Here is a 144179-nt window from a genome sequence, read left to right as displayed (position 1 = left end):
CATGACTCGAACAGTCGATACTAATGTTGCTGTCATTGCTGTTTCTTTATTCTGTACCGTAGGGGCAGACGATGTTTGGCTTGCATTTGTAAGTGAGAAAAGTTTTAGATATGGATTTGATAATGTCATTGATAAAACGATACGTGGTTTTGTAGTAAGATCGAACAAACTTATCAGATGGGGTTTACGAAGCAAGAAAACATGTTTTTGGAAGAGGAAAGACTGACGTATTAATACTATTTGAACGACTCTGTCTAGTGTTTTTTCTGCATGTAAAACGTGCAATACACCATGGCGAGTGTGGATGAGTAACAAGCTTTGATTTTTTCCTCTGATAACTATTCCAGACGCTTATGAGGCTATATGAACGACTCGGTCTAGTTTTTTGGAATTGGTTCATATGTTTACTTTTCCAGACGCTTATGAATGGCGAAGGGAACAATATGATCCATTGTAATCCTTTTGAACAACTCTTTGTGAGGCCTCTTCTCCTTAACAAGATGTAAGAAACAAAACAACGTCTTTGTAAAGGAGGAAAATCAGCTCTCCGATTGTGAATAATCATGTATTTGCTACCATAAATCGGTAATTTTAAAGATGTTTTATTACTTAAGTGACTTTAATTAATCTATCTTAAACTGTACATCGAAGATATGTACTAAGGGTTTTGAAATTTACGTCTTATTGGTGTTTTTTTCCGGAAGTCTTAAATTTGCATTTAAACATTTAACTACAGAATAGAATAAGAGGTTTAGAGGATAACTTAAAGCCAAAAGTTGAATGACCAGCACAAAAAAACTTTTCTTTACATTTAAAAAAAAGTTGAATATCAAAATAAAATGATTGCATTTCTATGTCAGCTATTTTGAAAATAACCGGAAGTAAGGGGTTTAAAGACATATGTCGTTTAAATTGTTTTCATTAGCAGCATCATAGAAAGGTTCCTGCACAATTTTAATGATAGTAGCAATACGTGAAAACACATTTCAATCACCCTACCTAAAAATAGGCTTATTTTAGTACGCCATAGTTGTTTTTTTCGGAAGTAGGGTTTTTAAAGACATCTAATCTGTATATCATATCCAAAAGTAGTACATAAAAAAGGTTTGTACAAAATAGTATCATAGCAGCATGATAAAAACACCTTTTTCACACATTAGTCTCTGATATTGGCCTGATTAAAGTAAGGCGTCCGCCATTTTGGATTTTACCGGAAGTGAGACTTTTTTTCAAATGCCTCCCTATCTGAACTAAAAGAGTAATGGTTGAGAAAAGTCTATACCAAATTTCATGCTTGTAGCAGGATGTGCACAACTTTTCACAAAGCTGCCGTACTATGTGTACTTTTGTATGATGATATGTTTGTAATAATGATGAACACCTATGCTTAAGCTAACAGAAGATGAAGATAACACGAATAAGTAAACAACTTTATAAGTTTAACGTGCCAAAGCACGAATTGATTGTCAGTTACGATGTACTTGTGTCTGAACCAGAAAGCCAAGCATTTTATTGATACAGGTTGTTTTATTCTTTGTGGTTTTTTTTAATTTTTGAAATTTCATTCGATTTTTAAAACATTAAGTTTAGCGTTAGGTTTATCTACACGCATAATTACATTAGCATAGGTTTAAATGATGAAAAAAGAAGACAAAACTTATTTTACCTCTTTGTCCTTCTCGTTCGGATTACAATAACCGTCTAGTAAAATGCGAATGATACTTGGTTTCACCTCTATTAATGAAGCTGCTACATGTAATGGAGTTCTCCCCTATAGAAAAAATACAATGTTTGGATTCAACATTACTTATTATTCCAAATGCATTTGTGCAAATTTAAAAATCGGTTCTTTAGAATTCTTACACAATTAAGTTTGTTCTGCAATGACCAACACATTGAACATCATTACATATGAGTTATCATTTATGTGGAAGGTTTGAGCTCATTATGGAAACCGATATATCATTAGATATAGCAAGATGTGGTATAAGTGCTAAGGACACAACTTTTCATCCAAGTCATAATTTAAAAATAAACCATTATATATAGATTACTTCAGCCCAATTTGGGACAACTGTTTTAAATTTTGGGTCCTCAATGTTCCTCAACTTAGAACTTGTTTGGCTTAATTACTATTTTGATGTGAGCGTCACTCATGGGTCGTATGTAGACAAAACGCGCGTCTGGCGAATACATAATAATCCTTGTACCTTTGCTAACTATTTTTACACTGGGGTATTAACACTGCTGGTGGACGTTTCGTTTCCGAAGGTATCACTAATATCAATTATATGGTCTTCATTGTTTCGTTTTCGGTGTTGTTTTCTTTTCTTCTTATTTTGGTGTATCTGTTTTAGTTATCTGTATTGGGATATTTGAACTGCAATAGCACGTGCTATTTATTTATACAAACACAGGCTGATATAAGGGTCTCGGATGATACCCAGGCCGATATGAAAAAGGCCATATATCAATCTCTATGTATCCACCTACATGTAATCAGTCTATGATTCTATAATATTACGCTTATCAAAGATAAAAAGGAAAATAGGGTAAGATAACCAATTAGACAACTCTTCACATAAAACAAAATAACAAATAACTAAATACTCTGATGATGATGGTGGCCAAGTTTGTTAAATTAGGCCCAGTTGCTTCAGAGGAGAACACTTTTGTAAAAGTTAACGACTGACAACGGACGACGACGGACGTTAAGCCAAGTGAACTTAAAATGACCATCACATAATGGTTGATTCATACGATGGACCTGTGTTCAAAATAACTTAGGACTTGTTACCACGTCTTGAATAGTGATATACCATTTACGTTGTCTGGTCTTTTAAGTACCGAAAATAACCTATTCCCGAATAGGACTGTTTAGTTGAGTGTGAATTCACATTTCTATAAGACGCGTCATGGTTTTTGTTTATTCAACAATTATGTATTTATTTATGATGTTTTTGTAATTCTGATCAAATATTGTTGGATGTCATCTCGTTTGTCGTTGTAGTTATAAATCGATTTTGTTTTTCTAAATGTATGTTGAGATAGAGATTATTAATCACGAAGTTCATTTGTTGGATTCTTGAAGCGACTAAAGGGGAACGATTTTTTAGTTTACAGCTTGATTTGTTAGAAATACCGGCATGGCTAAATAATACAATTAATGATGTAATTACGAAAGCAACCTTCCCACTAGACCACACGATTGCACCACGCTGACCGCGTTCTTAAATTTATTCAGATCGTGATACGGTCGCGGTATGAGCGGCATAAACAAGTTAATTGTCAGTTGTTTACATGATGATACTAAGTCCTCATTACGCTTCTACGTTCACGCTACGATTATACAACGTTCTCACCACGCTCTTTTTACGAATATCATGATCCTACTACGCTCATTACATTTTCATTACGACCATACCACGAGTTATCCGGTGGCAACATGATGACACCACGCTTCTACTGATATTATAGCATATTCTTACCATGATTATACTAAGTTCATACCGCGATCTCACTACGTTCTTAGCAATAATGTAAACATCGTGTACCGTATCAATACTGTTCCATTGATTCTTTTTCTGATTTCTCGGACATAACACAATGATGCCACCAAAATCAATCAGAACACTAGGGCGTGATGGTAGGGGTAGATATTGAGGCTGAATAAGCTCTGATAGTAACGAATTCTGATCCAGCAGAGATGTCGGACCGACCAATCAAATCTGAATCACAACCTATTGCTGGTCCATCAAGCTCAAATGACAATGTTAAGTGAACGATAACAGGGATAACACAGATGTGTCAACCATTGTTGTAACGACGTTAGAGAAAAGGGACAAGAGATCCAAAATAGCAACAAAGAAACTAAAACTTGAGAGCTTTTATAAATATTTTGAGCATGATGGTCGTAGTATGAACGTAGACAGGTATTAAGAAGAGAGTGATGAGGACTACATGACCGTGCTAGAGTCGTACTATGGTCTTGAACAGCGTGTTTTAAACGCGGCATGTATCGTCGTAGTGAAAGCGTAATTGGGTCGCGGTGATCGTAGTTGGGTCGTAATAACGTCGCTATGAGATCAAAGCGCAGTCTCTCCGAATATAATCATTTTGTTGCTACGCTCTCGTTATGATGGTATTGCGTTCTTTGCGATCTTACCACGAATTTACTGCGCTCCAAATACGATTTGGCTCCGACCTAATTACGCTAAACGCTGATTGTTTTGAACATGTTCAAAGTTGGGCACGCTCATCACGATCTTTAAAACCTCAGCGTGACCGTGATACGATCTTACTGCGATCTACACAATCGAACAACGATCGTCAAAATTTTCCTTTTTTTCACAGATCGTTGTGCGATCTTTAGCCTAGTTGTGACTGCGGTATAACACCATTCTATATAAATAGTCTTGTGGTTGTTATATAAATTTCAGACCTTGTCTTGAGCTATATCAAGTTTGTAGAGGTTTACATGTGTCGTAATTTCGAAGCGTCGATCCAATCGTGTAACAAGCAGCGCGTGAATCTGTTGTGTTGAACTGGGTTGTTCTGAGTGTGCGATTATGTTCTGTGTTTAGTCAACACTTCGATGTTCGATGTTTAGTCAGCATTTCGATGTGTCAAATATAGGATCGTGTTTTGGCTTTGATATTTGCAAAAAAAAATAATAATTCTAATTACTACGATTTTTTTTTTATCCTAGGCATAAATAACATTTACGCAACTTTTGGGGATTCGGCTCTATTCATGTTTGTATTTTACGATCTTTTGATCTAAGCGGCATAAATGGGTTTAATGTAGAGAAAGAGACGCGCGTCTGGTGTAATTGATTCTAACCAAGATAACTATGTGCATGTCAAAATGTACTATTGTATTGTTTATTTGTGTATTTCTCTATCCTGAAAGTCCTTGCATTTGTTTATACTGTAGTCCTGTCATGTTAATTTGTCATTTTAGTGTTATATATTTTATATTGCAAAAAAAAAACCAGGTTCAACCCATCATTTTTTCTTAAAATGCCCTGTACCAAGTTATGAAAATGGCAGTTGTTTTCTTATTGTTTGTTTCTGTATGTGTTGCATTGTCCTTTGTGTTTTGTTTTACTTGAGTATTTTTGTTGTTTTGTTATTTTTCTCTTGTAATTGATCATGATGTGTTTCCCTCTGTTCTAGTTTGTAACAAGGACTTGTTTTCACTCAATCGAAGTATGACTTTGGAAAAGCGGTTTACTACTGTTTGTTTTATTTAATAGAAGTATTTAAGCTGAATGAACTATCCATAAACAAGTTTACTGACCTTAAGGATGTATAATAAAGAACAATTACGTTTAATTTAAATTCACGGCGCGTTCATGAAAGGGATGCACATATCTTCCCTTTTGATTTATCATTTGTTGTCACTGCTTCAAAAATAATGTCATTAACGTATACAGTTATATGATATATAACCTCCTGAGTATCGCTTGCTATGTTTACTAACATTAGTGGATGAGTCCTATTTCAAGGCAATTGTCTCATTAGATGTATTTTTGGGACTCAATTCACGCAGAATATTTCTTAATATTTTTGTAATGTTTCGCTAAAAAAGAACGGAATTTTAAACAATAAAGTTCTAACAAGGTCAAAGGTGCATGACCAGTTTTCTATATTATATTTTTTACCAATATCTTTTCCCCCTATAAGCATGATTATTCTTTTTAAAGGTGCACCTTTCATACAAAAGTGCAGAATTTATATATAACTATCTTCGTTTCAAATAAAGAAATACTTTGTATCAGTCTATGGAAGAAACGAATCGATATAAACGTTTCGTCTATCAAATTGCGATAGTGTCTTATATCAACGAATTGCATTGTGGGAAATTTTAGACGAATGTTAGCATTTGTATGAAAAAAGGCAAATTCTCGAGATAAAGCAACGATTTTTTTTCTTAAAACAGGGTGGCATTCAACATGAAATATCAAATGTGAGAACAAGCAAGGTGTATTTATACGAGAAAATTGAATTGTTAAATAAATGAAACATAAATGCACGATTTATCATTTGTGGATGTACATATTCAATAAATATCATGTACCAAATCTAATGGAATGCAATTGAGATGAATTCAATTGTTTGCTAAGCCAAAATTACCTATAAGTCATAGATACTGCTATATTTCATTATATCAATGCAATGTTTGTCTTATATATAATAGCGATGTGTTTTTAATATAAAAAATTGCGAATGCGATACTTTTCTAATATAACTGCTATTGTTTTCTAATATAAAACGAATACGATAACACATTTCGAAAATGTTGCTTGCATTGACCCTATTGAAAATTAACAACCTGCTTAGTCCATTGTTTTCAATCATATAGTTTTACCGACAAATACTTTTTGAAGCGATGATGCAATGGCGGAAATTAAATATGGCTGTGAATAGTCTGCCGACCTTTTATATTATAATATAGGCCACACTACACAGGCACTTGTATAAATTAAGGTATATTGGATTTATTTTTCCTGGAACAAGTGCATGTGTTACACTGATATAACCTATTCACATTGGTAATATCGAAATAGACAAAAAGTATCATCAATATATAATTCAAAGGGAAAAAAACTCATTCAAACAATCCAATGAAATACAGTTCCCAATTGAACTAGACAATGAATATTCAAACGGTAAAATAAATATTCAAAATAAATAAAAATGTATATGCTGATATCACGAACTTTGAATTGAGTAGCCTCAGACTATTAATTGAACAACTTCAGACTTTTCCCGTTAGTAATTCGATATCTATGTATATATCTATATATATAACCAGAGTATACTGATTTGTATCGCTACAATGTAATAGTTATAACGGTGAGGTTGAAATGCCTGTCATTTATTCACAAGTTTTGCTCTAACTTGTCTTAGAAAGCATATGTCTCGGTACATTAACCTTACTTTCAAATAATACATGTTTATTTTCTAAGACAGGTGCTTGTGGCCATCCACACGAACATACGGACATCCGGTGTTCAGTACTCTAGTAGTATTTTTCCATTCTCAGTTTGTTCAAGAGGCCTTGCAATTAAACTTCTCCAGACAGCTTCAGACGTAATAAAATTTGACCTTTTGACTGGAATAAATTTCTTTAAAACATAAAAATTCAGCACCCAAATGACGGTTTTGGATGACTGGAAAGCAGTTATTTATATGGGGAAATTTTTAAAATTTATAGATATAAGAAGATGATGTATGAGTTCGAATGAGACAAGTTTCCATCAAAGAAATATATTTTTTTAAAAGTAAAGCTATATAGCTCAAAGTACGGTCTTAAACACGGAGCCTTTGCTCACAGCGAACACTACACTATATAGGACCCAAACGATTACTAGCATTAAACCATTCAAACAGGAAAATCACCGGTCTTATTTGTATAAAAATCGAGATTCAAAAGTACCAGTTGGTTTTGTCAAATCATTTGAACGAGGACAGTATGAATCATCTTTGTCACAAGTTAGTTTCTTTGTTACCAATACAGGAAGTCTTCAGGCGCAAACATGGGGCGGGTTTAAACAGGTTTTTGAGATCTCAACCCTCCCCCTATACCTCTAGCCAATGTAGAAAAGTAAACGCATAACAATACGTACATTTAAAAATCAATTCAAGAGAAGTCCGAGTCTGATGTCAGAAGGTTGAACCAAAGAAAATCAACAAAATGACAATTATACATAAATAACAACAGACTACTAGCAGTTAACTGACATTCCAGCTCCAGACTTAAATTAAACTGATTGAAAGATTATGATTTCATCATATAAATATAAAGCACAATCCTTCTCGTTAGCGGTATAGTATCATACCATCATAACATATATGAGAAGAACATAACTCGTGTCATGCCAACAACTGTTTTTTGAATAAATGTGTTTATTTCCGATGCGACCCTATTAGTGAATCAATATTAACGCCAAAATGTGCAATCTTTAATGACCTGACAACAGTATTGTAACTATATCCCTTCTTAATAAGTCTATTTAAAGGTTTCGTTAGGTTCTGCGGTGAATACGGACATTTTTGTGCTTTATAAAGAATATTTCCATAAAAAATTGGAAGTGAAATACCTAAACGTATAAGAAGTCTGCATGTTGAGCTATATCAACGAATGATGTCCTTATACCGATGATAAAATTTAGTAAATGTTTTGACTAGTTTGTGATATCGAAAACCCTGGTGTAATAATTTTTCAGTAATACATAAATTTCTCTTGTTAAAATCTAAAACATTGTTACATACTCGAGCGAAACGTACAAGTTGAGATATATAAACACCGTAAGATGGTGACAAGGGAACGTCACCATCTAAAAATGGATAATTAGAATGTATAGCATGTGTTTATTTATGTATATAAGAAAAACACAGCACCTCAAAGTATATTTAGACTTAATTGTTGTTTATATTTGAACAATAAGTTTTTAAGTGTTTTTTTATTTTTCGTTGCCGAAAACGACATTTTGCGCATGGAATGTCTGCATATTTACAATTGATATTTGACAATGCGACATAAGACACGTTTTTATCGATTATTGATTCGCTTCTTCCATAGACTGTGTATTAGTAAAGTCTTATTCTCTGCTGTACAATTTATAATAAATTTCACATAACATTGCATGGCACAGAAAAAAGAAACATCACTGCAAATTAACAAATCACATTTTCAACTTTGAAAACTTATGTACAAGCTTTAGTAACCATGTAAATTGTTACCTCGAGTTTTCAAAATATTCTGAATTAAACAAAATGGTGCCTTGCAACACCCAAGATATATGTTTATAACCCCGATTTTTTTTTACTGCAGTGACATGAAAGATTAGTTTCCTAAAATTGTCAAAATCAAGAAAAATACTTTTCCAACCGGATGCCACGCTCTATAATTTGGTGGTATTAAACCTAACGTTGCTAGTTGCGTAAAATTGTTAGTCAGGTCAATATTTATCTGTCCTGAAATTTTCAGACAAATCGGACAAACTGTTTTTAAGTTGCTGCCCCTGAGTTGGTTATATTCAGGAAATTTTGCAGTTATTGATTATATTCTTGAATATTATTATGAATACTATTATAGACAGAGATAAACTGTAAACATCAAAAATGTTCAACAAAGTTAAACCTACAAATAAGTCAAATGACTAAAGTGGTCAATTCAACCCTTTTTGAGTAGTAATCATCCTTTATAATATTTTTTTTTACAAATTGTTGTAATTTTTCAAAAATCTTCTTATCTTAAACTACTGGGTTGTATTGAATCAAAGTTAACAACTTTAACCATAAGGGTACATTGTTTTAAAAATGTGTCTGATGACCCCGCCTGAAAACCAAGATGGCCGACATAGCTTAAAATAGAACATTGGGGCAAAATGTAGATGCCGGCTTTTTATCTCTGAAACCAAAGCATTTAGAGCAAATCTGAAATAAGTAAACATAATTATCAGGCCAAATCATTCTGCACTGAAATTTTCAGACAAATCGGACAACCCATTGTTTGGATGCTGCCCCTAAATAGGTTATTTTAGGGAATTTTAGAAGTTTTGGTTATAAAAGGTATGACAAAAATGGTCAATTGACCCCATTAGAAGTTATTGCCCTTTAATATCAAATTTATTGTTTTTCTGTTTGTCTTTTTCATTTTTAGCCATGGCGTTGTCAGTTTGTTTTAGATTTACGAGTTTGACTGTCCCTTTGGTGTCTTTCGTCCCTCTTTTAACAATTTCTTGTTATCTTTTACAATAGTCTCCTCTTGGGTCAAATTTACCCAAACATCAGCTTTATGGTATCTTCCTTACAAAACGTGTCTGATTGCCCTGTCTGCAAACCAACATGGCCGACATGGCTAAAACCAGATCATTGGGGAAATACGCAGATTTTTACTTTTATATTTCTGAAACTAAAGCAAACGTATAAAAGTTGCATTATATCATACAGCAATTGTGAATTATTATAGCAGGTGAGCGACACAGGCTCATTAGAGCCTCCAGTTAAGTTTTTTTCTCCTCATAACTGTGTTAGAGCAGTTTCTGCGTATGTAGATAACTCCTGTATATGGCGTCTATATACTTTTTCATTGATAAAATGGAGATAATTTAAAACTTCCCGTGTATAGAAGGCGACTTTCCGTGTCATTAAAAGATAGGTATATGCTGCTGCAAAAAATGTATAGTTTCAAATTTTGTTTTTGTTCGATATGCGACAAACAAAATAAGAGATGTAATAAGCTGCATCGGATTACATTTAAGAATATCTGACTTCTTTGTACTTTTTGCTTGAAAAAGTGCAAACATAGCTATCTGAAATTTGCACAAGGTCACCTGAGATCTTTATTTTCATGATCATAAATAGGAGATGCACACACTATCAAAGGGCAAATGTTAGAAACGTACCTTGACATTTGACCTTCCGAGGTTAAAATGCTCGGATATCCAATTAAAACATTTTAGGTCTTTACGGTATACTGTTGATGAGGTAAATGACTCTGGATCGTTTTACATGTTGACCAAAGCTTAATGAGAATATAACCAACTACTTAGAAAAAAACAAATTGACCATATCTAATTTGGTTAGGGAGCAGATGCAAACAGAAGGTGTGTATGGGAAATAACCCTCATTCCACAATTCTTTGCTTAAACATTGTTAAACATTAAAATTAATTGAAAAGTGCAAAACCTTAAAAAAAAATATATCTGAGCGACATATGACGAAAATAATATTTCACTGAAAATATAACTTTGGCTTAGGAAACAAAAATTAGAAAAATATTAAGCTAAATGTGAATTGTTAAGAGAAAAATTGAAGGCCTTCCCTCACTAAATATTTGAAGAGTTGATACGATGACAACTTTGAAGAAGGTAGATGTTCAGTAACTTCCGATTTATGGAAGGTCATACATGGTGCCTTAAGATATCTTACTTTACATTGATTCAGAAAAAAGTTTCTCTATGTATATATATTTAAACAAAATAAGTAGCTTACAAAAGGCGATTTTGTATGTCATTAAGGGTTAGTGAATACCGATTGTAAAATTATGTACAGATGTAGTTCGTATGTAGTAAATATGTATTTTTTCCCTTATAAACGTGCTAAACTAACAACAACTGGCTTGAACAAGGTAATTTCAGGATGATAGTTTCTAAGTTCATGTGTCACCCATTTTTGCCCCAAAAAAATGTTGATTTACCGTTATCATGTACATGTATCGCAATAACAAAATATCCGATAAACATTTGTTTTAACGTTTAAGTTGCATAAAAGCATGAGAAGATATCATTAGATCGATTCAGAACGTATTGCCATTTATTCGTCTCATCAACCAAAATATTTAGCATCAGTTCTTTAATGATTATCTTTTATAGTATGAGATAGAATGCACACAAACAAAGGAAAATATGTAAAACATGACATTGACACCATGTCTTCATGGTGATCAAAGGACCTCAACGTAAGGTACTCTAGGTCTGTTACGATTTACGACTTATATTTACGTATCACCTATTTCAAATGCAAAATAGAAAATAACTGGAGTTAAATTGAAGATCACATGGGATTTAACAAGCCATTTGGAAAAAATGAGGTGTTGTTTTCTTTGACGATTGCGAGTGAAATATTCACATAAGACAAAAAGTATTTAAAGACAGTTATATATCAAAAATTTTGATTACTTTAGCAAGGTCAAAACGAAAAGAGCATTCCCTGTACAACAACATTTAATAAACAATAAAGCGACATTTTTAAAAACAAAAATTACAAGCAAGAACAAAACCTGTCAAAAGGAAAAAAACAAGAATGTGTCGAAGGTACACGGATGCCCCACTCGCACTATCATTTACCATGTTCAATGGACTGTGAAATTGGGAAAATAATCTTTTGGCATTAAAGTTAGAAAGATCATATCATAAGCAACATGTGTACTAAGTTTCGAGTTGATTGAACTTCAGCTTCATCAAAAACTACCTTGACCAAAAGTTTTAACCTGAAACTTGCACTTTCATGTTCTGTGTTCAGTGGACCTTGCAATTGGGGTCAACATTCTAATTTGGTCTTAAAATTAGAAAGATCATATCATAAGCAACAAGTGTACTAAGTTTCAAGTTGATTGTGGACTTTAGCTTCATCAAAACCTACCTTGACCAAAAACTGAGGCGGGACAGACGGACGAACGAACGAACGAACGAACAAACGGACGAACGAACGGCACGACAGACGAACGAACGCACAAACCAGAAAACATAATGCCCCTCTAATATCATAGGTGGGGCATAAAAACAGAACAAATACAAAAGATATTTCCACAAAAAGGTGGAAAGACCTAATGATAATCCAAACAAACTCAAAAGATATTTCCATATATATTAAAGACCTAATTATTACAACTCTGTTTTATAAACATACAACCCTAACATTGATTTTTATTTGCAACCATTTCATATATCATTATAGTCACTGAAAAATAAATAATAAATAGATATATAAAGATTCTAGACATAAGTTAAATTCTTGGCACCTTTTAGTTTGTAAAAAAAATCCTTTTTTTTTTTATTAATCACAAATAAATTGATTCTAAAATAATTAGTTAAATAAAGACATACATCGATTGAGAGAAAACAAGTCCGGGCTACAAACTAAAACCTAGGGAAACAGATCATTCTTTTAGAGGAAAACAAAGAAACAACGGAAACATTAAAGTGCAACAAAAACAAACAAACGACAGTGCAACACACACATATACGAGCTATACAATAGCAACTGCTATATAAGGAACAAGAGGAACACTGAAGTGCAGCAAAATCCAACAACATCATATTAAATAACAAACTATTTGATAACACCTGCCATATTACTGACTTGTATACGAAACATATATTGGTTGAACCTTGAATAATGACTATCAAAACCTCCGCTTTAGGAAAATGAAAAAAAAATATATCGCTTTAATGACAACACTACGTGACAGAAATACAACATAAACACCCGCAAGAAAATTCCGCACAGAGATACTCGGAAACAAATAATATAATAGTCGTCAGCATGCAAACAGCGGAACAACTACGAACAGGATATACTAGATTTTGACGTACTAACATAACTGACATGCAATTCCGGACAATTATTTTCGAAATACTCATCCAAACAATTTTCATGACAATGATGTATTGGAAAGGCATTTTTTCATTCTTTACTATTAAACAACGATAAGGCATCACACGTCTTTCAATATTAACCTTAACAAGAACATCAAAAAATGGATACACGAATAGTGCATGTAAAAAATACCGAGCGACGTCGTATAGCAACACAAACCTACTGACTACTAGGCTTTTAATTCTTTTTCGGAATAAAACAACTATCAGCAGTGATTTAGTAGGGAAGAAGTGCGTTTCGTTTAAAATAGACTAATCAGTTGCGTTCGAATCAAAATAGCGAAATTTCTTAAAATATTAAGCTAAGGCAATTTATGCATAAAGAATAATAAAACTTAAGTTCAATATTTAACTCATAAAATTAGAACAAATAAGTGTTTGATTACAGCACTTATATTACCATGTTATCCTTCGTATCAGGTCTACAGTCATACGAAAGAAGTTCTTTAAGGACATCTGGGTGACCATAGTCTGCAGCAATATGCAATGCTGTGTTCCCCTGAAATACAAATGTGGTCTGAAGTTTCATGGTATTTGAATATTGATAACGAGAAAGCAAGATATGGTGTTTCCAAATCGAAACAAAATAAAATAAAAATAAACAATAGTTCAGAGAATTGTCCGTTTATAAATTTTGAGAAAAGAAAGAAACTATGGTTTTAACTCTATCGTGCAAAGATGGCCTTAGACGCATTTGACTTTTTTAAGTATCATATATCTATCAACTTTTTCGGTAATTTTACATCCTTGGCTTTCAAATATTTGGCTTTGAGCGTTCCTAATGAAGGTAAATCAAGAAAAAGCGCTTCAGAGGCATGGAATTATTAAACGTGTTTTTGCAATGTTTTGAAAGTCTTCTCAACTCAAAGGCACATATTTTAATATGAAAATATTAAAATCTGGTTCAAAATGTCACATATGATGGCAGGCGATAGCTTAATACAATTTAAAAAAGGTATACTGTTTATCAATATACTGGGAAGTAAGGGCGATCACTTGCTCTCTCCGATTTAAAAAAAATTCATTTCCGGTATTATATGATAGATTATTTGACACTGAAAAATATATGATTCTAGATAATTTACTTTAAAATGATGCAAAGAATTGCTACTACCGATTCACTAAAGTACACTTCCGGTTGACTTTTCATAGTCATGTGTATTTCCTCAAAATACAAAATCGGTTTGTCATTATCATATTTCAAATTGGATCTCGAAGAAAGATCGAAATATAGAACGTCAAATTAATCTTTGACGCTGATGTTATTTCAAAGGTTATAAAGGACAGATATTTTTTTTTTCTGTTTTAATGACACCAATTTGAGAAAAAAAACATTTCCTGCTTTGACATCTTGCAAATTACAATTAAGTAAAAAAAATGTGGATATATTAAACAGTTCAAAACCTGAAACAGATCAGGCTCACAAAACAAAACAGAGGTACACTTATCAACAATGAGGGGAAACAAAACGAAACAATAGAAACACCAAACTGCAAAAAAAAGCCAAAACAAACGGCAACTTCCGCAGAAGCGGACTATGTTATAACAACTGCAATACAGAAACGGACTATGTTATAACAACTGCAATACAGAAACGGACTATGTTATAACAACTGCAATACAGAAACGGACTATGTTATAACAACTGCAATACAGAAACAGACTATGTTATAACAACTGCAATACAGAAACGGACTATGTTATAACAACTGCAATACAGAAACAGACTATGTTATAACAACTGCAATACAGAAACGGACTATGTTATAACAACTGCAATACAGAAACGGACTATGTTATAACAACTGCAATACAGAAACAGACTATGTTATAACAACTGCAATACAGAAACGGACTATGTTATAACAACTGCAATACAGAAACGGACTATGTTATAACAACTGCAATACAGAAACAGACTATGTTATAACAACTGCAATACAGAAACGGACTATGTTATAACAACTGCAATACAGAAACGGACTATGTTATAACAACTGCAATACAGAAACGGACTATGTTATAACAACTGCAATACAGAAACGGACTATGTTATAACAACTACAATACAGAAACGGACTATGTTATAACAACTGCAATACAGAAACAGACTATGTTATAACAACTGCAATACAGAAACGGACTATGTTATAACAACTGCAATATTCCTGATTCAGCACTGGTCTTTTTAAGAAATAAACGTAAGGTGCACATTGCTAGACAAACCTATTGCTGATATGGCTATGTAAAAATGATTGCTAGACGACCATCAAAAAATGAAATACGACAGAATAGAAATACAGAAGAATAATGAACTTTGCATCGTACGAATGAATCAACGCCACAACAAAGTATCACAGGTAAATGGGGGAAAAAATAGGATTAAAGTATTAAATGGTTTTACTTGATATATTTTCTAACCATTACAATAAATAAATATAGAATTGTGTAAGAAATGTTTTATATCATAGCATAAATTTCATGTTTTAAAGCTATGAATCGATACTACTGTTGATAAACAATCAGGTACCTAGTGTATCAGATGTATCATCAGATCAGTAGTAATTTTGTCGGTATTTGGCATCATGTATTTCAAAGGAGTAGGTCCAGTAAGACTCCTTTTTGGCCCCAAAAAATAGCAGTTTTACAAAATTGTTTAAATGTAAACTTTTGGTTATTCATTGGACAGAAGAATGCTTCTGTTACATAAATATGGGCTATTTTTGACAATACAATGCACATATATCGGGTACTAGCACCATTAAGTCACGGGTGTGTTCGATATGTTCTAGTAACATATATAAAGGTTGAGGATGAACACGGATGCGGCAACTTTCGTTTTTGACAAAAACCATCTGAAAAGTGACATTTTTCAGCATAATCGGTCGATATTTCATATTTCAGCTTGAATCGGTGCGTTATTTATGACAAAATCAGCTAAAATCTTTCACATAAACTATTTGATCCAAAAAAGATAGTCACTTAAGTATTTAAAAAGTAGTCAAAATCTTTCGTTAGATGAACCTGAAATTTAAGGCCAAAGTTGGCCCTTACTGGACCTACTCCTTTACCGTTTATAGATTACTAGGTTAATAATGGTTTTTGATTAGTTTGTCTGTTTCGTTTAAATCCAAAAATCCCATAAAATTCGGTCGAATATGCCTAAGATAGACCTCTGTTTGAGGTAGAAAAAAAAACCTTGGGTTAAGACAAACTCCATCTTTTATAAAAAGTATATTTGAAGTGAATAAATATGCATTTTAAAACATTGATTTTCTTTATTTCTCTTCTTCAGGTAAATTTGAGAATCGCCAAATTCAATCAATGCACAATGTTTTGGAAAAGACTCAACGCGAAATAAAGTATTCGCGAAAAAAATTTGATTTAAAGTAATTCCTCCTTTCCCTTTAAAGTAAATGAGCACAACAATTTTATTACCATATTATCTTGCTGGTAGGGTAGACATCCATATTGAAGTAGTAGATTTATGGTGTCAATGTTATTAAAAGCCGCTGCGTTATGCAATGCTGTTTTCCCCTGAAATACAATACATACAAAGTCATTGTTCATTGATTATGGCAACAGTATACCGCTGTTCAAAATTCACAAATCGATAGAGAAAGAAAACTTATCCGGGTTACAAACTAAAACCAAGGGAAACGTATGAAATATAAAAGAACTACGACAAAACAGAGACACAACACCGAACCGTAACACACACAACAACGAACTTTAATGTACCAATGGCAATTTTCCTGACTTGGTACAGTGCATTTTATGAAAAAAATGGTGGGTTGAACCTTGTTTTGTGGCATGCCAAACATCCCGCTTTATAGGCAGTGTTAATTATTACATTAAAATGACAACATTACACGACAGGGATACAATAAATAAACAGATAAATGGGAGAAAATATAGGACAGAGAAACAAACGAATAATAGCCATCCAAAGGTAACAGGTTAAAAAATATTTTTACACACTAGACGCGCGCTACGTCCACACAAAACTATACTCAGATGTAAAAAGTTTGAAAGCCATAATAACTACCAAGTTGAGGATCGCCGAGGACCAACAGTTCCAAAAAGTTGTGAGGCCTGGGTTATCCGCCTGGGACAAAAACATCATTATTATCAAGAATAATACATGGTTTTTGCAAACAGTTAATTTAATAAAATGACTATATAATAGATATACATGATTAAACTTAAGTGGTGACTAGCTATAGAATAAATAACGAATACATTACACAATCAAAGCCCTGTTAGCCATAGTCAATGCAACACCCAAAGTGACTTCACATATAAATTTCTAAAACGTGTTCCGAAAATTAAGAGAATTTGGATGAAATTCAAGATTAGATTTGTATGAACAGGACGAGTAGTTATCCTTCATTAAAACACAATAATACAACAGAAAAAAATACGATTTACAACTTCAAACGTTAAAACATTTGAAAAAAATCCGATGAAAACAACAAACACAACATAAAAAACCAACAAATAAATTTGGAATTGATAAGTGCCGTGCCACGTCTTAAAGCAATACAAATTCACACTCAGAAAAATAGTCACATATGGGAATAAGTCACGTTCATTTATAAAAAGATCAGACGACGTAATGACAAACCACAATCGAACACGTGGTAAAAAATGTCCATAGTTAGTTTGGACAAAGATACATCGTATGGATCAACTAATTCTTGATGATGTCCGTAAAATTTACGTAGTATCATTTTTAATCTGTCCTCCTCATAACTTTGTTGGAGCAGTTTCTGCGTGAGGAGCACACTCCTGTATATAAAGTCCGTATAGGGGGCTGATGGTATGTTACTTCTGAGAAATGGGAAATTGATAATTGGGAAGTTGAAATCGTCCCGTTTATCATACATTTTCGTATGAAGTCGTCCATCTGTCATGAACGAGAAAGGAGTAGGTCCGATAAGACCCATGTTTGGCCCCAAAATATGGCAGTTTTACAAAATTGTTAAAATGTATACTTTTAGTTATTTATTGGACAGTAAAATGCTTCTGCTACATAAACATGGGCTGTTTTTGACAATAAGAGGTACATATATCGAACACTAGCACCATTAAGTCATGCTAAATTACTGAAATCTTCATAATTCTAGCATTTTGGTTAAATTTTGGACGGTTTCCGTGTAAAACGAAAGTGGCCGCTTTCGTGTTCATCCAAAATATTTAAATTCTAGTTGTATTTGATGATAATACATAACATATATAAAGGTTGAGGATGAACACGGATGCGGCCACTTTCATTTTTGACAAAATCCATCTTGAAAGTGACATTTTTTAGCATATTTGGTAGATTTTTCATATTTGAGCTTGAATCGGAGCGTTTTTAAAGACTAAATTAGTTAAAATCTTTCACATGTATTAATTGAATCAAGTAAAATAGACATTTAAGTGTTTAAAAAGTGGTCAACATCTTTAATCAGATGAACCTGAAATTTGAGGCCAAAATCGGTCCTTACCGGACCTACTCCTTTCTTTTTAATAATAAGAACAAAAAATTATCTTTCCAAATCCTCATTCAAAATTAACTTTAGATCGATTCAGCATTTATTTAGTTTATTTGTGATCATAGAACTTGCACAACCTATGCTTTCATATACTTGGCCTTGCTCGTTCATGATACACGCATTTTTAAAAGATCTTTTTGCTCAAATGGGCAAAAGGGCCACGTAGATTGTTCTCAGAACTTGAGATCCATCGGCCGTCATCGTCCGGCGTCCGGCGTTCATCGTCCGTCATCCTTTATTTTAAACTTAAACAAAAATCTTTTCCACGAAAAATACAATACCAAATTTAAACTAACTTATACACAATGTGCTTAGGGGATAGTAGATTAAAAAGCATATCCAAGGTCAGGAGCCTCTGGTCTTTGTTAGTCTTGTATTTTTTCAATTTTAGATTCTTGTGTACAATTTGGAAATTAGTATTGCGTTCATTATCACTGGACTAGTATATGTTTGTTAAGGGGCCAGCTGAAGGACGCCTCCGGGTACGGAAATTTCTCGCTACATTGAAGACCTGTTGGTGACCTTCTGCTGTTGTTTTTTATATGGTCGGGTTGTTGTCTCTTTGACACATTCCCCATTTTCATTCTCAATTTTATCCAAGATTGTTACCATAACTTAAAATAGAACATAGGAGAAAAATATTATTTTGACTTATATCTCTGAAACCAAAGCATTTAGAGCAAATCCATGGGGTAATATTGTTTTTAAGTCAAAATCTACCCACCCTGAAATTTTCAGTTGTAGAGATAAACTGTTAACAACAAAAATTACCAGCAAAATCAGATTTCCGATAAGTCATCATGACCAAACGTTTTCACTTATTTTCCTGTAGTATTTTTTTGTAATCTTAAAAACAAATTGTCCTCTGAAACTACTGAGACAACTTTAACCAAACTTGGTCACAATCATTATTAAAGTATCTAATTAAATAAATTTTCAGATGACCACCGCCGGTCAACCATCAGTGTCACCACTGCTAAAAAAAAGAAAAAGTGTTCAACGGGATAGGATGTATCTGTCCTGAAGCCTTTGTTAAATTGATGCCCCTGAATTAGTAATTCCAAGGAAGTTTTGCAGTTTTTGATTAATATCTTGAATTTTATTATAGAAAAAAATAAACTGTAAACAGCATAAATGTTCAGCTTAGTAAGACCTATAAATAATTCAACATGATCATAATGGTCAATTGACCGATAAGGAGTTTGTGCCCTTCAAGTTTATATTTTCGTTTATTTTTTTTATCTTTTTAAAAGTCTTCTGAGACAACTGAGACAAATTAAACCAAACTTGGCCACATCAGCATTAGCTTATTCAGTTTAAAAATGTGTCCTATTACCTTGCCTACCAACCAATATTGTAGACATGGCTAAAAGTAGAACATATTGGAAAAATGATCGGAAAATAAAGTTTAAGTATAACGGTTGCGTTTAGTTATTTAATGCATAAAGTGTGAATAAAACTAGCAGGTGAGTGACACCGGCTCATTTGAGCCGCTAGTTTTAGTTTCGAGTTTTGATACTCTTACCTTACCTTAATTCTCTCCGCGCCAGAAGTCGCATAAGGCCTCCACGCTGCTTTTCCACCCTTTTCTATCTTTTGCCGCTGTTCTGGCTACGTTCCAACTTGTCCATCCTTGTTGGTTTCTTTCTCTCTCTGTTGTTCTTCTCCATGTAGTTTTTGGCCTTCCTCTAGTTCTTTTCCCTTCAGGTGCCCATTGTAGAGCTACATAGCTGTTGTTGTCTCTTTCACGTCTTAATGTATGTCCTATCCATGTCCACCGTCTCCTTCTGATTTCACAACTGATGTTTCTGGTGTTAGCTATTTCGTTTACTGTTTTGTTTGATGTTTTACTCTACCATCTTATTTTTAGGATCTTTCTTAGGCATTGGTGTTCTACAGTATTAAGTTTCTTTTCTTCAATGTTCCTTAATTTCCATGTTTCGCATCCATACAATAATACAGGTCTTACTAATGATTTATAACGGTGATTTTTTGTTTTTTCGGCCAATTCCTCTTGCATACCATATATTTCTTAGGCGATGCAATGTCCCTCTTGCTTTCTGTATTCTGTTCTTGATGTCACAACTGCCTCCTCCCAATTGTCCATGATTGCTCCAAGGTATGTAAACTTATCTACATCTTCTATTTTCTGGTCGTATAACGTTATCAACTCTTTATTCTTTGTTTGCTTGGATCTCAGAGTTTTACACTTTTTGGGGTTTAGTTTCATTCCAACTCTTTCAGCTTCAGTCGTTAATTTCTGTGCTTTTTCATCAAGGTCGCTAAATTTTGAGGAAAGGAGTGCGATGTCGTCCGCAAAGTCAAGATCTTCTAGAACAGTATTAAAGTTCCATCGTATCCCTCTTGCTTTGTCTGCAGTTGTTTTCCGCATGATCCAGTCTATGACTAGAAGGAAAAGAAAACCTGACATTACGCATCCCTGTTTCACTCCTGATTTTATCTCAAACCATTCTGATGTTTCTCCCTGATCGATGACATAACACTTAAATCCTTTATATATCTCCTTTATGGTTCTTATGATCTTGTCTGGTATTCCATAGCTCTTCATGATATACCATAGACTCTCTCGGTGGACTGAGTCAAATGCTTTTTCGAAGTCTATAAAAAGTATTATTAAAGCTGCCCTCCATTCATTTGTTTGCTTAAGTATGTTTCGAAGGATAACAATCTGTTCAGTTGTTCCTCGTTTTGGTCTAAATCCTGCCTGCTCATTCCTCAATCTCTTGTCTATTCCTTCTTTTATTCTTTCTATTAGCATTCTGCAGAAAACTTTACTGAAAACAGGTAAAAGAGTCACTCCCCGCAAGTTGTTACAATCTGTCATATCGCCCTTCTTAAAGATCTTACAAATCAATCCCTTTCTCCTGCAGTCTGATGGCCAAATTTCTTCTTCCCATAGGCTGTTAAATAATTCTGCCATTTTCTCTGCTGTAAGGTCGATGTCTGCCTTTATAAGCTCTGGTGTTACACTATCTATTCCTGCTGACTTCCCATTTTGTGTCTTCTTCAGTGCTCTTTTAACTTCAGCTACTGTCCATTCTCCTACATCGATCTCCTCCATTATAATTGCGGCCATATCTACATCTTCCTCTGAAATTGGACGAAGAGGATCTTGCCTATTTAAAACTTCACTACAATGTTCTACCCATCTATTCAATATATCGTTTCTTTCACTTTTCAGTTCTCCTTCTTTACTTTTTACTCCTGTGTGTTGCCTCTTTCTTTCACCTGTTAGTATTTTAGTGATGTTATAAAGCTCTTTGCTTCTGCCATTTTCTGCTGCTTTTGCTGCATCTTCAGCTATCATATTGTACCACTTCCTTTTATCCTCTCTGGCACTTTTCTTAACCCCTTTATTTTTTCTGCTTGTATTCTTAATTGAGTCTCACTTTTAATCTTTCAGATCTGGTTCCTTCTAATTCATTTTTAATTTCTTTTCTTTCATCAACCATTTTCCATGTAGTGTTGGTTATCCATGGTTTACTGATCTTTTTACTGCTCCCCAATACCTGTTTAGCTGCCTCAGTGTATATCTCTACTGCACCTTCATATTTCAACACTGGATCTTCTATGTTACCTTCTTCTAGGACTTGGAATCTGTTTCTCACTTCAATATTGTACTTTTTCCTTACATCCATACTTTGTAGCTTGTTTAGGTCATATCTCTCTCTTTTGCATTTGTTCTTGTCACCTTTATTTCTTGCCAGTTTGAGTCTGATCTTAGACCTTACTAAGTAGTGGTCAGTATACACATCTGCTCCTCTCATTACTCTTGTATCTAATATTGATGTCCTCATGTCCCCTCGTACCATTATATGATCTATCTGGTTTGTTGTTTTTCCGTCAGGGGATTTCCATGTTACTTTATGTATTTCCTTATGTGGGAAAATGGAGCCTGTTATGATGAGGCCGTTGATTTGGCAGAAATTACATAATAATTCCCCATTTTCATTTATTGTCCCACATCCATGTTTTCCTAACACCTCTTGCAAATGGCTATTGTCTTTGCCTACTTTTGCGTTCAGGTCACCCATAATTATAAGCATATCATTCTTATTGCAGGATGAAACATTGTCTTGTAGTTGTTGGTAAAATTCTTGTTGATTGGTGTCCATTCCATCAATGATTTCTTAGCTCTTTCATTCATCATTATGGCTACTCCCTTGACTTGATGTTCATCATCGCCGACATAGATCACTGTGTCTCCACTTTGAAGCTTGGTTTCACCTGATCCTTTCCATCTACTTTCACTGATACCTAGTATGTCCATACCATAATTTTTCATTTCCTTTGCTACTTGTGCTGCTTTTGATATGTCTGCCATTGTTCTAACATTCCAACATCCTATATACATATTCTGTTTTGGCGCTACTATGGAACCGCTCGGCTTTTGGGCTTCCTTTCGGCTTTCCCCCAAATGTGTCATGTTTGGTTCCTCAGCAGTACACCAATCTTGGGTTTCTTCAGCGTTTCTGGTTTCTGTAACAAGTTCTTTTTTACAGAGTTGGGTAGTTAGCCCAACGTCCAACCTCCACTCTGGTGGGCCGGGTTTTCTCTCTGGGTAGTCCTTCCCGTAGATGATTGCATTACCATGCTAACGGATTGCATCTGTCCGGATTTCTTTCTGGGTTGTCTCCCATAGCCTTTGACTTTCCACAGTCACCCACAAGGCAGTGAGGCTATTTTCCCATAGCTGGGGGTTTGGTTTGCAGGCACCAGGGCGTATCCACTCACCAGTGGGCCTAGCATGCCGTGCATCTAGGGGCCAAACCTCCTCCGAGACCTTGTGGTTTTGCCTGGGGCCGTGAGGTGCCCAGTTTCCATCTATCACCTCGTGGAGGATCCCATATCTGGGCCACATAGGTCTTACTGCATGAGAGGCTGTAACTGGCAGGAAAGACTTAAGCACTCGGCTCTCCTTTTCACAGCAAGCTGCTAGCCAGTGATGAATGCTGAAAGCGAAAGCGACAAGCACAGACACAACAACACACATACAGGTGCGCATCACACAGTCATTTGACAGACGTTTTGATACTCTACTGAATATTAAATTTAGAAACCCTGTAAACAATAACTGTCAGCTCGTTTAAAGGGGTAATAATAATAATCACCAATATGCTGATCCTTAATTTGTTAATAGAACTAAATTGTACACGACTTTGAAATAACCAGATCACATAGAATTAGCACTATATTACAATCGTTCATTTGAGTAACTGTAATGTCCATTATGACTTCATTAACATGACATTGTTGAACTATTTTACAAACTAAAAATTAGGAGATGTTGTTTGAATGCATAGGTACCAACTTTCCACCAAAGTTTAAATTAAGATAATGTTAGCAATTGTAGTAAATATAAATATTTTACGGTGTTCAGCAATGATGTACCGTGTATTTAAGATAAGAGGCTCCGACATTGAAAATATGAAATAATTGAATTAAGATCACTAACGGCCTACTTTGTGAAAAAAGATTATGTGAAACAACCGATGAAACCCATAATCTTTGTTTGGGAAAGGCACATACATAATATAATTGGGTCGAACATGTTTGATAATGCTTAATTCTTTCCTTAAATGGATCTTAATGAATAACATACGACAAAAACCGGTAAATTCGTTTGAAAAGAGCTCAACTCATCAGATGGATACATTTTTACAGAGCAGTAATACATCTAACAAAAACACAAACAGGTCGTGGTAGTGTATTAAGACATCCCACAACACAAATTAAACGACATGCAATACAGTTGTGAGAGTCCTCAAAGTCACTGACAGATATTCCAAAGTCATTCACAACTGTTATGAAAATTATGTAGCTATGTACTAAAATGGCAAAAAAAGAACCACAGTCATTAAATAGACTTAGTGAAAAGATGTAATTAACATTCAAAGATATCTTGGTATAAATGCAACATATAGGCATTTAGTTAATGTTACTACCACGAGTGAACATATATGTTAAAAAGAAAATACAATCTATTATGGTCCCAATTAACTGATAACAAAACACTCCGTTTCATAATAGGTAAGAGAAAGACTAATAAACTAAACATATTTCACGCGCAGAAAGGTCTGTTCGTAAAACTCGACTACATTTGTAATGGTTCAACACATGTTACTGTATCCAGTTGTAAGATCACAAAGTTACAAGAAAACATTTCAAAATGCGCCGTTGTACATCTGCATTACGGGAACGTGCAATTGACATGACTCAATCACGGCTATGTATAACATATGTATCTGTCGTGTCAAGAGCATATTTGACATTATATCGGGATAAAAAGAAATTCCACTTGACTGGTTCTACTTTCTGTGCAGCTACGTGTACGAGTAGTAATGGCTGATGACAGATTCATATACTTATACAACATGGATTCACTCTCCATCATTCAGAGGATCGAGCAAGAGTTTATAAACTATCCAACTAATGGTTTACAGATTGATGTGTCAAACAGTATGACAGATTTTGAGGTGTATATCTTAGCGCAACCTTTATAATCTGGTGATACTCAACGAAACACTTAATGCTCTACGCTATATAAATGAAGATGTAAAAGAAGTGTTTAATTTAATTAACAGATACATATAGAGACCCGAAATTAATTTTCAGCAATACAATCTCTATACTGCCTTGTTTCAAATGCCTATAGCTAATTGCAGCCAAAAAACATTGATGTTTTTCGAAGGTCATCGAAATCTCCTGACCAGATTTCCATTGATCACATATTGGATTAACTTAACAGCAACGTTCGATATAGGCAACGCCAAAACCTGTTACACAGCAAAAACCTCCAAACCATTACTTCAAGGGTGGAACAATATGCCTCAGGATACAATTTCCAAATCTATCTTGTCTATGAATCATAGTGCAAGTGAGTATTTCGACCTCACAAAATTCGTATCTTTGTGGACTTCAATTTAACCCCTTAGCTAGAGATGTATACCGCATGCATTGTGTGTGTTAGATTATTCAAAGGAGAAGAATGTTAAAGGTTAAACCATTTAATTGACCGATTCAATCCACAAAAAAAAAACATTTTTACACAGGTAAAAGCGGTTGTGTGTTTGTCGTTATTTATTGAAAACGAAAATAAATAGTACGTTCTGCAGGAATGTTTTTTTATGATATTTTTACTACTAATTCAGACGTAAGTTGGATATATCGTAAAATGTTTTGACCGTTAAACTTACACATTTGTGCTAATTTAAAAGCACAAATTCAAAATACACATTTCCAGGGAAGTTTTTATCAAATAACAGACATTTTTACACTTAATCATTAGGAAGTCGTATGTACTGATTGATATTTAAGTCATATATATGCAGGATAGTTTTTAATAGTTGTTATTTTCTTTGCTCTATCTGTAAGTAACTGCGAGTACTCTCAGATCTGTAATCTTTTAGTTGGAATATACATCTGTGCGTTTCTGTTAGATATGTTTTCTATTGTTTCATCTGAGTTGAATTTTGTTTCAACTGATTTGCTTAATCACTCTCCAAGATCAGGGGAGTGATTTCGGCTTCAAACGTGTTTACCCCGCTACTTGCCTATTATTCAGTGACTGTCGTTTATTGCTAAGTAACATATTCAGTTTTCGTTCATTATTTGTACATAAACAAAGACTTAGTTTTTGGGGACTGTTATATCTGACTTCAAGTTTGTAAAATTGGCCTTGATCACTATAATCAGCCGTACGGTGCGTTAAGTAGTTGACTTTTGTGTCATTTGATCTCTTGTGCCGACTTGTCTTGTTGTAGCTGCGGAACTGTAGCGCATTGGTCCTTAGGGTATATTTTACTATTTATTTGCGGATGGGCAACGGATTTGCAGCTAGTCTTATTGATAATCATGTCACGTTTTTTTTTATATATTGTCACCTTGTATTATAGGCTCGTAGATAACAGTATTATCACCAATATCACGTACATTTTTGTATTCAGTATATGACTTGTGTAAGTAATGATATCGTCAATGTTACCGAAAACAATTTTGTAGAACACATAACAAAACCTTCTTTGTTTATGCGATACATGTTTGCTAAAAACATCGTACCGATTGTACTTCTTACCTTTCTGTTTTGAATATTTGGATTACATCCCCTGTTAAGTAAACGATGAACAATGACCAGGTTGCTACGACAGGCTATGTGTAACGCTGTGTCACCCTACAATATATTGTTTTTGTTGAAAAGGAGGGTGACATGTCAAATGTGCAATTAACTATAAAAATATACAAACTACTGATTTTTAAAATCGAAAAACCAATCCAGGTATAATAATTCAGTTAAATCCATGTTCCTACAGTGTTGTGTATTTCAGCTTAAACTCAATCTCCTCTCGTTGCCTTTTTATAACATTCAATTATCATTTGTTTTATCGAGATTGAGAACTTGAACTTACCGTCAATATTTTGTATGCAGAGTTTTTAACAAGTTTAAAGACATTAAAGACATTATTTTGTATTCTTTCTCAAGTATATATCTAGTTTGTTTCTTTTTTAAGATTATTTTTTTGTTTTAATATGTGTGTCCGCATTCACCCATATGAGGATAGATATTTTTGATGTATTTTGATTATTTATTTTTAATAGTGTGTGCATTTGAAACATTGTATATAGATATAAGAAGATGTGATATGAATGCCAATGAGACAACTCTCCATCCAAGTTACAATTTATCATATAAACCATTAAAGGTCAAGGTACGGTCTTCAACACGGAGCATTGACTCACAATATCAGCCAGATGTAAAGGGCTCCAAAAAAACAATGCTAGTGTAAAACCATTCCAACGGTAAAACCAACGGTCTAATCTTGATAATATTTGGTGTTTTTTTTTTTAAATTTGTTTAAGTCACAATGCAGGGTGAACGGTTTCTTAGATAATTTTAATTTTCTATATAGTGCGCTTAATACGTTTTTATTTCATATTTTCATTAACAACACTGTACAATAACGAATGTTACATTTATGAAAAAAGAAGAGCAAAACTAATGATAAACTGATGTGTAAGTTTCATGTCACGTTGATAATTTGCTTTTACAAAATTTCCATTTTGTATTTTCGCTGTTTTGTAAATAAGGTATGTTTTTTTAAATTTTCAATATATCCTATACATAATAATGACATTTAACGAGTGTTTAAGCGAGACATGACTCCTATTACATATCTTTAAATTTTGTTTTTGAAGAAGGTATGGTCTGAAAATAAGTTTCATGTGTATTTATTTTCTTTTAAACCTTGGTTGCTGTGGTAACCATCCTTACAAAATTTTACCAAAATACATACAACAGTAGCCTTATGGTTGTTGTCGTTTTGACACATTCCCCATTGCCTTTCTCAATTTTATTTGAAAATTGAAATATATTGGATTTTAAAGAACCATTGAAATGCAGTTAATCAATACAAACAATAGATATATTTCAAATATTGACAAAACCCCAAACCATACAAAAACGTAAAAATTTAGAATTTATTATTTTTTTTTCCATAGCAACCATTAAAAAATGTGTTAAAATTCGATAATGAAAAATTTCAGAAACCCCTAAATTTCAAATAAAGTAAATTCAAAATTTTAATGCTTTTGAATAGTTTGGGGTTTTGTTTATTAACAATGAAAAAACGCTAATTGTTTGTATTGATTAACTTGATTGCCATGGGAATTTAAATTTCCTTATTTTAAAAAAGTTCTTTTCCACATATTTAGGCAAAATGATGTTTTGATGGTTACCATGGCAACGGGCATCATATAGGGAAAACAAAGACAAAATTTTACTTTTCTAGCAAAGTTCTTATGATATAGCCTAGTACATAAAGAATTACTTCCATGACATGTGATGAATCATCCTGTGCACAATTTTTACAAAGACAGGTATTTAATACACTGCAAATGTTTTACAAAAAAAGCCTCTTTTTTTTTTTTTAAACATTATCAATACCATGTGTTTAGACGATGACCCATTATTCGTATTGACTTTAGGTCCGTATAAAGGAAAATATAAACTGAATATAAGCGTAAACTTTCAATCATCATCAACATATTAATGATAGAGGATTTCATAATTAATATGGTTCAATTTGGATTATCGATCGTATTGATAAATACATCTACACATGTATATCAAAATTAACATAGAGGCGAAAGATACTAAAGGGCATACATTATTACAATTCAAGATTCGTCAAACAGTTAAGAGAAAAAAGTAAAATCACAAAAAAACTTGACTCCGAGTAAAATTCCAAACGGAATGTCGCTAATCAAATGGAAAAATCAAAAACTCAAACACATCAAACAAATGGATAATAACTGTCATATATTGCCTTGGTACAGGAATTTTTTTATGAAGAAAATGGTTGATTGAACCTGGTTTTATAGGTAGCCTGACCTCTTTCCAACTGGAGGGTATTCGTATTTTGATTTTTCTTTATTATCCTGTTTTTAATAACCACTAAGATTTTGACTGTTCATACATTACACGTAACGACATGACGTTAACGGAAGTACTTATATATTTTTTTACTGATAATCTAAAAGTGGGTTTAATGCAATCAAATTTGGAGAGTTTTAGCAACCACTCAGCTGATCTTCGCTGTTGGTGGCGGATGTATCTTTCCATATAGGTAATTTAGCTGAGTATATTAGAAGGCATTCATGTCTTTGCATGACAAGTATTGAAATGTGACTAAAATGTAGATTGCTTGCTCATTAAATTTTGAAATCATTCAGAAATTGCTTTATGTAGGTATACACCAATTATACCTAGACATATCTTACAAAACCGAATCTAAAAAAAAGTGTTCTTCTGTACGGTACATATGACAAACACATATACGCAAATAATAGGCACTGATTGAAAAACAAAAATATCTGTACAGAATTTACATTATAAATATGTTTTTGTTACCAATTAAATGTCTTTTACCTGAAGAAATCTTTATGAAAAACTTAAAGAATCACAGAGGGCCAATGATGTTTGATGGACGGGCAAACGATACATTTAAACTGATGTGACAATTTCTTTCATAAGTTTTCATCCTTACTACATTGTATATGAGATTTTATCTGGTAGTAATTTATCCAATTGTTCGTATTTTCGAGAATTTGAATGCTAATAACTTGTAATAACGATTAGATTGCAATTCACATATATGATGTACAATTAGTAAAAGCATCCAAATCTCCGTCCATTAAGCCTCGGTCACACCTTACCGGATTGCGCGAACGGACGCCTAACTTTTTTTCAATCCGTTCATGTCCGTTCTCATCCGTTGGACGTCCGTCCATATCCGTTGCATTTTCGTGAAGCGTACGTTTTATCCGTCGGCGTCCGTTCTGTCCGGTGAAACATTTTCAGCATGTTCAAAACTTTGAACGGACGTCCAACGGATAAAATGTCCATTGAACGTCCGTTCGGCGTCCGTTTTATATGGTACTCGTCCGTTTCGTTTCCGTTTTGTATGCGTTACGTGTCTGTTATACATCCGTTGGAGGTCTGGAAAAATAAATTCACCAACGGACTTCTACCGGACGTTTAACATATAAAACGGATGTTGAACGAATAAGAAACGGACTTCTACCGGACGTATAACGGATAAAACGGATGATGATCGGATCTAAAACGGATAAATACCATTTGAAAATTTCGCGTCAGAAAGTCCAATTATTTGTTTGTCTGATTTCTTAAGGTTCTTATGTGTCCGTTTTATGCGTTACTCGTCCGTTGGATGTACGTTCGACATCTGTTCTGAAGAAACAACAAAATAATTGAACAGAAGCTGTATTACCAACACTGGCATAATCTCACCAAATATAAAGTTGTTTCTTGGGTGCGCATATACTTTTTCGATCTAAAATATACTTAAAATTTGATGAAAAACAAGGAAAATCACGAAATTTAACAAAATATGCAAATTAAGTCATGATTTGTTGGCATGGTAACTTGTTCGATGTCAAATTTGTTTTGATTTTCTCCGTACCTTATACCTTAGTCAAGCTTTCAGTAATTTAAGAATATGTCTGATAACTTTTAAATTTGAAGTAATTTTTGGGCCAAATAAGGGCCTTATTGCCCCTACAAACATCTAAGTGAATGTATCATTAATGTTGAATATAATTTTTCACTAAGCTAAGTTGCTATTTCGACATCGTATTCACATGAAGATGATATCATTAACAATCTTTTCAAATATGAATATACAAAGTACCATATAATGTTCTTTAATATGAGTTTCATGTGTATAAGCAATGTTTAAATACAAATTCATCAACATTGGTCTTCCTCTACAGTTGACAACGATAACAACACATCAAAGAGCGTCATATGCAAGGAACTATAGATAGCATAGTCAACCTATTATGACATTAACCCAAAACACAGCTTCACTGTCTTTCACCATATTCCTTTTTAATTTAAAATTTAGATTAATATGCCAGCTATGCTGGCACTTATGGTAGAAGCATCGTTTTGGGAAAAAGAACGATAACTCTTGCTAGACGACCCATCTGAAAAGTTTCGTCACTCTCGTTAAATCTCGTACGATTATTTTTTTTTAATGGCTGCCAAAATTCTCGTTTCAACGCGATCTTGAAAAAACGGGACAGATCGGAATAATTTCGATGTTAATTACGTCATGAATTTTTATTTGTTTGCAAAAACAAGAATTCAGAAATTTTGGTAACTTTTGTAGTTTATTTAAATTTTATCGTACCACGGAAATTACCGAAGTTAGGACAACAACATCTGACGCCATGTTTCGTCTGCTACAACATTTCATTATCAGTGAGGTCAAAACAAATCACCTAAATAATAACAGGTACTGCATTTAAAAGTCACAAAATCATAGTAAACGATAACATATTTAGTGTAAAAGTTCCGTCCAGTCATAGGAACACAGTAAAAAACTCTGCAAGTAATACATTTCGGATTTTTTTTTTATAATGGCCATGCGGCATGCGGTGTAGACTCCAGTGCACCGGTTGTGGTTGACCATGACTACTAAGTCTTATGTTCACCTGCCACATAATTCCCCATACCAAAGAACAGTGATAATGACGTTGGTTATACTGTTGATCACGGTAAGTCATGAAACCCACAGACTAATTCAAAACTAATGATTACCCCCCACCCACCCCCACCCCCCCACCCCCCCCCCCCCCATCTGTCTGGGTTTTTTTTTTAATTTGGTTAAAAAACTAACAATAAATGTGCAATTTGGGTACTCTCATGTAAGCAACTTCACAGCTACAAATTTATTTTCATAACTTCCTTTAATTTGGCAAACTCTCAACAAATCTTTTCACTGATTATGTCACATAGATCCCTTAAATAGATACAGTCCCAGGAGATGGAAACTGTTTTGTTTTCTCTTACTAAGTTCAATCATAAAAGGAGACTTGGAGACTTGAGTCTGATTAGTACATTTAAGTACAAACTATATATTGTATGCTCTCATATTGTCCAAAATTGGATTTATGGGAAGATGGGAGTTAATTTCATAATATAACCCATGATAATACCATGACTTTGATAGGTATATACATGTACAGGGCATACATTACTTTGGAGATTATCATATTTGTGGGCTACATCCTTAAACATTCAAGCTGCAACAGTCACCTGTATATTTTATGCATCAGTTTAAACCTGATCAAAAAACATTTTCACTCTACCAAGTACTTTATCACTATATCACTATCAGGTTCACATTTGAACCTATTTAGCAATACACACTTATGGTTATATAACATTACAGTACCAAAACTGTACTCTGTCTCAGTAACTAAAATTGCACCTATTCAACAAAAAAATCTGGAAATCTTACAAGTTTTCTTTCACCATGTGAAGTTATCTAATTATCATCTTCTTAAAATGAGTAAATTAAATTTGTTACCAGCATCCTTTTCTTCAAAACATAAAGTTTAAGCATGGTATAATGTCAAATTTATTGAAATATTTGAAGAAATAAATTAATAAAACAAAATATTTGTTTAATTCCAGTTTTAAGGATTTGAAATAAAATGTAATGATGTATGAAATTTGGGTACTGACCTCATTACAGAATCATGGAATGTTTGGAGGTCAGTTGAAACCCATTTTTCTATGACTCTGGATGAACTCAAAATTAAATTGGTGACTGTGTAACTATATTGTAAACAAGGATAGTCTAAAAAATAAGCACAGAATAAACTTTTGTCTGGTTTATAGAAAAAGTTGGTGAAAAAAACTCACAATATAGGTGCAATTTGTGTACTTTCATGTTAGCAACTTCACAACAGAACTGCAAATTTATTTTCATGACCAAAACAAACAAAAAAGTACAAACTTAAAGGCAATAAAATGCTTTGCCATGCACAGCCTGATACGACCGCAGATGTATATTGAGCATATAAGGAGTGGACACCAAAAGATCAATGAAGGATAAAAAAATGGAATTCAAATAGTTTGGGGGTGGGGGGTTAAACTTGCTGCAAGTTTTGTTTAACCTACATTGATTTTACATATATCCATATGGGTCAATCAATTTTTACCAAATTAAGTTAAGAGGGGGGATGGGGGGTCAGTAAATAAAACAGTTAAACTATCTGAATTAAGTTTTTTATCCTACATTAAACTTTTGATGTTGTCCCTAAATAACACATTTTTTTTTGTCAGTTGAAATCAAACATATTTTAATTTTGTATCCTTTAAACTTCAATATGGACTAATTTGAAAACAGGTAGCAGGTAGACCGAAATATTTCTATTCAGCAGAAGTCTCTAACTACATATCTCCTTAATTTCATATGATAATAAGTCCTACAAAAATATTGAAAATGTGTACATTTAATTTTTTTTGTAGCTTCTCTCATGTGAAAGCAGTACCTTTTTGGTCACTATTTATGTGTTGCGTCTAAATAAGAATTGTAACACTTCATAGTGACCGAACAGGTTAAACAAATACTTCTGAAGAAACCGAAAAAGAAGACAACTTGAAACAGCACCAGCCATGCCAGTATACATGTATGTATCAATAAAAACTCAGATCAGAATAGCATGGACAATACAGGGGCGGATCCAGCAATTTTTAAAAAGGGGGGTTCCCAACACAGGACAAAGGGGGAGGGGGGGGCCCATTCAAATGCATTGATTGGCCAAAAAAAGGGGGGTTCTGACCCCTGGAACCCCCCCTTCAATTTCAATACAATATGTTAGTTCTATGTCCTTGTGAATATATCTTAAGGAAAGTTATCAATAAATCTGCAGATAATGCAATTTTATCAAGAGTATTGTACATTTTCTGTTATAATTTTCATACAATCAGTGAAACATTTAAACAGCCTAAACTAAATTTTTATTGCTGAAAGTGTCAAACAATGACAAGTGTTTTATTTACCACTCATGTGTTTTTGTGAGAGAAAAAAATCTTGTGCAATATTTGGAATTAAAGGGAAAGAAGATCCTTTTTGCCTCGCACTGGCGCATGTCAATTGTGAATATATACTTACCAAATATATTTTCTTTATCTTGATACTCAGAGACATTATCAAGAAGTACATATCATAGGAAAAATACACAAATTACAGATAAAATATTAAAAACACCCTATTTTAAGTGCATCTCCTGCCAAATCAGTATTTGTTGTATCTATATATATACTAGATAAGTATAATCAATGTAAATAAGGTAATTTTTGGAAGAAAATCCCAAAATAAAAAAATAAAATACCCCCAATAATAATGTACCATAACCCCAAAATCAATTCTAATCTTCCTTTTGTGTATTGAACCTCCTAGTGAAATTTCATGGAGATCCATTATCTTATACTCAAGTTATTGTCTAAAACCAAATATGTCTTCTTGAAAACAACTATGACATGATTAAGCATTACTGGAAAGCAAATTTTTGACATGCTTGTATTTCCCATTTCCATTCTCTATTTTATTTTGCTGTCATATAAGAACTTGAAAAGTAAGCTACATCATGTACATTTATAAACAAAAAGAAATATATGCAAGAAAGGACATAAAACCATATTGGGCCGTAGTTTTTTTATTTTTAGTTTTACGAATCCTCCTACCCTAATTTTTGCCAAATAGGAAAAAAAATAAAATTAAAAATATTGATTTTTATTTTTTTTTCTCCTCCGACCCAGTGTTTTTCATGCAAAAAAAGTTCATAACTGCATGAAAGAATCTAAATTTATGCTCTTGGTGATTTAGTAAGCTGTTGCACATTGATTTTCAATTCAAACTTTGTCAAGAAAAGAAAAAATAGTTGTTACACTAGTAGAAAATCTCCTGGTGAAATAAAAAAAAAAAAATTTGATATTGACGGTTGATATTAAAAAAAAAATCAGCAGCAGCAGTTTTTTTTTCTTTTTTTTTCGTCCTCCTTCCCATTGGTTTTGTCAAAAATGTTCGTAAAACTAAAAATATAATAACTATGGCCTAAAACCGACTCAGATTTTAATAGTACATGATATTTATGTAGAACTCACAAACTTGAGATGATCAGAAATACAAATGGTTTTTATTCGAGTCAGATTTTTATTACCGAAACCCTTCAGCGATATCAATTAAAATTATTTAGTCAAAATTTAACACTAGTATTAAGGTTTATTATAACTGTCAAATTGGCAAATATGACCTTAATAATAATTATCACCTAAAAAATACTGTGTACAAACTGACATATGTGCGGTTTGGGAAGTTTTTATGTTTTTAGATATATAAAAGTTAAATTTATTTTGCATACCTGATAGATAAAATCTTTTTTGGTAAAGATCTGGATTCAAAATATTTTTTTTGTCCTATGCTTGAACAAATTTTTCATTCATCAATTTTGGAATCAGAATATTTTTTCAGGAAAAATAGCATAACCCCTCATGCCTTTTCAAGTTCTATGTTTGTTCCCTAAACATTTTCCATCTGAACTTTCTTTTAGACATAAACAATACCTTAATGTAGCCTTCAACATTCGTTCTGAACATGCATCAAATATTTGCCACTGGATGACAAACAACCATCAATACATATGACATTGTCTTAGTATAAAGCTGGCATTTAAGGTAGCGCCTTCCTCATATTACTTAATGTTTAAATTTCGAACGACGATTATTACCTTGTGTTAGCAATTATAAATAGAAATAATTGTCAATTAAAATAAAAAACAAAACAAAACAAAACAATAACATGCATTTTACTCTCAGGTATATTCATAGCAACGATTCATAAACAAGGTCAACTAATTATTTAAAGTTTGCCTTACCTCCTTGGCTTCTGTGCAATTCACATCAGCTCCCAAATCTAGAATATTTTGTATTTCGTCGACACTCTGATATTTAACAGCACGTAGAAACTTCTGTTAAGACAGAAAACCAAAATAAATGTTAGAGACATGATATATGTGTGTGTTAGATGCAATATATGTGTAGTAAGAACTTATAAGCGACATGATTTAATGGGCTTATTTCTTGAGATACAAGTTCAACTGTTTTATCTATAACTTTTCGATTGTGATTTTGACTATGTATGCGTTTGTATGCATGGTTGGTGATACATGTATTGGGGAGGATGCGTACCCATCATAAACAACCCTTATCGCTTCTTTACGAAATCTTTTTTTGTTTGCTTTTCCTGCTTCCATTATTTTTTAATATATTTTGAAGGCCTCCTTTTAACATATTTTTTAGTAAGAAATGAAAAAAAATATCTATAAAAAGATAAAAACGATGTCGAGCTTAAACAAATAGGTTCATCGTTAATGTATCAAGTCATGCAAAATCAGATGCATACAGGATATTTTTGTAGTTCGTTGTATACTTTGGTTAACCAAATTTTAATGTGATGCATACATCTTTATGGCGTTCAAACGCTTTCGATTGATTAACGAATTTTTTTTGAATTAGGGTCGTTAATATAATCCGTCTATTTTAAACATTTTTCCGCAACATAAAGGAAGACAAACTCTCTTCATCAATCTACCATGTGAAAAGTTGTTAACTAAAAATATAGTTCGTGCGAACGATTTATCACTTTGGTTTGTGTTCAGCTATTCTTAAGATTTAAAAAAATCGTACAGACAAATTATCAGGCTAAACAAATTGCCTACGTCAGTTTCAATCTTGTTTTTGTTTTAAATCAAACACGACTAATTTAAAGAGAGTTTCGGATATAGGTTGTTCATTGTTACTTCTTTGGTTGTTGAGGGTTCAACATATTTATTTATTCTTCGTCCTAGGTTTAGTCAAAACAATGTTACAACTGCAAATTTATGGTATGGTTTTCGAAATCCTGCTTCTGTTATGACATTATTTCTTACACTGTGTTAACCACTGAAGATCAAACGGCCAATAAGGCTATATTAGAATAGCTTTCGTTAGTGATATACTAGTAATATCTATCCTGTCCAGCTTTCGCGGGTTGTAACAAGTATATCTAGAAATATAGACAGTGCACATTGTAGATTAAGTTTCTTTGTCAATATTTGAAATGTAATATGTCTTATAATGAAATTGGTACGGTGTGTAAACAATCTTTTGAATATTTAAAACATCATCTATACTATGGAAAATGATTCTCCAATGTCTTTGTTTAGATGCTACATGTAAGTGTGGGACGCAATTCATCAATTGATTAATAAACAAAGAAAAGCAATTTTTAGACGAGTACAAAAAAATTATTTTTCGATCTATCATCGATAAAAGCTTTAACCTACGACAGTTACTAAATAGACAAGAATATATATTAAGACATTAAGTATCAGTTGTCAAAAGCTTAACTTATAAGATCAATACAAAACAGAACAACATTTAACGAAAACACAGACAGTATTCATGCATCCCCATTACCCCCTTCCCCCCCCCAAAAAAAAATTATCTGAGAATACTCGCAAATACTATTTCATAGAATTCTTTTTAATCCTTTTATACACAAAATTGTCTTGCATGAATAATATATGCAAATTTAACATTTATGTCACAATTAACGTGCTGATTAAATATGAGCACGGTGACCTTATATATATTTTTTGAAATATGCGAAATACAGAGTGATGCAGTCCTAACCTGTACAGCAATTCAACTTGATAACCAGTCACTTGGACCAGTAAAAGTTAACCTGTGACTGGATTTTGGACAATTCTGTTCAACGTATTGATACGTAACAAAATTCCAATAGTTTTGATACCGCAGGCTGACTTGTACATCAATATTATTTGACCGCAGCAACCTAAACTGACCAAATTTGCACTTATTTTGAAAATCTATGTAGCTGCATAGCAAATCAGTAATATTTTTATATCAGGAATAATGTATAATAAAAATGACAGCAATATTGGAACACAATTACAACAAACAAAACATAAATTTAAAGGGCCCGCATGTCCTCTTTTGATTCAACATATTGTCTTGCAACAAAGTTTCAGTAGTTTTGATACCTCAGACTGACACCTATAAAACAATTATTTTACAGCATCACCCAAATGAAAGCAATTATATTGGAAAAATATGAATGAGAAATTGTGTCCGCCTTTATTTAGAGTGTCAGCATTTCATCTCGGTATTCATAATATTGAACTGTCACTAACGTAGTAGTTCAAGATGTTGTGTATAACATACGTACATGTATTTGACCGCATCATGATATCCAAGTACCAATACTGACATGACTGAATTTTTTTATAATCAAAAGGATATGAGACTCTTTTGTGGAAATACTATACTGTTGATATATAATGTCGTTTGATTAACTTTGTTTGTAGCTAAACTTTAAGTGGCAACTATTTCATTCATGTGCACAACACTTATATTTTTCGGACTTTTTTATAATCGACAAATACAAATCTGACGAAGTTTACGAGATTGTTTATATTTATAAATCACCTCATGAATCCGGAGACTGTACCATTTTCGTTAGAATTTTTTTTTCTCGAAAACGGAATCGTAAATCCAATACAAACAAGGTGAATTACGAAGAAATACACATGTATTTCTGTCATAAATAATGATAATTGTACTTATCATGCAGTCACACAAATATGTTTCAATTATAATCGGGTCAATAGTTAAAATTATTACTACAAACATTGTCCATCGGACAACCTATGAATGTTTAAGGCTAACATCAAAATGTATTTATACCACAAATAATTCTTGAATCTTTGCGTTGGCAAATGTTTAGTCGTTCCTGACTTTGTGTATGGTTCAACTAGGTCAAAAAGGCTAAATATATAAATTTTGCTACTTGATAAATACTTTTCCTTGTCGGGTTGTAACACAGTGCATGAGTGTTGAGTACATTGGACATTGATTAACTATGTTTGTCATTTAGGATCATGAAGTCAATAGAAGATAATGTTAACAGTGTTTAATTGACGATGTTTTAACTTTTGGTTGACATTACCTTGTTTAAATCTTCCTTTTCCGTCATTGAATACCTGCAAAAAAGAGCTCATCAACAATAAAAGGCTTATAAATGTGTACGTCAAGCGCACTTTTCATTTTCAACAGATTAATCGGTGACGCCCGAATTTTACCAGTTGAAATGTCAAATATGGTATAAAAATAATGAGCAAGGAGAGTAAAAAAAAAAGTTCAAATGCAGCTTAATTTATTTACTGGTGGGGTTGGAAGTCGTACGTGTAAATAGAAAATTTCTAAATATTCATCAATCTGGGATAGTTTCTCATCTGACTGTGACTGTTCATTATTTTCAAAATTGAATATGGTGTTCTCTGTCAAATTTGAGAAAACTGACATCGCATATCTCGTGTCTGAAAACCCTTTTTCTTCCTCCATCAGCCATAGATTGTATTATGTATTGCCTAACAGCATTTTGTTCCATGAAGTGGTCTGTTATTTTATGAGATGCCCCTTTATAATCTACTCTGAGTCCAATTTTCAACGGCGATACTGTGTATCTATTCATTTTGACAGCAGACGATGAGTCATCAAACATATGCTTTTACATGGGAGGTTTGCTAAATGGACGGAACAGCCATAACAACGATACCGGTTGCAGCCATTTGCAGGCATTTTCATATTAAATAAGGTTTCAAAAACTACTAGAGGGCAGTTATATAATGGTTTATGTCAATAACTTATAGATTTTATGTAAGCAGATAAAATATATGAACTTTATAAAGACAAAAATGAAAACAACGAGAATGTAAATAGTCAGTTTATGCGCATGTGTCAAACATGTTTTTTGTGCTGATTAGTACACATCTTTGTTTACAAAGCGTAATAGGGACGTCATTTTAGAATAATTATTTCAATTAGTCTTTTAGTTTGGAAGGGGGAATACTTTTTGTACTTGTGAAAATTGTAGAAAAGTAAAATGATTAGACACTATTGCTAGATGAAAAAGTCTTAGATTGTATGCACTCTAACAGATCTTTGAATTTTTTAATATTTTTTATAAACTGACTAATGGTACTTTTCTCTATATAAATTGTATATGTATACAAATGTTAAGAAAAAATCAAAGGTGAACAAAAATTGCTATATCTGTAGGGATCCACATTAAGGTAAATGGGGTGTCTAAATTATAATCCATAGAATGTTTATTATTAAATTGTTTGCCAAAATGTAGTTTATATCATGCTTTTTAGAAAAAATAATAATAAAAAGAATGGGTCATTGGGCTTATTTTCATGCTACAGGTTGTTCAAAATTAACAGATTCTGTATAGATTATGCATGGAAAACCAATTTTTTGCCATAAAACTTAAACTGCATCATTGAATTTATAGATAAAATATGAGACGATAGCTTTAATAGTATTCTTTAAGATAAGAAAAAAAATATGAGGTCACCGGACCCGTTTTCTTGCTAAATAATAAAATAGATTAATTCCTAACAAGTCTATTGGAAAAGTACATTTATCTAAATTATCTGCCCTAACATTTTAGTTGCCTCCTCTTATGTGAAAAAATTTAATCAAACTAATGTATCTGTTCTTTTACAAAATACAACCATAAATATGATTAAACATTCCATTTTCTATATTGAAATACAAATTCTTATACATGAATTACCTACATCTATTAAAATGTGCACATTCTATCAAAGATCTAGACCGATTTTTCTGGTATTTCAAAATCCAAGATGGAGGAAGACACCTTATCGACTTTAAGTTACAAAATAGAGGAAATAGTGTTATGTCATATCAAGAGTTATTAAAAACTCTTACCATATTCTTGAACTAACTACACAATATACATGTGCAAATATTCAGCACGACATGCATATGATTTATAAAACAACAATAAACGTATGGCAAACCAAAATTAGGGTCAGCAATACTATAACAGTTCCCTTGCTTATGACACTCATAAAGAACATTATACTTGGTAAACACATTTGTAAATGATATACGGTCATGATAAAGAAATATAACAACAGAACAAAAGAATAAATAGAAACAAAAGAGGCAAAGAGTATATCAAGTAATACTCACAGTTAGTCCAAACTCATAGACATAAAATGGTAATCCACAATAGTTTCTGTTTCAACACATTCAATATATGTGGAAATCCACATAATTTTGTTCTAATTTTAGCCAATGTTCAGTTGTTGTCTTTCCTTGCTTATACGTTTGATCCTAGTGAAACTTATTTTGTAAGCTATTTACTACGATGACCTATTATATATTTTCTATCGTTTCCTCTGTATGTTATCATGAACATATGAGAGCAAGAACTTTCTACATGATTAATGCGAAACAAAAAGAAAAACTAAAAGTATTTCTTTTTCAATATAAATATAGCCCATAGTTTGTACTATTCAATAAATCATTTGTAAAAGATCGAATGACGATAGCAGGTATTCAAAATGTTCACAATATAATCTTATTGAACTATATGTATATGATTGACAATTGGTATTTCAACATGCAGATATGAAAGTATAGCTTACAATCAAGATATAAAGACATATCATTTCTATATGTAAACATGTATTGTTATTCTATCATCCATGATATCATGAGATAGTAGAATCATTCGGTACCGATTTATAGTATAAAACAAATATGTGTTGTTTTGTTAAGTCGCAATTTGAATTTTAAATGGCTGACCTTGAGATATTGGTACACGCAAACTAAAGTAAATATATATTAAACTGTAATCGATATTGGTGTATTTGATTTATATTAATCTAATAGTACAAATAAAACAATTAGAATGTCCTTGGAGATATCGTAAACGTTTTTGCTTGTTTTTTGACATTTATAGACAATATAAAAATAAATAATTAAATGATAAAGAACTTTAAAGATCGGTTTCACGCTGACAAACATTTCACATGAAAACAATAGAAAACAATTACCGATATAAGAGAACTAGTAGTTATAGATACCGAGTTCAAAGCCAATTACCATAATAAAAATAATCCTGTTTGATAATATATTAAGAAATTATAAATTGGGCACATAAAATAAACTAAGTACAGAAACATGATTTATTTGTTGGTTGAAATGTTTGCTTTTAATAATATATCACTTTAAGAAATGCGAGTATTACATCATTTAAATTAGTGTTCTATATAAAAAAAAATCACTTTAGTGTTTCTTATTTTGTGACACTATGCAGAGTTAAGTGCTCTCCAATAATTTGTTAGTTGTATCATTTTTGTATTAAAACATGAATATTTCATTTTAACGGAAAGATATCGGTCAATAACGAATCAGGTTTTTCTTTCGCTTTAAATATTTTTCATGTTTTGCCATTCAAATCATGTCATAGCTAACAACATACACCAAATTATATGAGTTTTGTAAATGTTTGAAAGCGGTTCGGCTAATGTACTTAAATTATTTGTGTGTTTGTTAATTGTGATATAAAAACACATAGACAAATCTATCAATTGTAATCTTGAGGACCTTGAGACTCATTTCTGTCCGATTAACTGACCTAGCAAGTATATAAATATGCCTTGGATTAAAATTTCAAACTGGCAAATTTTTACATATTTCATGCTGTCTTCTCTTGCACTATGATAGTTTCAAATGTGCAAACATGGGTAAACCCAGTCAATCCATGACATTAAAACTATAAAAAGGCGACTGATATCGGAAATTTGCTTGAATAGTTCATCTTGCAGATTGATTATTATTCTATCAAGGATAGAATATATACTAAATTGAAAAAAAATATGCTGAACTGGACGCAGCTTGATACGACAGTTATGGTCGCACCCTGTACAATCAGTAGATTGAGGACATGTATGAACACACTATTTAAGATTAAATCAGCTCTGAATTGGAATTGTGATTGCATATTTGACACAACAAAGGTTTGTAACTCAAACTGAATGTAGTCAAAGAGCTTAACTATTTTAAATTTGAACTTAACCTATCATAAAATTGAATAACATGGTAAAAATAAGCATAATGAACACTAAGAATTCATTTTGGTGATTAAATCAAACAAAAAGTCATTTTGCGACCCTTTGGACCAATTTGATAACGGAGCCAAAATTGCCAACATCTAAAACACACTTAAATTCCTCATTTCTTGGAACCCATTATAGGTTGCACTTTGTAATTACAGCTGTTTCTTTTGGGGAGATCTTGAATATTCATAGAGAATTAATTTTGTTTACATTTTGTTTTGGTTCCCGGTTATGCTCTCTGTGTTCCATCTCACAGAGACATAACTTGGGAATGTTACCAGGAAATCTACATGTTCATATTGTTTCCATTGAAAAATGTGGTAACCTTTCATTCGAGGTAGGGGTAGTTAAGAAAATTAGTGTTAGTTTAAACTCTGAGAAGTTCAGGGCATATAAACGTTAAAAATATGCCGCACAGCCCTATATTTTGACATTTGAAAAAAATTGTGGTGCATATGAACTTTCAATTCTAGAAAAAAGATTTTTTTACAAGCTTCGTAGTAAAAGTGGTACAGTTTTAGCCGTAAAAGGAGTTCCTATGGGAAATTATTTTGTCAATACTTACAGAAATCAAACCTATAGGCGAGTAACATTTTTTTCAAAAAGCCTCTTACCTCTTAGTTAAGGTCTTTAACGCACCCACATAACACATGGCTGTATCATATATCATATATCATTCAGGCTAAAATTCAACAATTAACATTCAAACTATTTGTGACATTTACACAAAAAAAGCAATTTTCTATGTCTTGTGCGATGATTTGTTTTCTAAAATTCATATGAACCATGTAACATGTATACAACAAAACAATACTTCCAATCAATAACTAAATTTAAAGTTTAGTTGCGCAATATTTCCCATCAATTGCAATTCTGAACAAATCCTACAAAAATGAGAGAAAATCTTTTGAAGCAAATTATATCCTGAGAAATCAATTTCTGAACGCTTTAAAATCAAATAAATGTTTTGTTTGATAGTCAAAGAATTTCATAATATTAAGATTCCATTGATATAGTTTGTTCATGGAAAATCCTTCTATTGAAGCGTTGCAACTGCCCGAACAACTGCCATCTGCGAAAAGCGATAAATTTGATAAAATGATATTAATAAGAGTGAAGACAATAATTTTCCATAATAAAAAAAGGTTACTGTATCTAAAGTTTAAAAAGAAATTAACGGCCTAGTTGAGGGCAAATTCTATGGTTTTGTTTCGAAGTCAAACTTATTTGCCTTTTGAATTCATGATGAAATGCGTACATGACTTTGCAACTAAATCGGTATCAACCTTGAAATAAGTAACCAGCGTTGCGTAACACCGAGTTGTAATTTGCTAGATATAAACGAACAAGATATAATGCTGCTGCTTTTTGTTTTGCTTAAAAAGTGTTATGAATTTAGTGTGATATCCATTTGCACTGAGCTGGTACACTTTTGTTAAAAGGTCAGGTGTAGCCCACATCCGGGTGCGCGATTTTATCGCTGTGTTGAAGACCCATTGGAGGCCTTTTTCTGTTTTGCTGTTTTCTGCATTTTGGTTTGGTTGTTGTCTCATTTCCATTATCAGTTTCAGACATATTAAATGGGTTAATAAGTTCAATCTTATTTTTATTCGAAAGAAAGCAACTTTAGTGTTTTTAATATACGCCTTTAAAACATAGATGAAGGTTATTATTTATGTCATGACATTATCAGAAGAAGATTATGAAATAAATGACATCATAAGATCTTTGATAGTTTTGAGTTGTGTTCGTTTTTATACTTGGTGCTGTTTTTGTGACTGTTGTTCTTAAATTAGACTATTATTTTATCTATGTTTCTCTGATTTATGGTTAGAGACTATTCCCTTGGTATCATTTTACTTTGATGATTCTCATTTGCAGGACAAAAAATCGGCAAAAAAAACCCCCAGCATTACAGTAAAGTAAAGCGGACAAACACAATAAGACAAATATTCTCGAAAACAAGTGAATTTATCACGTGGAAATATAGTCAATCTGTAGCTATGTCACATTCAACCACAATTGATTATAACTTGTATTATATAAAGAAAGACAAAATATGTCAAAGGAACATTAAACTCATAAGTTAAAAACAAACTGACAAAACCGGGGCAAAACACGAATTAACGACTATGAGACAAGCAACAGTAAACAAAACACATTAAAATATAAAACTAAATACTGAACAACACAGACCCAACTAAAGCTAAGGATAAAATCAAGGGGACTAGAATAGTATCAGGCACCCATAGTATGATTTGTGTTATGTCTAACCATGATACCAGTACAGTTCATATTCGATCAGAGAGGACAGGATTGTGGTAACGCCGATTTCAACATGGCTGTCGTGATCTGTGCATCAGATATCCAATAACGGTCATTCAACTTGTAATAGCGTCCTTAAAAATTGCAAAGGGATAATTTAAATATTCGTGAGCACCAACCCATTGTCAAGGAAAATATAACAGATTATTTATGCTCTGGAATATTGTATAAACTGGAAGATATATACAGTGTACTCGATATTTAGGTGCTTCTAGAAACTGCTTATAGAAATGAAAGGTTCACAATTGGGAAACTGAAATCATCTCTTTTGTCGTTAACTTATGTATCAACCGCCACACATGGTCAATTCAGATGTAAGTTAAAAAATATGGTAGACTTAACTGTTTCTGTTGTGTCTGTTTTCCAATTTTGAAACGTTACATGCGTTCAACATATTCAACACTTTAAATTATTCAGTGAGAGGACATCATGAACATAGCGGAAAGTGAAGATATTCTTCAAAAGTACCAGGATTATAATTTAGTACGTCAGACGCGCGTTTCAACAGTGACGCTCAGATAAAAATACATTTAGTTATAAAGCTAAACAAGTACAAAGTTGACGAGAATGACATCGTGTGAGTAAAAGAAAGGTGTAATAAGCTATTAATGATGGCTAGTCGTAAATGGAGTTACTACGAATTATGATTTTATTCAATAACATTATTCTTTTTCCATGAATTTATGCATTTAAGGTGGTATGGGTGTCTTTCGCAATCTTGGATAATAAAAAAAAAAAGAATCTAAGCTCAAGATTTACAATCTAGTTAGCAAAATTGAATGCAGGAATGCAGATAACCTTTATGTGAATTTGCATTTTAAAGAATAATTCATAAGATTAAAACTTATAAATCTTAATATTCTTACAAGATTATTCTTAGCTGTATTTTTTAATGTTTCTAAGTTTGTGTTTTAAGGGAAGGTAATTCTGAAATAAAGGAATTAACATGGAATTTTTGCTATTTTGTATTTTTGTCATAAAAAAACGCACGGTGACCCTCTGTTTTCTTTTGATATTCTTATCGCATTTTCTAAAAGCTATCTTATTGCATTTTCTTTTTCAATTCTATCATTTTGTTAAGCTTCTAATCACATTATAGTGTTTTACCTGTATAAACCATACAAAATGTGTCACTTTGGCACGATCTGTAGCTTGGGAAAATGCGCGATGACCTATCATTTTATTATATTTTGAAACATATATTTATATATACTACGTTTTGGTTAAGTATGAACATGTTCTATCATTTTTACGTTAGACTCCCATACCACCTTAAACAATGAATAATGTAATATTTTAAGCAAAGACAACAAGTTTTATAATTTGTATACTGGTAAATGAATTCTTACAGGTTTTAATTTTTCCTTAATTTATTTCGTATTTTCTCTGTCTATATAGTTTTGTTAATGGTTTACATTATTTAGATAAAACGGCTTTTCTATACTTTATTATTTATAATGAATAAATCAAACAGTAAGAAAAGTCGAATGTTGCTTATTTCAGTCTGGCAGTTACAATGCACAATAAAAGCCAACATTTCCACCAATAGGATGATGCTCACTGATTATTATTACTTTAAATGTTGTCACATCCTTGAATATTTAGTACTTTAAATGTTATATTGACCACATATAATATTTAAAATTAGAAAAGTGCTGAAAAGCTGTGTTTCTGCAGATAGCGGTATTTTGGGCAATTGTATGAGTTGTTATGATTTGCTGTTTGGTAGGAAATAAGCATTAGTAAAGGAAATTGATAATGTCAAAAAACTAAATTACCCCTTACTACAGGGTTTAATTCAGTTTTAAGTGATTAGTATTTGCATAAGAAACCAACTTTTATTAGACTTTCCGAAAACATGTGCTGTCTATAAAAAAAAAGTTTCAAATATTTAAAAGTGCGTTTGACAAGTGACTGTTAGTCTCTCTGCAAAAAGTTCAAATACTTTGCATACATGATTATATTACATAGAATTCAGAATATACAATTAAGATGACATCTTAAAAAATATGCACTTAATTATCCTTGATCCTTGATCTTGTTTTGACGGTCATTGCACCCAACACTGTTTTTACTACCGGGGACAACAAATAGTGTAGATGTTGATTTTTGGAATGATAAACAATTTAGCTGTGTGTTTCATTTTATTGTTAAAGTCACTCCACTTATATATTCAATTTTAGTTCAAGTCAAACAAAATTTAACTTTGCAGCGCATTTTCAACCATAACTGAAAATTATGCACAAAAAATAAATTCAATGTTAAGATTCAGCTTATCACAAAATCCCAATTTTGTGTGTTTGTTAAGATCAATGAAACTTAAATTTTGGAAACATTTGACCTTGATGTGGACTAGTTTGAAAACCCGATTAAATTCTCACAAAATCACTAAATTAAAACACACCAACAACGAAGGTCATCAATTAATTAAGTTTTGATGAAATCTAGTGATAAAATAAAAAAATCATACACTTATAATCAAGTGATTGTCCATGAACCAGATAAATGATTGTTTATCCGAATTTTTTTAATCCCCAACACCAAATCAGCTTTTATAATTGCCCTCTGCCTTGCCATTTTGTGGCGTTGGGTCTTGTGCTGAAATTAGAAACCCATACCTTAATACTAAAGCTAATAATTGTAACCTAGAAACAATATGTTTTCTGCCCGTTTCGACTAATAAGTAGTAAACAGTATAGGCAATGACCCTCCAACAACTCGAAAATTCCTTTCGAGGTATGGAACATTGTGGTAATATATCAGATAAATTTAAACTCTTATACACCTTTATTGATAAAAACTGGACGATAACCCTAAAATAAAACTCAACCTTCCTAATGTGGTATGGAATTTTGTGCTAAAGTTAATACCATTGAACCTTAACAAATGTTTTGTTAGGCTTATTGGGGCTTTTATTCCTCAATACCTATGACAATAACTTCCTAATTTAATCCCAAACTAATAATCCATCCAAACCCTCTTTTGTGGTATGAAACCTTGAGCTTAAACTATTATACATCCATACACTCATACTTAAGTTATTGACTGCGATCCAACTTATTTTCCATAATCTGTTAATCTAACATTTTTTTTTGGTCCATTAAAACCGCTGGAAAATAGCTCTTATATGTGAAATTACGAGCTACCGCTCACTGATGATATCCCCTGCTGCAAATCAAAAATTTCAATAAAGTAAAAATATGCACTAAATGTTCGGTAAACAGGAAGTGTTTGGGTGATGCAGCTGAAAACTCATCACACTGTATAGCTGACTAATATTAATCCTGAGAAAAAATGTCGGAAATACTTGTTATGTATTTCCTTAGAAAAATATGATAAAAACTTGAATGTCATGTGTAAAATTATGTAAGTGGTCGGTTAACATGAAGTTGTTTTTAAATGCACACGTTATAGCTGACTATCTAACTCATATAACCCTTGAAGTTTTTGAGAAAAATAGGACGAAAATTTTCAACCTGAATGTCATCTTTAAAAAAGTATGAAGTTATTGAGTGATGAATCTGTAAATACACTTATCATTGATACCAGGATTCAATTTTGTATTTAGGCCAGTCACGCGTTGCGTCTAGAAAAGACTCATCAGTGACGCTCTTACCCAAACAGTTAAAAAGGCCAAATAAATTACGAAGTTGGTGAGCTTTGAGGACCAAAATTCCTAAATGTTTTGCCAAATACAGTTAAGGCAGAAACGCAAGATATGGTATAACTGACTCATATAAACCCCGAAATGATATTTCAGACATTCTTGTAATGTAGTTCTTCAGAAAGATTTGATGAACGTTTTCAACTTGCATTGAATGTCAAATGTAAAACGATGTAAGATTTCGGTAGACAGGAAGTTGTTAAGTGATGAATCTGAAATCGCAACAAATGGTATATCGAAAACTCTTGATAATGAATCTAGTTCTTTAGAACAATTTGACGAAAATATCAACTAGCATTGGATGTCATATGTAAAATGATGTCGGCTAGCTTGCTGCTTGTATATTTTCTGAGCGACCGATTTCATCTGAGATAAATGCACGGGAAAATATTCATGGGACGGACGGACGGACTGACATATTGAGGGTTGGACGGACATACAGACAAATATAAGACAGTGGGGATATAAAAACCACCTTAACTACCAATTAATGGTATATAATATTGTTCTAAAATTTCATAGAGATTAATTTATTTACACTAAAATTAATATCTTAGAACTACCATGTCTTGAGACGCAGACAAAAACATAACATAATACAAACGCACTCAAATGTATGGTCGTATACAAAGAAATATGCTCTTTGATTTAAGTCTATCAAGTCGTTATTGGTAAATCTGTTATCAATAATATCCATAATATTTTACATTGGTTGTGTGACTCCTTTTGTTAACTTTTAAACACTAAATTATGACATGAGATAGTTTTAAATATAATAAAACAAAATCAATATGAAAACAAATTGACAGTTGTGGTAATGTTGAATAATTTGAAGATTTTATCCTGCTGACCAATTCTGCAGTTTGTAGTTTCTCTTTATTTGTTATTAGTTAAACTAATCAAAACCGGTACTACCAAACAATAAAATCTAATGTTGAAAAATCTAGATTAAAAACTTTTTTTTTCGGAAATTTATTGAACAATTTTATCCTGCAGATTTACTCAAAAGTCTTGGTTTGTTGAATTTCGATTCTTGTTAAAGGTTTTCTCGTCTTGGAATGTTTTATATGAGCATTACCAATGACGAACTAATTAGGGGAAAATCATATTACAAGTGCAATTATTATTCATCAGTCTTCTATATAAAATAAATACACCATATATTCGTAATCTTTTATATTGCAAGGGTTGAACTATTTGACTAGTCAATAGTTTTTAACTATTTGACCTCGATGAAAATATTGACCGCAAGCGTCATGGCATTGCAATGAATTTCAAATGCAGCTACCGGATTGATAATTTTGAGAACAACACGGGAGGTATGACGTCATGTGTTAACGATTATATCAAGGGTTGACGTCGGTGCGGGTGTAGTCTTAGCATTCAGAAAAACAAAAGTGGAACAGTGTGGTTGTGTTTCTGCTTTTCAAACAACGATAAACGATAAGTGAGTTTACCTCGGCTCTTTCAGTATAATAAATCACTAACTGACTGGAAATCCATGTAATAGTAAGTTTAATTACTTTACTCAACAAATTATTTTCATTTTCCTGTTTATTTGTTTTTCAAAGTTGATGCTTTTCTGAAATTTTTTAACATTTCATAGCTTTTGTATACTTTTACTTTAATTGGTCATCCCTAATTTTTTCAACTTTATATTTACATTGTATCATAGTTTCAATTTATTCCTTCATTGTGTGTTAATTTGTGTATTATTTTTGATGGTGTTAATCTATTTTAATTGATATGTGTATGTGTCTTTCTATTCTGTGATGTTACACTGTTTTTTCAGATATGGCCGAAGGTTTGGTTCCATTGAAACGTATAATTTTGCTGCAATTATCTGCACCTGTCCTTAGTCAGGAATGTGATGTTCAGCCGTTGTCGAATGTGTATGTGGTTTGTAAGTGTTTCTGGTTTCTCGTTTGTATATAGATTAAACCGTTGGTTTTCCCATTTGAATAGTTTTGCAGTAGTATTTTGTAGGGCCCTTTATAGACTGTTGTTCGGTGTGAGCCAAGGCTCCGCGTTGAAGACCGTACATTGACCTATAATGGTTTACTTTTTTAAATTGTGACTTGGATAGAGATTTGTCTCATTCGCACTCATACCATAGATACAGTTAAATCAGCCTCATATCTTGTTTTACATCTTTAAATTGAATTGAGATGGTCGGTTGAAAACAAAACATTACGAAAAAAGATATGATTTTAGATTCCTTATTGTGAACTTTGAATTACATGTAGAAACATTCCAGCAGCACATGCATACGGAGTATATATCTCCCAACTGTAACGATAATCCCGGGTTTGTATGTCCTATCATGATTTCTTAAATAGAGGGTTGCTGCTGACAAGGAAGCTATTAAACCAATAGTTCCAAATTTGGTTAGATTGTTCTTGAAAAAACACAGTTGTGTGTATAAAAAAATCTACGAGATAGATTAATGAAATAAATTGTGAGAAGATATGTTTTATTTCATGTTGTAAAAAAATGACCAAAAAAAATGGTGTCACCAACTTGTTTTCTTGCTACTAGTAAAAATTCAAAAAATCCCTATCAGTCCAGTATAATTTGTTTACTAAAAGAGTTATCTCCCCTTATATGGCTCATTTCAAAAATCATTCTAAAAGCAAAACGTCTTAATGTTGCACATCGTTAATGTTTTAATGTTGCATGTCGTTAACTTCCTCATGTTTCACGTTTTTAACATCTAAATGTTGCACGTCGTAAACGTCTTAAGTTAGATTATAAGTATAGACTTTTTGATACAAAATTTTCTTATAACTTGCCAAAATGAAAATTTAACTATTTTGTTTTCAAAAATATAATAAAAAGTATGGGTCACCGTGCTATTTTTAAGCTATGAGTGGTTGAAAATTACCTACATTTGTTATATAAATAAACAGTCTAACTATTAAATTGCAAATCTGTCTCCAAATTTGAATATTTGGATAAATAACTAGACCGATTTTGTACTGTATTATGTAAGATGGCGGTATACCATGAATCTACCTTAATGTCTCACGTCGTTACCGTCTTACTAATGCACGTCTTTAGATTAAAATAAATTAAAAAAAGACCAATACACGTCTTTAGAGTCATACGATAAAGTTACAGGGGGGTGTGATGACGTTGCTAACGTAAAGTGTTATTTTCACGCCGTCAAACAGTGACATATCGGGAAAAGATGCATTTTGTGACTGATTTTTATCATTTAAACTGATTTAACGTTTTAACGAGTTCATGGACCGCTCTTTTTTTTTAAATGACATTCGGTTTGATTTCGTACTTGTACCAGTTTTCATGAAAAAGTCATTTTTTACAGAAATTATACATACCTTTATTTGTTTTAAAAGATAAACACAAGCTGTTTTTTCAAACTATTTGTAAATTCTGTTTTATATAAATATCATTTAAATTTGTGTATTTTTTTTTTCATATACCTCATATCTATTAAATGTTAATGAATGAAAATACCCACATAAATGTTTTGCTTTATATTTATCAAATCTTAAAAAAAAATCCACTATTACCGTTTTGAAGAATACTGGCACACATAAACTTCTTCTGCAATCAAACAAAATAGCATTAAAAAAAGAGGGGTCCATGAACTCGTTTTCAAGTTCAATAGGTTTGAATGATAAAAATCAATCGAAAACAGAATCTTTTCCCGATAAACATAGTTTGACGTCGAGAAAAATAAAAATTAGAAACGTCATTACCTCCCCTGTAACTGTATCGTATGCCCTTAATGTTGCACGTCGTTATTGCCTTAATGTTGTAAGCCGCTAACGTCTTTTTGTTACACGTCGAAATGATGCCAGAAACTGCATGTGACCCCTATTTTCTGTATTTAGCCATGGCGGCAATAGTTGTTGATGGTTCAATTATTTAGACATAGTTCATAAACTAGATTCCTAAAGGAACATTCATTTGAAGTTAAGAAGTATTAGAGACAATGTTTCAGAAAAGATTTTTGAAACGAAGCAAACCTAATGATTTTTTTTGGTAAAATTTACAAATTTAAAAAAAAAGGCACTATATTAACGTTTCGATGAAAAATTGGCACACATAATCTTCTTACGTAAATACGAACCAAATGCATTTAAAAAAAAGAGGGGTTCATCAACTCTTTTTCCAAATTAATTACGTTTTATTGATAAAAATCAGTCAAAAAGGTATCTTTTTCCGATTTGTCACAGTTTGACGTCGCGAAAGTAAAATTTTACGTTTGCAACGTTATGACCTACCCCATAACTGTACCATATGCCCTGAAGGGTTCAATTGACATGTTTAGTAATATTACCTTTTATTGTAGATCTTAGCTGAACATTATTGCTGTTAACAGTTTATATCTAGCTATAGCAATATTCAAGATAATACCAAACAAACTGTAAAATGTCCTTAAAACTACAAATTTAGTGGCAGTAACCCAACAATGGGTAGTTCGATCCGTCTTAACATTTCAGGCCTGCTAGATTTACCTTTATTGAACAAATTTTCCCCATAGTCAGATTTGTTCTAAAAGCTTTAGTTTTTGAGATATAAGCAAAAAAAACAGCATTCTACCCCCTGTGTTCTATTTCTAGCCATGGTGGCCAAATATGTCGATGGATCAAAACTTCGGATAAATTTATAAACAAGATACACTTAGGAACATTAGTTGGCATTATTATTTAAGTTCACTTTTTGGAGTGATGAATTTTACAGACGACATTACGAGATTGCTGGCGATTATAGACTGTGATTGTTATCTTTTACTTAAGTTGACGTATATGTTGTAAAACCAACCCCATGAATTCTTTCCATAGAGAATCACCTACCGAGTGAAAATTATCATCGAGTATGTTCTAAAAAGAACGCAAACACCGTTGCCGTGTTTATAGCAGGATTTGGTTAATGTTTCCGGGCATCTGAGATCAGTATTTTTATCGTTTTTCCGTTTTATTACATTATATGTCAGTTGTCTATAAACCAACTCTTGAGACAATGTAATAAATGCCTTTATGTCATTCTAAATGCTGCTGGATAAAAGAAAACTATAAACTTTATCAATAACTAAATTCCTTAGCACAAAGTTAAAAATTTTTGTTTATTTAAAATAAAATAACAAATGTGAAGGCAATAAATAAATAAATTATACGACATGTAATTATGCATTTACATTTTTTGTATTACTTTTTTGTTTTCCATATTCCATTGGTTTATACTTTGGTACTAGAGAAGGTTCGTTGCAGTCTGTAGACGTTTTTCCAGAAATGCCATCAGATCTCTTGGCAACTCCAACAGTTTTTTCAAATGGCGGTCGTGGTTGAAATTTTCCTGATTTAGTGTCAAAATCTGTATCACCCTTTTGAGTCAAAGGTGAAGGTGATTTTTCAGCACCTTTGAATTTTGAGGCTTCTACTCCACTTCTTCCCGGAGGACGCAATGGCGTTTTATTAAATTTTGTATCCATTTTTGTATTCTCAGGTTGAGATTTTGTAAAATTTGTCTTTGGTTTTGCATTAGGTTTTGGTCGGTCGTTGTTTACATTGACCTTAGTTTTTGGAACGCTGTCGGCAGGTGACCTTGAACCTCCACTATTACCACTCAAAGCAGCAATTCTGTCTTTGATAGAAGTATCAGTCTTTAATTCAGTTTTGTCTATATTGCTCTGTTTATGTTTTGGAGACAGCAATAAACTATCCTCGGATAATGAACTTTTAGGTTTCTTCAGATTTTGATTCCTCTGTTGATTATTAACAGGGTTTCGATTATGTAAACACGATTGTTCTGAATCGTTTTTGCCACTTAATTTCGACGGCGGTCGAGGTTCCGAGGTTCTTATATGTCCATTCACAGTACGACTATCGCTTTTGTTGCTAGAAGCAGGCTTTTGAAGATTAGATTTTAAATTTACATTTGTATGGCTATTTAAAGTAGGAAGAGAAATGAGATGCTTCGAGGAATTACTATTTTGATCTCCGTTAGTAGTAATTGAAGATAAAGGCTTTCGAAGAGGAGGTTTAGATGGCCTTGAATGTATCTCCTGTAACAGAACAAATCGTTACATTATTTATAAGCAATTATGAAATCATTAACGATAAATATACACATTCAATTGTCATGCAAATACCAGAATATTACGAATTCAAAACATTTCACAGCCTTTTTTTAACGATTAAATTATGAAATATGTTCTATTACAAAATAAAAATTTCTCAAATATTTTAAAATTTCATATGCTTCAAAACGCATATATATAATGGATCGCAGACAAAAACATATTTCCATCAATTGGCTGAGAAATATTTTTCAAAACCCTTATTCTAAAGGCCAACTCGTCAGGATGAACCGAAACTGAACAATCGTATCACATCTCCATGTTGAGAGAATAACCAATATGCAACACATATAGTTTTGATAAATAACAGCATAATAAACATGTGTTCTGGCTTTACTAGTTTTAAAAATCTATAATTGTACACGAAACGTCATGCATACAAATTAAACGCATCATTTTTATCAAAATATATAGGTAAACAAATTAAGTGTAAAGTTATAACTTCTTCACTTATCATTTTTATATACAAAAGTTCAATTAAGAAATAAAATTCCAATACAAAACGTCTTCAATTTTCAAAAACCATTTAACATCACTTGGTTTATTGGCTTAATCCAATGTTTCAATGATATGTTATCAATAATCGTACACAAATGTTGGAAATTGATCATATAGGAACTTGAATATTGTTTGATTAAGATTATGTTTGTGATTCTTTATTATTTTTAATGTATTAAAAAGATGAAAAATTCTTTTAAATCGTTGAACATTTAACTAATAGAATGATTTTTAAAATGCATTCCTAGAGTAGGGAAATATAATAATAGTGAGAACATGAACATGATGAAGAAGGTGAAGTCTTTTCAGAAAAAATTAATTTAAATATACATTGACAGATTAGCATGCTGTTTCTTTCAATTAAAGGACACAAGCACTAAATAAGTTTTGAGTATTTCAGGTTTATGTGAACAATAAATTTAGCAGTTCGACTTTGACCTTTTATACATAGTTGATACATATAAAAGAGTGGGGACACGTATTTCAGAAGTATCAGTGCATTAATTAGTTTATAATCAGGATTATATAGATATAGGAAGATGTGGTGTGAGTGCCAATAGACTTTACAAAAAATGTTAAATAAGTTGAAGAACAAATTTTTTTTTCACATGAAAGTTATCTTCTCTGAGAAACATGCTACATTTGAGATTTTGAGGTTTTTTTAATATGTATTGTGAGATATCTTACAATATGAATAGTCCTAAAATTAATAATTGATAAACTATTTTTTAGTCATAAAGTATCACCGACCTACACATGTTAAGCGAAACAAAGGTCAAAAGTCAGCAAATATTGACCAGTTCTTCATTATGGTTATGTACAATGCATGTATTTCTTCCATAAAAGGATCTAGCAGTATACCTTCAATGTGGCAAAGTAAGCTATAGGTAGTATTGAATTTTATGTTTCTGGTAAACTGTAACATGCATGTCAATACAGTAAAATTTCTAAGAACTTCCTCCGTGTCAACCACACATGTTTAGTATATATAATCCAAATGTGTCTCTAATAGTCTACGAGAATCAGATATATACTGGTCTTTATGAAATAAATAAAGCTACATGTACCTTTCGATATAATTTTTCGAGTTTCCAATTAACATTGTCCTAAAGACTACAGGCGATGCCTGATTATAATAAAAGTTAAAATCAGATTCTTGTTTGAGCCATCTGTCTGGTTTTTTCTTATTCTCATAATTCAAATGAAATATAAAACTGACTGAATGATTTTTTGATTTGTTGGTTGAAGTTATGAGTCAGCAAGTTATTACTTTGTTTTAACATGTCGAGCAGGATCTGCTTACTATTCCGAAGCAACTGATACATGTATCACCCTTAGATGTTAGTGGGGTGCGTGTTGCTAAGTCTTTTTTTCAGTTTCTTTTTGATGTACGCGTTTGACTGTCCATCTGGTATCTTTCGCCCCTCTTGTATTACTGTGTCTATTCATTGACTATATGGACAATGGTCACTGATTATAGTCAGTACAGTGACTAAATGGACAATGGTCACCGACTAGTTCTTGGACTATTCTATTACCTGAATTGATCTTCCTTTTAATGGAATTTTATGTCTTCCGCCAGAGTTACCTCCCCTCCTATGTATATATATTCCACAAATAACAGCTATTATTACGATGGCAACTGATATTCCTATAAGTATCTCGGTAGTACCATCTACAAGGAAACAATAATAAAATAGATATTCTCTAGATATAAGAAGATGTGGTCTGAGTGTCAATGTGACAACTCTCCATCCAAGTCACAATTTATAAAAGCAAACCATTATAGGTCAAAATACATTCTCCAACACGGAGCCTTGACTCACACCAAACAGCAAGCTATAATGTGCCCCAAAAAATACTAAATTGTAAAATCATTCAAACGGGAAAATGGATGTTTCAAATCTACTTTCATTTTTTAATGTTTTCAATCTTATTTAGGCGGTAATATGTTCACTTCCAGTGTAAACATATTAGTAAAACTTTTCGCTGTATAATTTTCAAATGCACTGCAATAAAACTTAATAATACAAAAAGGTTTACGTGTAGGTAGAGAGTCTTTATGCATATCAAACATACCTGACTCCGTTGGAAGTCTATTTGGATCTGGAACACTAAAGTATGCAGAACATGTATTACAACAATGACTCAGCTCTTCTTTCTTGTAGTAAGGACAGGCAGTTTTATTACAAAGTGATGTAGGTATTCTGTCTCCGTATAAGCACCCTAAGTAAAAACAAAGATATATAATATGTTAGCCATATCAACTAAAATGTTACTAAAAGGTCTTACTTCGGCTATTCAAGTTGAAAACCCATTAAAGTAACCACAGTTATAATTTGGTCAGTGTAATTCAGACCAGAGTTTTAATTGTGCAAGTAAAATTTGGTAGGATTTTCTGCCTTGAAAGGCATTGTTTCTATCAGGACATCATGACAGTGAAAACAAATTGGCATAATACATGGTAGTCCTTCTGTTATTGATTATGTAATTACAAATGTGGTCTGAGGACTCGCCAACCAGTTTTTCTACTGATTCACGAATGCCAAATCAAGTAGGCCCTTAATCTTACAAGTAATGCTAACCTTGTTAATACCTATTTCTAACACTTACTTCTTATTTCTAATAATAAAATCAAATAAACACAATCATTATAGTAAACTGGGAAGTACATTCTAAATAAAGGCAACAGTAGTTTAACGTTTATCGAAAGTCATAAATGGATTGAGAAAAAACAAATTCGAGTTTAAAACTAAAACAGAGGGAAACACTTTAACTATGCGAGGAAAACAACAGAAACACTGAAGCGTTTTTATTCAACGCATTCAGTTCTTATAATGGTCTACAGAGCATAATTATTATTTAAGTATGTTGATGAAATTTGGTATGAAATCTTGGCATGTTAGATATCACCCTTAACATATGCTTTTTTCCCTGAAATAACAAAAATGAAGCATCTGTTTTGATATTCTTTTGAAACATTTGGTCATTGGATTGAAATGAATGTCTGACGGACATATTTACTTCTAGTTTTGAATAATGCACTTAACGAAATTATTTAAACAATCTATAGTATTGTGTTCAATGTACAACAATATTATTCAGTGCATTTAAATTTGTACTAATATTATCATTCAATACGATTGTTCATGATTGTCATAAACTATCATATTCATACACGCATTGTGCTAAACCGTAAAAGACAGTTGGCATATTTAAAAACAAATCTTTCATGATAAAAATTAAAGTTAAATATTGTTTTCTATATATTGATACTTGTTTTCTATATATTGATACACATTTAATCAAAATACAGCAACATTCTAGGAGGCAAGAATTTTTACTGCCATTGGTTATAAATTATAATCGTTGAAGCTTTTACAAACAAAAAGCATGACAACGTAGTATTTTGTTTTATGCAAAAAATACTGTAGCCCTTTTCACAAAAAATATTAAGTGTAAAATTAATCTTACGATAAAAAATATTAAATTGAATTGTGAACGAACATTTTAGACATACGATAAATTTTACACTTATGATTTTGTATGCAAAAAATACGGAAGTTTACGAAAACTTCAAAATTCGCAAGGTAAGTGAAGTAAGCATTGACAGGGAAAAACGATATATTAAAGACAAAATTACTAGAATCAAGAGGCTTTTGTATTTAAAACAAAATAACAACCCGAAAGTTATATACATGTCCCCGGTGGACAAGAAAGATATTCTAAAACGTCCATTGACATTCTCTTCTTTATTTACAAGCAAAAACAGATACGTTTTATGTTTTTTTCGTTTATTTAATGATGGTATGAAACTAAACCCCAAACGAGATGGATTGCGCTTGATTGTTACCTTTGATTATTTCTTTTGATACATATTTTGACTTTTGACTCGGGATTAGTTTTACTATGAGTATTGGTGTGTGTTTATATATTCTACATTGGCTAGATGTAGTGTTAAGGTTGAGATCTCACAAAACATGTTTAATCCTGCCCGCCTGTTCCAGTCGGCTTTTGTTACTCTTGTATGTTTTTTTTTAAATTTTTGTTCATCTATATGTTATAGAGTTTAGTATGACAATTTATTTAGTAACCAGCTCATGCCCAACTCCGGGTAATGATTTTCTCGCTGCATTGAAGGTCTATTGATTACCTTTGACCGTTATCTGCACTTTGGTGGGATTGTTTTCTCTTTGACAAATTCCCTATTTCAATTTTCCCTTTGAAATCTTTGAATTTGAAAAATGTTATTCTATGATGATATAATTAATTATCTGTCAGAGTGCCAAATTTTTCATCGTTTTATATTTCATTTGTTTGCATTAAATATGTTTAATGTCCGATTGTTAATTGTGTGAACAATGAAAACAAAAGTCACAAATACCAAAAGATGTATAGCAAGATTATAGTATTTTTCATGCATAGTAGAATATTAGACCACAGGATAATACACCTAATGAAACAAATGTCTACTTTATTCTGTCTTAAAGCTATCCTTTCCTCTATATCATGAATATCTTTTGCATAGAAATAAAACGGCCAATGCACATTCCAAAGCTTTTTAATTAACCGATTCAAGAATGATAAGAAATTTATACACTCGAGACGACAACGCTTCGATGAAACCCCCAAACCGGGACTTGAAGTTAATGTCCACATTTCCCTGCTTTGCAGAGATAGTAGACATGTTCTCCATCTTTTAAAAACACGTTGTATAAAACACGTTGTACATTTCAATTGACTCTTGCTTGTCATAAACAGGTTTTCATGAGCAGGGCTATAATTTGATACATCTGTAGCAAAAAGGATTGTGATGTATCATATGCAAAGCAAAGTAATAAATTTCAGTAAATGTTGTAAACCCTTGAAAGGTGTTGTTGTTGGCAAGTAATTAATAGTTTTATAACAGTGGTTCGTCGATACCTCGTGCGCCTTCCTGAAATGGTATCTGAAAAGTACATATTCATTTAAAATAGAAAAAAAATCTAAAAACAATTTGAAAGGTTCTTGTTATTTGTTTCCATTTTATCCCGTTGTCCGTCGAAAAAAACATAATGCAGGTCTATAGTTCCGCTGGTTAAAAATATGAAAATTGATAGCGCCTTTGGAAAGTTATGATATTGCAATCTTTTTAAAAGTTTACCTGTAACTCCGGATGACACTTTAGCACATGATGCACAGCATGATTGTCCAATTCTATCTTAGCAGTTTACCTGTAACTCCGGATGACACTTTAGCACATGATGCACAGCATGATTGTCCAATTCTATCTTAGCAGTTTACCTGTAACTCCGGATGACACTTTAGCACATGATCCACAGCATGATTGTCCAATTCTATCTTAGCAGTTTACCTGTAACTCCGGATGATACTTTAGCACATGATGAATAGCATGATTGTCTAATTATATCTTAGATAGTTTACCTGTAACTCCGGATGACACTTTAGCACATGATCCACAACATGATTGTCCAATTCTATCCCTGTAGCATTCCGTTTTGTCTTTTGTCACAATTTGTGTACATGTGTTACCACGATTATCCATAGAGCCAACATAATCACCGTGCGCACACTTGGCTGTAATTATACAAATATGTATTTTCAAATTCTGGAAATTTGATCAGATTTTAATGGACCGAAACATAAAAGTGCTGAACTTTCTCATATGTTATATACCACAAGGGACTAATTCATGAGTAGTTTTTCATAATATATCTATAATGTTTATATGATGACATAAAATAACCATTTGTACGTTTAGTTTTATGAATGTATATTTGATAGTAGCGCATGATATCTACCAAGGTACACATATATAGTTTATATTACGTTTAAAGCCCTCTTCCTGATTTCTTTCTATCAGGTTAATTAAACGAGTTTACGTTAATGACTCATGTTTAACTAATTGTGTAAGTATACATCCTTTTAATTATCATAGTGTCCGTCTTGATGAGATGTTGATATGAGTGAACTACTAGAATTAAAAAGCAATGATTTCAAAAATATTTATACATATATTGTTAATTGTTCTGTATCTGTTTTCTTTTTAAAATGTCCTGTACCAAGGCAGGAACATTACCAATGTTATATTATAGTCCGTTTCTGTGTGTGTTGTGTTTCTGTTGTTTAATAGTTATCTTACATTTGATGTGTTTTCCTCAGTTTAAGTTTGTAACCCAAATTTGTTTTTCTCCCAATCGATTTATGACTTTAAACAGCGGTAAACTTGTATTGCCTTCATTTGACATACTTTTGTGTAAGTATACATCCTGTTAATTATCATATTGTCCCTCTTGGTGAGAGGTTGATATGAGTGAACTACTAGAATTAAGGTGTTATGGGTGTCTTCCTCCATCTTGGATTGCAAAAAACAGAGGATCAAAGGTCCATATTTCCTACCAAGCTAGCAAAATTTGATGCAGGAATGCAGATATTTAATGTGAATTTTCATTTAAAAGAATCAATTTATAAGAATTTAACTTATAAATATAATATTTTTGCAAATGTTAATTATTTTTGGTTGTTTTTAATTGTTTTTTAAATTGGTATTTTAAAGGGGTAACTCTAATTCAGTGCATTTTCTGGAGGATTCTACATGAAATTTTCCTATTTTGTATTTTTGCCAGAAAAAACGTACGGTGACCATATCTTTTCTTTTGATATTCTCAAATCATTGTCTGAAAGCCATCTTTTCCTTAAGTATCTCACAATTCTATCATTTTGTTAAGTTTCTAATCACAAAAGGTGTTTTTTCCTGTATAATCCATACAAAATGTGTCATTTTGTCACGTCCTGTAGCTTGTAAAAATGCGCGGTGACCTATCATTTTTATTATATTTTTGAACATATATCAATAGATACTACATTTTGGCAAAGTATGAACAAATTCTATCATTTTTATTTTAGACTCCCATACCACCTTAAAAAGCAATGAGTTCAGTAATATTTTATACAGTTATTGTTACTTGTACTGTTACTTCTTTTTTAACTTCTTTTCTTAAAATGTCCTGTACCAAGGCAGGGAAATTGCCATTGTTATATTATTGGTCGTTTCTGTGTGTGTGTTACATATTAGTGTTGTGTTTCTGTTGTGTCGTAGTTCTCTTATATTTGACATGTTTGATGTGTTTCCCTCAGTTTTAGTTTCTAACCAGGATTTGTTTTATTCTCAATCGATTGATGAATTTGGAACAGCGATATACTACTGTTGCCTTTATTTATTTGTAAACGTACCAGGAGTGGAAGCTGCGCGGCTTGAGTACGTACATACACCATTTATACACCACTGTAAAGAATAACATCATACAGATATAACAATGTAAACAATGTGTCCATACTACACGGATGCCCCAATCGCACTATTATTTGCTATGTTCATTGGGTCGTGCAAAGTGGGGTCAAAACTCGAATTTGGCATTAAAGTTAGAAAGATCATGTCATTGGAAACATGTGTACCTCGATCAAAAACTTTAACCTGAAGCGGGACAAACGGACGAAATGACAAACGAACGGACACATAGACCAGAAAACATAATGCCCATAAACGGGCATACAAATCCCCCTAAAATGTGTGTACTTATATAAATTAGTAAAGATTATCCGGTTTTCTACACATTGATATCGTAAAACATCATCGGCGAGTCACATGCGAACCTTTTTTGCGAGTGAGCGGCTGATATTTACGTAATCTTTGCAAATAAAATCCGATTATCTGTTTATCGTTCATTTATATGTCTTTTCTTCCTTCCTAAGACAGTTTTACGCTTGACGATAGCAAGCTTTATAACGTCTCCCCACACATTGTGACGTCGCTGATAATGCCTGCTCTCGTCTCAAAAGCCGCGATACAAGAAATACGGAGCGCCTGAGCAGGGTGATAAAGGCGAAGGGAAGGATAATAAGGAATCTTAGCAAACATGTGCTAATGCCGTTTGAAGTAAAAAAAAAAAAGAATATAAGATACCGAAGGCATAATCAAATTCATACATCAAAATATAATTCACAGACGACAAACGAATCGTATCCGCAGCACAACATAATTTCAACTATTCCTCCGTGTTAACTAAGGTTTTAGGAAATTGTGTGCTGTCTCATACAAATGAGTTTTGCGGTTGGTCGCAAACACTATACGACCCTTTCAAATCTTCTTTTGTAATTTTATTTTCATAATATTTAGTGTCACTTAGTTCATTAAAACGAAATATTCATCAATTTTATAAGATTATGCTTAGTGTAATCATTATTCTTACATGTTTGCTGGCACAAAGTGTTCCATCAGCAGGCACCATACTTTTACAACCTTGAGTTGTTATGTCACGGCACCACATTAACCCACACATCTGTCTATAATCACCCTGGTATTGTTCCTACAAATACATAAACACATTAACCCACACATCTGTCTATAATCACCCTGGTATTGTTCCTACAAATACATAAACACATTAACCCACACATCTGTCTATAATCACCCTGGTATTGTTCCTACAAATACATAAACACATTAACCCACACATCTGTCTATAATCACCCTGGTATTGTTCCTACAAATACATAAACACATTAACCCACACATCTGTCTATAATCACCCTGGTATTATTCCTACAAATACATAAACACATTAACCCACACATCTGTCTATAATCACCCTGGTATTATTCCTACAAATACATAAACACATTAACCCACACATCTGTCTATAATCACCCTGGTATTGTTCCTACAAATACATAAACACATTAACCCACACATCTGTCTATAATCACCCTGGTATTGTTCCTACAAATACATAAACACATTAACCCACACATCTGTCTATAATCACCCTGGTATTGTTCCTACAAATACATAAACACATTAACCAACACATCTGTCTATAATCACCCTGGTATTGTTCCTACAAATACATAAACACATTAACCAACACATCTGTCTATAATCACCCTGGTATTATTCCTACAAATACATAAACACATTAACCCACACATCTGTCTATAATCACCCTGGTATTATTCCTACAAATACATAAACACATTAACCCACACATCTGTCTATAATCACCCTGGTATTATTCCTACAAATACATAAACACATTAACCCACACATCTGTCTATAATCACCCTGGTATTGTTCCTACAAATACATAAACACATTAACCAACACATCTGTCTATAATCACCCTGGTATTATTCCTACAAATACATAAACACATTAACCCACACATCTGTCTATAATCACCCTGGTATTATTCCTACAAATACATAAACACATTAACCCACACATCTGTCTATAATCACCCTGGTATTATTCCTACAAATACATAAACACATTAACCCACACATCTGTCTATAATCACCCTGGTATTATTCCTACAAATACATAAACACATTAACCCACACATCTGTCTATAATCACCCTGGTATTATTCCTACAAATACATAAAGTTGTCCCATCACTATACAAAATTGAAAGGTATTTAATCCAAAACTGTGTTTTATAGAAATGAAATTATCAAAACTCCTTATACAAAATATTTCAATAACTCGAATATAAAAATGACCATAAAAAAACTTCGGGATAGTTTATTCGAAAATTGTTAACCTTCTCATTTCTTGTAAAACGTATATGAAATGCTAAACCATTCTATCATGGCACATGTTAAAAATATTGGCTCCTTTATGAACAGCCAATAGATCTGAGGGCAGAAGACTTATAAGTTTTGTCGGTGTATTCATTTAATTTAAAATAATTATGTCTTTACTAAATTATATTTGTTCTTGTTTTTGATTTTGCAAAAAAATAAATATTTGTATATGACAAAAAAGATTATTCTTATAATAACATTCTTGTTGATACAATTATGAAGAGTAGTCCTAGATAATTCATCAATAAAAAGATTTTCTATAAATCATTGCAGATGAACTGTCGTTTCTTACCCGACAAAGCGATGACTTGTCTCCATGTCTACTCTGGCATTGCTCGTCCGCTGTGTATAGCTGTCCTGGTAACTTCGACAAATATGGCCTTATTTCATTTGGGTTGTAACTGGGTCCAAATGACGTTAAACAGTTTTTTCTATTCCTGTAATTTTAGAAGCTCAAAGGATTATATCTATGTAGAAAGTTCTTTGACATTATACATGATTCTGTGAGTTATCCACCTGAGATCACCCCAAGTTTTTGGTGGGGTTCGTGTTGTTTATTCTGTAGTTTTCTATGTTGTGTCATTTGTACTATTGTTTGTCTGTTTGTCTTTTTGTCTTTTTCATTTCTGCCATGACATTGTCAGTTTATTTTCGATTTATGAGTTTGATTGTCCCTCTGGTATCTATCTTCCCTCTTTTCTCCAATTATACATGTAAGATATATAACGAATGGAAGTATTTATAGGAAGTCCACAAAACATTGTTCAACAGAAGTATAAATTGATAACTAGTACTTCAGGGTTTATTCTATATTTCTTGTGATATTCTTTTTCATTTTTGAGGATTTCCTCGGAAGAACAGATATATACAGTATACTGTAAATGAAACACAATTGTATTAAGGCTCTTATTTTTGTTCTTCTCATCGCTAGATGCTAGTTTTGTATATCTTTGTCATAAACTTGCAAAAATTCACAAAATGAAACTTACGAATCAAGTCGACGAATAGTTTGATGAAAGTAATTCACAGAGCAAGATGAAAATCTCCAGGGGTTAGAATTACCCATACTTGGCATATTTGTGGCAGCCATTATAAAAAAATCATCCTTTTTACAGGAATTCCCCTGTCCGTCATGATTAGCACCAAGGCTACAATTATACAAATACATATCTTTTGAATCATTACTATTGATGCGATAATAGAAATTATATATTAAAAAATATTGCAGTGTTGAATGCTTTGAATCATCTTAAAAATGATTCTTTATTCTATTTAAATATAACATACGCAAAAAGTACAAGACCTCACATAATAGATTAATCTTTACTTGTTCATCATATATATGTTCTCCTCAAACAAGTAGAATCACAATAAAACCAAACTTCGAGAAAACATCAAAACGAATAATCAGTAATCATATGTCAAAATCTAACGCTAAAATACATGAAATCAATGGATAACAACTGTCATGACTTGCTTCAAGCATTTTCTTCAGAAGATAAATAGTATTGTGTTAAACCTGGCTTTAAAACTAGCTAAACCTCTCATTTTGTGTGACAGTCGCATAAAATCCATTATATTGACAACGATGTGTGAACAAACAAAACAGATATGAATGGTAAAAAAAGAAAGCATACGTTCCTGTTTTTACAGATTATACCTGTAACATAAACCTCCCAACATCATGTTTACATGTGTCCAAGTTCATGAGCAGCGACTCTTATACTAAAGATAGCATATATCCTAGATTTACATATCATACCTACATCCAAAACCTCCCTAACATATATTTACCTATGTCCAAGTTCATGAGCCGCCACTGTTATCATACTATAGTCTTCACTCTCCTCCATGATAGACTGACTAGAAGGTGAACATATTGCTCCGACATATGCATAACCTTAAATATGGACCAAAACAAAGATTCATGTATTATCATCATTATAAAAATAGTGTAAATCCTATAACAGTGAAAAGGATCAAGTAAGAAATACCCAAGAATGTCTATAGTACAAGGATGCCTCTTTCTACTATTATTTTCTCTGTTCAGTGGACCGTGATATTGGGGGTCAAAACTCTGATTTGGCACTAAAATTAAAAGATAATATCATAGGGAAAATATGTACTAAGTTTTAAGTTGATTAGACTTTAACTTCGTTAAAAATTAACTTGACCAAAACTTTAACCTGAAGTTGGACACACGGACGAACGGAGGGAAGAACGAACGAACGAACAAGCAGAACGAAAAACTTAATGCTCATAGGCAGGGATGGAGTAATTGAAAATAAAATGGTAATTAAGTGTAATGCATTACAATTTTCCATGTAATTGAATGTAATGTGTAATTGAGCATTTTTTTAATTACATGTAATGGCAATTTAATAAATTACATTTAAAAAGCATGTAATGCTCAATTACTTTTGAATAACATTTCAATTACATGCACTTTTATGGTGTTAAAGATAAGGGTTTGTTTTTAATAATATAATTTGTAAACTTATATTCATTTTTCAAATATTGATATCACATACTGTTTTAATATATGTTCATTTAGAATTTAAAATCACTACACAATCATTTGTCAAATGAGTATACACAAAAGGATAATAGAAATAAAAATTAACAACTGTAAAAACAAACAGCAATTAATCAGATTTAAATGTCCACAGGCAATGCCACTATTATATGTATTTTATCTAATTAGCAAACTATTGATACTATTTAGACATTATATACATTGCTTGTACTAAAAATGTTATCAATATTGTGACAAGCACACTTTTTAATATTTTTAAAGTAAAAACACTTTTTTAAATTTATTTAAAATTTCTTTATTTAATTATGTTTAATTCAAATGACGTCATTTCTGAGATGTCAAAATACCCCTTGATGTATTGACAAGTCAATAGGAACAAATTCCCTCTCCTATCAATATGATGATGTTCTGATCAAGCAATATCATCCACATTTGCTCCTGTCGAAAGAATATTTAGAATTGATGTCAAAGTGTTCAGGCCAGAGAGATGCAGACTAAATGACAAAACATTAAAAAAACTAATGATTATCAAATGCAACGCTTAAACCATGCTTACATGAATATTTTACACATGCATTATATATACATTTATAATACTGTTGAATATGAGGAAATGTAATGTGTAATTTAATTAAGTACTTTAATTACTTTAGTAAAGTAATTGTAATTTAATTAATTACATTTCAAAAACTGTGTAATGTGTAATTAGTGTAATTGATCATTTTTGCAATGTAATGTGTAATTCAATTAATTACATTCCAATGTAATTGACCCCAAGTCTGCTCCTAGGTGGGTCATAATACAACAAATAACATTGATAATGATATATATTGTAGACATGGCAAACAAAATCTTAAGTATTAAACACACAATGCAGCAGCACAACCGATATTGAATAAATCTAGAGAAAAGGGCATTTTCTTATTTAAAAAAAGGTTGTTATTTGATCATGATAATAACGTGCAAATATTATATAATACAGAAGATGTGGTATGATTGCCAATGAGACAACTATCCACAAAAGACCAAAATGACACAGACATTAACAACTATAGGTCACCGATAAGCAAAGCCCATACCGCATGGCCAGCTATTAAAGACCCCGATAAGACAATGTCAAACAATTCAAACGAGAAAACTGACGGCCTCATTTAAGTAAAAAAATCAACGAAAAATATAAATATGTAACACATAAACAAACGACAACCACTGAATTACAGCTGAAAAATATGTCTATCAATGCGTAAATTTGAACTTTAAGAATTATCTGTTTCATTGAAAATAAAAGCATGAATATTGAACCTCACGTACATGTATATGTAAAGCACTAAAAAGTATAAAAGAAATAAAAAATAATTCACGATTTATGCCCCCATTTATGGGCATTATGTTTTTGTTCTGTGCGTCTGTTCCTTCGTTCGTCAATCCGCTCGTTTTCCGTCAGTCCCGCTTCAGGTTAAAGTTTTTGGTAAAGATAGTTTTTGATGAAGTTGAAGTCCAATCAAATTGAAACTTAGAACACATGTTCTCAGGGATATGCTTTTTTTTTTTAAATTTTAATGCCAAATTAGAGTTTGTACCCCATTTACACGGTTCACTGAACATAGAAAATGATAGCGCAGATTTTGCGTCCGTGTACTATGGACACATTCTTGTTAATAACATGAATTTTAACTCATATTGGTCATCAAATATATAGTCAGACATTATATGAATGTGTATTTGAGAAAGGAAATGGTGAATATGTCAAAGCGACAACCACCCGACCATAGAGCAAACAACAGCCGAAGGCAACCAATGGGTCTTCAATGTAGCGAGAATTCCCGTAGGTGTCCTTCAGCTGGCCCCTAAAATATGCATAATAGTACAGTGATAATGGACGTCATACTAAACTCCGAATTATACACAAGAAACTAAAATTTAAAATCATACAAGACTAACAAAGGCCAACTAACGTATGTGTATTTTTCTTAAACTTACATTACTAATTAAAATATTAAAACATGTCTTACCTTCCAGAGATGAAGACTGACCACTAGACAGGCTATATCTGTTAAAAAAAAAAGAGAAAAAAAGTTGTCATTTACATGTCATACTCAAAAGAACTTGTCCATCATTACGACATGTACATTGTACATGATAGTGATGCCTATATCAAGCAAACCATTTGTTAAGATAGTTCAAACGCATAAGAACTTCAATATGTGTTACATAAAGCAATCCAAACCAATACAAGATTGAACACATATTTTCCAGAGATGAGTGATTTGCAAATTTGAATTCGAATTGTACGTACAAATTGTGAGTAAGCAACACAGTTAATACCCCAATATCCTCTAAAAATGTGTTCCATCATAATAAGTCCTGACCCAAACATTTACAATTTTTAGTTTGTATTTTTTCATTTACTATTCACCGACAAATCAATACTCAAGTTTGATCCAGTTGACTATTTGATGAGTTGCATTACTCGATTTATATTACTTGACTGGGCGGAGTTTAACCGGTTCGCTCATACTAAACCAGTCCATCTATAGATAGCTAAGTGTTTTATATGATAAACTCATGAATGAAGTGTCCAATCATTGTTTTGTAAATTCCTTTGATGACATTGATAGTTGATTAGAAATCAGTAAAAATTATAACGGCAATCATGCTTATCACACACATCTTCAAATAGACTGGCCTTATGCAAATTAAAACGTAAGCTCCGCCCGATCAGTTGAAATAACATTGGTAATATATACCTGGTTAATAACATGGCATGATCATTTGATGGTAGATCAGTTTGTTTCTGTACCCAATCTTTGAATTTTTCTAATGCCTGGTGTGCATCCACTAGATTAGGGGTCTCGTGTGTCTGTCTTAATGATTCGGTCCATTCTGATTCTGATGGCGTCTGGAATGTAAATAAAACAATATAATAATTTTATCTTTAGTTACCTCCTATAAATTTCGAGGAATATGATTGGTCAAAAACGTCCATGTGGAGACCGTGTATATTCAATATTAGGTTAGTAGGGAGGCGGGGCTTAATTCAATACACGGTTAGTAGTGGATTTACGCCTTTGCCAATGTTTGATTTTCTAAAAGTATTGAAAGTTCTGTTCAATATTGTTAAATCAAGGTTGTTGATAATGAATAGTTATTGTTTGCATTCATTTTTTGGTGAAGACCAATCGATGAAGGTTTAAATTGAACACTTGAACACTTTAATATAGAAATAAGAAGATCTGTTATGATAGCAAATGAGACAACTCTGGTATAAATTCAACATATAAAGATAGTCGGTAAGATAAATTCGATACATAGTGTGCTAGTGACCTAACATGATATATACGGGGTCAGTAAATTGACCCCGTATATATCATATTAGGTCACTAACACACTATGTAACTAATAGTATTTGTTGATGTGGTTGAGTAAATCAATAAAGACAAAGGTTTCATTGGAAAATGTTGTCTTCAAAAGACATAATTTACACAAAAAGGTGCACATGTATAACTACAGTGTTATACGTCTCTCATAGTTATATCTCTACACCTCACGTTTATTGTATTTTTTGTTTTTCATTTACGGAATTGAGACACACATTTTAATGTTAGTTTAGATCAGATGTTTTGATAAATCAAATGAATGAATACTCTTTTCAGAGGATAATAAAACAAGTGAAACTGCGAGCTACTGCTCACTGATGATACCCCCGACGCAAGTGGATAATATTAATAGTGTAAAAATATGCAAGTGTTCGGTAAACAGGAAGTTGTCTAGTGATGAATCTGAAAACGCATCACACGGTATAGCTGATTTATATAAATCCTGAAACCAAATTTCAGAAATCCTTGTATTGTAGTTCCTGAGAAAAATGTGACGAAAATTTCAACTTGGCTTTCATGTGTAAAATCATACAAGTGTTCGGTAAACAGGAAGTTGTAAAGTGATCAATCTGAAAACGCATCACATGGTATAGCTGACTTAGATAAACCCTGAAACCAAATTTCAGAAATCCTTGTATTGTAGTCCTGAGAAAAATGCGACGAAAAATATTCATGGGACGGACGAACTGACGGACTGACGGACTGACGGAAGGACAGACAGAGGTAAAACAGTATACCCCCCTTTTTTTAAAGCGGGGGTATAATAACTTTAAGGAATGACTTGTACCACTTTGTCAGGTTAAACGATGGTATGTTGTAAGTTATGTTTTTTCGAAAGCTGTCGTTTCCAATTCGATTCCACAAATAATGTCGGACAGTTCAAATATGTATAATATAATATAAAGATAGGTTCGACTGGAGGCAAAATGACCAAACATGAAAGCAACGAAAGGCAAATAGTAATTCTAAAGATAACATGCAGGGGGAGGGGCGGGGAATTGAAACCTTGGTGACTTCATATTTGTTTTTTTAATTTATCAATGGAGAATTTAAAAGCATCTCAATTATCAATCATGTAATTACCGAAGCGCTGACTTAGTTGACTGCAGTACCCCTATTTTTGATATTTTAAGCCATTATGTCTGTTTGTTTAATCCACCATTTTCTACATAAGAAAATGTCTGTACCAAGTCAGGAATATAACAGTTGTTATCCACTCGTTTGATGTGTTTGGGCTTTTGAGTCTGCCATTTGATTAAGTACTTTCCGTTTTGAATTTCCTCGGATTACAGAATTTTGTAATTTTACTTTTTAGTACTGTGCTTCACAAATGATGTGTTTTGTCATTTGATTTTGCCATTTGATTAGGAACTTTACGATTGAATTTTCCTCGGAGTTCAGTATTTTTGTGATTTCACTTTTCACACCAACAATACCAATGATAGTCGTTCACTACAACATTACGTAAACAGCACCATGATCTTTACTCGAAAAATGAACATTCAATTATATTTTTAAACGTAATAAAGATATATAGTTCATGCCGTCAACATTAATTTTTAAAGCAAAATTTGACAAAATTGTCCCTGTTAAATTTGTTATCCACTGTGACGGGTTAACAAGTGTAACACAAGTGAGTGTATAGATATGAAACATACTGTACCTTACAAATGATGATTCCAGCGAAAGCAATGCCAATAAAATTGGGTGACATAGATTTGTATCTTCCATCCATCTGCAAATCAATGAAAAACGGATAAAGATAAAGTAAATGAATCAAATAGGTATTAGAGGATGTGGTATGAGTGCCAATGCGACAACACGCAATCCAAGTCACACTTAATAAAAAATAAAGCATATAAAAGTGTCTTAATGGGGCGTATTTAAACAGTCATGTACTCTTTTGATTTTAATTTTCTATATTCTTTATTTTGTTATGAACATTTATTGTTTTAGTATCTTGCAAACTCGAACCAAATCCTATAATATAAGCCACTACAAACTATGATAAAAAGTGTTTGCATTCTTTGTTCGGGCTCCAGCAATTTAAAATTCCTTCCATACATGTATATCTAAGATTATAAACTATAATTGTATTTCATTATTTAGATGTGTACCAGTCCATAAACATATTCTGACTTCTCTTGAACTGCATTTTAATGTCGTTTACTTTTCTTCATTAGCTAGATGTATAGGGGGAGGGTTGAGATCTCATAAACATGTTTAACACAGCCTGTCCCAAGTCAGGAGCCTCTGGCCTTTGTTAGACTTGCATTCTTTTTAATTTTATAGTTACTAATGTATAATTTGGAGTTTAGTATGGCGTTCATTATCACTGAACTAGTGTATATATTTATACAGGTGCCAGCTGAAGGACGCCTCCGGGTGCGGAAATTTCTCGCTGTATTGAAGACCATTAGGTGACCTTCTGCTGTTGTCTGTTCTATGGTCGGATTTTTGTCTCCTTGACACATTTCCCATTTCCATTCTCAATTTCAATTCATTTAACGAACCTTTTACATGTAGAAAGTGATAACAATGTGCATCCCAATAGCAAAATCTTTACAAAGGGTTTATGAATAATGTTTTGTCCATAGGTGTAAATGCTTGACACTAGATACATGTAACTAGATACCCCAATGATAATTGTGGCCAAGTTCGGTTAAATTTGGTCCAGTAGAGAAGAAGTGTTTGCAAAATTTAACAGACGACGACAGACAACGGACGCTAAGTGATGCAAACGGCTCAGTTTGCCCTTTAAACCATATGAGTTATACAAAAAAAAACCAGATAAAGAGGTTCAAACTATCCTTATTAAATTAATTTTGAAGTAAAAGTAGTAAACGCACTATAGATTTATATAATTATCTACAGGAAAACACTCCCGTCACACTTATACATCAATCGACGTGATGATTGGGTCTCAATAGAGAGTAAAGCAGGGTTTGTAAGGAAGGAAGGACATAAAAAAATTGTATTATATATATAAGTGTGTATACATGCAGTCTATCGAGAGTTTTTAAAAACATATATTATAATATATACATCTTCTTTGAAAGCTGAGTTTAAAGTTTACGTTATATAGACAATAACTGTTTAGTGTCTTTAAATATCAGCTGTATTTGTACGAGGCTAGGAAACAAGGTGTATGCGAGCTTTTAGCGAGCTACTACACCTGTTTCGAGCCGAGTACAAATACAGCTGATATTTAAAGACACTAAACAGTTATTGTCTTTATCCTGCAATTGATTCTGTAAATTGTTTGTGTTTTGAAAAACACAAATTAAAACTTACATAATTATTTAGCATTTATTTTCGATTTGTAATCCCTTGAGGCCCGCGTAGTTATATCAAAATCACACATTACGCTGAAGATGGATTCGCAAAAAAAGAATCTCGAATGGTCAATAATAATACCTCGCTCAAGGTGAATAAATGTCTATTTTAACATAACAACTAATTTCAACAGTAAGAATTAAAAACAAAACATTGTCCAATTTGAAACAGAAATGTACGAGTTGTCCTACTACGCTTCAGACTTGACTTTCACTAAACATGCATGCTGAAATTGACATGGCTGATTTTGTAACACAATCATACACATTCAAGTTTTGAAATCGACAATTGTCATTGTCATTGGAATGCAAGTGGAATACACATTCTGAGGTCACACAGGTTCAAACAAAACTCAGTCCGGCAGTGGGCGGAGCTTAGAAGCGATATCTGTATAGTATACAGATACATCATAGCGATATCTGTAGGGCTGTATCTGTATAGTAGGACACCCAATTGCAGGATAAATAGTAATATGGCGAAGTGTTTTCTTTTATATTTTCTTTTATCATATATTTATTACAAAATACAGCTTTTTTGTATATCTAATAAAGGTTCTTTTTTCCAGTCTGTATCACCTACCCTGTATCGCATACCCCGTATCGCATGGCTAAACCCGTATCGCATACCCCGTATCGCATGGTAAAACCCGTATCGCATACCTTTTTTTTTTTTTTTTTTTTTTTTTTTTAAACTAAAGTCAGTTCTTTTGGGTTTTTTTTTTGCTTTTAAAAGAATTTTTTTTCTATTAAAAAAAAAAAATTTAAAAAAAATTAAAAATATTAAAAAAAAAAAAAAGACTTTTTTTTTTTTTTCTAAAAATAGGTCAATTTTTTGAATGACATCATTGTTTGGTATGTAACGTCACGAACATTAAGTTTTCATATTGTATGTGACGTCACGAACATCAAGTTTTACAACAATTTTTTTGGCACACTAAATGCAACTATAAAAAATACAAAACACTCAATAATACAATATTAAACAAAGTATTTTCAAAACAACAGATTGTAAGGTAACCTAGGTGCTTCGTATAAATAATTGAGCAGTTATTTTAAAGCTTTGAAACAAGACAAAAGCAGAACTGAAGGTAACCCAGTGCTATGGATCAGAAAACAGTTCATATAATATAAAACTCTTCTGTTGAAATATATGATAAAGCGTATAATACATGGCAAAATCCGTATCACATGCCGTATCACCCTCGACCAATATCATCCCTCGGGCCTTAAGGCCCTCGGGCTGATATTGATGTCTCGGGATGATACGACATATGATACGGATTTTGCCATATATTATTCTCTATGTATTTTACTACGAGATCTTATGATACAGTAGTAGTATTTCTATTTCTAATTGTCAGATATTGCCTTCTGTCGTAGGTAGTTTATAGATATTTTAAGTTAACCCGCACTCGTGTAATTTGTTTGCTTAGATCAAGCGCGGTTGACATGATCATCTAGCCGCAAAATGCACTCGAAACAATCCTCTAGTCTGCCGTAAACATGCAATGAGTTATGAGCTTTTCTGTGCGTTGAAGATCTCATTACAAAATGCGACGAATAACGGCAATGCAAGTGACGTTGCTTGCTCTTTTAGTTTTTACAAGAATATCTAAGAATTGTTTAGTCTTGAACTAATACAATTGTACATGTTTTTTCCCCCATTTAACTCTTTTTTAATGGGATCATATTAATATTAACACTTGCTGCTTGTTTTTTAATTCTATTTGTAAATGTGAATTTATTTTGTAATTTGTATAATTCATAATAAAACATAGCACACACATATTTTTTTAAATTCTGTCGCATCTTTCAATTTTTCCATTCAATTTTTTTCAGAGACTTACGCATGTTTCAAACAATTCTATCCATTGTTTAATTAGTTTAACCTTTTGAATAAGCAACTAATTTAACAGCATATACTTACGCCATTGGCAACAAAGGCATATATCTGTCGTATTGATTGGATAGCCTGAGCACTGGATCTCTTATTGTGGTCATACCAACTGAAACAGAATATGTAGATAAACTTATCATAGATACCAGGACTAAATTTAGTATATAAGCCAGACGCGCGTTTCGTCTACAAAAGACTCATCAGTGACGCTCGAATCCAAAAAAGTTAAAAAGGCCAAAAAAGTACAAAGTTGAAGAGCAATGAGGACTAAAATTCCTTAATGTTTTGCCAAATACAGCTAAGGTAATCTATGCCTGAGGTAGAAAAGCCTTAGTTTTTCAAAAAATTTTAAACAGTAAATTAGACGTCAGTAAAAAATGAGACAAGTCATACACCTTGTCAGAATATTACTGCATCACTTATATTTTCAAATAAATGTCTTAATTTTGCCGTGGTAAAAAAAAACAACAACAGAAGTCCAGCTGGGAATTTACAGAATTTTTTATGAACACTTCACAAATTATAAAATAAGCGCCAAAAAATATTTAAAACTAATGGGGGACTAACATATCATGAATAGAGTAAAATGATTTTTTTAAATAATGAAAAGAGGAAAACGGCCTATAAAAATAAATAATATAGAAATGAAGCACCCCGTCCACATATTGAAGAAATCTCATCTGAATATCCATCAAATATCTGCCACTGGACGTTAAACAATACACTAATCAATCAATCACACTACACTCCTTCCGTTAAAGTAAACTGTCCGGTACTTTAAAGGGCATATCTAGTTATATGTTTGACAGACTGATCAACAATGATGACAATGAACATAGAGCGTCTTAAACGTTTTAAACAATATTTTAATTTATAAAAGCATAAATAGATTGAAGATAGTTGACATCCATGATTTCTCAACAAACGAGACTTTATGAATGTGCAAATAAAATTCACATGGAAATAATTTTTCCAACAGTTCTCGCAACCTTTTTAATTTTAAAATTTTAGTACTGAATATCATTCTTGTTATGATTTGTTCAAGATATTTTCAAAAGAGTAAACATGTGCCATTAAATAAAACGATTGAACATTAGTGATAAGTGCACAGTGTTTATTTTGCTGTAAAATATGATAAATATGCAAGACGTGAATGCGATTGTAATCTAGATTTTGTCATCACAGTCAAAGAAGATAAAGAGAATCTGTTGAAATATACTAAGCAAGCTTTCAACATTCTGCCTATTAAACAAATACACAGAACACTGCAACACTATAGTCCAATATTATATAAGTAAGACATAGGTTCAGTATCTTTTGCGTTCGATGTTTGGTTAATGAAATTCGACGAACAAACAAAAAACCGAGTAATGCAAACGACTGGAACCCACGAAGTCTTATCTTGTAGGTCTACATGTAGAAACACAGAAGTAAATCTCTATCGATTCAAGTATTACGGACACTCGAAATGATCATACAAAGAAAATAAAAATACCATTGAAAATTCATCTTGCCAAAAATCTAAATTTTAACTGAAGAATATACTTAGAGAAATTTATAGGTATACAAAAAACACCATTGGAAATTCATCATTCCATATCGGTCATTCCAAGAGATCGGTATATTTTTTTATTTTTTTTGTACTTTAACCGTTTGTTCAAATGAGAAAGGATTGTCGAGATTATATTGTCTTAATTTGACATGCATTGGACGTTATTGCATTTTCACCAATCGCCAACGATGGTCAAAACATAACGTTGGACGACGACTTACTCAGTCAAAACGATTAACACTTATATGTACACAGGAGTTAGACAGAACAACATACACTGATTGAGTACTTGGGGCAAATAACTAATTGTGTTGTTTTGGGGGAGAGGGATTTATTCGTTAAGATTTTACAGCAAAAACTGACACCGGGTGGTCTGCGCATGCGTCCTTTATTTGATTGTTATGTATCGGAAGACGCAAGTAATCCCATAAATTTCATAGCCCTTAATTATTGTAGTAACATTGAGTTTATCAGTATATGTTTACATGCACGATTCAAATTATCTCCTCTCAGGGAAATATTTCAGTTTTCTTCCAAGAAAAGTAACTTGGCTTGTGCCTTTACAATTTAATTGTAGACAGTTCAAGTGTGTTTCATTCATCAAGGAAAAAGCATCTATTGTATACTACAAAATTAAAGGAAATAATCCATGAACCAGATCAGATTTTAAACGATTGAAGTTTTCTTTCAGAAAGGAAATAATTTCTGTTTTCTCCAAGGACAAGGAAATACATCCTTTTCATTTTTATATATACATGACTCAAGTTTTCGTTTAGCAATGAAAGTTCTTCTAGGAAAAGAAAATAATCTCTTAACATGTCTCTTCTGTGATGCTGGTGGCCAAAACATTTTAAAATAAAAGCCAATTGAAATGTTGAACAACTGATATTAACCGAAACGGTCAAGAGTACATGTATATCAAAACATTGAAAAGGGACGAAAGCTACTTACTATTACAAATGGCTTAATGTTTAGTCTTTCAGTAAAGATGGTGAAAATTCTTTCTTTTAAAATATAGGTATCAGAAGGATATTTTGTTTTTATTATTGTTTTTCTATAATAAATATCACTCATTAAAAGGATCCTCGTTTTACCGTGATTAAAGTGAACATTCTTTCTTTAAAAAAAATAGGTATCAGAAGGATATTTTGTTTTTATTATTGTTTTTCTATAACAAATATCACTCATTAAAAGGATCCTCGTTTTACCGCGATTAAATTGAACATTCTTTCTTTAAAAAATATAGGTATCAGAAGGATATTTTGTTTTTATTATTGTTTTTCTATAATAAATATCGCTCATTAAAAGGATCCTCGTTTTACCGCGATTAAATTGAACATTCTTTCTTTAAAAAATATAGGTATCAGAAGGATATTTTATTTTTATTATTGTTTTTCTATAATAAATATCGCTCATTAAAAGTATCCTCGTTTTACCGTGATCAAAGTCATTAAAATAATAAGGTTTACACACATTCTATAGATTCCACAAGCTTTTATAAATCTACATTCTCTACAACATATCTTTATGACGTCAGCTAAAACTTGTTAACCTGATAAAAACTGTTGAGTTGTAAATTAGAAGAGCGATAAAAATCTTTTTCAATCAAAAACTAGTATCAGAAGTGTTGTCTTTATGATTTGCCTTTCATATTGGTGTTAGCAGTACTTCTAGTATCTTTCAACTATTGGTCTTTACTGTAATAGCCATGGCGTCGAGTTTAAATGTCTTTAGGTTCGTATTCAGGGGCCTCGATGGCCGAGTGGTCTAAGTAGTTACTACTGGCCGAGTTCACTTGAAACTCTTGAGTTAACTTTACTCGGGTTTCAACAATACGATTTTACTTGAACCACTCGAGTTAACCCCGCGTACCATGGTTCCAACCCTCATCGAGCCAGGGTTAAACTCGAGAAACTCTTGAATGACGTCAAACCAATGCTTTGGTCAGGGCCTTACCATAGAGTTACTTCGAGTTGTTCCAAATATCAACTCTGGTGCGTTCACGAGATAATCTATCAAATATGAAGTCCATTGTAGAGTTACAAGTGAACTCGGCCAGTAATCACTAGGGTTGTAAGTTCGAACCCCGCTCATGCTGGTGCACTCGACTCCAATCTTAATTGAATAGGATAGTCAATTTTCCTATCGAAGGTCGGTGGTTTTCTCCGGGCACTCCGGCTTCCTCCACCACAAAAACTGGCAGCCACGAAATAGCCTAAATGGGGTGCTTAAAAGTGGCGTTAAAACACCAAAAATAAATAAAAAATCAACCATAAGGTCTTGTTTTCCACTTTTTCTGATTATCTTGATTTACATTGTATGGAGGGGGAAACGGAAATTTAAAAACTTGTTTTACCTAATAACAAATTAACAGAATCCAAAGCTAGGAAATTCGACAGTAGTTGCATTTTGTTACATGTTTGGCAATTAAAGTAGTCTGTGTTAATGGCGGATCATTGGTAGTCCCTTCACTGGTGAATTTCTGCTTTATAATTGTTTGTTTCATCTTTATTTATTTCCTTAGATTCAGATGCGTATAAAAGATTTTTTTCACGCTTATCAGGGGAAACGAGTGTTTTCACATTTTAAAGCAAATGGTGTTCTAAATCTTTTATATCTATCAAGAAGACATAATTGGTTTGCTGTCTGGATGCCGTATGACAACAGTTAGTTGGGAAAATAATTTTCTTTGTTATCCCACAAGATATACATTAGAAATTGGAATATTTGAATTAATACCCAGAGTGCATCGACTCTTTCTACAGCACGTGTAAATATGTAAAAACGTATCAGATACCAAATCTTTGAAACCGATCTTTGCACTATTTCTTGCGTAATATATTGACTGATGTTCAGGGTGATATAAGTAAATATTATCCATCTCTAGAGAGCATCTGCCAATCAGGATCTTCAATCTTAAAATGTTAAACAAAATTTGAAAAGTGTGAACATACGTGTTGATCCTGATATCAGATAATAGACTTCCAATGGGGTTTAGGTATATCATGTATTATATTTATACTGACCAAACGCCGTTTTCATCTTTTTCATATAATAACCTAAGGAGATTTCGGTTTGTTATTTCTAAGAATCTATAAAATGACAATGATTTGGGCCATACAAAAGAATAGGTTGGTTCGACAAAACGCTTTACCTGCCCAGAAAAAAGCTGCCTACTCAAATTCGTTTATTGTCCTGATTTGAAGAAGTGTTTTTTTTTAATCAGATAGGCATGAAGACTAATAAACACCCGATACTTCAATTTCTCTTTTTGAAAAAAACAAAAAAGAAAATGCCTTCCTATCTACCCAATGGGTCAACCTTTGGGTAGGGTTTGGGCAAACCAAACTATTTGTTATTGTGGCTTTAAATAGAAACAACCCATCATGGCATCAGCAGTAACATGATCAAACTCTTCAAATAACAAAGCTATGCAGATACTACTACTGGCTTAAAGGAGTGGTCATGAATATGCTACGGAGACAGGGGCGGATCCAGCCATTTTAAAAAGGGGGTTCCAACCCAGAGTAAAAAGGGGGGAGGTTCCAACTATATGCTCCCATTCAAATGCATTGATCGGCCCAAAAAAGGGGGGGGGGGTTTCAACCCCGGAATCCCCCCCTCTGGATCCACCAATGAGAGATAACATAAGTATTTTTGAAATCTCAAGCATAGTTCACTGCATTGCATATTAACTTTGTCATGTTCGTGGGTTGTATAACCTCAGTGAACATCTTTGGCACACTATTGCACCCCTGTTATTCCTATATCCTTCAACCCGTGCGTACATCAGATGCCCTTATCAAATATCGTTACATTATCAACTATCAATCTAACTGGCTGATAATTTAGTTTGATCGTTAACATAAACAAATAGAAGATAATCAGAAAAAGTTTTATCGCCATTAAACAGCATGTTACAGAGAATTTTATCAAGATTAGATAGCATGTCGGAGGGTCTGGATCGGGCGGGAGGGGAGCATTAATTTCGGTATTATTTTGGTCCACGGTCTCTATTATCAGAAGTCCGTTACTAGTTTAGTATTGTATTTCTGCTATTATTTATATTGTTTGTCGCTTAATTGTCTATTCTTTATATTTCAACACACCATTATGATCTGTTCTTGATTTTTATATAATGCCCCATTTGTCTTTTATTTTGCCAAATTATTCTCGACTTGTAAACTCCACCACACCCTAAAGTCGATAGCTCAATCATAAAAATAAACAAGTTAATCCACAATAATAACCATGATAACATGCATCGAAAAATAAAATTTATTTGCACGATCATAAGAAACTGTCAAGGAGTACAAAAACGGTCATGTACTAAATCTTACAAATTATTCAAAATATTATTATCTATAATAACTTACGTGGAAGAATGCATTTGACATTTTTATTTCTATTATTATTGATTATTATTAACCCGGATGACATAAATGATAAATTTAATTGAAAATGTTATGTTTGGTATTGTGAATGTAATGAAAGGCTGAATTTAATTTTCATCCTAGAAATCATAATTATTCTTCATCGCATCAGAAATAGAATAATAACATTGCATAGCTCGGTATATAATAGTTCCCACAGAACATAATCTAAAGATAGCCTGCAATATTCTATGATTTTACTGACAATTGACAATTATACATATATACCGTCAAAACGTTTTAACACAGTATTCCTACTTTTAATAGGGCTCTTCACGGTTAGTTCGGCCATATTGGATAGGGGGCAAAAATACGGGAAAACATCATAGAAACAGAGCAGTTGCTTGGAAACACACATAGGATTTCCCATACTTTCATACTATTTCCACCTCTTTCTAAAAAATCTGCCTCCTATCCAACATGGCCGAACTAACCGTGAAGAGCTCTATTACTGTCAACTCTAAATACTTTGAAATAGCTCAAGAACTAAATAAATGGGGAATATAAGTTTCATAACATTTGTTAGAGGATAACTGAAGTAAGAGAAAGAAAAACCAATTTTTTGACATACGTTCTGATGGCCAAGGGTAAAACTTCTATTTACGCATGACGTGCACGTATATGTAGCATTGATGTTCTTTTCAAATGGTGTTCATGCATTTGGATTTCTTTAAAATATGTGTTTTCCGGTATAATAAAACACTTAGTGACTAGTTATGAGTATAACAGAAAGTAACTTAGTTGTCATTTCGATATCAACTATTGCCCTCGGCATCGCCTCGAGAAGTAATCATGGTAATTGTTGTATAAGGTACAACACTTATAAAAACCTTCAAAACCATTCATAAGGTGTATAAAAGTCATGCAATTATATAGCCCTATAATATCAAATCTAAGATTTCGTTCGACATTCATTTTCTTTCAAAAGTGGGGTAATCTGGAATTGGAATTTTTTGAAATATGTGTTTTCCGGTAAACACAAATTAGTGACTAGTTATGAGTTTAACAGAAAGTAACTTAGTTGTCATTTCGATATTAACTGTTGCCCTCGGCATCGCCTCGAGAAGTAATTGTTGTATAAGGTACAACACTTATTAAAACCTTCAAAACCATTCATTATGTGTATAAAAGTCATGCAATAGCCCTATATTATTAAATCTAACATCTCTCTCGACCAGACAAAACAAGTCCGTGCTAACTTACTGTTTATATATAGAATAATCCACGACAAATAAAACTTCTACGTGGTAAGATGGTGCTCTTTTCTTTCTGTGATGCTCTGTAAAGGTTTTGTTAATATCTAAAAGAAAAAAAATCGTCGTTAATTATTTGATTGATAAGCTTTCAATCCAACTTTCAGTGGCGGGTCCAGGAGGTTGAGGGTTGGGGATCTGGTGGTTGTAACCCCTCTTTTTTGACGACCAATGCTTTTGAAAAGAGACATATGGTTGATACCACCCCTTTTTAAAATTGGCTGTATCCGCCTTTGACTATTAGAAATTGCTGCTGCGAATAGTTAGTAAACATATTAACTATAATTGATTGATTTTTGGTGTTTTACCAGGGGCGGAGTCAGAACTTTAGTCTAGGTGGCACCAACTTTTGACGAGCGGAGCAAAGCTAAAATCTTTTTTAGGAGGTATTAAAATTATCGAAATATTCTTCATTAATGTCAGAACAACCTATGTTTTTTTCAAATTCATTTTGTTTCTTTTGTATGTATAATTAGTTCCGTTTTTTTGCACGTGCCATTCAATTTGAAAACTCGTTTGTCAAAAAAATATAAACAAAGTCACGAAAACAACTATATAGCTTCAAACTATATCCAAATAACAAATTTCAAATTGTATTTTTAAACGCGGTGCACGGTCGTATTTCTATATTGGTTATTATATTCTACAGTAAAGCACTTACTTGTGTATATTGGGTCGTTCAGATTTGTATATGTCTGTGACGACGTTTTCCGTATCTTAAAATGGTAGATACTCTTTGGCTGTTGGGACTCCTTGTGCGTCACAACAGAGTTGTTGTTCTTAAACTCTAAGATGTATTCCTCATTTTCAAAATGGAATGTACCATACTGAAAGCAGAACAAGGTCATTACAGATACCAGACTTTTATTTAAGGGTACCAGTCGCGCATTTCGTCAATTAATTTAATCATATTTATTTATTTATAGTGGATTGGGAAACAAGTTTTGCAACTTATATTAATCCCTTTCCACTTTGCGGGTGCGAGTGCTGCCTTGTAGCGGCATTAGCCTACTCTTTTTCGTCAATTATACACAAGACTCATCAGTGGAGCTCGATAAATTTAACTTGAAATTGGAAATGCAAAGTTAAACAGCATTATAAACAGTAAATAGAGAATATGTCCACGGGACATAGAAGATGCCCCCCGCACTGAGATTTGTGGTACATTTGTGTTATAAGCATTGTGTATACTAAATTGGTTGAAGCAAACTTAGGTTTGAGAATAGAAACGAAAAATTCAGCAATGTTTCGATTTGTTAAGGGGCATAACAACAGAACGGTAAAAATAACGTCACCTTGATCTGAGTTGTGTGATACACATAATAAGCAATGTGTGTAAGTTTAATAACTTGTGGTTGAGGCAAGCTAAGTTTAGAGATTAAAAGGTAATTTTGGGACGTTCATGTACGTACGTAACCTCCAAAACGTTCTTACAAATCTGCAGGCTACGGTCATCGTTATGTTTAGGGGTAGAAAATCGTAGATAAACATGTTTAACCCCGCCGCATTTTTGCGCCTGTCCCAAGTCAGGAGCCTCTGGCCTTTGTTATAGTCTTGTATTATTTTAATTTAAGTTTTTTGTGTACAATTTGGAAATTAGTATGGCGTTGATTATCACTGAACTAGTATATATTTGTCTAGGGTCCAGCCGAAGGACACCTCCGGGTGGGGAAATTTCTCGCTACATTTTAGACCTGTTTGTGACTTTCTGCTGTTGTTTTTTTTCTATGGTCGGGGTGTTGTCTCTTTGACACATTCCCCATTTCCATTTTCCATTTTATATTCGTTTTATAAACAGAGACCAGTTAGTCAGATATATCTACCATCTTATTGCTGGGTAATCACTTTATGTCTCTATACTTTACATTTGTATTCAAAATTTATACTATGTTAAGGGAGCTACCATTTGATTTTTAGGGGGGAGGAGGGGGCTAGGATGAAATTTGAAAAAAAATAGGCAGGACAGGAGTTTTGAGTAAAAAAAAAACAGGATGAGACACTTGCAAAAAAAGTCAGGACGACAATTTAGGTAAAAAAAAGTCAGGATAAACTAAAAAAAAAAAGAGGCAGGACCGAACAGAGTGAAAAATAAAACGGCAGGACAGTGATTACAGCTAAAAAAAATGCAGGACAAAATTTTTCATCCTATCCACCCCATAAAAATCAAATGGTAGCCCCCTAATTCATTTTTATATGTGTCTGTACCATTGTACTTTGGTTTATGAGAATAAAGATATATATTATCGTACAATTTAACTATACAAAAGGTTCCATCTGCATTTTTACAAGTTGAAAAATAAATGCTATACATGTATATACATGTACATTTAGCTGCATGCATGATTATTTTTTTGTATAATTATCGAATTGAGACATGTTATTATTAAATGGAGAAATTTTATCATAAGCTTGATAATTTGTACAGAAAAAAACTCTTTAGAATTTTTTTAAATAGAAGCTAAAGTATTTGATACACAACACCGAGCCCCGGTCGAAATATCACTTTATCCTGCCCGGAGAATGGAGAAATTTGAATTGAAACAATAGTTTGCCTTTTATATATATACTTCACTAACATATTAACATCACATACACACGTTTTCTACTACCCTTCTAGTTTGTGTGACACAATGCATCGTAAACTGCATTCAACCGAAAGATAACATGATACGAGACAGACAGGCGGACGGACGGAAGGGCGGGCACAGTTTATTTGTTGGGAATTTTACTTTAAAATTGATCTCTTTGTTATGCATACAAAATAATAAGGAAACAACGAAATGACTCACATGGTTCATCTTATTTTTCTGAGAAAATCCAATCAATGATATCCTTTCATATACATTTCTATTCTTCTATATAAAATTAGATTTCATTATGTACATATTTGCCCTTCCTCTTCGTCATGCTTTGACCGTCTCAGTATAAAGACATTTTGCAGACAGTATTCCTAGAAAATGAGCTCGCCGATTAAGGGTATAAAAATTGAAGGGAGGTCCTTAATACTTTAATTCTCTTTCTTTTGTATTTCTAAATCTTTTCCACTTTTTTCCTTTATTCTAATCGATAAGACCAGCATTCCCTATTCTGTATATTTTAGCAACCCATTATTCTCCTGTTTTATCGGTTTTTAATTAGATTGGTTTGCTCTATAAAAAAATAATTTATACTTGATTCTGCTATTTTGTCCCCAGTTATTCTCTTTTCTGTAAAACCCACCCAGATCCTCTTGAATCTTACTTTTGATTACCATATTAAAATGATAATACGTTAAAACAGGAAGGTGAAAACTGCGATTTGGACCCAATAAATCTATCATTTCACAAAATCTTTTTGCTACCTTAAGTAGCTGAAAGTATGCCAACATAAAATACGTTCACAGAATGATTCAGCACTGAGCAGATCATATGATTTTAGGTGGACTATAGTCATTCATGTATGTATTCCTTATGGCAGTACTGTTATATGTTAACTGTTATAAAACGCCATATTTAGTAATACACTAGAAACGTAGGTCAATATTACACCTTGAAAGCAAAGGTCAAGATATTAGAATGACCATATTTATATAAGTGCAATTTGTCCGGAAGGAGTTACCACAATCTATTTAATATTACTTATCTCAGTAACCACATATGATAATTTGTCATATAAATTAAATTTTCATTTCTTTTATTTTTTTGTAGGAATGTTGGTATTGGGCCTAAACAAAAATGTGAACTGTTCTTTAAAAATTTACGTCACACTAATCTCCAAAACATTCAAATAAGTTTATAATCAGCAGTGCCAGAATTATTTATCAGATATATTTCAAGATCGTCAACCTTTTACGTATGAAAATGTGTTGTCGAATCATATATATAGGAGAGACGCTAGATGGGTTTACAGAAGGGTGAACATTTGGTATATATCCTACTGAAAAACGGACCAAAAAGATAGAGAAAGGATAAAATGATACATGGCTGTCTACATCGTAATTCACAGTCAAACTCATCATTTGTCTGCAAATAAAACAAAATATGAAAAATTCACCTCACCGCAGAGATTTTAAGGAGACAATTTCCCTATGCCCTGTAAACCTTCGTTGTGAATTTGTCATCCCCCTTTTTTAAATGACCACAGTGCTTCAATCTAAATGTGTATATACGTACCATATGACTCCGTAAGCCATCGATAGATTCAATGTAGAATGAGGCACCATTTGATGTGTCGTAATAATAATTCACATCCTGCAAATACAATGATAAAACATATGTATCCTTGTAATAAAGAAAAAAACACACAAGAATACATGTAATCATTCGCCAAATTCAAATCATATCAACTACAAAATACATGTAGCTAAATTGTGTAGACATGCATATTTCAAAGAATTTAATTCAAATCAAATCATTGTATTGTTTTTTTCTTTCCAAATATAGCAGTGTTGTCTATATTGACAGAATTCCATACTCCGGAGAAAATAATCTACTAAGAACACACATTTGAGAATCTATAATATCACTTTATGCACAAAAACATGTACAAAAGGATGATGCATAATGTCCTCTGCAATGTGAAATGGATTTGAGGAGGTGTTGATTACATATTAATTGTATGGTTACTGTATGTAAAAAAAATGTTTGTATCTACTATCAAATTAATATTCTTATTCCTTATTCATGTATGCTCTGCATGCCCCTTGTGGGCCCTTAATTGGAAATAAAATATGTTATGTTCTGTTCTGTATTGTTTCGAATTATTTGAAATATTTATCTGAATTCTGCCTACAATGTATATATACAATAGTTTTCATACTTGTTTATCCACTTAAAACGTCAAAATATTTTAAGTAGGTCAATTTCATTCGAATTTATAGCTAGCCAGATAGGATTGTTTTCGAAAATCTCTTCAATGTGTTCTTAGATCTTTTATACCATTGTGCTCAATGAAAATACCTCAAGGTTTCTTAAGTATTGTTGTTCTTCCTTACAAAAGTTCTCACCGGAAACTTTGTTTTAAACAATTCTAAGATAGATATAGGAAGGTGTGGTGTGAGTGCCAATGAGACAACTCTTCATCCAAATAACAATTTAAAAAGTAAACCATTATAGGTTAAAGTATACATGTTTTTGTTCCATTTTGAACAAATATTTTATACCCTTTAATGCGACAGGAACAAATATTTGATACCCTTTAATGCGACAAGAAGAAACATTTTATACTCTTCATTTTATCAGGAATTTTTTTTTCATTCCTGTTATAATTTTCTCCTTTTTAGATAAATCTTATTCATTAAGTATAATTCAAAGAAAAAAATGCAAAAGTTGAATTTAAAATGATTTTGACATATGATATTTAAGAGGGTCTTTTTAACTGAACCAGTATCAATCGGAAATGAAAGCTCTATGTATACAAATTAAACAATTTGGTAAAGAGTTCCATGTTTTGATGTAAAATTGAAAGTACAAAATATACATATAAAAAAGATGTGGTATAAAGGCCAATGAGACAACTATCCACAAAAGACCAAAATGACACAGACATTAACAGCTATAGGTCACCGTACGGTCTTCAACAATGAGCAAAGCCCATACCGCATAGTCAGCTATAAAAGGCCCCGATAAAACAATGTTTTAACAATTCAAACGAGAAAACTAACGGCCTTATTTATGTAAAAAAAATGAACGAAAAACAAATATGCCACACATAAACAAACGACAACCACTGAATTATTGTGATTTTACTTTTTACAGGCTCCTGACTTGGGACAGGCACATACCTACATAAATAATGTGGCGGGGTAAAACATGTAAGCGGGATCTCAACCCTTCCCTAACCTGGGACAGTGGTACATGTATAACAGTACAACATAAGAAAGAATTTATACATGTACAACTTTATAATTTTGATATGAAAACACACTGCATGGACCACATTGACAATTATCATAAAATTCTTTCAGTAAATTATTCAATATATCTTTTATTAATGTTCAAACATTAGTTTTATCATTATTTAGCATCTTAATCTCGTTGTGTGGTACACGTTCAGGGGAAATTGACCATGGATGTCTTGATAAAAGCACACGCTTAAACAATTATTATTCATTTACCAGACACTAAACGATCAAAGTAGTACGATAAGTGTGTTTTCAAGTAGATTCATTTTGAACATGGACATAACCTCTCATCATTTAGCAAATACATCCGATTCGGCATTTTTACATTGTTATAAGCTTTTGACATTGATAAGTATATGGACATAATTATCAATTTCCTTTAAAGCGCCAGTGTGTATTAGAGAACTCTACAATATATATTTTTTTATAAAAAAAAACTGTCCTGTAAAAATGAATTATTTTTTTACATTCATACACTCACTTTGATGCACCCTTTCAGGTATAATTTTTTATTAATATTTTATCCTTTTTTAATCATTTTCTCCATCTACTTGTACTTGTTATCTTTAAGACTGAATTTACTGAAGTACAGAATATAATTACAGGATCGTTTTTGGGGTTAAAGTTTTCTTTACTGCCAAATGTAAGCAAACATGCAAACATATCATACAAAGTACATTTGCATTAAATAAACTCATCAAAGATACGAGGATTCGAATTTTGTATATATACGCCAGGCCCGCATTATGTCAACAAAAGACTCACCAGTGACGCTCGATATAAAAAAAAAGTTAAATGCCAAATGAGGTAAGAAGTTGAAGAGCATTGCAAACCAAACCAAACATTTTAAGTAAGTAATTTCAAGCTTTTGTAAGCATGTGTACATGTATATACTTACGTGTAAATCAGTAGGTAAATCCTCTTGTATTATTGAGCCATTTTGTGCAAAAGCATAAACTGGAATTCTAGAACTGAGTTGAGCATTTTGTTGTAACTTTAATATCACAGGTTTGGATGAGAGAGAGAATTTTAATGAGAGATCGTATCTAGAACTAACTGAACGTCTATATATATGGTTGTCTAGTAACTCTACTCGTATGGAACCTGAAATCAGAAAAAAAGGAGGTGTTACAATGTAAGAGACTATTATTAAAATCTTATCCCTTTGCAGTATAGTAAAAATGCATCCTATCCCTTCCTAGTCTTTTTTCTTCACCATACTACAACTAAAAAATCGCATGTGCAATGGTCTGAATAGAATTAAATTTGCAATAACTTTTAGAACTTCTAAAAATTGAGAAAAAAAAAGGCTGCTATAGTTATTTAAAACTCATTGTGTGTCCTTGTATAGGCTTGGTTTCATACTTATATGCGGTGTGGATATAGCTTATTTTTAAAGGCCGTACGGAGATTTGTAATTATACTGACTTGAAATACATCATTTGATATTTGGTGTCAAATTCCCTTGTACCCGCACATCTTCTTATTATCTTATCAATTTTTATTAAGATCTATGCCCTTACGAAATACCACAACATGTCGAATGCTCGTTTACTAAATATATTTAACCTATCTTGTATGAATTATGTGGAGCTTGACACAATATTGTCAGAATTATCTGGCAACGATCAAGAAAATGTAATAATATGCAAAGTTATCAATTCTATTTCATAATCATTCGTAGCATATCTCACCTTACACTACCTACCCGTAGCCAGGGAGTGCTCGGACGACCCCCCCCCCCCCCCCCGTCCAAACCCCCATTGAAACAAAATAAGCACTGTTAAAGTCAACGTTCTGTTCAAATTGTGACTGTTAAGTCGAGTAAATGAGTCCAAATACCCCCCCCCCCTTTTGGAAATGCCTGGCTACGGGCCTGTACTATGTATACCACACTTGGATATTCGCAAGCCGACTGCTATGCTATTGCACTTACAATAGTTTACTTGAAAAGGTATAGTGACCTTGATCATTTTATCCATATAGTATCTAAATAATTACTAGTAGTATATTTATAAACAACTTACCAGAGTCAAAATTAACATCCTGGTTTGTAAAAGATTGAATGAAACAATTGTAACCACCGAAAATCCAAATAAAATAACATAAAACAAACTCCCATCTAGACATCTTACATTTGTAAAATATTGTAAAATATAAGGAAGTGAGTAGATACACTTATAATAATCATGTGACTTCAATAAATAATCTTGTACAATAGATATTGGGATGTTTTCCGGATGAGTGACTCTTGGGTTGAATGTGTATTGCCGTTGTAAACATTGTAAATCAAATAGCGTAAAATTTGACATTTAGATATGATTTACCTGATTTTGTTACCTGTCTGATCCAGGTAAACATAAAGGTAATCTGCATTATGAACAAATAAAGTACAAGTATACTGTTACAATAGTTATCCTATATTCTATATGTTGGTCAATGTAACTTTCAGGTCGTACATGTAATCAATTACATTATATATGTCTATTATAACTTCGTTTATCTAACTTTAAATGGAATTACTAAAAAATCGATTTAAAACCATTATTTAGAAAATATTATAGAAAGAGATGGCACTTTTATTTCTTTCATAACACGGTGATATCATCAAAAGAAACCCCTTTTTTTTGCCAATCCTCCTCGGTGTCAAAGTTCTTAATAACTATAACTCAACTGTACTTCAAATGATTCATCTTCACAAACGTCAAAAGATGATCAATTCTGTTTATACGCACTTAATTATATTTGTTTATAATTTTTTTCAAGAAAGAAAGAGCAAGACATCTGGCAACTCTAGAACTTTAGGTAACAATATCTAAGCCATGCGGAAGACAGTAGCAGCAGAGAAAAATGTATAAGTAACGTAAAGTTAAAGGCAAGGTTTACTTATCTAATTATTCTTCATTAACATAAAACAGTTTAGCTAGAATAAATAATTATCTCAGAACTACAGGTGATGTGGCTTGCTGTGTTAAAAACAAAATGAAGAATTAAAACTAGACAAAAACTGTGCAAAATATATATAGAATATATTAAAAAAAACTTTGCTAACAATATGAAGAATACATTAAAGAAACTGTTATTAACTCATAGAGGTTTTTAATTTTGACAGCTACCCTATACCGGAAAACTGAGCTAAGAAACCGCATACACATGATTTAATTTCTGTTGCAAAAATATCGAGTATATTAATTTGAAGGACTTCGATTTACTAAATGAGTTTTAAATACTAGTACCACGATTGAAAAACATAGAACTGGTGAAATAAAAACGTGCATGTGTTGCCCCTTGTTTTTTTTTTACAGAACTTAGTCAATGTTTGTGTTGATGTTCAATCGACCTCAAATTCATGTGAAACATCTCTCAACTATTATCTACAGATACTGTAGATGTATAAAAAGAGAAAGACAAGTCTTAAAGATACAACCGATGCTGTCTTTACATGATCTCATCACATTCCCCTGGGTGCTAGGATGTGTTCACTTTCGTCAGATCATAAATTGCCAACGATATTTTTAAGATAGGTGTAAGCTCTAGCCGAAAAAGTAGAAGGAATGGATATTTTTACTGCAAGTGACGAGGACAACATTTTGATATTCCCTTGATGTATAACAAGATGACACCACGTACAGATAACCGGATACATCCCTTTGTAAATGTAATATTTATGTATTTTCCGCAATATAAAGCTTTTGTATATGATATAGTTTCATTGTAATGATCCGTATTTTATGTTATCGCCCGAATTCACATGTTGGTCATGTTGGTATTCGCTCTAATTATTACTTGTATTATTTGTCTGCCTCTTGTTACAGTGTAAACTGTCTAGAGTGTTAATAAAAGTTGAAAAAAGTTGAAAGTTGATTCACATGTTGTTATGACGAATTACAATAGATTATAATTTTACTTATTAAATGTGTTTCCTTGACCACAAAATATGTCATGTATGTGATATTATCGTTTTGCGAAATGGATGGGCATCTCAAAGTCAAAATGTTCAAAGTAAAATGGTAGAAAGTGGAAGAACACGTTGAAAAGGATAACTCGTCATTGGGAAGTGTCTTACGATAAAGGTTGACCCATTTTAATTTAACATTAAAATAAATACTAGTAAATGATAGTAAAATAACAAGAATACATGTACGAACAGAACAGAACAGAACAGAACATATTTTATTTCCAATTAAGGGCCCACAAGGGGCATACAGAGCATAAATGTACGTGTCCATAGGACAGCGTGTCCCAATTACATGAGCACTAAACAGGTTGTATTAGGGGTTCGGGTTGTTTGTGAAATTTAAAAATGCTTGTCAAAACCGAATACAAATTGACAAAAAGCTTCTTGATCCCCACCTCTTTTACTACACACACAAAGACACATAGGAACACGTTTTAATTCCGTTTGGAACCCCATCAAATAAATCTCGAAGGAAATATTTTGACCTGCTGTCAAATCATGCAGTTTATCACCGTATATCACCCTATCATGGCTGCTGATATTACATTTATATGCTAGATTACATAATATTGGAGATTTGCCTGCTACCATCAACAGAACAAAATATTACAGTATAACAGAAAAAAGAGATACTTTGTTATACAAATCAAACGTTGTAACTACCAGAAAATCGATTTAACAGACGTATGATTCATTTAGATATGACTGTGTCAATTCAAACTAAAATGTATGCGGTTTACCAAATAAAAGTACAAAGTTCTTGTGAACACACGAGAACACCAAAAGTGGAAGAGTCTTTAATAGTCTTACCTTTCTGCTCCCTCCCTACACCAATACATATTAATGAAATAAAACTTTTAAAAATATACCTCAGAAAAAAACACAGCGATCATTGTTTCATTGCATACTGCAGGCTCTTGTAAAATGGACCCCTTTGTTTTTCCTTTTAATTTTCATCAGTATTTTTAACTTCCCCCAATTGTAGCGTTTTCTTTGTTATTATCTTTAAGATTTAACAATAACAGAATTATATCATGTATTAAGCAATGCCCCTCTTTTTCAAATCCCGGAAATTTTAAATCCATATCTATTCAATTTGGATCAACCTGTTAATTATCTAAGGATCAATATGTTCTTCTATTGAATGCAAGAATTTGAACTTTTTTAGGGTTAATGTTGGTTTTTTTTGTGCATGTTCTTCTTCCCTTTTGCGCTATTACCATGTTGACCCAGTTTGTTCATTTTCAACACTTTGAACACCACCTTAACATGCCTACGCGGGAAAAAGCATTGCAAATAATTGCGATCTTGTAACCCAGAGCGTTCTTGTGGTTACTTTTTAATTTGATTTATTTAAACATTTATCTCAATGCAAGGTGTAAATATTTATAAATAAAAAATATAGCAAAGATAGAAAAGAAAGAAAGAACCAAAATATTTAAAAAAAAAAAAAAAAAAAAAAAAAAAAAAACCGTAAAACACCCGTTTAATTTTCATATAATGGACAGATGGAATTAAATATGATAAATGTATTTATTTACTTTATTTTAAACATACTTATTTATAGTGGATTGGGACACAAGTTATTGCAACATATATTGCTAATCCCTTTCCACTTTGCGGGTGCGAGTGCTGTCTTGTAGCGGGATAAGCCTATAGTACTCTCTTTTTAGAAATCTACATAATGTCTTTTACGTGCAAAAGATATGGCTGTCTTTTTTTTTTACTTTAACCATGGTATATCTAAACGAATTGAAAATATGATCAATACACAATCATAACAAATGATTATAACATGACCTGTACATTGTGTATTTATATAATACACAGTTGGTATGTATTCCAGTCTTACAACCACCCACTCATATCACCTATATTTACTACAAGTATATAGTTTATGTTATTAACTAGAAAATAATACTTACTTAGTACTTCAGGGCTATTATTTATGTCCCAATAATGAAATTGATCTAGTATATCAGGTGGTTTATCCTTCACTTTACATTTTATCGACGTTAATATCGTAAAAATCCATATTGAATAAAAAATAAAGATGTTCATAATCATGATAATGTAAATACTATTAATATTTCTATAGAGCGAGTAGTTCTACACGTGCACTTCATTTGTACACTTTCTAATTATAGCACATGATAAACACACACAATCTCGTATCGATTCTGTATCGGATTACGCAAACGGAGAAACTCATTAATATTCAATACTAAAAAGTATACGCAGCGACCTTCCGATGTTAGCATGTTTGTGTCGATCAATGTCTTGCATGGTGTATTAATCACTGAAGTGTAACTTAGATAGTGGTAGTTTGTACTATATATATAGAACTTTATGTTTAACATCAATAATTCTTGAATATATTTATTACGAGAAAAGAATAACAGCAAATCGGTCTCGTATTAATTTGATATATAAATAGGGGCGGCGGAAAAGGTGGACATTGGTGAAAGATGGGAATTTCTACTTTAATTGATAATAGGTTTTTGTTTTTAGGGCATAAATATTGCTTAGACTGAAAAGAGACCTAGTCACTCTTCAAAGATTTATTGAAAATGATCCTGAGGTATAACATATATGTATAAATTTATACATCAATGGATAAGCAAGGCGTTTCAAAATCATATGTTATTTAATGTACTTGTTCAAAGGGACCTCCCTTGCCCTTTTCAGCATTTATTTGACGTTTTAAGTCTTTTATGGATTGAAAAAATAAGAATTCGTAAAAAGGCTTCATAATTTCTAGTTTAAATGTATAAATAGCAATTGTCATGATTGTATTGTACATTTATTGATTGCTTCTTATTTCAGAGCTTGAAACAGAATATGCAGACGTTGAATGCTATACGCGTCGAGTATGTGACGGATAAAAGTGACCGGTTTTGAGGCAAGGGAAACTAATGCATATATACAGCATAGTAAACAATAAGGAGATGTTGTCTGATATGAAGTTATATCACATAACGTATAGCTAATTTAAAAAAACAGTAATTGCATATCTAAAGGTCATCGTCTGTAGGTGAGGTAACAAAATGCAAATGATAGTGTAACGGACTTATACATGTAAGCACATGTAAAAAAAAAACCGGACGACTAGGTGACGATCCGCGATCGAACATACAGTGAATCAATATGCCCGCATTTTACGAACGAGAGTATTCATATGCATTAACAACTGTTTTTTTTTTCTATTGAGAAATCAAATACATATTATTTCATATACATAAAACTTCTATGACATAAAGAGACATAAGCAGTGGCGGATCCAGAAATTTTCAGTAGTGGGTCACGCGGCCCACTGGCTGCCTTAGAGGGGAGCTCGATCTCGTCACGCTTCAGGGATTCCCTATATAAACAACCATTTTTTTTCTCAAAGGAGGGCCGGGCCCCGGCCCCCCTATATCCACCTCTGATAAGGTTGATTGCAGGTGCTCCGGAAAGGTGAACAGATTCTACTTAACTGCCGTCTGACTAAATACTGTATTTTAAATACAAATGGTCTGTTTTCTTTTTTGGTGACGTATAGAAATCACAATTAAGCTACTAGATATTTGAGGTTAGGTCCTTAATGTAGAAAATGTTAAGTTACTTAAAATGATAGGTATTTTATAAACAAACTTTGAATTACCCTAAGATAATAAAATATTGGAAATATTGGTAACGTATTTTTTTTTATGTATTTACATGTTGATAAAAGCGTTAAACACATGCTACATGTACTTAGTACATGTATACTTAAAAATAAGATGTTGTATGATTGCCAATGAGACGATAGTCCTATTTTTTTCTCAGTTATAAATGAAAATGTATTTATATCCACACGATATCGTCCCCTCGTATCAACTGTATCTTATGTGCAGGAAGTTTAGGGGAGCAACCATTTAACTTCAAAAGGGGGAGGGTAATGTTTTTTTCCTTATTAATAAAATTTGTTTTCACGCTACGCACGACACACTTTATTTGTTTTTATCAACGCGATTTTCAATCATTTTTTTTCCTTCAAAATTTAGCAATATAAGACCTGTATGAGTGGAATTAGCGTTCAAAATATTTGTTTTTGTCATCTGCTTGGTCAGAATATTTTTTCATCATACTGGGGATCAGAATATTTTGTTTAGAAAGACTGTAAACATGGATGATGCTGCATTTTGTATTATAAAAACTGAAGCTGCTTTAATGTTTACTAACGAAAAAATATGTATCGTTTGACTTGATTTTATGTTCTTTTTGTTATTCTGAAATTTTAAGGTTATTGTCATGGCCTATGAGAGCCATGTTTTTGATTTGAGTTATCCCCCGTTGGCCGATCTGAACATAATATTATAACAATTTGTATTATTATACGCTTAATGTTAGATCCATAACTGAAAAAAAAGACGACGAAAAGTTATGGATCATTATATTGTTATATTTATATATATCATATGAGATTTGCGGTAGCTTTTCTTTTCACTGAAAACATTAAAGTATATGCTTTAATCTTCATTGAAAAATTACATATGCGATTTGTACATTTAGTTTAAATCATTCGTTCAAGAAACTTTTTGAGTTATCTAATTGCACATTTAACATCGCAATATATTCAACGCTGCTTTGTTGTTATACTGTAAAACTGAAATTAAGTAAAAGAATAATGAATAAAATTTATGTAAAATATAGATCTCTGATTTCGTAAGCCGACTACGTCATATTGCATTACATGTATGTAGTATACGAAATCAGAGATCTATATATTTATTCATATGTAGTATAACGAATTAAAGATCTATATTTTAATTCATATGTAGTATAACAAAATCCGAGATCTATATTTCAATTCATATGTAGTAAAACGAAATTAGAGATCTATATTTTAATTCATATGAAGTATAACGAGTTAGAGATCTATATTTTAATTCATATGAAGTATAACGAATTAGAGATCTATATTTTAATTCATATGTAGTAAACGAAATCAGAGATCTATATTTTAATTTATATGTAGTATAACAAAATCCGAGATCCATATTTTAATTCATATATAATAGTATAACGAATTAGAGATCTATATTTTAATTCATATGAAGTATAACGAATTAAAGATCTATATTTTAATTCATATGTAGTATAACAAAATCCGAGATCTATATTTTAATTCATATGTAGTATAACGAATTAGAGATCTATATTTTAATTCATACTAGAACACACCCGCGAAATCGCGGGCATTCAGAGCGTAGTTTAAAGTATGTAAAGTGTTGTTGGAAGAATTTTGTAAAATATTGAATGACTGGAGAATTTCAGCAAAAGTATCATAAGTCATAGGTTATTGGGGACAGGAAAATGCTTATATTTATCCCTCCTCCTTTATTTCCAATATGCCCATTTTTTGGTTTTGTATCAAATTAATATGAACATACATTAAGTATGTTATGAACATTCAAGTATAGGAGCCTGTAATTCAGTGGTTGATGTTTGTTTATGTGTTACATATTATTTTTTCGTTCATTTTTTTGTACATAAATAAGGCTGCTAGTTTTCTGGTTTGAATTGTTTAATATTGTCAGTTCGGGGCCTTTTAAAGCTGAGTTAGTATGCGGTATGGGCTTTGCTCGTTGTTGAAGGTCGTACGGTAACCTATAATTGTTAGTATCTGTGTCATATTGGTCTCTTGTGGAGAGTTGTCTCAACATGGCAATCATACCACATCTTCTTTTTTTTTGTAATCAATGAATTTTGTAAAAGATTTAATTATCGGAAAAGGTATCAAAAGTTCACATGAATATTGGTAGCGCTTATCTGTATATTATGAACATTCATTACTAAATAAATTTAATATGGTGTATTTACTTTCAATTCTAAGTTTACTAATCGATCCGTAGTGGTCATTGATATAGTATACAGACCCCCTCTTTATTTAATAGACTCTTTGACTGCCATGGATAGTAAACTTGAAAATGACAGCAGATAGAATTCTGAAAATACACTTTATACTTTATTCTTTGTATATGTATGTTCATAGTATACAGTAAAACGCAAACCGGAAGTATAATCTGACTTAAAATTTCGTCCAATGACGGGACAATATCCGGATGACTTTTTTTTCGTTTTTCCCCTAAAATAACTCAATCTGAATAATCATATGAATGGATGATAAATGGCACTATGCACTGTACCTATAGGACACAGAGGCAAGTTGATCAATATTTTGTGGAAAGAAGAGAAGCGACACCTAAAATGAGGTCTTCTCGTTTAATAGTATAGATGTTACGTAGTATAACAAAATTCGAGATCTATATTTTAATTATAGATTGTGGATGAACATTTATTTTTCTACAACAGTGGAGTATATTTCTCCCAGTGAACTTCGATTCTACATACACGTACATGTATATGATTTTATTTATAAATTAAACCAAAATGGGTCAAACAAGTTATTACAATGTGAGTTACGCTCAAGAATTTCAGATACAAACATAGTGCAGAGCATATCTATAATGATGATATATTACAGAGGCGGATTTAAGGGGGGCACAGGGACCCCCCCCCTTTTTGAGAAAAAATATTGGTTGCTTATATAGTGAATCACTGAAGCGTGACAAAATCGGGCCCCCTCTTAGGCAGCCAGTGGGCCCCACTTATGAAAATTTCTGGATCCGCCACTGTATTACATGCACGAATAACGCGATATGAGATAATTGCCCAATAGATCTAAGACAACTATCCACCACAGTTAAAATGCAGTGGATGTAATAAAATATAAGCAACTGTAACTTTTAACAATGTGAACACCGCATATCGTAAAGTCGGCTATAAAAGACACAGACATAAACAATGTGAAAAAACATACGAAAAAACCAATGGCCTGATTCATACAAAAAAAAATCACGTTAAACAAATATGGCAGAAATGAACCAACGACAACAACTAAAGGCTCCTGCCTTTTGACAAGCAAGCATTTGGCAAGGTTAAAATGTGTTAGAGCTCTCAACCCTTCCCAACCTTGGACAGTGGATGTAACTGCATGCACAGCTAAAGAACAAACTGTCCAAATCCAAAGCATTTAGTTCACCTCAAAAGATCGGTTGAGGGGGGAATCAGGGGCGGATCCAGCCATTTTAAAAAGAGGGGGGGGGGTCCCAACCCTGAGCAAAGGGAGATTCCAACTATATGTTTCCATTCAAATGCTTTGATCGTCCAAAAAAAATAAGGGGGGCAATTCCACGGACCCCAAATGCCCCCAAACCCTGCATCCGCCACTGGGGGAAATACATTAAAACAAAAATAAACAACGCACCGATATCATGGTACTTGTATTTACTGAAAGCTAATTATCACAAAGCCAATTACATCTTGTCCATAATACTAAAATTACGAGGTCCAATTTGTCAGCCGTCATCACGTAAAAACGATGAATCAAAGAATTCAACTTTATATATAAGTTATATAGTACAATGCTGTTGATTAAAAATTACACCACTCCAGACCCTTTTGTTTTCCACATAATTAATATTGCCAATAATCACAGTGTACAAGCGGACAGTGACACAAAACGGAAGTTGCTGATCTGTCCGACGGCGATCGGCTCGTTGTTTTTCAAAAAAATATAGAATATCAACACAAAGTGTCCCATAATGGATTGTTCAGCAGCTCAAGGTAAGTGAATAACTACAATGATGTATTTTTGACCATTTAAAGCTTATTTTATGCTTTTAGCATCAACCGTCTTTTTAAAATAACTCCTGATCATGAAGAGGGGTCAAAATTTTGCGATTTTTCGAGTCATAAATCTTAACAAAACTCCGAAAATTCAAACATTTTCAAGATTTTTAATCGATACATAGTTGAATAATCATATTCAGCATACACACACAAAAGTTTGGTTCATTTTTTTTTATTATATTGTCACAATTGAATCTTTTCTATTCAAAGTGTACTGTCCGCCTCGTTGCCACCGTATGTTTTCATACTGTCCGATTCGTTGGTCATATTCATGATCGATATCTTAAGCAAAAGTAAGATTGAAACATGCAATTTATCCACATTTAAACTTTATTCAACACAGATACTGTCTATGATTATATATGGAAAATATTTATAGATTATATATTCAGCTTGGATCTCGTGTCAATTAAAGGGGGACATTGGTCACTCTTCCAGAACCTTTACTCATGTCTGCTGCTCGTATTCATCGTTTGCGGACCTTGTTGTTAGATAAAGCAGGAAGTTAAAGTTGGCTATTTTCCAATATCCATATCAGCCCCCGAAAATCCATATCAGCCCCTGAAAATTGATATCAGCCCTTGAAATCGATTTCAGCCTTTGAAAATCGATATCAGCCCTTGAAAATCGATATTAGCTTTTGAAAATCCATATCAGCCCCAGTAAACTTGGAAATATGTGATAAATAGATCATGACATGTCATTTTACATATCGGCCCTGCTTTCAGCCTTCGACCCATATCAAGCCCTCGGGCTAAAGCCCTCAGCCCTCTGGCTTGATATGGAAGTCTAGGGCTGATACCAGGGTCGATATGGAAAATGCCATGTAATAATTTAAAATTATCGTGTCCTTTTCTTCACAGACATTTCAAAAGGAAAATACGCTCTTACTTTGCATCCGTGATCAGACGTTAACATTTCGATCATAATGTATACTATAACATAGATGTAATCGTAGGTACATGGGGACGGGTATTTTTTGCCCCATATTTTCCATATTTGTTAATTTCACTGATATTCGTGTTTTTTAAACTTACAAAAATATAATTCAGGAGCGGATCCAGAAATTGTTAAGTGAGAATTCATACCCAGATGAAAGATTAAAAAAAAAGTAACTAGGGTTCCCAACCCCGGACCCCCGACCGCCTGGATCCGCAACTGCCTAAGCGATTACAAATACATGTATTAAGTAACGTGAATGTATTCATATTAATTTATTTAATCGATGATTTGTACATATAAGAATTGAATAATAACTCATACAGAATAAATGCAAGTTATGATAAAAAATTTAACAAGAAAGGCTTCACCGCATACTTCATGTTAAATGTGTGTATATAAGTATTCTTACCTCTACTAAGGCAATAGGAAAACAAACTCATGGACCATTCAAGTACACCGTAACTTTTCAATTGATTCTTTTTGACTTGAATTCCAAGCCATGAGATTTGTTTGATTATTGGTGAAATAAGACGCAAACTGGGTGTAAAAAACTATTGTTTTGATTTTCTGTGTCAAACGTTTATAAATATAAAAAAGAAGATTTGGTGAAATTGCCAATGAGACAACTCTAAACAAGAGAACAAATTAAATGACACAGAAATGAACAACTATAGGTCATCGTACGGCCTTCAACAATGAGCAAAGCCCATACCGCATAGTCAGCTATAAAAGGCCTAGAAATAACTTTTGTTGCATGGTTGTATTTTTCATGAAAAGTTATTACCCCTATTTATGTTTTTAAGTGATAAAAATAACAATGTTCCACATGAATGTATGAATAAATATACCATAAAAATCACCTACGTGCCCCATTTTCCTAAAACAAACTAGAGAAACGTATATTAAATTTTCATGTGCATGCATTAACAATGCTTTTTATATGTAATAATCAGTAACATTTTATAAATGTTGATATTTCCTAGGAAATCGGTCATGAATGTGGATAAATTGCATGTTTCAATCTTACTTTTGCTTAAGATATCGATCATGAATATGACCAACGAATCGGACAGTATGAAAACATACGGTGGCAACGAGGCGGACAGTACACTTTGAATAGAAAAGATTCAATTGTGACAATATAATAAAAAAAAATGAACCAAACTTTTGTGTGTGTATGCGGAATATGATTATTCAACTATGTATCGATTAAAAATCTTGAAAATGTTTGAATTTTCGGAGTTTTGTTAAGATTTATGACTCGAAAAATCGCAAAATTTTGACCCCTCTTCATGATCAGGAGTTATTTTAAAAAGACGGTTGATGCTAAAAGCATAAAATAAGCTTTAAATGGTCAAAAATACATCATTGTAGTTATTCACTTACCTTGAGCTGCTGAACAATCCATTATGGGACACTTTGTGTTGATATTCTATATTTTTTTGAAAAACAACGAGCCGATCGCCGTCGGACAGATCAGCAACTTCCGTTTTGTGTCACTGTCCGCTTGTACACTGTGATAATTAAGAAGTTCCGGGTCGAATCCGATACCTATATCAATAGTATATATACCTGTTACCTATTACATTATCTGTACGTTCCGCATCTAACAGGTGCACCACCAAACGCTGTATATAGGATCTTGCTATATACACGGGTCGTAATCACAGGGTTGACAACCCTAAATTCAATCATTGTCACATTGTTCCTGATTGTAGTATTTTAATCTGTATGACTTTCTAAGATGACAATACATGTACGAATAATACAAATCTGGACTTAAAATAAGACGTATAGGTACAGCATGTCAAATGATGTCAAAAATTCAGATACAGGATTTATAAGTTGCGTTAGCGATAGAATGGTCGATAATTGAAAATGCTAGGCTTTTTATTATTGATTTCTCAATCTATAATTTAGGTAGGTATTATAATAAAAATAGGTGTTAATTAAATAAAGGAATTACATGTGTGTATACTTTGTAATTTCCACTTTGTATCATGACTATAAATAAATTATAAATTCAATATAATAATAGATTATTTCTCATTCAATAAGATAGGTATGTTCATCCTTCCTAATAAGGTTCGGTGGTATATATATCCGGGTATTTATTGAGAACAAGATCGGCTAGCTGTGAAAACAACAGATATTTCGATCACGAAATAGTATGAATCAAATAAACATTGAATCATTCTTATGCGTACTCTAAATCACGAAATCACGATTTTTCAAAAGACGACCGTCTAACTAATCCTTACTACTTTACAATACCACGGTCTAATAACCAAATTCTAAAAAAAAAATCTGTCATTTAAATATAATTTTCAATTTCAAACAATCGATGTACGAATGTACTGAGAGGGATTTTTCTATTATTTATACTGGGTATTTAAATTATGCAAGCATACGACAATTAACAGAACGTAAATATACCGGGTACATACACACACGCACCATTTACTACGCTAAAACGATACATAAGTATGAATACCACCAAGCGCCATCTGTTGTTGTTATTATTTGTATGGAATATCTCTGGAATATTTACACTTTCGAATATTTTATCACATTTCGGAGAAACAGCTGGAGGTAAGAATTTGCAAAAATTGTATGTTATTCAAGATTGTTACCCCCTTAGAAGAGGGTGAGTCTGGAGTTGATCCGAGTAGAATGATTAGTTATCTTGCAATTTGTTATTCAATTTACCAAATTTGCAGAAGAACAAGTTAGAGGAAAGAATATTTAAAAATTGTACGTTGAATTTAATATTGTCAACCCTTACAGGAGAAGGGGTTTTTGAGTTGATCTAGATAGAATTATCAGTTTCTGTATCGTGCATTTGTTCTGTACGTGCAATTTGTCATTTCAATTTACAGAATTTGCAGAATTCAAGATTGGTAAACCCTATCGAAGAAGTGCAGTTGAGAGTTGATTCGTGTAAAAGTGTTAGTTATCGTTTATTTGTTATGTATATTCGTGAAATTTGTCATTTCAATTTTCCGAATTTGTAGAAGAAACAATTAGAGTAAATAATATCCCAAAATTGTACCTTTAATCCAAGATTGTTTACCCCTATAGGAATGGCTGGGGTTGGAGTTGCATGCATGCACCGGGTAGAATTGTTTGTATATGTATAGTGCAATTTCCTGTACGTGTAATTTGACATTTCAGTTGTCCGAATACAAGTATTTGTTCATTATATTTAGAATTAGGGGTATTTTATGTTTATGGGGAGGATGGAGATAAGCTCAAAATATTTATACAAAAGTTTGTATTCCCCCATTTGGTAATGAATTAAATGGTCATTCAAATAACGAAGACTTCCTGTAAGTTTTTTAAGACTGACAATCAATTACCACTATTGTTTGTAAGTAGATTGTTTTACCATTAAGGAGGAAACCGCCATCTAAAATGTATAAAAGAACAGGTGTGGTTTAGTTTCAATAGACAAAACTTAACACGACATCTAAAAGCGGAGACATTGCATGCTGTTCTCTAATAGAGATTTTTACAATGTATGCTGTTCAGTAACAGGGAAGTGTCAATACCAAAGAGGTCAATCTTTACACATGTTCGCGTGTAGACAAATTTTAAATCTATTCAACAAAGAGCCTCAACCTTCAAGTTATCAAATCTTATGTACCAGAAAAAATTAACATGCCTTCGTTCTTTAAAAATCATTACTGCCCTAAAAATATTATCATAAATGAAAAATTAACACAAAGACTGGCAATTGCAAACATAATTTTATAATTACATCTTTTTCTTTTAAAAAAGAATTCAAACTTGTTTAAATTTTATCTGAAAGGAGCATATGAACCCATGCGTCTGTTATATTCCCTTTTAACAGATCTTTAGATAACACAATTGAGATTTTGATATTTAAATTACTGGATGTGCAGTCATATCAATTACCAACGCAAGCTATACAATAAATGTGGTTATATAATGGAATTTAAAGGAACATTTTATTTTCGTTTAATTTTCTACATTGGCTAGATCTCGAGGTATAGGGGGAGGATTGAGATCTCATAAACATGTTTAACCTCGCCTTAATTTTGCGCCTGTTCAAAGTCAGGAGCCCCCGGCCTTTGTTAGTCTTGTATGATTTTAAATTTTAGTTTCTTGTGTATTATTCGGAGTTTAGTATGACGTCCATTATCACTGTACTAGTATACATATTTTTAGGGGCCAGCTGAAGGACACCTACGGGTGTGGGAATTCTCGCTACAATGGGTTTCAATGCTGGCCTTCGGCTGTTGTCTGCTCTATGGTCGGGTTGTTGTCGCTTTGACACATTCACAATTTCCCTTCTCAATTTTATACATGTACAGGGTATATACTGCAAGCGATGAAGGCAGATAATATATAATTATGTTCATAGAACCTCCATGATTTACACATCTACAAAAATCAAAAGGGAGGATAAAAAAAAATGCAAATCACTAGTCCTGCCCTTTACTGCATGTTCAGGAGTCAGATCAATGCAGAGGGTACCACTATCTTTGAACTGGATGTTCTAAGTAGCAATATATTTTAAAAGAACACTTGCAATCAATCTCCGAGGAGTCTCATCTTTGGTCTCTGTCCTCCAAAACAAATCGTTGGCAGTAGAAATTTCCAACCTTTCATCCATACTAAGTCGACCTGCTTTTTTGTTTATTTGTTTCGCCTTGAATTTAAATGAAATATTTGCCAATGAAGATTTACCTATATAAGTTACCGATAAACTGTCCTACTGGCACATATATATATATCTGCACGAAAGTTTTATTTTATAGCTCACTTCTTTTAAAGATAATCATCCAATTTTCTTTCAAAAAGTATGATTTAAACGGGAGGTGTCTGCACTTGAACCCACGCATCCGTCCTTTGTGCATTTACATTCGCAAATCCTTTGCTTGAACAGATTTTTCGATAGATTTATTGAGAAAGAAATTTGATATTGAAATAAGTGGAGGTGGAGTTCAAAATTATTAAATTTCCGTCAATAAGCAAACAAATCAATTACAAAAGCATACAATATAATAAGATATCTGGTAAATTATTGACATACATGTATGTATTAACAGAAAATAGACTGTAAGTGGTTATGGTAGATGATATTATAGAATATTAACTTAATAAATTGGTTTCATTTATATATGCCTTCAACCCCACTGGGGTATAAATGTGCATTTATTCAATAAACTTATAAAACTTATTAATATAAACCATTTGAAAAACAGAACCAAGTGAGCTGCACATATATTCTCTTAATTTTGTGTCCGTTGTCGTCGTCGGCGTCGTTGTCTGTTAACTTTACAAAAAAAATCTCCTGTAAAACAACCGAATAAAATTTTTCCTATCAGGAGTGACTGTCATAAAATGAGGTTTTTAACCTTTTTTGCTTGAAAGTAACTAAAAACTGCGAAAATGATCAGCAATACAGGATTGTATTCAATTGGTATCCTCAGCTGAAATTGTCAGTCCACTTCTAACGGTTATTATTGACCTTGTAGGCTGATTTTTGCGCGGATCTAATTATTTATTCATATACATGTAAATAGTTATTGATATATGCATGTATTTTTAATCAAATTCAGTTAGTCATTACCTTCTATACATTATTATTATCATAAAAATCTTAAATCCTTGAAAATGTATGTGTTTTCGCCTTCTTTTATAAAAAAATCACTATTCAGCTAAAACTGCCAGACCGCTCAAGCAAGTATAGTGATGTTGCATGCGACATTAAACAGTAACTTAAATCTCGTACTTTTTGAGTCATTTAGAATGAGAATGTATACATGATTTAACTGTTCGCCACTTTTCTTTGAAATTGCGTTCATTTATGTATTGTAAGAAAAGTCAAAGGTCAAAATAGAGGGACACATAAGTTCACCATACATTTTGTAGTTGAACTTTGGACGACATTTTTTAATCGCTTGTCCAAACATTTTTCCAACACTTGACAAAAAAGTAATTTGCTTGGAGCATACATCAAGCTACATCGCTTTAATGTTATACTATGAAGTGTAAAAGTGTGAAAAGAAAAGAAAATCTTAATACACTAACAGTTATGCCAAATATTCATAATTTCATAATGTAAATATGATTCATGACAACAATAAATTTTGAAAGCCTTATAACTGGTGCTTTATCATTCTTTTATCATTTCGATGGCCATGTATTTTATTTTCATCTTTGCGTCGAACAAAGTAATCGTCGAAAAAAAGAAACACAGCACAAAATTTGTAGCCTTCGTTCCTTTTCCCCAAATTTGTTATTTGTTGTTTTCTGTTAATTTCACTTATTATCGCGTTATTTTTGTGTTATAATGGTTATATTATCATACATACATATACTAGAAAAAGAATGAATGTATGTACTATATGTGTACTATCAATTTCAAGTTTACTATCCACAGCGATCACTGGTAATATTTATAAAAAAAAAATCACAGATTTGGGGAAAAGGGACAGTGCTAAAAACAATTATCCTATCCCCAAGAAACTATGAAAACAATACTTAAAAAGTTCTCATGCTGATGCTGGGTAAATTTGGTTCAAATATTGTTTTTGTTTATCAAGTGAAGATATTTTTTAGAAGCCAGTTCCATTTAGTTATTTCCACTTTGTATATGAGACTGGGTAACAACTAGCTGTCATGGTTGGCTCATCTGTTTGTCTTTTTTTGTGTGCTTTCTGTCCAGAGTGAGACGCTCATCAACGCGTTAGCAGACTAATTATTATATCCTGACAAAGGTGACATATCTTCATGCGGACTGTATAAAACGAGTGACGTAGCTTTGAACGACATGTTGTCTTGTTAGTGTTTGATCGGTTATCTAAATATTTTACAAACACTTGACACAATAGCCATTTGCTTGGAGCATATATAAAGCTTTATTTCATTCAATGTTATACAATGAAGTGATAGTGTGAAAAGTAGTGGATTATATTATGCTGAGTTCACACGTAATTCGAATTCGATTCGCATTAACTAATTCGAATTAGTTTAACTCGCATTCGAAACGTTTTACATTCTAACGTCAATTCTAATTCGAATTACAATGCGCGACAAATTCGCTATACTTAGGAGATAACTGTATTGTATTTTAAGCTTGGCCTTCGTAAAACGTCGATTTTACTGACGCAAATTGAGTTTACCTAGCGACGCGGAGCGGATATAGGTAAACGGATATTTGCGACAGTAAAATCAAGTTTTACGAAGGCCAAGCTTAAAATACAATACAGTTATCTCCATTCTAATGCCACATATTAACATACACTTCATTTAATAAATATTTGGCTTGAAAATGCCATAAATGAAAAAGTCTGCGAAACTGTTGCATCGTCTTTAGCATTTAAACAATGTGACGTCATATGTATGCTCTGGTTGTCTAACATGAATACGAAACGTCTTTCTACCTTGCGCACGCTTCAGAATGGTTTCAATATAGACAAAAAGAAGATTTTAAGGCTCAGAATGTGACTGTCTTGTTTATTTTTTGAGAAATTACGAGGAAATTACATACCCAAAAAATATCGGAATTCAAAATGGTGGCTTTCTTAGTTACGGACTGGTAGAACGTGGAATCTAACCCCTCAAAATATTTGTCAACGTCCGTCCAATGAAAATTGTGGTTACAAACTTATTGCATTAGAATGTCCAAACGACGTTAACTTTTAATTAGTATTAACAAAAATGTATTTCTAATTCGAATTTGGTAATTCGAATTAACCAATTTGAATTAAAAAGAAGAGTGTGTGAACGAGGCAATAGTTACTGGTACAGTCAGGTCAAATATACATGTATTTTCAATATCTTACCATAGCATTTATGTCCCGATACACATTTTAATTTGCATCCACCATGCCATATACCCTCCCCCCCCCCCCCCCCCCCAGGTGCCGCCTGCAGTCACAGCTAGATATATTCGGCCTACTCACAGTATTTTATTTTTTTATTTTCTAGAGGTGTGCTTCAGACGAAGGTTTATATATACTCCTATATATATACTAATATAATGGTATATGAACATTGTTTTTGTTTATTATTTGTTATTTATTCCAACTGTTTTCACAAATTTGGACAAACAGAAATTTTAGGAGCTGCAATAGTGCTTATATAGATAACTTTTAACAAAATCTAAGTTGTCTTTGTGTTGACAATATATGATCATTTAACATTATTTGAAAAGAGTTTAAACCTTGGTGACATTCGGCTGTCGTTTTCTCCTTGGTCGGGTTGTTGTTTCTTTGACAAATTCCCCCATTTCCATACTTAATTTTCTTAAGAGAATGATTCCGGTCAAAATTGGTTTAAGTTAATGGTAGTCGGGTTTTATGTGTTCCAAGGAAGCCAACGTTTTGCTTCTAATTTTGATTTTTTCTTTAATGTTTTATAAATGTATCTTTACGAACCTTTCCAACTGAATATGTAATTGACCGATTTAGTGGTTGCTTGCATGTCCAGTGGAAAATATTTCAAATACAACCATAAAAGTGACTGAAAAAATTACCATTGAAATGGCTACTATATATATTTTTTACATTCAACAGACAAAATAATTGATATTGATTTGGACGTTTTTCTATTCTTATGATTATTCTTCAAGAATAATGATTGTATAATTATTTATATGACGCAATTTTAACGGACAATTGTATATGATCAATGCGTGAAAACTTGGTTCTTTCATGAAATTATACAATTTGTATTGATTCGATCATAATTATACTTCCTTGCCAAGTGTTTTTCAAATCAATTTTGATCAAAGATCATCCGATTAATTATGTATACTATAGACGTGTTTACTTCTTCGAAGAACAAAGATTTTTTTTAGACCTCTGGTATAACCAGATATATATGACTGTATTCCGTTTACATGTACCTTTTTGTTCCTCGATGTGTTACAAAATGTACATGTAGTTGTAAATATAGCCTCCCTTTTGATTTGCACACATGAAGACACTTTTCCGAATTTTTATTTTTATTGAATTTTCAATATTTGCCCAAATGACTTGTAGCAAATTCAAAAAAATGTTTCGAAACTTTATTATTTCACCATCCCCCCCCCCACACACAAAATAAAAAAAAAAAAAAAAAAAAAAAAAAAAAATTGAGGGGACATTTAATTTAATTTTTTTCCCGCTATATTGATCTTTTGATGTCGTCCCTTAGTGTTGTTTGTTTTATTCGTTTTCGGTTGTTTATTATTATTCTTATTTTTCGTTGGTTTATCTTCTCCCTTTTTAATTACATAAAACAAATCTGAACATAAGCCTGGGCGTTTTACTTAATCATTTTGTAATCATATTAGACAAAGCCTTATATTGAGGAAGTTAAACTAACATATTTCTAACATATAGACACATAGAGTGTTTAAAAAAAAGCCGTTCTTAAGAATAAATAGAGTATGGATGGGGTCTAAAGCGTAGAGAATACTGGCTAAAATAAATAATGTAAAGAGAAAAATGAGAAATGACAGAAATATGTTTAGGTTAATGAATAGAAATAAATGGGACGCAAACATATCAAGAATAACAGTGATCATTCAACAGTGGAGAATATAAACGTATTCATTAAATAAAAACTATTTGTACAATATTTTTCAGAATAAACATTATTTTAAAAGATAAAGAAAAAAGACATTAAATTTAAAGAATACAGATATTTTAGAACCCCGATTTAAAAAGTAATACCATTACTCCTTCGTCATGTCGCCTATCACTGATACTGTAAATGAATTCTCCACCTTTTTTCAGTCTATTTTCTCAAAGTTGATTATCTATTGAGTTAGTATCATGCGGACATCAACAACAATGAAATCTCTGTTTCATATTTTTTTTCATTGTTACATTTTCAGATGAAATACTGGTACAAGTTCGAGCGAGTGAAAGAAACAAACGTTCGGCATCTGGGAAATTTCATCCTGATCGATACGATTTAACATTGGCGCCATCTGGTAGCGAGGTTCATCTGGCGCTTCAAAGAAATGACAGACTTAATACACACGTGCCGACTTTAAGTCTTAGAGATCAGCTTATGAAAAATGAAAATGACGAGGAAACGGAGGTAACAATGAATACAAAATGTCGATTTGGAAATGAAAGATGGACTGAAAGGAAAGGAAATATCACAAATTAAAAAAGAACAACTACTACTACAACAGCCCCTTCTCGCCCCCCCCCCCCCCCCCCAAAAAAAAAATTATAACAAAAATCCATTTCCTCTAAGCTAGAAATTCCACAACATGTGGTTGGTTACGTTAAAAACACTTCTGATTACAAAATCATTTTTTTAGAACAAAAATACATATTTACATAATTTAAAACCGAACCAGGTTTTGCATTCATTCATTCATTCATTCATTCATTCATTCATTCATTCATTCATTCATTCATTCATTCATTCATTCATTCATTCATTCATTCATTCATTCATTCATTCATTCATTCATTCATTCATTCATTCATTCATTCATTCATTCATTCATTCATTCATTCATTCATTCATTCATTCATTCATTCATTCATTCATTCATTCATTCATTCATTCATTCATTCATTCATTCATTCATTCATTCATTCATTCATTCATTCATTCATTCATTCATTCATTCATTCATTCATTCATTCATTCATTCATTCATTCATTCATTCATTCATTCATTCATTCATTCATTCATTCATTCACGAAACGACATACAGATTTATGGATACAAAATTGTTAAAAGTACATTATTTGCATGTTCAAGGGAAACTCCGCCAAAAAAATATCAAATTGATACTTTTTACTTTAAGCCTGAAAAACCACATTTTTATAGATAATGTTCATATATGCTAGAAAATACCTTATTGAACTTTTCTATGTTTTAGGAACACGTATTTTATCAAGAAATTGAAAATGGAGGCTCTTTCCTTGTTCACTTCAATAAAGACAGAACAGAAACAATGGTAAGTAACTGTAAACATTTTTATTAGTATACGACTATAAAAACATTTAAACCCGATGCATTTGCACCTGTACTTAGCCAGGAACTTGTTGTTCAGTGGTTGTCGATTGTTGGTTGTCCTTAGCCAGGAACCTGTTGTTCAGTGGTTGTCGATTATTGGTTGTCCTTGTTGGCTGTCCTTAGCCAGGAACCTGTTGGTCAGTGGTTGTCGATTGTTGGTTGTCCTTAGCCAGGAACCTGTTGGTCAGTGGTTGTCGATTGTTGGTTGTCCTTAGCCAGGAACCTGATGTTCAGTGGTTGTCGATTGTTGGCTGTCCTTAGCCAGGAACCTGTTGGTCAGTGGTTGTCGATTGTTGGTTGTCCTTAGCCAGGAACCTGATGTTCAGTGGTTGTCGATTGTTGGCTGTCCTTAGCCAGGAACCTGTTGTTCAGGGGTTGTCGTTTGTTGGTGTTGATCATAAGTGTTTCTCGTTTCTCGTTTTGTATATAGACTAGACCGTTGGTTTTCCTGTCTGAATTGTTTTACACATCACTAGTCATATTTGGGGCCTTTTATAGCTGTCTGTTCGGTGAGAGTCAAGACTCCGTGTTTAGGACAGTACATTGATCTATAATGGTTTACTTTTGTATATTGTGACTAGGACAGAGAGTCATCTTATTGGCAAACATACCATATCTTCTTGTATCTATAAAGTGTTGTAAAATTTTGCAATGTTTTTTTCTTTTCATATTCAAGATTAAATGGGCTGTTAATTTTACCATAGTAATTGCAATGATAAAGGAACATTTTGAGACAAACAATTGTGAAATCTTTGATCACCGACCACGTGCAAATGTATCATTAAACAAAATGCAAATATTGAAAAACACTGGAATCTGACAAGGTGTCTTCTCCCGCATCCGAATTCTTAGTAAAGACCCTGCCCACAATTCATCTCGGGTCTTATAGGACGTCAGAAACAATTCGCTGTCTTTCTACAAATCCTATTAACAGCCATACGGTTCATAAAAATCAACCAAAATAATTAAATCTCAATCAAAGTTGTTTCTTCACTCAATTATAGACCCTTTTACACCTGAAATAAATTGAAATCTTTGGTTAATAGTAAATCGTAAAAATGATGATTTAACATTTTTCTTAGGTTTCAGGTTACAATAAGATTAAAACCCATAAAAGTAACCGCCTTTCACAGAATTAAGTGTATGTCAACTATTTAGCATGAAAAGGAGGATTAATTTGACAATGCAGTGTTTGGTTATGGAAATATTTCATCGTATGTCACGTTTCTTGTTTCATGATATACCGTCATTCCGTCTCCTCTCGTCCGGAAATATTTTGAAATGACAGAAATATGATTTCCGTATTTAAGTACATATATGTGCAAAAATGTAATATGAAAGTCCATGCAGTTTCTTACGTCGATAAGCTTTTCAATATGAGAAGAGAATAAGAATTCAGAGTTGATTCGTTATTTGCCTATCGTCCAGTTACAAATATTTTATGCACGTTGAGGTTGAGAATAAATAAATCAAAGCACCATATTCTATATTTGTTTTTTTTTTCTGAACAATTTGTATTCTAATATATTCAAAATGGGTGTTTTTGAAAACAAAAAAAGGAGACTTTCATGTACACGACTCATAACAGGGCATTGGGTGTTCACCGATTTGACTCAAATTTTCATTTTTAGCTCACCTGGCCCAAAGGGCCAAGTGAGCTTTTCTCATCACTTGGCGTCCGTCGTCCGTCGTCCGTCGTCCGTTGTCTGTCGTCTGTAAACTTTTACAAAAATCTTCTTCTCTGAAACTATAAGAACAAATTTAACCAAACTTAGCCCCAATCATCATTGGGGTATCTAGTTTAAAAATTGTGTCCGGTGACCCAGCATACCAACCAAGATGGCCACCACGGCTAAAAAAAGAACATAGTGCATGGTAAAATGCGGTTTATGGCTTATTACTCAAAAACCAAAGCATTTAGAGCAAATCTGACATGGGTAAAAGTGTTTATCAGGTCAAGATCTATCTGTCCTGAAATTTTCAGATGAATCAGACAACCCGTTGTTAGGTTTCTGCTCCTGAATTTGTAATTTTAAGGAAATGTTTTTGGTTATTATCTTGAATACTATCATAGATAGAGACAAACTGTAAACAGCAAAATTGTTCAGCAAAGTAAGATCTACAAATAAGTCAACATTACTAAAATAGCAAATTGACCCTCTAAGGAGTTATTGCCCTTTATAGTAAATTTTTAACAATTTTTCGTAAATCTGAGTAATCTTTTAGAAAAATCTCCTTCTCTAAAACTACTGAAACAAATTAAACCAAACTTGGCCACAATCATCATTGGGGTATCTTGTTAAAAAATTGTGTCCGGTGACCCGGCATACCAACCAAGATGGCTGCCATGGCTAAAAATAGAACATAGGGGTGAAATGCAGTTTTTGGCATATAACTAAAAAACTAAAGCATTTAGAGCAAATCTAACAAGGGTACATTGTTATTCAGGTCAAGATCTATCTACCCTGAAATTTTCAGATGAATTGAACAACCAATTGTTCGGTTGCTGCCCCTGAATTGATAATATTAAGGAAATTTTGCTGTTTTGTGTTATTATCTTGAATATTATTATAGATAGAGATAAACTGTACACGTCAAAAATGTTTAGCAAAGTAAGATCTACAAATAAGTCAACATAACCAAAACGGTCAATTGACCCCTAGGGAGTTATTGCCCTTTTATAGTCAATTTTTAACAATTTTCTTAAAATTTGTAAATTTTCACTAACTTTTTCCACTGAATCTATTGGGCCAAGTTAAACATAGATAGAGATAATTGTAAGCAGCAAGAATGTTTAGAAAAGTAAGATATACAAACACATCCCCATCACCAAAACACATTTTGTCATAAAGCCATCTGTGTCTTTTGTTTAATATTCACATAGACCAAGGTGAGCGACACAGGCTCTTTGGAGCCTCTAGTTGATCTATTACATGCAAAAACGTATATTCAAATTATAAAGAGTATCAAATAACCAATTTACAAGGCATGTGCTTGATAATCTGTAACATCATGTTGTGTGTATTTTAGTCTAGACGACATTCAAATAACAATCGAGTTGACCTCCGAAAACTACCGAGGTCATAGAAGCGATATCAACAAAAAAAATACAGAACATGTAACAGGCTAGCGAAGTTTTGCAATTTGATTGTTCCAGTTCTGTTAATTTTAAAGGTTAAATTGAGGTCACATGATTATTATAAGGAATTATTACAAGTGAATTATTCATCCGCGATCTTTTGTAGCTTATTTTGAAACAAGAATGTGTCCCCAGTACACGAATGCCCCACTCGCAATATTATTTTCTATGTTCAGTGGACCATGACATTAGGGTAAAAACTCTAATTTGGCATTATAATTAGAAAGATCATATCATAGGGAACATGTGTACCAAGTTTGAAGTCGGTTGGACTGCAACTTCATCAAAAACAACCTTGACTAAAAACTTTAACCTGAAGCGAGACAGACGGACGGACGAACGAACGGACGAACGGACGCACAGACCAAAAAACATAATGCCCTTCTACTATCGAAGGTTGGGCATAAAAAGTAAACTAATATACTGACTTCTAAAAGCGAATTGTATTAAGTCTTGTTTCGTGGCTAGTTCCCCTTTGAACTATACCAATTCAAGAGACAAAGATGGGCGTAAAAGCAGTAATTTAAGCAGACAAGCTTTCAAATTAACTCAACCTTGCTTATTAATATTTACCATCCTCAAAACTAGTTTAGAAATACAATACATTTATTTAATTTGTTTTAATTTACAATATATCATATTAACTAATTCCTCTATTTTTTCCAGTATGGGATTTTCCAGTCCAATGGCAGTGAATTCGTCTTACACTCAAACGATACAGATAAAACAACCTCTCATAAAAATGGTTTTCGAAAATTTCAAATAAAAAAGGCGGAATCAATAGGCGTCAACGATGAAACTTTATATCTAGGTAATGTTATACTATATTACAAATTTATAATCTTTTAAAAATATTTTACAAGTTTTAAATCGTTTTCAAATACTTGTGAGAAATGACCCTATTACAAAGGGTACACCATTAAAAATTGTTTTTGAAATTTTCAAAAGAATAAATTTATGAAAGAGGAAAGTAAAAGGGTCACACGATGCCCTGTCGATTCTAAATTGAGGTAATTGAAAAGTTATTAAAAACTCAATTATCTTGAGGTTAAATTTTATTGACATCTTTCATGTATTATAATCAGTTGAAGCCTATATTAATACGACGGACAGTGTTCCCAGTTACTTTTTGAAATGTTGGTGTTAAACCAATTGAAACATCGACAGAAGATTACAAAAAGGGGATAACTACGGTTCAGATTTCATTGCGCGAATCGCGCATTTCTGGAATGATGACCAATTGATTAATTTCGGATGTTACATGTAGAGCCTAGTCGGGTTAAACTGAAGCTTCCAAATTGAATTTGTAATAAACAATACTAATAGATAAGATGTTCGAGCTTGCTGTGTTAAAAAATAATCCAGGTAAGAAAGACTTGCGAGAACCTAATGGACAGTCAAGGTCGTAGAAAAATCAAAACCCTGAAGGAACGAAACGCAAGCTTGCGATGGTCTTTGTTGTCACGAGTAAATCAAAAAATAACTGGTGCCTTCGATTAAAACATTTTGAAACTTCCACCCACTTCAATGAACAGGGTATATAGTGCACACGTTTGTTCGTCAGTCCGTCACACATTTGGATTCCAAATAATAAAGTTACCGCTTCATCAAATATTTTTAGGTTTTAAAATACAATGACACGATCTTTGAAAGCATTTATTGTTCGAAATCATAAACTATGATTCATTTTTCTAAGAAATAAGATTTTCTTTTCGTTTCCTTATTAGGGAATACCAGTGAAATACCACTTGAGAAAATCTAAGAATGTAATGAAGGAAAACGTACAGGTCAATTTCGGCGAATTGTTTCTGTGACCTTAATTTTAGTATACCATTGATATGTATTTCAAACATAAAAAAAAATGAATACACGCTTCTCGCCTTCTTTTCATATATAACTAATATTCACACCAAACATTCAAAATACATGAATATGAATTCATATTTGTTTATAATTGAATTTTTCAGACACGAAATTAAAATCTTCAATTGAAAATCAAAAATCGTCCGGTTCAAGGAGACGAAAAAGAGCATCTGGGACGTACGATATAGAATTACTTATAGTGGTTGACTATGCAATTTATCAAAGGTATAATATATATCATTATGAATAATTATCAGGGTCTATCTAATTACCCGTGCAATACATTAGTTTGTAAAAAAAAGATGACTGATAATGACTGCTTAGTCATTCTGCAGACGAAAGGTATTTTTTGGGTGCATTTAAGATTTTTATTTTTATAACTGCTTATGCACGATATAGTTCTTAATAAATTAAGGAATCAACAAATGTTGAAATTTATGAATAAATCAAAGATATTAATTTTTTTTAAATCAGAATGATGGGTGCAAATTACAGAGTTTTCAGGGATGGATCTAGTTATTTTGAAAAAGGGGTTCCAATCTAGGATAAAAGGGGGATCTAACCATTTCCCCCCATTCAACAGCATGGATCGTCAAAAACAAGGATCCGACCCTCCCCCCTAGACCACAACCCCTGGATATTTCATTGGTTTCTCTGTAACAAACAGTTGGTACAAAATGAACCGCTACTTAATTAACTCGGCGTTTCATTCTTCCCTCCAACACCTTTCACATAAAGTAAAATGAAGTGAATTATATCCCAAATTGTCATCGTCACTGTCCTTTTAAAGAAAATTGATAACCATAACTAATCTAATAAAACGTGATTTGTTATTATTTATGAAGTAGCTTTGACTATTATACTTGCTCAGTATTATGTGACGTTTAACGCGAATTATATTTCATTATGAATTCAGAAACCCAATATCTAGAGAAATAAAAAATAAATGCATGCTTTTTGAAAATAAATAATAAAAATGTAATAATTTACTTCAAATTGGTTCCAATGGTTGAGTATTTGTTGTATGCGACACTTTTGACTGAAGTAATTATTTACGAATTTGTCACGATTTTCTATCTTCCGTGTTTGAATCAAACAGTTGACTTAGCACAATTATCTGCGAAGTGCAAGGGAACGTAAATTTACGAGGGGGGGGGGGGGGTGTTATTTAAAAAAAAGAAAGAACAAGAAAACAGTCATATCTGTCATCCATCTACCACGTTAGTGTTAAACAGCCGTTGCCTTATCTAAACCTGATCATATAAGCCTAGATCTTTGGTAGTTATTCTGTGCAATAAATTTTCCATAATTAATTAATTGAAAGACGTGATATTGGCAAAAAAAAATAAATATAGAATACCAAAATTTTATTAAAAAAATTGTTGTCAGAAGATGGATCTCGTGAATAGGTCAACTATTCCAAACAAAATTTTAGTCAATTCTTCGATACCAGTATTTGAAAGTAATTCGTGTCAGTAGCTTGAACATTTTAAATTTTACAATGCCTTTCATGCTAGTATTTTTAATAATTCAATTTAGAACATGCAGATGTTTCACCCGTTTGCTATTTTCACTATTTTTACTAAGCTGTTCAAAATAGACCTCCTCAAGTAAGACCACAATCCTATCCCGATTACATAATTCAGTAACAAAAAAAAAAAAAGTATTCACGAATGCCTATGTCATGAAATTTACTACTTGCACATACTTTGTTTATTGAGACCATCCGATACTAGTCTAGACAGATTTCTTTCTGGTATCGGATGGTCTAAATAAACAATGTATGTGCATGTAGTAAATTTCAAATTCATCTATGTGAAGCAAAACATATTTAAAATGATAGCACCCGTATTTAGTTCAAATGTTGATTTTCTTAAAAAGATAATCGTTTTTGTTGATTTTCTCTTTATTTTTCGGAATATTTTGCAATTTTAGATAATCTTTACAATCCTTTATCGATTTATATCATTTAAAAGTTACATGACTGTTACGACGCCTTACGATAATCCTTTCATTTGAATATATTGTTACATATTTATATCCGTTTTTATGATCAAATATTACGCAACAACAAATGATGATAATTTGACTGATAGTGGTAATTGCCGAAAGCTACTCTTTACAAATTTTGATAAAAGAAAATGTTTTTAATTCAATAACACCGCTTTAACGAATCGTGAACTAATAAGATTTGACAACATCATTAGAATTGAGAATGGAAACCCTGAATGTGTCATAGAGACAACAATCCCACCAAAGACTGAAAAAAACAAACACAATTTTTTCAAATTAAATTCATTTCATTCTGCATGCCAATCAGAACTTATATTTTTGCTTTATGTTTGTTATGATTTTTGTGATTCAAATATACTTATGTGAATAACATATGCATTGACTTGACAAAACACTTCGATTTTTTGTTTTATGTTTGTCATAACATTAGTTATACGAATATGCTTATTGGAGTAAAATATGTAATTTCCCAGTGACTTGGTAAAAATCATAATGGTGTTTAACGCTACTTTTACTCTATTGGTTTAAGAGACCGGACTACGGGGCGCCAAATGGGACTCTTGTGGTTTTGTACAAAATTCAATTCTGTCATAACAAAATCATTTTTGTCTTACAAAACTATGTGCTACAGACTTGTTTTGTGAGAACTTCAATTTTGTGATGACAAAATTCATTTGTGTAGACAAAATTCATTTTTGTCATGACAAAATTCATTTTTGTAGACAAAATTCATATTTGTCATGACAAAAGTCAATTTTGTCTAATAGGTATGCAAATATAAACATATTTGCATACAAAATTGACTTTTGTTACCTGATATGGAAATTAAATCACAAAAGTCAATTGTGTGAGGTAAGATTCAATTTTGTGAGACAAAATTGACTTTTGTGAGACAAAATTAACTTTTGTGAGACAAAATTCAATTTTGTGAGACAATCAATTTTGTTGAGACCAAAGTGAATTTTGTTAATTTTGTTGAGACAAAAGTCAATTTTGTCAATTTTGTTGAGACAAAAGTCAATTTTGTTAATTTTGTTGAGACAAAAGTCAATTTTGTCAATTTTGTTGAGACAAAAGTCAATTTTGTCAATTTTGTTGAGACAAAAGTCAATTTTGTCTCCCAAAAGTCAATTTTGTCAATTTTGTTGATCACATTGGTCAATTTTGCCTCACAAAAGTCAATTTTGTCAATTTTGTTGAGACAAAAGTCAATTTTGTCAATTTTGTCTCACAAAAGTCAATTTTGTCTCACAAAAGTCAATTTTGTGTAACAAAAGTCGATTTTGTATGCAAATTAGTTCACAGAAACCAAACTAAATTAATTTGAAAACAAAATTGACTTTTGTCGCTCAATTTTCAAATTAGGTAACAAAAGTCAAGTCTGTGTAACAAAAGTGAATTTTGTCATGACAAAAGTGACTTTTGTCCACTGATAGATAATTTTGTATGACAAAATTTTAAATTTGTAGTATGATACAAATTTTGTTAAACTGAACTCATTTTTGTTGAACAAAAGTCACTTTTGTCCGTACAAAATTGAATTTTGAGTACAAAACCACAAGAGTCCCATTCGGCGCCCCGTACGGACTACCCGGAGAATTCATCGACATTCGATAAGAAAACTAAGCGAGCGGTGTGTGAATAAGGGTAGTGGTCACTGCAGTACATACACTTCTTATACCACTTGATCGTCAAGCCTCACCTCAACCACACCGCCCCGTCCCTTACTGATTCATTATAATAATTGACCATTTTGTATTTTTTTTATGGATAATTTTTTACCATTACATAGGCCACATCTCTTGTACGAACAGTTCTTATAGTTTCTTTGGCAAATTTATATATGCTCGTGATGTGATATTCGAAACATTCTTTGTTCCGTCTCGTAAGACATATTTGTTTAAGGGAAACGTAAAAATACTTAAAAATTTAACTAACAAATATTATAAAGTATCTGTTTCAAGGATACTTTGTTTGAAAGAAAATGCATGCTCATATTTTCTGATGTTCACACTTTTTTTAATATTAGATGGTATGGAAAAAGTCTTGGATCAACTGTCAGCCAGAGAGACCAGAATGCTGTTGCCTCTATAAGACAATACTATGCATTTGTTATAAATGGGGTAAGTATACTATACTTTTAATTGTATTACGTACAGAAAAAAATTTCATAATAATTATGTTCATTAAATAGACATTGGCTAACAAAGTATTGCTATTCATAGAGTTTTATTACAATCATATTGTAACATAACCACATATTAAAACATAAAGTAAATTTTAAACCTGCGATCTCTTGTCCAGGGATAAGCCTTGACAACAACAATGTCATTTTGAACTCAAAAAACAAAATAAGATGTAATAAGACAACTTTTCGGAAGAAACCAAATGCCTCAGAAATGAACAATGATATGTTACCGTATGACCTTCAACAATGAGCAAATTAAGTTCATACCGTATAGTCAGCTGTAAAAGGTCCCGAAGTGACAATTTAAAATAATTCAAACGAGAAAACGCACGGCCCAATTTATGTACAAAAAATAAAATAAACGAAAACTGCTTTTTTGAAGATTTGAAAGTTCATCATTTCAAATCTACATGTAGTTAAATATTGTTCGTTAACATTGTCTTCAAACTGTTTCAGATGGATGCCATGTACAAAAATCTTCAGACGTCCAGTTTTACCATCAATATTCTGTTTTCAGGAATAATAATAGCAAAGGTAAATACGCTTTCCCAGAAAAACTATTATATTTTTTTTTATTATACGAAAGAACCTATAACTAGGTTTCAAATTATGCGATTACTAGTAAATTAAACCAAGATTATCTTGTTTAAAACATAGGGAAATGTTCTCATCAACCAAGCCACCGTTGTACTAAGCCCCATGGCAAGATTAATACCAAAATCATGTATATGATATGTATATTAATTATTTGGGAACTATTCTCACCAAACGTAACTTTTGGCAAAAGGGAGACGACTCTTTTTCATATTATTTACAATGTTCGTTTCACATACTTTAAATAATACCTGAACGTTGTAAGCTGCTGTACATTTTTCACAAACGTGTGTTTAAAGTAAATCTTATTAAAACAATACAAAACAAGAGATGGAAACTTAAGATATAGCAATGCAACAACACAAAACACATTCGTAGGGGAATATACATGTTTTTAACTTTTTAACTTTTAAGAAAAAATAAGATGCCTGACCTCAAAACAAGACATTTTAATTGTCTTTTTAAAGATTTCATTTAGTTTCTGTTGTATAATGCTTCCATCGCCCAATTAATCATAAGTTCTTCATATTTCTTCAAAAATGGTAGGTGTTTTATCAATATCTTGGAATCTGGATGGGGGTTCTTCATCTGTGTATTTAAACACAAAAAAAATTTCTGGCTATTATTTCTCTATTCGTCATATTTAAGGATCATATTATTCTCTTTTCTTTATTTCGTATGTTTTTATGCTCCATTATTATTCATTTTTATGTCAACCCGATTCATACATATATATATCTTTATTAGCCTCCCTAAGGAGAGATAGTGATATCAATACAATATAATAGCATAACACAATATATACAAATTTGAATCGAAAAAAAAAAAAATAAAAAAAAAAAAATACATAAATGAAAAATAAAAAAATAGTAATAATAATAATTGAAACTACTTTCAACTTAATTCACATTGTAAATTCGGATTGAGAAGGGAAACTAAAAAAAAAAACAACAAAAAAAAAAAAAAAAAAAAAAAAAAAAACACAAAACTTTGAAATTAATTCATATTGTCAATTAGGAATGAGAAAATCTTTTGCAAAATCTGTAAACATATTTGACACATAAAAATTGAAAACGTTTTTTCTGCTCACAGTCTAGTTCAAATTCGGTTTCGCATGAGAGCAAAATGTAACAGAAATCTTCGTCATTTAAGGATCCAAGAAAGGCACTGAAAGTTATTGGATTTAAGCATAGAAGCTCGCACCAGAATTCATCCCGAATGTCGGATAAATAGTCACATGACGAAATTGCGTGAATACACGGGTCGGTGAAAAGTTTACCACATTTATCGCATAAAATACTATCACTGTTTGTATTGTGGACCAAACAACACAGGGATACTATGTAATTTGCCTGTTTACGCAAATACGGAAAGTCTAATGCAACTGTCCATGCAGGATGAGGCTGAAATACTTTATGTATCTTCTTGAAAATGTTAAAGTCACTATCTATATTTATACGTTGTTGCCATTCGTTAAGTTCATATTCAAAAATAGATCTGTGAACTATTCGCTTCCATATACGCTGGGACGGAAAATTTCCGCTATCCATAAACTTTGTTAAATAGTCTGATAAATGGTATTTGTAGAGTATATCCACACAGTCCTTTGAAAAATCCGATGCACAGTTAGTGTTCTCTTGATTGAAGTACTTGAGTTCAAAAAGTTTACGTACGAGAATACGAAATGAAATCGCTCTTTGTGGTAAATTACAAATTCGTCCGAAGAACAGTAACTTTCGTTCATTAATAAAACTGTCTAGGTTTAACCAACCAATGAGAGAAAGGCACATATCAGTTCTTGTCCGTCTAGGTAATCCTTGAATGAACTTGCAAACATAGTGATGCGTCCGTTCTAACATAAGTGTTTCTGTTTTAGACAGCTTGCCCCAGATCTCGCATCCGTAAAGAGCTTTTGGGTAGCATACTTGGCGAATAATCTTTGCACATACTATAGGGTTGAGAACAGCAGGGTGAATACCAGAGCGAATCACAGACGCAGTGGTTGCTCTTAATGTTCGACACGCTTTCAGTGTACGATCCATTGTTTTCATTGAAGTGTCTAGTGAAATGCCAACATGTGTTGCACTTTTAACTGATAGAATAGGTTCGTTGTATAAGAATATATCTGGACCTGTTAGTTTTTTGCCGAATTGAAGCAGTTTGCTTTTCGTGGGTGAAAAGGAGAAGCTCCATGATTTGCTGTATTGTTCACAAATTGATACCATTTTCTGAACGGATTCGTGATTTGTGGCAATGAGAGAAATGTCATCTGCCTGGACGGGAGAACTACTATTAATGTCATATAAGAATGCTCCTTTGTTGCTAGATTCAAGTTCATTAATCAAATCGTTAATAAAGATCAGATATAACTTTGCTCTTAAACACAAAAAAAATTTCTGGCTATTATTTCTCTATTCGTCATATTTAAGGATCATATTATTCTCTTTTCTTTATTTCGTATGTTTTTATGCTCCATTATTATTCATTTTTATGTCAACCCGATTCATACCCTAATATTTTCTCTCAATATATCAACTTCACATGTATTATTATTTTTAGTTCACCGATCATTTTTTATGCAACATGGTGGACTAATATTTCATCTTTAGATTATTTTTTTATTTAATTTGATAATTTTGTTTTTTTCAGACAGCATCTGACGCGCCATGGACAGAAACAATTAAAATCACTGGTGTCACTCCTAACCAAGTGGATGCTTCTCAAATGTTGAACCTTTTCAGTTCCTGGGTCAAATCACAAAGTAGCATACCAGGGCATGACCACGCTATGTTATTTACTGGGTAAGACTATCACTTGTATCATTGTAAGAACAAAATGATTCTATTTAGATCTCGTATCATAAATTCGGGATCGATGTATAAGTACGTAGCCACGTCCAATTATTTTACCTCATTAGATAAAACTTATTTTTCTAATCATTATTAGACTGCTATTCGTTTGGGAACCTTAAATATGTAGTTTCTGTTGCAATTGCCCTGACGTTGTCAAATTTGAAATATTATACCAACTTGGATCGGTGAGGACATTTTTGATTTTTTTGGTTTGAAGACTGCCCTCAATGCAGTTATAACATCTAAACTGTCACAACCTTTGCAATTTTAGAGTGGTGCCAGTTCACATCGAAAAGAACTATTTTCATTTGGCACATCTTTGTAATCTTTGCGCTGTGTTTGGAAATTTTAAAATTGTATCAGCGTCTGTGGTGTTCGCTTAAATTGTATAAATTCAAGACTTAGAAAAAAATTCTCAGTTTGAATATTGACATGATTCATTTGAAATCGTGCTTTTATTGAAGAAGGATATCTGTTATCCAAAATATCTAATATTTGTTCATTTTATAGTTATTTAATGGTGATGTTGTACCCTTTTTGACTTGTTATATATTATATTTTGTAGTGTACAGAATCATATAACATGATCCATCGCCCTGTAAGATTGATCGTTGACTATTTATTCAGTCATTTTATATATATATATATATACTTGTATATGAATAAGCAAATGTATAGATTCATTGATACAGTGCAACCCGAATATAAAATCGTTTGCTGGAGTGTAAACAATGTATTTCAAAGAAAAAATAAACAAATAGTGTTTCTAATCACAATTTCAAATGAATAAAATCAATTTTGATTACAATAAAATACCCTTGTTCCTGTATGATATCAACAATTCTTTATGTTTGGGTATGAAAAATGCATGTTTGGAGAAAATAAAATATTTTGTTATAGCATGCGCCAGGTACTTTCTATATAATACTAACATGATAAACTAAGTTCAATTTTTGCGGAAAAAGTGAGTGCGTGTATATCTGTGTTTGTGTTTTTAAAAATTACAGTATTATTTTTTTCTAATTATTGTAGGTATGAAATGATAAAGGATGGTTCAGCATCAATTGCTGGTAAGTATAGTAGATACAAAAAAAAAACCATATAAATTTCTTAACCATGTCCGACTTCAGACGAGTGACAACTTGGTGGTAGATAAGTATGTCCATTTTGCATTCAAAACAACTTGAATAGTTTCTTTATTTTAGAAATGAATTGCTCCATCGAGTGATATCGTTTATACGTGCTTCCAATTAGACAACAACTGCACAGACGTGTCGCAACAATATTCAGGTCTTAAAGTTTTGTTCTTTAACGCTCATACATGTACCATATGGAAAACAATAAACAAAATAACAAACTTAATCTTACATTAATAAATTTGAGGATATAGAAACGATGATTGGTTCTCGATCCACATAATCATTTACTCTATACCAGTGCTTAAAAAGAGATCTGTATACGAAAACTTAAATGTTAAAAAGATACATTAAGGTTTTACCGTAAGCTAAGTTACTCTTGCGAAGTAAAACTTGGATAATACGAAAATCGTAAAAATAAATATCCGCGAAGTCGTCCAAAAGAAGCTAAATGCAAAATGAAGTATTCGTGAAAATAAGTTAGTTTACATTTTTCATAATGCTTAGGAGCAAGTGTTTTACATATTAAACAATACTTTGAATAAAGACAACAGTAGTATACCTCTGTTCGAAACTCATAAATCGATAAAGAAAAAAAAACCAAATGCGGGGTAAAACTAAAACTGTTGTTAAAGATGCTCATATTAAACTTCTAAAGGTTCAGAATAACCATGCATACTTATATTATGTGATATTGAAAAGTGTAGACTAAATGTGTGTTCATATAAAAACAGTAGCCATGTTTTCTATGATGTTAAATAGTTCTAAAAATGCCACTTCAGGTTTGGCCTTTACTGGTGCCTTATGTCAAGCAAACAGCCAGTCAATTGTAGAAGACAAGTTTAACTTTGGTATATTGACTGTGGCAGCACACGAGCTTGGACACAGGTAAACATTTAAACACATACTTTGCTATAACAACTGAGACAGGACACAAACTTGGACACAAGTAATGAAAGTATTAAAATACACCTGTAAGCCAATCTCAACTGAAAAAGAAAAGGTTTCTGTAGTCGTTTGTAGTCTTTTCGGTCCCAGTTTCATAAGAAATTAATTCCAAGACTGGCAACATGGTTTGCGATGTGACATCGGTGGCAGGGTGACAAGTGAGCCCTGACCCCCCTTTCGTGGGAAAAATTTGGTTGATTATATAGGGATTAATTGAATCATTGAAGCATGACTGGATTGTGCCCCCCTTCGCTCAGTCAGCGGGACCTCCCTTGGGAAAAGTTCTGGATCCGCCACTGAAACATGTGTCTGGGGTGTCCTTCAGATACCAATTTTTCAGATAAGAACACGTATTAAAACAAGTTAAACGATTCTAAACAAAAAGACAAAACTATCTGAAGTCTGCTTTAACTTTATGAGGTCTACATTAGTTCCAAAACGATTTACTAAATTTATAAGTGGAAAATACGGAGAACTGAATCATTCAAATCAACACAGGAGAATTGGATTTTGGATATATAGCACCCACGGGGACTTAAGCTATCATTAAAATTACCCACCAAGCAGAGATGTAATGTGTGTAAATCTTTGTGACGGAAAAACTCTACAATAGTATTTAAGTGTTATAATCAATTTCAACAGAAATCTTAATAATTTCCTTAATTGGTTAAATAGTCTGAGTTTGCATAAATATTTTTTAGCATTCTATGGTAGACCTTTTCGCGTTGTGAGAATTCTGAACTATTGATATCTTACATTTATTTTACTTTATTAGATCAGACATTTTCTCTTTTAACGTTTAACTGTTCAGATACGTCTTGTATGTCTAGTAATGGCCGAAAAATAAAATTAATAGTTGTTTAATTTTCTGACTATTGTTTTGTTTGTACCAATTTCTGTTTTTTGTAGTCGTGTTTTTGTAATCTAATATACTTCCCTTTTAATTAATGTACGTTCTTTTACAGTTTGAGTGCACTACACGATGGGACAAGCAATCTATGTAGAGCCAGTGACTCGTTCATTATGACTGCAGTCAGCCAACCTCAATCCAATTCTCTCACGGCAAGCAATCCCTGGAAATTTTCGACATGCTCTACAGCGTATTTCAACACATATATTGATTTCCTTACTACGTGAGTTTATATGTGCTTTATGTCATATGTTAAACCATACTCTGATAATTTCCTTACGACGTGAATTTAATGTATTTTTACGTCATATTTTAACCCATTCTCTGAGTTCCTTAACTCGTGATTTTTTATGTGCTTTACGTTATATGTGAACCCTTAATCGGGTTTTCTCACTACCGTAAGTTAGTTTCTTTGTTTCAGTTCAATTTTTTCATTATGGCTACAGCTTTTATTTTTTTTTATCATAATATCGTGTTTTATATTAAAAAGCTATCATATTGTCTTCCGCATCATGTACAAGTCATTAACAGATTGTTTTATTTAAATACAATACTCTTGCTCAAGTATAAGGTAGAGGCTATAGTTGTGAATACGAAAAAACGGCTCTATTCATTAATGCGTCAAATTGATCGATTATTAGCATTATAGTTCACATTTTACAACACCCGAAAATCAGAAATAAATAAAATTGAGACTGGAACTGAGGAATGTGTCAAAGAGACACCATACCAACCAAAGGGCAGAAAACACACCAAAAGCCGCCAATGGATCTTCAACACAGCGAGAAAATCCCAAACCAGTAAGCTTCAGCTTGCCCCTCAACAATAATGTATACTTGTTCAGCGAAATATACGCTTCGTTGAACTTCGAAACATGTAAATCAATCAATAGTTTTAAAAATTTCAGTCCCAGAACAAGTTTGATTGTATCAATATCCAAAATGACAACATGTTCATAATTTCTAAATATTTAGGCATGTAATGCTTGTCATGAGGTTAAAATACTTTTAGGTTAGCTGTGATAACATGTGTTATCGGTCGTCCCACTGTCTATATCACTCTGTTCAGCTCTTAATAGTATTCCGTATCATGTCTTTGTGACGTCAAATACGTTGACCCGGACTTATCAACGACGTCATAATGTTTGAACCGACGTAAATAACTTTGACCGTAACTTATCAAGTCATCTTTTGTGTGCTGGTAAAACAAAGAAGACACTTCTTTAACACGCAAATATAGCCCGATAAATCGATTATCAGATTATCTGCATATTGATATTGTAAAATAGCAGCTACTTGACATCAATTAAGGCTTTTTGATCTTGTTCGCTACGCTCACTCGACAAAAAGCTTCATAATTATGTATCGCAACTGATATTTTACGATATCAACATGCAGATAACATGATAATCGGTACATAACAGAGGTAGGTCAGACTGACATTGTGAATAATTGTAACAAAGATGCATGCAATTGAACGAAAAACTATTGATAAACAGAAACCCACCAATAAGTTTAAAAATAGCTTTATGTTTAAGGTTCTATATTACATCTTTTGTATTTATAATTACATTCACTAGTTATTTCCCCTCCCTTTTCAGGAATAATATACAGTGTATGACCACTTTAGATCCCAATTACAATAGTAATGCATTATACCCTGAAAGGAATAATTTACCTGGTCAGATATATAATGCTGATCAACAATGTGAACACATGGTGGGGACAGGATCTGTTATGTGCAGGGTATGTTGTTTATCCTAACTGAGGCATCCAGTTGTAAAAGAGAGATGACAGATGCCAGAAAGACATTCAATATAACAAAAAGAAGATGTGGTATGATTGCCAATGAGACACCTATCCACAAGAGACCAAAATGACACATACATTAACAACTATAGGTCACGATAAGGCTTTCAACAATGAGCAATGCCCATACCGCATAGTCAGCTATAAAAGGCCCCGATAAGACAAACGAGAAAAAAACGGCCTTTTTCATGTAAAAAAATGAACGAAAAAGAAATATATTACACATAAACAAACGACAACCACTGAATTACAGGCTCCTGACTGGGACAGGCACATACATTTATAATGTGGCGGGGTTAAACATGTTAGCGGGATCCCAACCCTCCCCTAACCTGGGACAGTGATATAACAGTACAACATAAGAACGAACTATAAAAATTAGTTGAAAAAGGCTTAACTCATCAGATGAACAAAAAATACAAGTGGACATTGCCGGGTATTCAAAAGTCGAAAATACACTGACAACGCAATGCCTAAATGAAGATCACCAGAAAAAACAATAGTGCACTAAACACAACACTAAGAAACACATTGTGATCTGGCCACACTTGATACTCAATGTAATGATAATGATAATAATTATAGTTAAATAACTATTACTTGTATAAGAATGAAAATTATAAAACGTAAAAAAGTAACGATTATAATAATTAATTTATTTAATTCTCAATTCGACTTTTAGGTATAAAATCGTAAAAAAACCCGTTAATGACGTCACGGTTACATGACAAATAAACACAATAAGATGATAGACAACCAGAAAAGGATTCACATTCCAAATTTAGTTAAAGTGTGTGTTGATATTAAATTAAGCCATATTTTGACTATTTTATTTATTGTGTGTCTTTTTGTTTAACGCATTGATGTAAATATAACGAAATTTGATGAGACTGTCATTAAAGTGAGAGGGTTAGCGCTATAGAACCAGGTTTAATCCACAATTTTCTACATTTCAAAATGACTGTACCAAGTCAGAAATATGACAGTTCTTGTCCATTCGTTTTCGATGCGTTTTGTTAATTTTGCCATGTGATTATGGACTTTCCGAATTATATTTCCTCTAAGTTCAGTAATTTTGTGATTTTACTCTTTACATGCTGCTGAAACATATTATTTTTCCCATAGCAACAATACTCTGGTGACTTTTCTTCAATATGTTCCGTCTTATGGTGCTCCACGCTCAATAATCCTTCACAATGTCAAAGTTATACTGCTGGAGACGGAACGTTGTGCGGGAACAAAAAGGTAAGCTAAATAAAGGCGACAGTAACACGAGTAAGTCACTGTTCGTAAATCAATCTTGCTGGACACAGAACATTGTGTGGAAACAAAAGGGAAATCTAAATAGAGGGTAGAGTATGTTACCAATCTTCACATCTGGTAAATCGATTGGGAAGAAACAAATCAAGATAAATTTTATATTATTCAATGGTTAGGTTTTGCTTTGAAAGAAGAATTTATCTTTAGGACAATGCCACATTTTGACTCCATAAAGTCCTTTCTTGATATGTACATCACATATAAGGAGTATTATAGACAAAACAGCAAGACGTTACCATAAAAAAATTACCATACATGAATAACAGAAGATCTTGTTAAATAAAAAATATTGTTTACATCTGATCATAAAATGAATCATACACAACTTACACATATTCCTTCTGAAAATATAAATAAAATATAAATATGTACTATGTGTGTGTAATAATCAGATATTCAATTGTTATTTTTTGAAAGCATACAAAAAAGACCAACATATAATAATGTTATGCATAAAGCTTTCTAAACGTACTAAAGACGTTGTACACTTATTTTTGTTACTGTTTGTAGTGGTGTAGAACAGGAGTGTGTACATCATCATCAAGTGCTCCTAGTGGCAGTGGTATGTATTGTTTACTCATGTGTCTAATTATTGAGAACAACATATTCCTAATTGAAGTATTAAAGTGAAACCTGTTTTTAGAGACCACCTAAGGGAGAGCGAAAACGTGGTCTCTTCAGACAGGTTGTCTTTTACTACAGCTTCAATCTATATAAAATATACTACAGAGTGATTTAAAATCAATGGTCTTAGACAGGTTTTTGCTAAATACAGGTTGTCTCTTAAGTAGGTTTGACTGTAGTACGTATTGTTTTCTCAGGTATTTAATTATTGAGCATTCAGACGATCGCTTTGTGTGTCTTATTGTCCCAGACCAAACAGTACTTGATGAATTGTTTATGTACTTCTATGTTGACAAAGGGATAACGGATATAATTTAACAAGTGATGGTTTTTGAATGTTTGATTCAACATATTTACTGGGGCAACAACTGAAGCAAATGCTCCTTACTCTTGCAAATTAACTAGTACATGAATACACTGATATATGAGAGTGACTTAAGTGAGGCTAAATGTCGTACTCTCCAGATCACATGGGATTACATTTTTGGATCGTGTTGTTCAATCTGTGCCTTTGAATGAAATGTTGTTCTTGATTTGTCTGTCTTTGCATCGTCCTCCTTTGTTCTGCTATGTTGTATCAGTTTATCTTTGACTTTAGATATATAAATCAATTATATCATAAGACGGCGAATAAAGGATATCTGGGGCTGGGATTTAAAATGTAATGTCCCTATCCAACATTACTTGTCATTCGATGTTTATAATTTCAAATTTTGAAAACAATGGACACTAATAGGTTAGTATTTTCTTATTGTTTGTTAGAAATCTAGTCCAAATTATTTTACTTATAAATGAACTTAAGTGTTTTTGCGGGGAAACATTACATTCACTTTGTGGTTAAATTTTTAAAATTTTTTTAATAACTTTCTTAAAAAGAAAAATCACAAAAATACTGAACGAAGAGGAAAATCTAATCTTAAGTCTATAATCACATGGGAAAATCAAATAACAAAACACCAAAAAAAAAACGAATGGACAAGAACTCTCATATTCCTAAAATGTAGAAAATGGTAGATTAAACCTGGTTTTATAGCGCTAATCCTCTCACTGTGATGACAGTCTCATCAAATTCCGTTATATTTACAATGATGCGTGAACTAAACAGACATAATAAATAAAATAGTCAAAATATGGACACATTTAGTCATCGTGTAACAATTTTAAAAGGAACAATTTAACAAAACACAAAAACATCTATCTACAAACCCATTCATTGACTCGCGTGTCTGACGTCAGAAAATTTTATAAGTCACATATTAACTATCATGGGTTTGTAACAAACATGGACAGACGCTTTTTCATCATCAAAAGATAGTATACAAAAGTAAATTTTGTAAAACAATAAATCCATTTTTCTGTATTTTACTTTTAAATGGACTTAGATTTTCTGCCAGGAAACAGCACGTTCACTCTGTGGTTAAATTGAAAAAAAAAAATATTTTTTGTTTTATACTATTTTGAATTTGTACCAAACTTAGACATAAGCTTGTTAATGATCAAAAGCTAGTACTATATCTAGAAGGAAGCTACTTACAATCAAAAGATAGTGTCAACAGTATTATTTTTATTGATGTTTTTCTTCATTTTTGTTGAGCCTGCGATTTTCAGCAAAAGTAGGCGAAACACTGGGTACCGCGGAACCCTTACGAATTTCTTTTTTTATGTGTTAAAAACTTATTTCATGTTCTTGAAAACAAAACGAATGTGGAATATAATTTTAAATATGCGATCTGCTCACCAAACATCAGGTTCCACAAGTACTGTATAGTACATTCAATTTCAAAAAGAAAAATAACAGATACACATTTCACTCGCTTGCTATTAAGGTTTTGTGCATGAAAGGTATTCAGTGTAAGTGAACTAAACATTTGCAGAATTTCTGCTGGTTAAAATCATCGGAAAATGAAACATCATCTGCATAAATTCTGTAGTAAAAATTGCATTTTATTTTTTTAGATATAAACAATTTTGTCCGGAAAAGGGTTTTAGATCTAGACATATGCATGACTAAAATAAAAAAAAACAATATAGGTCTTGCTAAAGAAAATCATAAGAAACTATCGGATGAGTTAAGATATAAAGGTAAAGACAAAATATGTGGACAAAACATCGGTAATCAAAAAAAAATCATTATTGATAAATACCATTTTATAAACCTTAACGTCAATACACCAAACTATTTTTTTTGTTTACAATAGACACATGCTTGTATGGAGACCAGGTTGGTGTAATATTTGGTAATGGTTGGACATGCCAAGATATGATTGTACAAGGACCGAATAACTGTGCTCAAACACAGATTCAATCATCTTGTTGTGCATCTTGTAACCCAACAACAACAGCACCGACAACGACTAGAGCTACAACTACTAGAGCTACAACAACCAGAGCTACAACCACCACGGCAACTACAACTCGGGCGACAACTACTAGAGGAACAACTAGAGCACTACCTACACAGACAACAAGAACAACAGCATCACCTGCTACGGGTCAACCAGGAGTTACTGTTATCACAGAAGAAGAAGAGAAAGATTGTAAGTAGATGTCTTCCTGATTAAATGGTTTTACACGTCTTGTTATTAGCGAAGCCCTTTATACATTTCTGTTCTTTGCGAGCCAATGCTCCGTGTTGAAGGCCGTATTTTAATCCATTATGATTTACTTTTACAAATTATGACTTGATTCGAGAGTTGTCTCATTGGCACTCATAACACATCTTCTTATATATATTAGCTTCTACGAAATGTCCTTATACACTGTGAATTCATCTTATTCGTAATTTACCATTTTGTGGTTAATTTCGCAAATAATAAAGAATCCCGAATTTAAATGTTTGGCGAAGTTTAAATCTTATGTAGCAAACTTTGACAAACAATGAAATCGATGTATTCTTCGATTCTCGAAAATAAGTGATTACGAAAAAAAATTAATGCATGAAAAAATAATTTGTTTTAAAGGGTTTGAATCTTTTTAAAACTTTCCTGCTATACAGTTTTTTCAGACCCCGTCTTTTTTTCTATCCTAATCCTAAATTTGTGCGTTTATCGATTTGTCTAACGCGGCTGTGCATTTTTATATGCTGGTTAAGGTTATTTATTTATCCGGTTTTTTTTGTAGTTGGTCACCGGTTTTATCATTGATATCTATCATATAGTCATTTTATAAAAAAAATACTGTTTGCAAAAGTACGAATTATTCTAAATGACAATGATGTTCTTATCCCAGGAAGAAAATGCTAGCCGTATTTGGCACAACTTTTTGGAACTGTTGGTCCTCAATTTTATTCAACTGTATACCTTATTTTTTTTTTGACTTTCGAACTAGTTAGTCTTGTGTGGACGAAATGCGCGTCTGGCGTATTAACATTTTAAACCTGGTATCTTTTGTTAGCTATTATTCGTGTGTTTCTCTGTCCTATATGTGCTCCCATTTATTTGTATTGTAGTCCTACCATGTAATGTTGTCATTTTAATGTTCTTTTTTAACATTGCCTTACAAGCGGGAGGTTTGCCAGGCCACAAAACCTGGTTCAACCAACCATTTTTTTTTTTAAATTAAAATGTCCTGTACTAAGTCAGAAAAATGGCCATTGTTATATTATAGTTCGTTTCTGTGGATGTTACATTTTAATGTTGTGTTTCTGTTGTGTCGTAGTTCTCCTCGTATATTTGAAGTGATTCCCTCAGTTTTAGTTTGTTACCCGGGTTTGAACAGCTGTATACTACTGTTGACGTTTCATTTGAAGTTAAATTGGTGCTCCCTTAGGAAACGCTTCATAGAAATACTGTATAACTAATTGAAAATACGAGATTGTGTTTTTATTTTTTCAACACCATCGTGTATCTCGTCGTAAATTTTGCAATAATAAAGACGTCGCATAATTGTGTAATATATTTAAATAAGCCTGAGCCACACACATCGAAATAAAAATAGACACAAAAGTATTTAACGTCTTCGTACTATTACCATTGTTTCATAACTTTCAGCATTCACACGTTCATGCATATGTATAAATGATTGGTTTGAGAGTTAATGTAGCTATACAGATATTATTGTTTGTAGTTTTGATTGTTATGATGTAGAATCTATGCAGCGCTAGTTTGAGTAATTCCCCTTTGTCCGATAATGTTTCATTTTTGATATTTTATTTTTGTATTTTTTTTTTCATACGAAACACTAAACTATTAAACATTTCAAATAAAAAAAAACACCTCTTGAATTGTTAATGTATAATTGTTATCCTCTTGTAGCACCATACGTGTGTGTAAGTTGTAATAAATTGTCTTGTCTTGAATATTGTTTTAATACTAAAGTGAATGTCAATAACCCTTTATTATTACTTGATTTATTTAACTTGACTGGGCGGGGTTTGAGAAGTTCGCTCATTTAAGATCAGTCCATATAGACAGGTGTGTTGAGATAAACTCATCAATGAAGTATCCAGTTATTCGTCCTATATCATACACTCATTTTTTTTGTATATGCGTTTGGTGACACAGATAGGTGATTAGAATTCAATAATAATTATTACGGCAATCATCCTTATCACACACATCTTTAAATAGATTGCCCGTATGGGAATTAAAACATAAGCTCCACCCGATCAGTTTAAATAACATTGGTAATAGTAAACAAAAAAGTGCAGATATAAATGTAGATAACAGTGAAAGCAACATATTGTTAAGAGTCAATCAATGTGGATTCAATCCACAACTCTTTCAAAACATACAAAGCCATTAATGCATTCAGCTAAGTATAAAACTTTATAGTATCAGCTCATGTCATGGTTGAGAGATGATAAATGATAGTTTAAACATTTTTGTGGACTATTTGGTCAAGTTTTTTTTTTTTACACATTCCCTCCTCGTGTTGTTTTTAAGCAATTGAACCATATGGGTGTATATTTACTTTAAATTATTCTAACTTAGTATAAAACTTTATAGTATCAGCTCATGTCATGGTTGAGAGATGATAAATGATAGTTTAAACACTTTTGTGGACTATTTGGTCAATTTTTTTTTTACACATTCCCCATTTCCATTCTCTATGTTCTATAATTGAAACCTACATTTGAACATAGTTAAAAGCAAAATATCCATCGCACCTTTCTTGTTTAGAAAAAAAACCTCACAAGTGATAAACATGCATTGGTTACATTTTTTTAAATGCTTTATCAAAGGTTGCATCATTTGAAGAATCATACACCTACGAGAAAAAAAAAGCTTCCATAAAACATTTCATCAATCCTTAAACTAATCGATTGTTAAGAAAGATATATGTAGGAGTAACCTATACCAACTTTAATTTAGATCAGTATTTTATATGCTCTTTTATAATATATGGTTTTTTAAAACATTACGTAATGATGTTTCAAAATTCGACGATTTTACACTACTTGATGTGTTTCTTTCATTATTTGATGTGGTCTTGTCATTCTTTGATAACATAACCTTAAAACATCTGAGCATTCCAGTAAACTAACATTATTCAATAAAGCCATAACATCAACATGATTCAGTTTTTTGTACTCATACTCCCAAATCGAAGATTAAAAATGCTGGATTTCATGTTTTGAGCCTGCTTTTTGTGCTCCTAGCACTTAGGCAAAGTTTTATGACTTCAACCCCTGGTATGCATCCTCAAACCAGAACAATACAACTTTGCTTCCTGAATGGGTATGTGAACTTCTTGATCAGTTCTGTAGGTAAGTCCGTCTCTTGAATACACAAGGGTTATACGACAGATTAATATTACACACGCAATAAACATTTAGATGTTATAGATATATACATCCCTTACTTGCAACACTATCTGCCCTCGAACATAAAGTAAAACACGTGTATATTACATTGGAGGGACAATGTTTCAAGATTATGTATATTTTAGTTTTATATTCACTTTTCAAAAAGAATACATTGTATAACTGTTCTCCTTCAAAAAACTCAAAAAAAGGGGGGGGGGGTGTCACGTGGTTTGTACAGTTGGCTACTCATATAACTTTCAAACAATTTGGAGCGATATTTAATGATAACATCGGCAAGTCCCAGGTTTTAAGTTATGAAGCCGAACTTTAAGTCTTCTGTGGAAACAAACTAATATACACCAGCTTTTTTGATCATTTTCTACACAACATTAAACAGTCCCAACTTTTAAAAAACAACCCCTGTTAACGTTGACTTTTTATTAGTTTTATTTTTTGAGTCATATTGTTTGAGGTCGGTAAGTCAATAAAATGTATTATAAAATGTATATCTTACATAAATATGACATTGATAATGGCATGATTTATATACATATTGTTTTTATTTCACTCCTCGTGTTTGTTTTTAAGCAATTGACCCATATGGGTGTATATTTACTTTAAATTATACTAACTTATATTGCGTGGAGTAAAACAGGTCATCATTGACTTCAATAACAGGCCATATTTAAATAAATGTTGGTGTAGGGCTGGTTTCGAGAAAATGAATTTCGTCCGCAGTTTAACATTAGAAGATATCTAAGTACATTGTGTACAATTCAAGTACACCACTTTGGTCCGAGAACTGTACAAGTAGACGAAAGAGAAACTGTAACACAACAGTTTAAATTTGTTGATGTGTATTTAAGTTATTATGTTCTCATTATTCACCGTTACCATTGACCCGGCCAACAAAGTGCATGGTGATATAAAGCAATATTTAATTAACAAACCATTTAAAATTTATTTCATTCATAAAAACGGGTGGGAATTTTGTTTTAGGCTATTTAATAACTTTCATTACTGATTTAACCCAGTTTAACTTTAATTGATTACTTAAATCAACTGTATAAAACATGCCTTTCATTTTAAATCAACTGCATAAAACATACCATTCAGTTTTATTCAACTGTATAAAACATACCATTCAGTTTTATTCAACTGTATAAAACATACCATTCAGTTTTATTCAACTGTATAAAACATACCATTCAGTTTTATTCAACTGCATAAAACATACCATTCAGTTTTATTCAACTGCATAAAACATACCATTCAGTTTTATTCAACTGTATAAAACATACCATTCAGTTTTATTCAACTGTATAAAACATACCATTCAGTTTTATTCAACTGTATAAAACATACCATTCAGTTTTATTCAACTGTATAAAACATACCATTCAGTTTTATTCAACTGTATAAAACATACCATTCAGTTTTATTCAACTGTATAAAACATACCATTCAGTTTTATTCAACTGTATAAAACATACCATTCAGTTTAATTCAACTGTATAAAACATACCATTCAGTTTTATTCAACTGTATAAAACATACCATTCAGTTTTATTCAACTGTATAAAACATACCATTCAGTTTTATTCAACTGTATAAAACATACCATTCAGTTTTATTCAACTGTATAAAACATACCATTCAGTTTTATTCAACTGTATAAAACATACCATTCAGTTTAAATCAACTGCATAAAACATACCATTCAGTTTTATTCAACTGTATAAAACATACCATTCAGTTTTATTCAACTGTATAAAACATACCATTCAGTTTTATTCAACTGTATAAAACATACCATTCAGTTTTATTCAACTGTATAAAACATACCATTCAGTTTTATTCAACTGTATAAAACATACCATTCAGTTTAATTCAACTGTATAAAACATACCATTCAGTTTTATTCAACTGTATAAAACATACCATTCAGTTTTATTCAACTGTATAAAACATACCATTCAGTTTTATTCAACTGTATAAAACATACCATTCAGTTTTATTCAACTGTATAAAACATACCATTCAGTTTTATTCAACTGTATAAAACATACCATTCAGTTTAAATCAACTGCATAAAACATACCATTCAGTTTTATTCAACTGTATAAAACATACCATTCAGTTTTATTCAACTGTATAAAACATACCATTCAGTTTTATTCAACTGTATAAAACATACCATTCAGTTTTATTCAACTGTATAAAACATACCATTCAGTTTTATTCAACTGTATAAAACATACCATTCAGATTAAATCAATTGTGAAAACATACCTTTGACGGTTTGAGGGTATGATATAGGATATGACTATTTATAGAAATGTAACGAGGGTATAATATTTAGAATATTTAAAAATATAAACAAAGATATTATTACAAAAGGGTCATATACAAGAATGAGTGCAATTGATAAAAATAGAATAAATCATTTAAAGGTAAACGTAAAATAGTTTTTTTCTTAAATGACGATATATAATTCAACACATTTATAAAATTTTACTCTCGTGCCGTAGTTGCTTAAAATATATATTTTTTTTTTTATGTCAAACGGAGTGTTGAAAAATTCTTTATTTAAGGGAGTTTTAAAAAAATATGTCTTTTCTTTGACGGATCATAAGCATGTCAAAAAGTGGTCTCCAAATGTTTCTTTGATTTGTTTTGGTTTGATCCTTTGTTTTTGTCTGTCTGTCTTTATGTGAATATGTACATGTTGTAGACTTCAATTAACATTATACTCGTATTTACCAGTCATCTTGCAAATGAGAGTTTGAGTTAGCTATAAAACCAGGTTTAATCCACCATTTTCTACAGAAAAAAATATGACAGTTAATGTTCTTTCCTTTGATGTGTTTAACTTTTCAATTTGCCGTTTGATTATGGACTTTCCGTTAAATACTTTCCTCGGAGTTCGGTATTTTTGTTATTTTACTTTTTGAATTTATTAACGTTCTAATGATCTCCAACTTCGTACTTATTTGTACTTTAAAGCGTTTAGTTCGTATGTCACTTATGGGTCTTTTATTGATGAAACGCATGTTTGGCGTATACAATTGAAAGACTTGTATCGGTTATCACATAAACAACACGATGGGTGCCACATTCGGAGCAGGATCTTCTTACCCTTCTGGAGCACCTGATATCACCCCTAGTTTTTTTGTGGGGTTCGTGTTGCTTATTCTTTAGTTTTCTATGTTGTGTTATGTTTTACTATTGTTTTTCTGTTTGTCTTTGTTTTCATTTTTAGCCATGGCGTTGTCAGTTTGTTTTCGATTTATGAGTTTGACTTTCCCTCTGGTATCTTTCGTCCCTCTTTTAATACGACAAGTTTACAATTTACTTCGTCTACATAAAAATATAACGTTTAAATCATTACTTTTTATTTCTTTCAGATTTATTTGTTATCATTGCCTTGTTAGCCGGTGCTACAAAACTTATTTAAATAATCATTACGTTATAATCTTTACTTTTTATTTCTTTCAGATTTATTCGTTATCATTGCCTTGTTCGCCGGTGCTACGATACTTATTGTAATAATCATAATAACAATGACCTGTTGCTGTTGTCGAAAGTCTGACACCACATCAAAACCAAAACAAACACAAAAACCAGTTCAGAAACCAGTTCAGAAAAGACAAGTAAGTATTGAGTTTGTTCTACTTCCAAGTTGTTTGCAAGCTTGAAAAAACAAAGGGACATCCAATCTCTTGTATAAACATTGTTTAAAATGTGCTATCGATTAAATTTTAAACAAAATGTAGCATAACATTTATACCAAAAAACTATTCTTTTATCAACAAACATCGTGATTTTTTTTTATATTTATGAAGATAACAAAAGTCTTGAAAGACACCGAATTAGTATTGACATGAATGTAAGGGACGACCGTTTGATTTCATAAATTAACTGGCTTGATAAGTATTAAAAATGAATAACTTTGACAACTTGATCTGTTAATGAAAAATAAATAATCTGCTGCATGACAAGCCGGATACAAATATGATTCAATTTGAAACAAAAGTGTTTGCCGCGTCAAAAAGCATGCGGTACCACATATTAAAATAAACGACCGAACCGATAAGAATCTTCCGTCTCCCTCCCTCTATTTCAGTAGCTTCACATCATTTTGGTTTTGATTGCTTACCCTTCCGGACCTCCTGAAATCATCTTGGATGTTTTATTGGGTCATGTTTCTCAGTGCTTCTTTTATGTTGTGTTTTGTGTACTGCTGTTTGTATCTTTGAATTTTTCTTTGCAATTTTTCAAACTATGAGATTAAATTTCCAATTAGTATCTTTCGCCTCTCTTTAAAGCATGATGATGAAAGTATATCCGGAAAAGTGCTTTAGGCAACACATTTAAAAAATAACTATGTATGTTCGTTGTTCATATGGGACAAGTGTAAAAGAAATAAAGTTTATTTTAAGTTTAAGTTTATTAGTTTGTTTAATATCAAGTATGACGATTTCTTTCATTTGCAGACGAGTAGTTTACGCCAAGCTCAACCACCGAGAGGTTATTTAAATCAAGCTATGGTTTACGATAATGTAGCACAACCAAAGAAAGGATACTTGAATCAATCTATGGTTTACGACAACGTAGTTAGACAATCAGTGCCGAAAGTTCAACGTGCTCAACGACAATACAGTTATCTTCAACACGTATAATACTCGTCATATGACAAACAGATCATGTGATCTGAGGAAGTTGTCATATGATGCATATCTTATATTGTTGCATAATATGTTAAACGTGTTATGTTCTCAGGTTACATAATTAAATCACCTGTGTATGATGCAATATTCATGTGATTTGTTGGGGTCAAAAACTGTGACATTAATGAGTTATACAACAATAATAAACACGTGTTGATTGTTGCTATTTGCTTAAAGCAATTGGGGAAGATTGCATTCATACCTAAAACAAAATTAAGCAATGATTGATCATTGTTAATATGTACAAATACTCATTTCATTATGTATATGCATTTTTTTTTATATGTATTGCAATGTTATGTTATGCGCAATTTTGTCTATTGGAATGTATAATGTTAAACAAGTGGTGAGACTTTAATAACTATTAAATCCTGCATGTAATGTTTGTTTCCTGTCTAGTAATTATATAAATTTTACTTCTTATACAGTCATTAGCTACGAGTTAAATGCACAATTAAAATATAATTTTTTAATTAAATATTGATCAAAACATATTATAGAAATGGCAGTTAGTAATGCAGTAGGTTTGGTCAAAACTCGTCAAAATAAACTAACAAGCATCGCTGATGTTTATTTAACAGTTGGCAACTCAATAATCCAACCTCATTTAAAACGGTATTCGTGAAACCCTTATTTTGAACTTAAAGGAGACGGTTAGCTTGTTTGCTCATAAAAAAGTAAACATAGGAAAACAAGAGAGCCACCAAGAATAAACCATTTTCGTCGATGATGCGAACTACAAAACATTTTTTGCTACCTCTTACACATGTCAAATGTAAAACAATAATTATGATACAGGACCAATATAAATTATGTGTATATAGTTTATTTAATACGCAAAACGTGCGATTCGTCTACATAAGACTCATCAGTGACGCTCCAAAGGTTGTGCCAAATACGGCTAAGGTCATCTATTCCTGGATTAAGAAAATCCTTAGTTTTTCGAAATATTCAAAGTTTTGTTTTAAACAGGAAATTTATAAAAATGACCATATAATTGATATTCATATATATATAAATATGATATACACTTTACTAAACCTGGATGCGATATGAAGCTTCATGAATGACGGATACAA

At 32.3% G+C, this 144179-nt stretch overlaps 2 protein-coding genes across 4 annotated transcripts; one reads left to right on the top strand and one right to left on the bottom strand.

Annotated features, from left to right (window-relative positions):
* Positions 1 to 54221: 54221 nt before the first annotated feature.
* Positions 54222 to 95821, bottom strand: LOC134693935 (A disintegrin and metalloproteinase with thrombospondin motifs 6-like). 3 transcript variants are annotated; one of them, XM_063554887.1, is made up of 19 exons: positions 95492 to 95810; positions 90507 to 90712; positions 87879 to 87956; positions 84389 to 84554; positions 83678 to 83774; positions 76520 to 76598; positions 72921 to 72992; positions 70628 to 70779; positions 69893 to 69930; positions 67139 to 67244; positions 66334 to 66492; positions 65637 to 65781; positions 63950 to 64066; positions 62934 to 62985; positions 61125 to 61277; positions 57780 to 57926; positions 57239 to 57375; positions 56388 to 56400; positions 54991 to 55127 (listed from the first exon to the last, which is right to left on the bottom strand). In XM_063554887.1, coding segments are annotated over exons 1-19 (2061 nt in total). In that variant the 5' UTR covers positions 95634 to 95810; the 3' UTR covers positions 54991 to 55125. The 3 variants fall into 3 exon arrangements, with proteins under 3 accessions (XP_063410955.1, XP_063410956.1, XP_063410957.1); XM_063554885.1 differs by lacking the exon at positions 56388 to 56400 and having other exon boundaries at positions 54222 to 55127; positions 95492 to 95821; XM_063554886.1 differs by lacking the exons at positions 56388 to 56400; positions 95492 to 95810 and adding an exon at positions 91636 to 91855 and having other exon boundaries at positions 54222 to 55127.
* An 8598-nt stretch (positions 95822 to 104419) lies between these two features.
* LOC134695520 (A disintegrin and metalloproteinase with thrombospondin motifs 3-like) lies at positions 104420 to 143485 on the top strand. Its single transcript, XM_063556797.1, has 17 exons — positions 104420 to 104816; positions 112081 to 112289; positions 113093 to 113170; positions 117035 to 117179; positions 118336 to 118456; positions 122274 to 122367; positions 122889 to 122966; positions 125676 to 125827; positions 126911 to 126948; positions 127797 to 127902; positions 128928 to 129095; positions 130473 to 130617; positions 131806 to 131925; positions 132511 to 132562; positions 134823 to 135161; positions 141869 to 142023; positions 142867 to 143485. Exons 1-17 carry the CDS (start codon positions 104711 to 104713, stop codon positions 143050 to 143052), a joined length of 2292 nt encoding a protein of 763 aa, XP_063412867.1. The 5' UTR covers positions 104420 to 104710; the 3' UTR covers positions 143053 to 143485.
* Positions 143486 to 144179: the final 694 nt, after the last annotated feature.

This window comes from Mytilus trossulus, chromosome 13 (genome assembly GCF_036588685.1).
Source record: "Mytilus trossulus isolate FHL-02 chromosome 13, PNRI_Mtr1.1.1.hap1, whole genome shotgun sequence".
NCBI classification, from domain to species: domain Eukaryota; kingdom Metazoa; phylum Mollusca; class Bivalvia; order Mytilida; family Mytilidae; genus Mytilus; species Mytilus trossulus.
The sequence above is the reverse complement of the archived record's forward strand: the minus strand, read 5'-3'. Positions and strand labels throughout refer to the sequence as shown.

What these genes read in the sequence shown, in the direction of transcription:
- LOC134693935 (XM_063554885.1), bottom strand. Translation starts at nt 95,633, where the DNA reads ATGATTATGAACATCTTTATTTTTTATTCAATATGGATTTTTACGATA. An exon ending in GAACGACCCAATATACACAA is followed by an intron (nt 83,775 to 84,388) that starts GTAAGTGCTTTA and finishes TTTTTCTTTTAG; the next exon opens with ATATTAACAAAACCTTTACA. An exon ending in TAAAAGGAAGATCAATTCAG is followed by an intron (nt 55,128 to 57,238) that starts GTAATAGAATAG and finishes GTTCTGTTACAG; the next exon opens with GAGATACATTCAAGGCCATC.
- LOC134695520 (XM_063556797.1), top strand. Translation starts at nt 104,711, where the DNA reads ATGAATACCACCAAGCGCCATCTGTTGTTGTTATTATTTGTATGGAAT. An exon ending in AAGACAGAACAGAAACAATG is followed by an intron (nt 113,171 to 117,034) that starts GTAAGTAACTGT and finishes TATTTTTTCCAG; the next exon opens with TATGGGATTTTCCAGTCCAA. An exon ending in GCACACGAGCTTGGACACAG is followed by an intron (nt 127,903 to 128,927) that starts GTAAACATTTAA and finishes GTTCTTTTACAG; the next exon opens with TTTGAGTGCACTACACGATG.